The sequence below is a fragment of the Pinus tabuliformis genome, chromosome 3_1 (genome assembly GCF_031772625.1).
Source record: "Pinus tabuliformis cultivar Carrire ecotype Pingquan chromosome 3_1, CPIR1, whole genome shotgun sequence".
Taxonomy (NCBI): Eukaryota; Viridiplantae; Streptophyta; class Pinopsida; order Pinales; family Pinaceae; genus Pinus; species Pinus tabuliformis.
Genome location: NC_142301.1, coordinates 723,761,287 through 723,905,465, shown reverse-complemented (window position 1 = coordinate 723,905,465; position 144,179 = coordinate 723,761,287). Strand labels below are relative to the sequence as shown.

Sequence of the window (144,179 nt, the reverse complement as noted above, 5' to 3'; positions counted from 1 at the left end):
ATTTGGGTAACAAATTCTCTGAAGAATAATCTTTGTTTTGGTCAGTGAATTCTAGGACTTTTAATCTTTGTTTTGGCACCAGGCCTCTATCTGAGCAAGTTCTTGACGTGATTGATCAATTTTTTGCCATGAGGCAATGAGTTTTATGTTGCAAAGGGATAAGTTCTCTGAAGTAGACACATTTTGAATGGGAGTTAAGCCCTCGAACTAAGCAGAAAAGGGAAACGAATCTTCCCGTCTAACAAGATGAGGATTCCTGGCTGGAGAAAAGACGAATTTTGTGGTTAAGTTCAGAATGGATTGTAGACTTCTTGTGGCACAATATAGAGTTTCTGTGATTGATTTGCAGATCTCTGTTTTGGTGATTGATTCCCGAGTTAGATTATAGTAATTTGTGCTATTCAAACTTGTTTTTGTGGATGTACCATTATTACAACTCCGTGGTGGCATCTTTGTAGGATCAAATTCCCTATAGTTGACGACATGCAGAGCATTGGTGAAAAAGGTAGGGATTGTGACTTTGGTGGTAGTGGACCCTAGCCCACTGAGGAGCTGAAGTGTTTACCCAGATTGACTTTGGATTTACAAAAATTCCTATAGCATTCTTATCAATGAAATTCTGGTTAGGGTTTTTACACTGATCTTAGATCTGTAGAAATTAGTTTATGGTCGTTGTGATACTGAAGTTTGTTACGAATTGCAAAAGTATTAAGGGACAAAGTTTCACTGTTTTATTAGACATAATTTGGAGTTGAACGATATATTGTTCTGTCAAGCTTAGGGTTTGAAAATTGGCTTTTAACAGGACACAAAATTGTTTGAATCGTTGTGGTGTGGTTTAATTGAAGTTGCATTGATTTTATTGACTGAAGTTGGTTTATTTGGAATAACTAGTTCTGTTCAGTTAGCGTGTTCTAATTGTTGAAACTATGCATCAAAGAATATATTGTTGAATAAAATATAATGGTTAGTTGCCAAGGAAATATCTAATCCTCACAAAACCCTAGCACAAAAAAATAACCTAGCAAGAAATTCGGTCACACAACTTGGAATTGTAGATTCAAGCCTAAGGATGTTCTCAAGAGAAAACTCAAAGACAAAGCACGTGTTGAATATTGCCATTATTGAAGTTGTATTAAGGGTCTCATGTCTTTGAAAGACAAGGTTTCCACTCTTGCTACTATCACAATTTGTGTAACGAACAAAGTTCATATACTCAAATGTTAAATACTCCAGAAGACTTGGAAGACGAAGATCCCCATTGAAGATACAAGAATATATATTAAAATGTATGAATGATAATGATGATACAATGGAGAGTGAGGCCCTACTTATATACCCTAGGCAGGTACCTTTTCACGTACGGTCATGTCCTTAGAGACATGCTTCTTCATTATTAACTACTAGTTAATTAATCAATATTTATGTTTATTATTGTGTACATTTTTATTATTTTTATAAAAATTATATCCATAATATTGCCTTTCTCTTCAAAAAGCTTTGTCCTCAAAGCTTATCGCTAACAAGGTAGATCATCTACTTCTTTTTCTTGTAATCTATTTGTATTTTTTGTAGTTCTTCTAGTTGTCATCTTCGCTGATACATGATGATAGGATCCTTTGAGCGATAAGTAAAATTGTTGAACTGAGAAGGGATCTGACCATCCTAGATAAATCTTCTATGGAGTCTTGCAGTTACTGGAAACTTGTGATGAATTGTTATCACTAGATTGAATTTTGCAAACTTCAGAGTTCTTCGGAACATAAGTTTATTGTTTATGTTCTAAGTGATATAGATTCACAGATTGATTGAAGTGTCTTACTGTGATTCGGATGTAGATAAGTAGTTATTCTTGTTTGACCTTCCTTTAACACATGTGTGGTAATTTCCGGACTTACTTTAGGTATTGATGTAGCTGAGTTGGTTATAGAATCTTTACTTGGAATTTTCAACATCTGAACTTCTTGAGTTGTGATGTTGTCAGGATAAGTATTTGTTCCTCTTTCTTCAACTTGAACTGAAGACTTTCGACACTTCTTTCATGATAAGTTCTTCTAATTTTTTTTTCAATGATTTCTTATCATCATCAAGTTTCTTAATTTGAGTGAGTAGACTTTGATTATTGTTTCTGAGACGTAAGAGTTCCTTATTTTTGAGTCAACTTTATTTTGGTATTCAAGCTTCTCATCTTTTAAACACTTGATTTGTTTTTTATATACTTTGGTTTTAAGGTTATTTAAGCATAAATTTTCCTCTTCTTTTTCTGATAGAGTTTTGTTGAGTTTCTTTTTAGAAATTTCCTTTTCTTGCTCTAAATTGTGCTTCTTAATTTTACATTTTTTGACTTTTGCAAGTAGTTTCTGATTATGTTCCTTCAAACATGAATTTCCCTCGTTTTTGTTGGATATGACTTCTTCAAGCTCTTTCTGCTTCTTTGATACTTATTTTGGATTCTCTTCAAATATTAGTTTCGAAATATCCTTAAGGTCTTTTGATGAAGACATTATCAGTTCTGATTCTGGTTTTGTTGTTATGTCTTGAGATGTGACCATCTTCTTCTTGTAAGGGAACATTAAGATTTTTTTGTTTTTTTGTTTCTTTGTGTTTAACATGAACATACCTAATTCCTGGAACCAAGGTTGACCGAGAATTATGTCAACCTCTTTGTTAAGCATAGTTACAACACAGAATTGAGATACGTATTCATGATCAACTGTCACTTGTAAATCATTAATTTCATACTCTTTTTCGCCAAAAATACCTTTTCGTTCGTCTATATTTGGCTCTAGAACTAATAGTTGATTTGCCAAATTACTATTGATGTAATTATTCTCGGCGGTTGTACTAATAGTGATACTAATCTCTTTCCTTTGGATACAACCCTTTAATGTGAATAATCTATATTCTACAACCTTTATAGGATAATCTTCCTTTCTTTTTTTCCTCGAGGAAAAATCAAACTTTTCATTAATTTGAAAAATTACATGTAGTAGATGCCTATGGCATACACAGTATGTTGGCCATCGCCTTCAAGTAAATATCGAAAAATTGATGGCTAAAACCATGCAAAATGTATAGTTCTATACATATATTACCAGGTAGGGTATACTAATAAGTCTAAAAGCAGGATGAAAAATATATACATTACATCAACAAGTAGTTGTAATAAACACTACTGAAAATTGCAAAATAACTTAGGGCATGACTGCCCTCGGATATGCCCTATCAATATAGGGCCGATGATAGTACTGGTATTGTTCCTCTCGAAGCTGCTTTTGTATTAACCACATGCCTCTGGGATGTGTCGTAACCTCCTTGGAAAGTTGGTTATCAACTAATTTACGTTCCCTGTAAATATGATGGCATGAAATAGAATTAAATTGAGCTTTTAAGATCATGAATTCATCCAATATGTCCCTGAGTGAGTGCACATGACATGTAGAAATGTTATTGAACCAATTGACGATGATTTTTGAGTCACCGAAAATCTGAATATGATTTCATGCATGTGCCAGTGCAAAGTGTAGGAGACGTCTGAGGGAGATCAGTTCTGCAAAAAATTTTGTTCCCACTCCTAACCCCATTTGTATTTTGAAATGATAGTTTTCAGTTATATGAAATAAGATTCCCCCATCACATCCCTGTGCTTGTGCCGCGCCATCAAAAAAGGCCCATGGAATAGAATGATCAATGGTTTCAGGTGTAACTACCCGACCCACAGGTGTATGATCATCTTCAGGTATTTCATGATATGAAACAATTTTTTTTGCAATGGTGTAAGGCCATCTAGCCAATTTGTCTCTAAAAATGATCCCATTCCTTGCCAACCAAATGGACCAGCATATAAGAAGGGGTAGGTAATGTACTTTTGTATCCCGACTTGTAGCACACTAGAGATCCCAAGCATCTGTTACAGATTGGCCTTGCCATCTGATAGTAAGAGATATCACATCTAGGACTTGATTCCAAAGGTGAGCTACCATTGGGCAAGATAGGAATAAGTGATCATTTTTTTCCTCTGCTTGTTGACAGAGCAAACACCAGGTAGTGCCGTGGAAAGATCGATGAAATCTTTTTTCGAATAACATTCCACATGAAGAGCTTCGTTCTCAGAGGTGCTTTGAGCTTCCATATCTTTCCCCACCAGTCCAAGAGGACGCACAGTCTATGCGCAGAGTGAATAATGGGATAGCCCGCCTTAGGGGAGTATCTGCCATGTTCTGCAGGGGTCCAGATGAGCTCATCAGCCCCTTCTGTGATATGGACATGAGATTCACTCAGGGCAGAAATATATCCTTCCCAGTCAGGCAGCCATTGCACGAGTATGCCTAATTTCTCCGCTGATAACTAAGCTTTGAGCAAAGATAGTACTATTCTTCAGATCAACAACCTAAGCAATCACATTAATGATCCTGTAGTTGAGGAGATGAATAAGTTCTGGTGGTAATCGAAACATTCCCACAGCCCAACCAGGGGTCGAAGCCAATGCGAACAAATGAGCCTTCATTGATTCTCCATGCTAGTCGATTTCTAATAGTAGGCATAGTGTGTAAAATCGAATATCTCAGTTCGCTGCCAAGTGGGAAAACGTATCCAATCCATAAGCTGATGGGGCCAGATATATTTATGATAAATAACATCAGTCCAGAGGCTATTATAGGTGAGGATAATCCAACCCATCTTGGCAGCGAGTGCTCGTGTGAAGGAGGATAGGTCCTTTAGACCCCAACCACCCAATTTCTTTGGTATAGCAATATGATTCCACCCCACCCAGGCAAAAGGCTTACCCTCCTTATAGCCATTCCAAAGGAATCTATAACATATCCTTTGTATCTGGAATAAGATTCCTTTAGGAATCCAAGCCAGAGACATCCAGTAAACAGGTGTAGCCTCTAATACCAATTTAATAAGTGTTATTCGACCAGCCCTGGAGAATCTATGGTTCCAATTGAGTAAGCGTTGATCTTGACCACAAGCCAAATCTAGTCGGCAATCTTGTAGCAATGTGGTTTGATCCAGAAGCCCAAATATTTGAGTCCATCCTCCAGGTGAATGGTTCTGAAAAGGAAATTTTCGTTGTGCAACCCGTGCTTCGTGAGGAGTACAATTTGAGAGAGTAATAGTGGATTTTAAATGGTTTGCTTCCATACCTATGTCCTTGGCGAAGATCAGAAGTATACTAGAAAAGGTGGAAGTGTCCCGTATACCTCCATTAAGGAAGATGAGCACATCATCTACGAAGAGTAGATGAGTGAATATACACTCATACGATATTTTGAGTCCCCGTAATCGCCCATCATGCTTGGCAGATGCAATGAGTCTGCTGAGGCCTTCCATAACAATCAAAAAGAGGAGAGGGGAGAGTGGAAAACCTTGTCTAAGTCCGCGTTCAACTTGAAAGAAGTATGATGCAGAGCCATTGATCAGGACACTGAAGGAGGCCGAGGTGATGCAACACATAATCCAATCAATGAAGGGAAGAGGAAAGCCCAGGTGGGTGAGGATCATTTTAATATAAAGCTAGCTGACCCTGTCGAAAGCTTTAGTAAGATCAATTTTGAGAATGGCACCTATTAGCACTCCACGAAACTCTCCTAGGTTTTAGCTTGGAGATGCCTGGTAACATATAAATCTTCAATATCGTTCTCTAAACTATTGGAATGGATTGGGGTTTGGCTCAAGTCAGATGATTGTTTCAGCTCTGTTTTCACTCAAGACATGCACGAACACCCTCAGCTTGACAAGGCTTTCGACCATTAATGCTCAATAATTTATAGATTCAATCAATAGATGTAGAATCCTGACTGTACCAGCAAATATATACATAAACACATATGAATGGCTAGCTACAGAAAGTAAATGAAGCTTGCAAATATAATTTATCAATGCAGAGATAAGATGACAGTTATCAGGCATTAAACACAGAATAAAACATGAAAAACCTATTCAAGTGAAATCTTAGAACAGAGGAGAAGATGGCGATTGAACATGTAACAACAAAAGAAGCTTGTACTACTGGAATGAAGATGAGATGCTGGGAGGAACAGAGTATCCACAGTCTCCAAAAGATGAACCCTTATTCCTTCGAACTTTTAGGCATTTATAGGCCTTTTACAATACTCTCGAACTCTCTGAGGCTCGAGATGTCTTAATCTATCTCCTCTATCTTCTAACTACTTGATGCCATAACTAGACAAGCATGAGCTCAGAGAGCTTTATTTCTAACAAACGCGGTAAGCAAATTCTAGTAATTTCACCACGTTGTCAGGTGGTTCACTCGTGCTAGCGATGTTCCATGATCATTTATGTTGGTTCGGCTGCATCATGCTATTGTTTTTTCCCTTTTCGGCGATGCATTCTATTATTTCAGTTCATTGTCCGACTATCAAAAACAATGACAAAGCCAACAAATTTCCTCCCCGGGTGATTTTTGGAAGTGGGGTACAAGGGCCGTTGGATTGGGAGGAATGAGTGGAGGAGATCAATTGCCGAAGGCTTGAAGTCATGGAGGGAACGGAATAAGTCCGAGGCATTATATCTTAGATGGGTAGATCGAATGGCTATCGGGTGGAGGAGGTGCTTGAAGGATAATGCCCAGGAGTACTTTACTCAAGCAGAATATGGTTTATATCGAACAGTCATTGGGCGGTAAGTGGTAAAGGTCGGAGCCCGCCCGATTCCATTCATCGGGCACCACGTAGTAGTGTAGGAGAGAGAGGAAACCGTTTTATTGGGTGGGTATCCCTCTCTCTTGTTACCTGAGCGATATGCGTGATAGCTGTTAGATTTGGCGGAAATGATCTAACAGTGGTGATTGGTTGGAGCGGGTGAGCGTATATCGTTAGTCGGATGAAGTGTGTTTCATCAGATCAGTGGGAAGATCAATGACGGGGGACACAAAGGTATGGGACGGCCTCGAGAAATGTGTAAAGGGGCACATATGGATGGAAAGGTAAGGTTTTTAGGGAAAATAGCAGCACTGCATCTCAGGGCAAACACTGGCTCCTTCTGGGGATGAAAGCCTCCCTGTGAGGTTTCAAGAACTACAGACTACTACCTTTCCAGTAACAACTAAAAAAAACTTATCTCCTAGTGTTCCATTGGGCATGGAGTTTATTTTCATAGAAAACAAAAACTGAAAAACCTATTACATTGTTAAGGCCTTAAAGCCTCATAGAAGTAAAGTTTCAAAAACCGCCCATTGACTAGGCCATCAAACACACCTTCCCCCTCCAAATTGTGCAGAATGAAAGTATTGTTCAGTTGAACTTGAGCAATGGCAAATGGTCCCATCCATAAGACATTAAATTTACCGTGGTTGCCCTTCTTTTCCTTCAATGCATCCCATTTGAGAACCCAATCACCAACCTGAAAACTGTCCATTTTTGCCTTTCTATCAAAGGTTTCTTCGATCTTCTTCTGATGAATTCTTGACTTCTCAACCAATTGTTCTCTGATCTGATGTAATTCAACCAGGTTACTCCTTCTCCTTGCCATGTCACTCTCTTCATCCTATTCTTCTTGCAATAATTTGGCCACAAGGAGAATCAACTAGATAAGAAAAACAAAATCAGCGCCATAAACCAGCTTAAATGGAGAATTTCCTATGGACTTCTTGTTGGTAACTCTGTCAGCCCACAGTGCAAACTTCAACTTGGAATCTCAACACTTTTTGTTGTCCTCTAACAGTTTTTTGATTATCCTTATAAGACTCTTGTTAGATGATTCTGCCAGGCCCTTGCCTTGAGGATAATATGAGGTAGAATGCACCAATTGAATGCCCATGGATTCACACATGTCCACCAATTCTTCTACCCTGAAAGTTGTTGCCTTATCAGTGACTAGTTTGGGTGGGCAACCAAATCTATGAAAATATTCTCATTCAAGAACTTTATGACAACCTCATGATTAGCATTTTTAGTGGGTATAGCCTCAATCCATTTGGTGAAATAATTAGTGTCTACCAAGATCCATTTGTGATGGCCACTGGAATGTGGATTGATCTCACCTATGAAGTCCAAGCCCCACTACTGGAAGGGACCATTGGCGTGTACTGGCTTCAAGGGCAGAGATTTTAGTTGTTGTCTTCCTGTAAACCTCTGACATTTGTCACAAGACTTCACAAAAGAAAACAAATCAAAGAACAGAGTAGGCCAATAATACCCATCTCTCAGGATCTTGTGGGCTGTGGTTTTCCAATAATTATGCCTTCCATAGATGCTAGAATGGAACTGGTGCATGACTTCCATAGATTGCCCTTTGTCTAGACATCCCAAGAGGATCCCTAATGGGTCTCTCCAATAAAGCAGGTTTTTATTAATGCAGAATTTGGTTGATCTGAGCTTAATGGCCTGGGCTTGACTTGAGCTATGCCATGGAGGGACTTCTAGCTTTTGCAAAAAATGAACTGCACTGGAATACCATTCACAGGTGGTTAGATTTTCAGCTAAAGACTGATTCTACTCTCGCTCTTATGCTGCTTCCTCTGTCCGCTCACCACCTAAATTTGAACCCATACAATTGATGTCTAAAAATCCGTAATTTTCCTCAACCATAAGCTTAGCCAAGCCCTGGCCTTTGACAAGCTTGGTGGGCTTCACCTCTATGTTGAACTCTATGAATTTTGCAATCCATTTAGCTCCCTTTCTATCAATATCTGGCTGAGTTAGGACATTTTTTACTGAGGTTGAAGGTGCATACACAACCACTTTGGAATGCAGAATATAAATTCTGAGAGCATAAGCCTGTTTTTCAATAAGGTCATACCATCGTTCATCATCCCTCAAAGTTTTGTTAAAAAACGCCACAGGGTGCTCTACACCTTCATCATTTTTCTGCAATAGAATTGCTGCAAGTGTATCATAAGAGGCAAAAGAGAAGATATAAAATTCCATAGTATAATCTAGACCGATTAGAGTGGGAGCTTCCATGATAGCTTGTTTGATGGCTTCAAAAGAGCTTCTTGCACTATCTGTCCATTTTATTTCCGATCCTTTCTTTAGCATGGAATTGATGTGCTTCACTAGCTCTGCAAAGTTTGGAATAAACCTCCTGACAAAGTTAATCTTACCCAGGAAAGATTGAATGTCCCTTTTTGACCTTGGGATGGACAATGTCTGAATTGCTTGAGCTCTTGTCGGATTGATCTTCACACCTTCAGCAGAAACAATATGTCCCGGAAGTTTGCCTTCTTCTAGAGAAAACTGTGACTTCTTTGGGTTCACAGAAATTCCAAACCGTCTACACTTTAGAAAAATCTTATTCAATGCTGCAAATGGTCCTTGTGACTGCTGGAAAAGACTGCTATGTCATCAAGGTAAATAAGGACAAACTTGTCCTTCTCTCCCACAAAGGCTATGTCCATGGCCCTCTGAAAAGTAGCCCCAGTATTCATCAGTCCAAAAGGCATCTTGGAGTACATGAAAGTTCCCCAAGGAGTAGTGAAGGCGGTCTTTTCTTGATCTTTTGGATGTACAACAATCTGATTGTAACCTGAAAATCCATCTAAGAAAGACATGACTCTAGCCCCTGAAAATTTTTGCAGCAAGTGTTCCATCTTAGGTAGGGGGTAGTTGTATTTTTTGGAGCATTTGTTCAGATTCCTGAAGTCAACACAAAACCTGATTTATCCATTCTTCTTTCTTACTACCACAAGGTTAGTTATCCACATTGAATACCTTAGGGGAACTATGATCCTGACATCCAACAACTTCTTGATTTCCTTTTCAATCAAAGGCAATAAGAGAGGGCTAATAGGTCTTAATTTCTGCTTAAAAGGGATGGTGTTCTTCTCCAGTGGAATCTTATGCTGAATGATGTTGGTGTCATAGGTCCTAAGATCACTGTACTCCCAAGCAAAAATATGAGCAAATTGTTTCATCAGGGTGCAATACTTGGCACTTTGGGTAGAAGACAAGTGAGTGGACAAATTTATGTACTTTGGATGGGCTGGACTCCGTACATTATGTCTATGAACTGCAAAATTATTTTCTTTTTTGGCAGGCTTATAAGGTACATCATTACGATCAAACAGCTTCTCTAGGGGCACCAATCCTTTGGGTATATGGTTACTAGGCAGCTGAACAATGCTATCCTGACCAATCTCGTCCTTTAGCTTGGACTGATTGCATTCTTCAATGGTTTTGTTTTCTTGGTCAATGCGCATTTCAGAAAATTCATCAATGACTTGTAAAAACCTATTAATTTCATCATCATCTTCAAAAAATTTCCAGTATTTGACATTGTCAGGCAGAGATGGTCTATATTTCACCTGAACTTCATAAGTCAATTTACGAGGCAAAGGAGGAATAAACGTGCTAGCAAACACACCAAGGGAATCAGCAAGCTAGTTCTTCATTCTATGGATGTAAGAAATGCTGAAACTATTAAAACACCCTTGAGCTTCCATACCTCATCTTTGTATGCTTTCAGCCTTGGATGCTTTGCTTGGAAAGTTTTGTTCACCTGCTGAATGATAATGTCTGCATCTCCAAACACCTTCAATCCTTTGATGCCCATTTCTTTAGCAGCGTTTAATCCAATATCAAGGCTTCATACTCTGTTATGTTATTTGTGACCTAAAAAGTTAACTTGAAAGATAAATGAATGCATTCTTGTGTGGGGGATAGAAGGGCTACACTTGCCCCTGCAGCTTCCTTAGAGCAAGCTCCATCAAAGAACATGTCCCAAATTTGTGGGCCTTCTTCCTCTGCGATCTGACAAACCGGTTTCCTAAGCTACATGGAGGCCAACTGGGATTCTTCAATCTCAAAAATACAGGCTCCAAAATCAATGTCGACAACATAGATGGGATGGTTAGTGGGATTCCTTTCATCACTGATGATATAAGCCAACTGAGCTTCTCTGTATAATCTCCTACTCTCACCTCCAAAAACTGGGAGAGTAGCATAAGACGGATCATTTTGCAATGTTCCACCTAATCTCTTGATCCAACCTCTGGAAAGCAACATGCTAAACTTGGGGGGTACATCTACTACCACAATATTCATCATCATTCTCTTCATGGGCATCTGAGACAAGGTGATGGCTAGGTCTTTGATTAATCCCAAACATTTCACTTTTCTAGAGTCGAAAGAAAACAGGACATGATAAGACTTGGTAATGTCAAGACCCAACTCATCCATGATAGCCTTGGGAATTAGATTATGGCTAGCTCCTATGTCTAGAATGCAGTTGTGAAGGATTTTGTCATGAATAGTCAAAGAGACATAGAATGATAGGGATCTATCATCACAATTTTCAATCATTGAGCTGAGAACAACAGTCAGTTTGTCGTCTTGCAGATTTACATAGTCAATGGAGGCTTGGATGGCTTTAGGCTCAAGGGCCTCGAGGATAGATCTCTTGAAGGACTCATTCTTCACTAGTTCAATCAGAGGTATAGGTATTCTTAGCGTCTAAATTTCTGATTCAAAACTGAAGGGAGAGGGAGACTTGTCGAGGCCTCTTACCTTGTGAGCTGGAGCTTTGGGGATGATGGGATCAACTACTGGTCATTTCTACTTTTTAGCTTGTTGTATTGCACGGACAATAGCTCTATGAATAGGAGTTTCCTTAGCATTATTCATCTTCAACCTCAGATCATATCTGTGTTGATCATCAGTTTGCAGAAAAACTCCACCATCCCACTCTTGGCTGATCTGGTCATTGAATAATGACTTTTCATAAGCACCCAAGGTCAAAAAGGAGGCACTACCTTTGTCTTCCAGACAATGCATATCATCATCTTCTTCAAAATTCTCTTCTTCCATGACTACATTCTGGAAAGTGGTCTTCACCCTTTGGTCTTCACTGTCATCTTTGCTTCTTTGTAGAATCTGCAACTGCTCATTAGCTCTTCTATATGGATTTGGATTTCTAGGAGCAAAGGTATTAGGAACTCTTCTTTTCCCAGGGTGCTTCTCAACCTTTAATTTGGAGATTTCAAAGGCTAATGACTCTATCATCTTGGTCATTTTATCTATCATCTTGGTCATTTTATCTATCTTGGGATCTGAAGATGATGAAGATTCGCCCCTTTGTCTCTTTCTATCAACATTCCCCTTGAGCTTCTTTGTAGCCATGATGTTTGATTCTACTTCGAAGGCTGCATCTTGCATATCAGCGAAGGTAGCACATCGTCTCTCCCTCAACATTAGACAAAAGTCAGAATCAAAGACACTAGCATAGGTGAGTTTAGCAGAGGTAGTGGTGGGTTTTACGTGGTGGGTTTTACTTTAGCTGGTATCTTGCTGTACATGCGGTTAAACCTCTTATTAAAATCAAACAACAACTCACCATTTTCCCTCTTTAAGTTCCCAAATTCGGTGTGGTAGTAGAGTAGATCCTTCTTATCCCCTAATGCTTTAGGAATGCATCATCTAAAGCCTCAATATCTACGATAGACCTTGGGGTCAGTTCTTTGAACCATTTTCTAGCCTCTCCATCTAGACTTTGGACAAAGACTCTCATCCATACATCAGCTTCACTAATGTCTAGGTTATCAGCATAGCTATAGAATGATTCAAGATGTTCCTCAACTATAACACCTTCAGTCCCAATGAACTTAGGCATATACTTTTTATATTCTCCGGTAGTCATGGCATTCAAAGGAGTGGGCAGTGCTAGAGGTCCATACCTAGCAACTATGATTCTTTTGATTTTGGTAGGTGATTGTGGTGCTACCATAATTGTGGTGGCTATAAGGGTGCTGGAAGTCTGAATGACAGAGGGTTGAGGAGTGACTGATAAGACTAAAGGAGTATGATGGATAGGACGAGAGACTTCCTTTAGGCTTACAACAAAAGAAGAACCTAAAGAATAAGGAGCTCTATGAATCTCTGATATTTTTTCTTCACTACTAGTATTAGATGCTATACTCTCAACATGTATTTGTTCTATTACATAATTTTCTCGAAGAGATATAGAATATTTTTTAGAGCTACCTGAACTTGATGCTCCTTTCTGCAACGCCTTTCTTTCTCTGATGATTTTTTCAGGGTTAGGTACTGGGTCCTCTCGTGGCTTTTGAGGATTTTTTAGAGTATGCCTCACAAACTGAGCCAGAACTATGGAGTGGAGTTGCCAAGAGGTTTTTCCTCCAGTAGAGTCGCCAGATAGATGACTACAACCCAAATAATGTCCAGGCTTTATCTATCATCAAAGTTGGATCTGTGTCGTCCCCCAGGGAAGTTGAGCTTCAGTCTCCTCTCCCCAGCAACGACACCAATTATGTTAACACTCCAGGAAAGTCTCCTAGCTTTTAGCTCGGAGATGCCTGGTAACATATAAATCTTCAATATCGTTCTATGTAGATCCTTCTTATCCCCTAATTCTTTAGGAATGCATCATCTAAAGCCTCAATATCTACGATAGACCTTGGGGTCAGTTCTCTGAACCATTTTCTAGCCTCTCCATCTAGACTTTGGACAAAGACTCTCATCCATACATCAGCTTCACTAATGTCTAGGTTATCAACATAGCTATAGAATGATTCAAGATGTTCCTCAACTATAACACCTTCAGTCCCAGTGAACTTAGGCATATACTTTTGATATTCTCCGGTAGGCATGGCATTCAAAGGAGTGGGCAGTGCTAAAGGTCCATACCTAGCAACTATGATTCTTTTGATTTTGGTAGGTGCTTGTGGTGCTACCATAATTGTGGTGGCTATAAGGGTGCTGGAAGTCTGAATGACAGAGGGTTGAGGAGTGACTGATAAGACTAAAGGAGTATGATGGATAGGACGAGAGACTTCCTTTAGGCTTACAACAAAAGAAGAACCTAAAGAATAAGGAGCTCTATGAATCTCTGATATTTTTTCTTCACTACTAGTATTAGATGCTATACTCTCAACATGTATTTGTTCTATTACATAATTTTCTCGAAGAGATATAGAATATTGTTTAGAGCTACCTGAACTTGATGCTCCTTTCTGCAACGCCTTTCTTTCTCTGATGATTTTTTCAGGGTTAGGTACTGGGTCCTCTCGTGGATTTTGAGGAATTTTTAGAGTATGCCTCACAAACTGAGCCAGAACTATGGAGTGGAGTTGCCAAGAGGTTTTTCCTCCAGTAGAGTCGCCAGATAGATGACTACAACCCAAATAATGTCCAGGCTTTATCTATCATCAAAGCTGGATCTGTGTCGTCCCCCAGGGAAGTTGAGCTTCAGTCTCCTCTCCCCAGCAACGACACCAATTATGTTAACACTCCAGGAAAGTCTCCTAGCTTTTAGCTCGGAGATGCCTGGTAACATATAAATCTTCAATATCGTTCTCTGAACTATTGGAATGGATTGGGGTTTGGATCAAGTTAGATGATTGTTTCAACTCTGTTTTCACTCAAGACATGCATGAACACCCTCAGCTTCACAAGGATTTCGACCACTAATGCTCTATAGTTTATAAATTCAATAAATAGATGGATAATCCTGTCTGTAACGACAAATACATACATAAACACATATGAATGGCTAGCGACAGGAAGTAAATGGAGCTTGCAAATCTAATTTATCAACGCAGAGATAAGATGATAGTTATCTGGCATTAGACACAGAAGAAAACATGAATAACCTATTCAAGTGCAAGCTTAGAACAAAGGAGAAGATGGCGATTGAACATGTAACCACAAAAGAAGCTTGTATTACTCGAATGAAGATGAGATGCTAGGAGGAACAGAGTATCCACAGTGTCCAAAAGTTAAACCTTTATTCCTTCAAACTTTCAGCCATTTATAGGCTTTTTACAATACTCTCGAACTCTCTGAGGCTCGAGATGTCTTAATCTATCCCCTCTATCTTCTAACTACTTGATGCCATAACTAGACAAACATGAGCTCAGAGAGCTCTGTTTCTAACAAACACGGTAAGCAAATTCTGGTAATTTTGCCGCGTTGTCAGGTGGTTCACTCATGCCAACGATGTTCCATGATCATTTCTGTTGGGTCGGCTGCATCGGGCTGTTGTTTTTTCCCTTTTTGGCCATGCATTATGTTATTTCAGTTCACTGTCCGACTGTCAAAAACACTGACAATGCCAACAAATTTCCTCACAGGGTGACTGGTGGGAAGTGGGGTACAGGGGCCGTTGGATCGGGAGGAATGGGTGGAGGAGATCAATCACCGGAGACTTGAAGTTGTGGCGAGAGTGGAATAAGTCTGAGCTATTAGATCTTAGATGGGTAGATCGAATGACTATCTGGCAGAGGAGGTGCTCGAAGGATAACGACATGGAGTGGTTTACTCAAGAAGAATATGGTTTATATTGGACAGTCATCGAGTGGTAAGTCGTAAAGGTCATAGCCCTCCCGATTCCATTGATCGGGCGACATGTAGCAGCGAAGGAGAGAGAGGAAACCGCTTTATCGAGTCGGTATCCCTCTCTCTTGTTGCCCTAGCGATATGCGTAATACCCGTTAGATCTGGTGGAAATGATCTAACAGTGGTGATTGGTCGGAGCAGGTGAGCGTAAATCGTTAGTCGAATGAAGTGTGGACCGTCAGATCAGTGGGAAGATCGACTCTGGGGACACAAAGGTATGGGATGACCTCGAGAAATGTGCAAAGGGTGCACATATAGATGAAGAGTTAAGGTTTTTGGGGAAAATAGCAGCACTGCATCTCAGGGCTAACAACACCCTTGACTTTTTTAGTTTTCATGGAATGCAGGGCTTCCTGCGCAGAGTCAATAGCCTCATGGATTTGTCTGTTATGAAGGAAAGAAAATTGTTCAAGGGAGATGTGATCGGATAGGATGGGGAGTCAGATTTAGGGATAAGGGCAATGAAAGTCGAATTTATAGCCTCATACATGCGCTAAGATGTCCTGTATTCCTCCACCACTTTTAGAAGATCTTGACCAATAGTTTCATGAAAGGCAAGATAAAACTCAATAGTCCATCCATTAGGCCCTGGACTCTTATCTTTTTTGAACCATTTTACAGTACTTTCCAATTCACCCATTGTAATAGGGGAGGTGAGCTCCTCAGTCTCATCTGGGTCAACAAACGGAGGGAAATGTCTCGTTATTCGAACAATATTAGCAAGAGTGGGACCATGAGGAGCCTTGAATAGTTTTTGGAAGTGAGAGTTACCTAGATGATCTAGCTAATTAAATGAAGTTGCAAGACTACCGTCTTCCTTAGGCATGTGCCAGATAGTGTTGCTGGCTTTCCTTCCCTTTGCATAGTTGTAGAAAAAATTTGTATTCTCATCACCGGCTTGTAACCAAATAGCCTGACTTCGAAGGTGTCAGGTTTCTTCCCTCTCTTTTAAAATCTTGGATCGTTGTGCCTCCAAGTCAATAAGGTGGGACTTTGACTCCACAAATGTGAATCTTCGTCCCTGATCGTCCAAAATATTGGCCAGAGTATGCTCGATGATTCAAAGGGACAGTTCATCCCGGTCTCTTTTGTCCTTGGCCCAATTAATAGGTAATCGCTGATTTCAAGCAGTGTTTTAAAAAACGGCTGGGTCGGAACCAACTCAGCCGAGTTGGTCTGAGCCAGGCCTAAAAAATTTGACTCGGCCAAGTATTCGGTTCAGCCGGCTAGGTTAATACTAAGCCAACCAAGTTGTCTAACAACTCAGCTGGCTCGGTATTAACCCAGCTGGCTCGGCCGAGTCCATATTAACTGGGTCGGGTTACGTACAGCGGCCCAGGCACATAAAAAAACATCTATTTTTATTTTTATTTTATTAATTGTTTAGCCTGAGAGAGATCTGTTCTGGGTTGCTAGCAGTAGAAGCTATGACGATTAAAATGGACAGAAGCCTCTTCACCAAAGTTTCTTAGCAGTTTGTAATGGTTCTGTAGAGCAGTTTTTTGGAAAAGGCTAAAGCTTAGTTGATTGTACTTGGATGCATATACACAGTAAGGATCTTTTGAATCTTAAAATAGAAATATATTTCCTGGCCACCATGGAAACCGATGAAACCGAATATATTAGAAACTCTTACAGTAGAACAAATTTAGGTCCCATTTGAACTTTTATATACCTGTTGTCTGACTCTGATGATGATCTATAGATTGATCCACATGATCTTGGCTCCTCTGGCAGTAGCACTAGCTACTAGCCAATAGTACTGGTCACAATTTACTCTTGTTGTAGAGGCCATTTCTAGCCTCCTTGGTTATGTGTTCTTGTTTTGATCATGTATGTATTGGACAGTTCATTGGGTGCCATTTTGATATAATGGATATATTCATGGGCCTACTTTGATCATATGTTGTCTTCCATCTATATTATAATGTTGTGTTTGGAAACATGAATGAAAATCTTTAAAATTATGTTTTTTTATTAAAAAAAAAAATATTTAATGTATTTTTTACAACGACCGAGTCATTGAAATCAAGCTGGCTGAGTCGATATTGAGTCGGAGTCGGAGTCGGAGTCGACCCTCGACTGATTCGGTGTCAGAGTCGGAGTTTTAAAACATTGATTTCAAGAAGGTTGTCATAGAAACCCTTCGTATTGGTTCTCCTTGAGGATGGTGGATGAGAAAGCCAGTAATTGTTGACCAGGTGAATATATGAGGGGTCCTTTAGTGAGGTGGAATTGAATCTATAAGGTACCCTTGGCTTCTGGAAGGGGCCGAAGAGCTCCATGAAGATGGGGGAATGGTCCGATATACCTCCAGAACCAACCCATTGTTTGTAAAGAGATAGTCCTCTCAATAGTGGATCCTTTATGAGGAAGCGATCCAAGCGCCTAGCCAGAGTAACCTCCAATTCTTCGATTGCACCAAGTGGGCTGAGGTTTTACCATAGGGATATCAATCAAGTGATGTTGTTCAAGGAGCAGCTCCATAATTTCAGATAAGGAATCCACCCGTGCATTACTTCCCCATGATTCCCCAAAGCCAATGGAGAATTTCAAGTCTCCTCCCAAGATGGTATCATCAGAGTTGATAATGGAGAGATTTAGGAGGTGTTTCCAAAAAAATTCTCTATTATGAAAAAGGGCCATATATACTGACAATCTTGAGATCCATGCCCAGATTTGAGGAAAAAATGTCCATGCTGATAAATCCGGTGCCACCCCAGGAGGCCTTGAGGTGTATAGTGCGAAGATTAATAATCAAGGCCAACCCACCTAATCGCCCCATGACATCAAGGGACTAGAAAGGTCTAGCCGAGTTTCAATGAGTGAAGCACAAGAATAATTTGATTAGCCAACCCAAGGGTTTCTTGCAGAAATATAATATCAACAGGCTCAGATTCAAATAATTGTCCGAGGGCTAGTTTTTTTGGAGGGATAGCCAGAACTTTACGGTTAAAGGAAAGCCACTTCATGGGGGAGACTGTGGCAGGGTAGTTTGTGCTCGAAGTACCCAGTTGAGAGTAGATTGTCTGCCAGAAGCCACTTCCACCCTAGCTTGTAGAATGGCCTTTGCATGTGAGATTTTTTCCCCCTGGAGGATTTGGAAGCGTAGGAAGGGGAGATCAGGCCGAACTCAGAGTTCACAAATGTCTCAGGTGGGTGAGATGAGCGGGAACGAAGGTTATAAGGGTGAGAGTGTCCAGAGATGATAGAAGGAGTAGCATGAGGGGGAGAGCACTCGAGGCGTGGGATAGAAGGTGGAGTAGTAGTGTTAACCGGAAGATGGGAGATGAGGGAACAAGGGATGGTGTTATGGATATAATCTGGAATAGATGCAGATGCATAATGAAAATGTTGTGCAGAGCATGAATAAGAAGATGCAGTAATAGAGCAAGGGAGAGGTGTACCCAAAGATCAAGCAATCACTGCTACAACCCTTGATCTTGTCATTGGCAGAGAGGGAGGACGGGGAGTACTCGAGAATGGCATCTGAGTTGATACTCCCTTCTTTGACATAGGAACATTTGCTAGTGGAGTCTAGTCAGGAGCAAATGTTGGTTCCCTTGCGGCAACATCCTCTGCTTCTTTGGTTGGGGGGGTAGCATTACAAACCAAAGGACATTCCTTGTAGAGGTGCCCAACATGATGGCACCTACGACATCTGAACGACACTCCTTCATAGTCTAGGATTTGAATCCTGGTGAAATTCTTCCACTGCAGTGTCATTTTTTCCTCCAACCCTTCTCTAGTATCCAAGTAGACCAATGTGCGGACCAAACACTGGTTTTCGGATCTGATGTATCATTTGTCATAGTCGAGATAGGTGTCGAGTGCATTGCCTATTCAAATGAATATATCTTCATACCAAAAGTGCAGGGGAGACTAGGCATCTTGATTCAAAGTGGTCTAGCTCCAATTTGTTCCCGCTCTGGATCAAAGAGTGGACTTCAGCGCTTTAGCATGGTTGGTACCATCTCTATGTGCCAATATCTGGTAAGTGCCCAATTTGTGTATTCCTCCTGTTGAAAATGGAGTGCGAACCATCCTCGAGCCAATGTTTGCACCCCTGGGAGATCCTTGAAGATGTTTCCCCAAACCTCTTTGACCCAGAGTCTGAGTCTCTCAGCAAAATAGGCACGACCCCGAACTCTTCCAACAAGAAACCGACCTGCCCTGTCCATAACTTCCCCCATGTTAATCCCTTCCCCGAATTTTAGGGTGAGGTCCTTTCTCGTGACCTTCACACACTTCAGCGTTTGTTTCCCTAATCGAGGCATAGTTGGATGGTCCTACAAGGGGTCTAGAGAGCCTTGGTGCTCCTGTTGAGACTGTTGAGAGGAGTGTCAAACTTTGATGACTGGGGTTTCAAAGCAGCTGGAGGGCGAGGATGAGGAGCCTGATGCCGCAGGAGGAGGGGTAAGTAGAGAGGACAAAGGCGGGCTGAGTTCGGTCGCAAAATCAAAACCTGCAGTGGTGGGAAGCTTGAAAGGAGTTGGGTGTACTAACTTCCCAGATGGCGATGACTCAAAAGGGGGAGATGACGACGTGCATGAGCTAAGCAGGTGGAGGGCTGCTGGGTTGAGGGGAGGGTAGTCGCAATCCGGGGAGTCGATGGATAGAGCGGCGAAGGGGAGGCCAGAAGTGGATGGAGAGGAGGAAGGTGGGTTGAGTCTGGTCATAGAATTGAAACTTGCAGTGGAGGGAAGCTAGAAAGGAGTCAGGTGTACCAAATTCTCGGATGGTGATGGCTCAAAAGGGGGAGATGACGACGTGCAAGAGATAAGCAGGTGGAGGGTTGTCGACAAGAGGGGAGGGTAGTAGAGATCCGGGGAGTCGATGGATAGAGCGATGAAGTGGAGGCCGAAAGTGGATGGACCAAGGAAAGAAACAGAGGGGGGCATAATGGAGATAAGCATAACAGATGGGCGCTGATAACCAATGGGCGTAGAATCCAACGTGGGGTTAGGGCTTCACCAAATAGTAGCATAGGGGTTAGGGTTGGCAGAGTAGTCCACCTCCTCGAGCTCCATATCGAACATCCTGCAGCAAACCCAACGACAGTGGAAGGCAACAGGTGACAATGAAATTGAAAAGAATCCAACCGTAACAGTGAGGATGACAACACAAATGAGTGGGTCATGTGAATTCACTGCAAACAATGAAACCCTAGCTGTGCTTCTTGTTCGGTGAAGACACAGGTGCGTGGGTACCCGTCGCCTCCTTCTATCTAGCACTATCTGTCGTCTTCTTTCCTTTATTTCCAAATTGGAATCCATTCTTTTTTGTCATTAATAGATTCCATTTTGCATGTCGATATTTTTACGTCAAACAATACTTCACTTTTCTTGACTTTATTTATTTATTTTGATAATTCCCCTTTATAATATGTATCTGCTTGTGCACCTTTAATTCCTTGTAATTTAGATTACCCTTTCCCCCTTTTTTTACAACTTCAATATATACACATATATTTTAAACATTTGAATATAACTTTTTTTTAAGATCGAGAGACCTTTTAATTAATTGTACTTAGTAATTTGTGCTTTGAAACGAGGATTGTACCATAGTTAAATGAGATAACCTTGTCATTAAATTTAATTTGGTGACAGTAAATTAAATATGAAATGTACGGTCACGTCAGTATGGATTGGTGTGGCACACTGGTTTTTGTAATAGAGGTGGAAGGCAATGGACGGGGGATCTGTGGCTGCGGTGGAACAGGTGGCCAATCTGTGGTAGCATCTGCGTGGTGGCCGATTATGGTGATTGGTGGTGGTGTGGCGCTTGTTATTTGTGCTTCGGGGTAAAGACTAGTCCTGCTTGACTTTAACAATGAAAAACAACCTAGCGCATGATACACAATCTCGAGTTGGTCAGAATGATGTCAAGGTGGACGAAGTTCCTTACCGAAGATCCATTAAAGAATTTTCGTGTAGATCGGTATGTGTATGGAATAGTGATGTTGTTAACCATACGAATGACGACGGCGTATAGTTGCTGCACATGCGACAACTCTGTTACTAGGAGTGGTCGACGGTGGCGGCTGGATTTGGTCACTGGAGTGACCATTGTTACAATATGTGACTACAACAACAAATGCAATAAGACCAAGGCAGATGCAACAGAGGTGGGCTTAAGGCATCTTCTTACACTGCAATTGCAAACGACAACTAGGATTGTGTTGTCAGAGCAGTTGACGGGGAGATGGCCTGTGGCTTGAGTGGCGGTGGCTTGGACTGTCGCAAACTTTTTTTTATTTTTTATTTTAGGATTTTTATTATTATTTTTTAATATATAAAGACTTTGTTTTTATTTGTCCTTTTTTATATATTTTATGTTTCTCATTTTTTTTTTACTCTTTTTTCTAATTTCTTTTTTTATTTTTTTTATCTTTTAATTTTTCTTTTTATCTTGACTCTTTTTAATAAATTTTTTTATCTAAAATATAATCTATATTAATCTTATATTTTTTAAATGGCCAGCGGCCTACGGTAAAATGGAGAATCTCTAGAAACAATATAGTGAAACACTTTGATCACAACAACAACAAAGTTGGCGGAAAGTTGATGGCCAAATGTCGGATCAGATTGGCTCTATGCAACGGTTGAGTAGCTAGAGGATCGAACCTGGGTCTGATACCAATGTAGCAAACAAAGTTCGTATACTCAAAAGTTGAATACTTCAGAAGACTTGGAATATGAAGATCTCCATTGAAGATACAAGAATATATATTAAAATGTATGAATAGGAATGATGGTACAAATGAAAGTGAGGGCTTGCTTATATACCCTAGGGAGGTATCTTTTCACGTACGATCATGTCATTAGAGACATGCCATTTCATTATTAACTACTAGTTAATTAAACATTATTTATGTTTATTATTGTGTACATTTTTATATAAATTATATCCATAACAGTTTGAAAGTCATGAAGTCTGTGCGAGTGTGAAGGCATAGACTAGAGATGATTGAGGGATCACTAACATGTTTTGTCAAACTTTTAAAGACATGATTTTAGTACTCTTAGCTAAAGAAAAGAGAAACATTGTTGGAGAGGCTAAAGGTGATTCTCAAACTGAGATGACATTATAGTCGAGAAACAATCATAGCAGATCAACTAATGACAAGGGGAAGATGGAATGCTACTATTGCAAGAAATTGAGTCACACAAAGTGGAAATGTAGATTTCAAACTAATGATGTTCTAAAGGGAAAACTGGAAGACAAACCGTACGTGTTGAATGTAGCCACTATTGCAGATCCATTGGATGCCGACAATGGCGATTACATTCTATGCATTTTAATAAGCCTGCACTTTGAAGACAAGAATAGATCTAGTATAGATGCAATGCAGCATGGTGTTAGGATGTATGGCTTATTATGTAATAATTTTATGACTTTAGAGTATGCTAATGTTCACTTTTTGTGTAAAGCAGTCACTGTGAGTATCTAACTTTGAGATCAGTTGTGGCTCGACCCTATCCAGGCTTTCACTTATTCAATGATCTAGCTCATTTTCTAATACTCTTTTTCTGAGAGAGTTCCTTCCTGCAAGGATAATTCATGTTTATAAAAATGATTAGCTTGAACATTAAATTCTCAACATATATGTGAGAGTTATTTCTGAAAATTTTCTTTTTACCTTCAATACCCTGTTCATGATGGGATTAAGAGTCAAATTCTCAATCTGGCACTTTCTGTTTGCCCAGTTCTTTAGAAGCTTGGAATCTTCAAGCATCTCTATTTTGACATTATTTATCTGCAGCACATTTCATGAGCAGCTACCGCATAAAATTCAGCTTGATTGTTTGTTCCTTGCCCAACCGCATATATCAGGATAATGGAATCTTTTCTTCTAAGAAAAGCATCCCTCCTGCAACACACATACCTAGAGTCCAGAAAACACCAAGCCATCGAGAGTCCAGGAAACACCAAGCCATCGAGTAATTTATTTCTGGTTCTTTGAAATTTGATCTTTGCTAGTTTCCTGAATCCTCTATATGAGAATCTTATCTAGTGACCTACCAACGATATACCTTTTTCCCTTGGTATATCACGTTATTTCTGGTAAGCCACAAACCCCAAAATACAAAACTTGGCACAGCTTTATGATATGTTTCAGATGTGCCATTAAACCAGTTTTTGTAACAGTCTAACCGGGAGTCTTTTTCCCATTTATTTCTTCTGCTTAATATTTGATGGGCAAGACATTTTACAAAGGTATGATTGACTGTTTCTTCATCAACACACGGCTCACCCTGCTCATTGCCCCATGTTTAAATATTGTTAGCTGGAGCTAACCATAGGAATGTTTATTATTTTTGTTTTGATCATGCTGTTAAGCTTTTACAAATATGGGCCTTACATTGTATTTCCCTATTGAAATGTTACTCTGGATGGTGCAAAGCTGTTATATGATTTTGTTCAAGGTCAGAAACAGAATTTTATGCATCTGGAAACTTATCTTCCCAACTAGACTTATTCCTTGAAATAGAAGACTGTTACTTTTTACATATGGAATATGCCAGGATATTTGCCCTAGTAGCATCTGGAAATTTGTATTCCCAACTAGACTTATTCCTCGAATTAGAAGACTGTTACCTTTCACATATGGAATTATCCTCGATATTCATCCTAGTAGCACTTGAATTCTTATGTCACAGCTAGGCTTATCCATGAAAATATAGTAGTGTTACCTTCTATGCATCTAAAATATTTAAATATATTGATTTAAGTTGCATTGAGCACTGTCTAATTTCTTATGGACATGTACAGGTTGGGTTAATCGTTTTGCAAATGCTGGTGATGCTGCTGTTGATGTTGCTGAAAATACTGCAGTGCGGGTAAGAATTGTATCTATTTTCTTGATTGGATGCGAATTCTAGTTAATAAGCTTTCTTTTGGAATAATCAATTCAAATAACATATGTCATCAATGTCTCAATTAAGGTAAGAGAGCCAATGTCATGCTCATCATTCAAGGAGTTAGAAACACCTGAAACATCTTTATTCCCCAAGGGCTTCTCTACAGGATCTATCCTCTTCAAATCTTCAAAAATTCCATCATTGTGTTCACAAATTTGGAAGGGAAATCCACAATAACTCACCAAACCCCTCGTTTCTTTTAAAATGATGATGGCTTCTGGCACGCCCTCCTCATGCAAGTGTACATCAACATCACAAAATGCTTCTTTTTGAACAAAAGTGAGTACATCAACATCATGAAAATCTTAACACACCTGTTAATGTTAGGATCTTCTATATGAGATGCTTTATCAAGATCTTCAATCGGGCCACCCCCAATACATGCCAAATTCTTTGATTAAATCTGCGAATGAAGATATTTTTCTCAGATTACATTATTTGAACCATCCATCTGCATGACTTTCCAAAGTAAGTATAGGCATTTCATCATGACATCCTCATGGTCAAGATTGAGATGTGAAAATTTTTCCAAGAAAGTTATAACTTATAATATGTAGTATAACTGAATCATTATGTCCTCAGAACTATGGATGACAACTATGCCAATTTGTTGACATTTCAACTTGCACTTAAAAAATGATCCAAATCCAATTACAATTGTGAGTAAAAGACAATGTCAGTGGTTTTCCTCCACTCTTTCGGTTGGTGCTTTTCTAACCAAAGGGGGAAACCCCAGAATAAGACCATAAATCTGCTCTTCAAGCATAGATGTACAAAACAGATTTATGGAAGGTAATGCTTTTTTTGGGTATTCAGAAGTTAATATGGTGGATTCTGGGAAGATCAGTGCATTGTCTTAGGGTTGTGGAGTCTAGGAAATCAGTGGTGTTTCAAAACACATTAAGGACATGATAAACCCTCTAGCAGCAGATATTATGTCATAACACATCTGGCATATTAATAACAGTGGAGTGAAACATACATAAGAAGTACAAAGACAGTTACAATCATATTTCTCTCAAATAAGAAATCTGAGTGAAGAAACAATCATATTTATTGCATGAATAGTTCCTTAGTACATCACAAAACAGGTTTTACAAGAAAAGATTGAAGAGAGCTGCTAAGACCACTCTTCAAACCCTCTTTTAGACAAGAAGTAGCCTATATGTCAGTAACACATCAATCCTCTTGCCCAAAGATATGATAGAAAGTGTAATTATGACCTTTCAAATATCCCAGGTATGGAAGAATAAAAGAAGATGACAGCCCCAAAATTTTCAAACTTACAGCAACAACAACCAAGTATACCTGGTTTCTTTCTTCTCCTAGAATCTTAAAACCTTAGAGTGACTAGGTTAAGATATATGAAATAATAAACTAATACTTCCCCTTCTTTTCCTTAGCCTTTGCATTAAATCTTATTTAATAAAGACCTAGATGATCTTTCTCCACAAGAGAAGTCCGCACCCTCCATAAAATAATTTTAAAATGGATTTTGAGTTGTCCCAAGGAGGGCATTCCCTCTAGTGGTCATTTTGCCATGGGTTTGAAAATGTTCACCTAGCCATATCTCATTTTCATATGACATAAAGTCCCTCGGTTTTGCCTTGAATGTGGAACATTCCATTAGATGAGTGCAATATTGCTTCTGAAGTGTGCCAAAGGGACCATATTAACCATTCTAATGGTGAAATATGCTTCCAGATATGTGTAACATGCCTCGAACCATTTATCTTTACCCCAAAAGACCTCACAGCTGAAATATCTCTAAATATGTGGAACATGCCTTGAACAACGTGTTCTTCCCCAAAGTCCTCAAAGGTCAAACACACTTCCAAACATGTCTTAGACCCGTCAAAAGACAAACAATGTGTTCTTCCCCCAAAGTCCTCAAATGTCAAACACACTTCCAAATATGTAGTAGACACACATAGTGTTGGCCTCCAACATGCTCCCATGAGGTGAAAACCATAAGAACACCAATAGTCTTCTAAATTTTATTTCTCCTGCAATCTCATTGTGTCAACATGTTCTTATAAAATGTAGTTATTTATAGTCACTTGGTTGTGTATGTCAATTTTGAGGAAGGGATGGGTGGGAAGTTGTTGTTTGGAGCCTAATTTGGAAGAGAAAATGTTTTTGGTAGTCATTAAGCGTGTCCTACATACCAAAGCCAATTCAGAACCTAATAATTGTAAAATTCCTGAACACTAGATAGTAGTAGAGCTTGTTGAGAATGGATTGAATGATAGTGGGTATTAAACACATCATCATTGTTACTGCAAAATCTAGCAGGCCTAGTGCAAAGCCTCACTAGGTGGATCCATACCTAGTGGGAACAAGAGATCGGCCACCATTGGCACCTCAACAACCTTTCTCTGACAATTTAGTGGTATTTGAATCCCAAGGGAGGCTTCCATGTACATATTACATTTCACCTAAAGGATATTCAATAAGAAGGGTTCAAGTTGATGGATGAGGTCTAATGGTTGGGATAGGTTATTGACAGAGCCAAGAAGGCTAATATAATCTTTACCAAGTACAAGCACTTTGTTCCTAGACCACTTAAGCAAATTATAATAACCAAAAGAAATAGTCTTATGACAATAGATCAATAAAGGATCGAGACTATCAATTAGATATGCAAGGTTTAGGGTTTGTAATGGAGATTTTATGGCTGAAACACACAAAACAACAATCAATGATGATATCGGCCCTAGAAATACGGTTTTACAATGCCAATACATGCTAAATTTGCTTTTTATCAATTATTTAATGCAGTTTCTATTTAAAGGATAATAACACATCGAGTAAAATTACATTTTATCAATATTTCAAAGAAATCCTACCCTTACCCTAGATATCTAGAATTCGAGGGAAGAGAGAGAAATAGTTAAAATCGAGAGATTAATCAACACCATTTGGACTAGTATCTTGATCTAAATGGGAAATGGAGTCACATATAGGGCAAATTTGATGTAGACGACTTTGATGGAGAGGGCGAGAGGGCTAAAGCCTCTTCTTACAAACCACCCTATGGGCTTCCTTAATAGGAAGATTTTAAATTCAAGAGATGCACAACTTGGAGTTCTCTTGAAGGATTCAAGAAAAACAATTTCGTATAACACAAATATTCAAGATTTCTAGATAAATATAACAATTTTATCCATGGCACATGAAACCCCAATTTACACAAGATACCATCCAATATATATATAAGATAAGCAATAAACTTTAAAAATTCTACAAGAATTTGTTCAATCAATCCCAATATTCTAGACAAGAGCTAGTGCACACTTTTGAAGAGAGAGAAGTTTGTTGATGAATGATGATCAATAAGTGAATAAGGTTTCCCTCCTATTTATATGACAGTAACCAAGCCTTATTACACTAGTTTTACAAGAAAAACCCTTGAAAAGTTTACTTTAGCATTCAAGTAGGTCAAAGGTGAGTAATTGACCTTGAAATAGCTTTAAAACATAACAAAATGCCAAAAATAACTCACATGTGTGGGAGAAAAGTGGTCTCCAACAAGGCATCAAGGAACTGAGGCAAGGGTCTAAGAGTGTTCATCTATCCAAGAAAACCCCAAAGTGCATATGTGCATCTCTAAAAGGTGCCTCTTCCACCATGATGTCATGCAAGAGAGGTCTTATGTCACCCTTTTCACACATTTGGGAATGGTGTGGCACCTATAAGGGCAAGTGTTGGCATCAAAGAGGGATGTGCTATCCCTCCCAATTCATCTCAATGATAACCACCCTCATATGGGCTTTAGAACAAGTTATTGTCCATCAAATAGGGTCAAAGCCAACTTGGGGGTGTCCTAGGTCCATCTAGGCACATCATCAAGTAGTCCAACACCCACACCCAAGCTTTAGCCCAATGTTTTATCATTTGGAGGCTCATCAAGAGATGTAGTATCACATGGAAGTTGCTTAAGTCCCAATGCTCATCTTTGGAGGGGCAACGTTGGAGTCACAAGGTTATGTATGCTCTCAAAATAGAGCAAAGAACCCTCCTAGAAGGTGCTGAAGAAGAATGAAGCTATCCCTCAAGGGGTCTCTATTGCAATGTCAAACCGCTAGAACAAAACCTCTGAAGATCAAGTGGGATCAACTTCATTAGGGACATGAAACCATTAAAGCATATTAGTGAACCATATCTAGTTTTAGGAGCATAGAAATACTTCACACAAAACTCACCTTCAGATGTCTAACTAGATTAGGATTTGTAAATAGGTTACCTCACTTTTGTAAGGGATGATTAGGTCAACCCTATTAAGTGCTTTCGGCTCCCAAGAGGAGTGACATGTCCCAAGTTAGCCCATCAACCCATAGGTGTGTATGAGAATGGTGGTCATGGAGTGGGAGAGACTTCAAGTCAGGTGCCATGGTCATAAGACTAGCTAATGGGGGTCCAACACCCTGAGTTTAATGATGTAAGGAGGGAGCAATCATGGTGGCATCAGTTACCTCTTTCCTCAGCTTGCTTTTTCTCCCCTCTAGTGTGCCTTTTACTTCAATGATTTGTCTTTATTTGGTGCATAGCTTAGGAGCCCAAGCTCACTTTATGCCATACTACCATAGTAGTTTCTTGCTCATCGAGGTTTGGGCATTCAAGTGTTCTTTATTTGAGATGAACTAGGTCATAGCTAATGGGGGGATAGAGCTCATGCTAAGCTTTTGACGATGTGCTAAATATGTCGCAGCCATCGTTTGCACTTTACATTTCTTTCAATGTGGCTTTATATGCTTTTAACACTCTTTCAGCTACATCAACCTCCACGGCCAAGTTTCCATGCCATGACTCGAGGATTTGGATATAGGGGCCCATTTCAATGATCAATGACTACCATCCCAAAGAATGGAGATAGATAACTAGGAGAGATGGACATGCTATATCAATCAGTGCCACCGTTGCAGTGCCCTTCCCCAACCCCTAAGGCCTCAAAGGAGGTCCCACTAGATTAGAGTCAAAAGACTAACCTCCCAAGTGAATTGCGGGGACAATGATACAATTGAGATCAGTCAATAATCCAGTTTTCCCTGTGATCCATATTAACATGCCCATAACATTAAATGAAAGCACATGGTTGCAAGAATGGTTAGGGTACTTGTTGAGAGATGACCCACCTTCTTTCGATAAGAATGCCAGATGGAAGAGAGATCTGACCAGAACAATGGGTGGAGAACTCTAGCATAATGTTGTGTGCTGACCATCATGGGGATGCTGGCTGTCAAATGAGGAGAAAAAATTTCACCTAGGGGTTACACACTTTTGGTGAGTAACAATCATAACTCAAAACAATGCAGTTTTTTTGCATGTATTTCTCTGTTAGTTTTGCATGTTAAAGTAGGATAATCCCCACCGTCAAGGGTGGAAAGAAAACTGTATGTTTTCATAGCTGGATCTATAACCCCTGTACAACCGTATTCTCATCCTGTTGATCTCCTTTACAAAGGAAAATTGATGTACCCCCTACCCATAACTGTACCTGCACCTGCACCGAGACATAGCATAATTTTAACATTACATTAAAAGCTACCTTACATGTCACAAATCTTGGTAATTTTGTCAACAAGGCTCCCCTTTCCTTAAGCTTCATTTGGTTATTGTTTGTGATAGCAAATAACGTTTTGTCTATTAGTTGTATATTTTCACTGTTGTGTTTACGGGTAAAAGGCCTTACCTATATAAATTTATGCCTTATAAGATGGGTCTGCTGAACCAAAAGAAACAATTGATATTCCTTAAATCACCACATGAAAATCTCTGCCAGTAATGATTTGCAAAAACAAGTTTGAACCCCTGTTGTATAACTGTGTACACAAATTAACTGCTGGAAACTGCTTCCCATAAAAATGGGATTGTCCCTTTGCGAACTGAGAAATCTACTGCAGTCTACTTGAACACAACTGGTTAAGATGGTCCCACTGTGCCCACAGCCATCTGGCTTGCTATTTCTTATATCGCTTGATGAAGGGTGTATGCATGAAGGCAATTTCTATCCTGTTTCTCAATTTGAGATGCTTCCCTCATGCTAAGTATCTCCATCTAATCTTCTGTTTATCCTTGAAATGTCATAAACACTTGTCTCTAGATGAAGAGTATTGCCAAAGAGATCCACCAAGAACCATACATGTTGCAGAACTCTCTGGCTTGACCCTTCAAATCCCACCAGGTGGTGGCCTCTTGTGTAGTTGCTTGGTTCCACCTACAGGCTTATCTGGATTTCCCTTAGCTGCCTCACAAATTCTTAATAAATTCATCCTTCTGAGTACAAAGTGAGTGCTTTCATTGGATGATAACTCACTTCCAATCTTTCAGGAGAAAAAATGTTTTGATGTTTCTACTTATTTTTATTTTTAATTCTTATTAATTTATTAAAATTTATCTATTTTGTATAGTGTTTCTCTTTCTAAATTAAATTCAAGAAAGCTATTTGACAAATTTGTTTTCTTTTTTCTTGGGCAGTTGAAGCAGGCCAAATCTGACATTGTGTCTACTAGCAAGTCTGCATATCGCTTTCTTGTTGGGGGTACTTCTACATCAGATCCTACTGATGCACAGGAATCTGCCCAAGGTGTGAGGTCTACCAATGGAGGTAGCAACATTTTCCAGGCATCATGGATTAAAAATTTAGCCAACCTCAAATTATCTCTTTCACAAGATGCATCCACTGGTAATCAGTTTCAAGATCATGTGTCGAAAGACAGCAGTAGTGGTTCAGCCCAAAGGGGCTCTCGAATTGTTGATTCAGTGTAAGTTTTGCGATGGCACTTGTAAGCAGAAGGGTTTTGATAAGGTTGTATATTGGATTCTGTGTACTCTTTAATGGTAAAATTGATTTCATGCTTCTATTTTACCATTCATGGGAAAGTTTGAAGCATTAGTGTTTGGCTTGTCTCCATCGTGAGCTGTAACTGTAGTCATAGCTTAACTAATTGGTTATTTTCCATGGACAACAATATATGTTATTCGAGACAGTAGACTGTAATTGAGAACTAATGTTTTAATGAAAATTCTTGTTTTCCATCGCATTAGTTGCAATCTGAACGGAAGTCTTTCCTTCAGTCTTGTATTTTTCATTTATTTCATGGAAAATTTTATATGTAGGACGCTTGAGATACCTGCACATATGTAAGTCCTTGGTTCATTAACTGAACTGTTGTAGGAATTTTTGGAGGGTAATGGGTTTTCAGTTGGAGATTGAAACCAATGGAGGAGGAACTCTTTCATGGTATAGTTTTAGGATGTTGTTGGCTCCGTCCAGCAAAGAACATGGATTCATGTCATTAGGACTCTCTAAAAATTCAAGTACTATCACTGATTGAGAGATTCCCTATACTTTGTCATCAGAAGCAGGGATTTATGTGATTGGAAGTGCATGTAATATATGATGTCTCAATATTAATTAGCAGATTCCCCCATTTGGGATTATCCAGCAACATATCTGAACTATATATGAATACAAACTCTTCAAATTTCCCTTAGCTTTGAGACCGATATTCAGCTGCAAAGGTCACCAGAAGAAATGAATGAAAGAATATGAAAATTGCAAGTACAACATTTCCATCAATCAAGAGTAAACCTGTAGCATGATCATTCAGTGAGAATACTAGGGCAGCATTTTCGACAAAGGGGAGCCATATTTGGGGCTCATTAAGGAGGACCATTAAATGGAATAAATGGATGCAAATTATTTGGGAAAATTAGTGTTTTTTCTCTTAGCAGATTTGTTTCAGAATTGATTTTAGTAATAGTTTTACTATTTAATAATGTAGTTAATAGTTGAATTAATATATGAGATTTGCAGCATTTTTTAGCTCACAAAGTAACTGTGTTTCGTAATTGTTTTATTTTTTTATATGTATTTTTCTTCATAGTACTGTTGGTTTCTCAATTGGCTTGAAATAATTCATTTCATATTCTACAAGTGGTATCAGAGCAGGTAAAATTATTTTGGGTTAAAGCCGTATTGTTGAAATTTTGCCAAAGTTAATCATGTCGAATTCTAACGAGATGCTAGTTCCAGAATTTGATGGCAACGATTATGATTATTGGTGCATTAAGATGCTAACCTTTTTGATTGGAAAAGATTTGTGAGAGATTGTTGAATCAGGATATGAGGAGCCAGATTGGAATGCTCTTACAGCTAATGAAAGAACAACAAGAAAGGAAGCAAGGAAGAAGAATGCTCAAGCTTTGTTTCACATTCAAATAGCTCTTGATAAGAGCTTATTTCCAAGAATATCAAGAGCAAAAACCGCCAAAGCTGCCTCGGAGACTCTACAAGAAGCTTACCAAGGTAGTGATCAAGTTAAGGTGGTCAAGCTTCAGACATTGAGGCGAGAGTTCGAGAATTCGAAAATGCAAGACGCTGAAAGTATCAGTGACTATTGTGTGAGAGTCAAAGATGTGGTCAATAAAATGGCTACACTTGGAGAAGCTGTAACTAATGAAGTTTTAATTAAAAAAGTATTGAGATATTTAACACATAGATGGAATCATGTTGCAATAATCATGGAAGAAAGTAAGGATTTGACAAAACTACAGTTTGATGAATTGGTTGGATCTTTGATGTCTCATGAAGAAAGATTGAAGGAAAGTTTTGAAGCTGTAGGGAAAGCTTTTTCCTCTAAATTACAAATTACAAAGAATGAAGATGCAAGTAGCAGCAGTACCAAAAGCCATCAAGGTCAAAGTAAATGGCAAAGCCAAAATTATTCAAGAGGTAGAGGAAGAGGTGGCTCAAGTGGAAGAGGCAGTTTGAGAGGAAGAGGTAGAGGTAGATTTGATAAGAGAAATGTTCAATGTTACCATTGTAATAGGTATGGTCACTTTGAAAGAGAATGCATATTGAAAGAAGGTAAAAATGCTAATTATGCTCAAGAAAGTGGTGAGTATCCTCTAGATCACTTATTTTTATCTTATGCCAAAGGAGAAAATAATAGTAAAGATGTTTGGTACCTAGATTCTGGATGCTCTAACCATATGACAGGGAATGAGAAGTTGTTTTCAGCAAAGGATGGAAGTTTCAAATCCAAAATCGAGCTTGGTGATGATAAGTCACTGGAGGTTGCTGCCAAAGGAGGTATGGAGGTCCAAACAAAAGAAGGTATAAAGAGTATTCATGACATTTATTATACTCCACAATTGAAGCATAATTTGTTGAGTGTTGGACAGCTCTGTGAGAAAAATTATAAAGTAGTATTTGAAAATAAGACATGTACTATCTATGATAAGAATAAGGGAAATAGGGTGATCACTGTTGTGCCTATGACAAGAAATAGGATGTTTCCCTTGAGGTTTGATGAACATAATAGCAATCTTGCTAATATGGCTTATGAGGATTCAAGTTGGTTATGGCATCTCAGGTATGGGCATTTAAATTTTCAAAGTTTGAAGTTGCTAACCTCACATGCATTAGTTTCTGGTTTGCCCAAGGTAGAAGAGCATAAGGAGGTTTGTGAAGAATGTGCTAAAGGAAAGCATGCAAGGGAAAGGTTTCCAAAGGGAAGTGCATGGAGGGCTCATTACCCACTTCAGCTTGTTCATTCAGACATATGTGGTCCTATGCAGACTAGGAGTTTGGGTAAGTCATCATATTTCATCACTTTTATTGATGATTACTCACGAAATTGTTGGGTATATTTTTTGAAGGCCAAAAGTGAAGCCCTGGATACATTCAAGAAGTTCAAAGCCCTTGTAGAAAATGAGAGAGGGTGCAAGATCAAATGTTTGCGGACTGACCGTGGGGGAGAATTCTGCTCAAAAGCTTTCCAGAGTTATTGTGATATGAATGGCATCAGGAGGCAGCATACTACAGCATACACACCCCAACAGAATGGCATAGCTGAAAGAAAAAATCATACTGTGGTTGAAATGGCAAGATGCATGCTACAAACTAAGGGATTGAGCAACACTTATTGGGGAGATGCAGTTGCTACAGCAGTATACATCCTCAACCATAGCCCCACGAGTGCACTGGAAAATATGACTCCTTATGAAGCTTGGTATGGAAAAAGGCCTAATGTTAATCATTTCAAAGTTTTTGGTTGTTAGGCTTATGTGCATGTACATGATCAGAATAGAAAAAAGTTAGATGCAAAGAGTGAGTTATGTATTTTTATTGGGTATAGTGAGACAAGCAAGGCTTATAAATTGTATAATCTGCCAACTAACAAGCTTATTGTCTCAAAAGATGTAATTTTTGATGAAAGGGGAGTTTATGGTCATCAAAAAGGCCATGTTGAGAAGACAAAATCTGTTTTGAATGATGATATAATTGTTGATAATGATGATGAGCAGCCAATTAATGTTTCTGTAACTCGTGGCTTAACTCCACCAAGGAGCCCTTCATCAATTTCTTCAACATCAAGTTCAAGTCCAACTTCTTCTCCAAGTTCTACAAGGAAGGTAAGAAGATTGAGTGATATTTATGAGAGGAGTGCAAATCAAGCACATGAAGAAAGCCCAATAGGTGAGATAGTCAATTTTGCTTTATTAGCCAAGGCTGAATTTGAACCATCATGTTTTGAAGATGCATGTACTAATGAGGTTTGGATGCAAGCCATGCAAGTAGAGATGGATTCCATTCAAAGGAATGACACTTGGAAGTTGACAGAGCTTCCACATGATAAGAAAAAGATTGGCACCAAATGGGTCTATAAGACTAAATTTAACAGTGATGGGAGTGTTGAAAGACACAAAGCAAGATTAGTTGCTAAAGGATTCACACAGAAGTATGGAATTGATTATGAAGAGACATTTGCACCAGTAGCAAGACAAGAGACCATTAGAATGTTGATTTCATTAGCAGCTCATAAAAGTGGAGCATACATCATATGGATGTGAAAAGTGCCTTCTTGAATGGGTACTTAGAAGAGGAAGTATATGTGGAGCAGCCACAAGGTTTTGAAGTGGAAGGAAAGGAGAATAATGTCTACAAGTTGAAGAAGGCTTTGTATGGCCTTAAGCAAGCACCAAGAGCATGGTATGCAAGGATTGATGGATACTTTCAGGAAAATGGCTTCCAGAGAAGTAAGAATGATCCTACCCTTTACTACAAACAAGAAGGTATTGATATTTTAATCATAAGTTTGTATGTTGATGATCTATTGTATATGGGTAATAGTTCTAAGATGAATGATAAATTCAACGCTGCTATGATGAATGAATTTGAGATGAAAGATCTAGGCATCATGAAATATTTTCTAGGAATGGAGGTTTATCAAAGTAAGGATGAAATTTTCATTTGTGAGACAAAGTATGCACAGGATATGCTAAATAAATTTGATATGCTTGATTGTCATCCATCCCCTACTCCAAGTGCTCATGGAGAGGTGTTATGTAGAGATGATGGTGCTGATTTAGTTGATGAGAAAACTTACAGAAGCATTGTGGGGAGTTTGATATTTCTAACCCACACAAGGCCTCATATTACATATTCAGTTTCACTTGTTTCAAGGTATATGACAAATCCATCTGAAATACATATGAAGGCAGCCAAGAGGATTTTAAGGTATGTGAAAGGCACTCTAAATTTTGGTATTCATTACTACTCTTCTGAAAAGTTCAATCTTGTTGGATTTAGTGATTCAGATTGGGGAGGTAGTCTTGATGACCGTAAGTCCACATCTGGAATTTGTTTCTCTTTTGGTTCTGGTTTGATTACATGGAGCTCAAAAAAACAAAGCATTGTTGCCCTATCATCCACAGAAGCGGAGTATGTTGCAGTTACCTCAACAAGTACACAAGCTCTTTGACTCAGAAAAATGTTGGAAGAAATTGGAGAAAAACAAGTTCAGCCTACAGTGATTTATTGTGATAATGTAAGTGCCATCAAGTTAGCAAAGAATCCAGTTCATCAAAGCAGCACAAAGCATTTTGACCTGAAATATCACTTCATTAGAGATTTGGTGCAGAAGAAGGATATTGAATTGAAGCATATAAATACTCAGCATCAACTAGCAGATATCTTCACCAAAGCAGTTGCAAAAGATCGTTTTTTAGCACTACGAGATAAGATAGTAAATCCTCATTAATCATTAAGGGGGAGTGTTGGGAATAATGCTTAATTAGTTATGTAAATTTCTATTTAGTGTTCTCTGCAAAATTAAGGCAACAAATTGTTGGTTGTAGTAGTGCTGGAAATTAGCTGTAATGTAATAGATTTGTTTCAGAGTTGATTTTAGTAATAGTTTTACTATTTAATAATGTAGTTAATAGCTGAATTAATATATGAGATTTGCAGCATTTTTTAGCTCACACAGTAACTGTGTTTCTTAATTGTTTTATTTTTTTATATGTATTTTTCTTCATAGTATTGTTGGCTTCTCAATTGGCTTGAAATAATTCATTTCATATTCTACAATTCAGATAGTGTTACAAAGTAATGAAGTGCTTATTAGGGCATTTAACATCTGTTGTTTGTTTAAGCTATCTAAGCAAAGTTCACCTGAAAAAATGAATGAAAGAATATGAAATTTGCAAGGACAACATTTCTGTCAATCAAGAGTACTAGGGCAGCATTTTGGACAAAGGGGAGCCATATTTGGGTCTCATTAAGGAGGAGGACCACTAAATGGAATAAATGGATGCAAATTATTTGCGAAAATTAGTGTTTGTTTAAGCTATCTAATTCTGTGTGAGATACATATACATCGAAGTGGAAAAGTGTTTATATCACAAATTGTAGTTAATGCGGACAGAGATACAATGCTATTTCAGTTTAGGTCATATGCTTGTTACGAGTGGCTAGACATTGTACTTACTCGGGTGATTCTCGGTTATTGATTTTAATGCTTGGTGCTAGATACAGTAAATGGCAATGGTATAAATGAAGTTGAGGGTGTTTCCACAAATTGTCAAGTGATAAAATCTTAGCAATAGTGGATCAAGTGTGTAGGTTAGTGTAAATATATGTATTACCCTCGATGAGGATATTCACTCACGAACTTGAATTTCCCACTTGAGTTGAGGGGCACCTGTTGTTGACATCATTGCGAAGCATTAGAGCAAACATTTTGGAATAACATATATGAAGCAGCACGTAACAGAAAAAGGGAGCTGTACGTAACAAAAGGGAAGTAGCAAGTTGCATATTCCTTGCCTTGGTGGTAGGTATCTTGAAATAAAAGTTTCTTGTAGCGTTTTGGGAGTAGCAGAGATGGTTGCCAAACAAACATTCCACTTTTTTCATGGCAAATATAGACTAAACTTTAACTGCTAATTGTTGTCTGTAATGGCTCTTCCATGTGGAGATAGAGCTTTGACACTGCCAATTTGTAATACCCCTTTTACGTGGAGAAAAATTTTTGACAGTTCGGAGATAAATCTGACACTGCCAATTATTATGTAATGCCTCTTTTACGTGGAGATAAAACTTTGACAGTTCGGAGATAAATCTTTGACACTGCCAAATATTATGTAATGCCCCTTTTACGTGGAGATAAAACTTTGACACTGCCAATTTGTAATACCCCATTTACATGGACAAAAAACTTTGACAGTTCGGAGATAAATCTGACACTGCCAATTATTATGTAATGCCCCTTTTACGTGGAGATACAACTTTGACAGTTCGGAGAGAAATCTTTGACACTGCCAATTATTATGTAATGCCCCTTTTACGTGGAGATAAAACTTTGACAGTTCAATCATCTATGTTCTTCCTCACCAAATATATTAATAAAGAGAGAACGGTTTTAAGGTCTTAAAATACATCTATCGTGTTAGTAATATTGAACATATCGCCCAGCACTTCATACTAGTGCTTTTTAATTTTCCTTGGAAACTGAATACGTGAACGTAACCTGGAACTAGGTAGAACTTAATGTTTTGGTTATGATATGTTTCATGGTGGTGCCAGAAGCCGAATTATATTGAAAACCCAGTTTATATATGGTCATTATTTTACAGTTAAAGAGGATGATTTTTTTGTATTATGGAAAATAATGCAACTCAGAAGTTCTCTTTCTTGGAGGTTTCCCTTTTAAGTTTTTAGCTTTGATGTTCATTATGAAAAATGAACAAAATAATAACAAAAATTGACAATGTTTCACTTCTAAACAACCCCAGCCCAAAAGGGGATTCAGAGGAAAAGTACTAAGCGTGCCAGCGATTTTCAGCATGCTAGCGTAATCTTATCATGCCGAAAATATACATGAAATTCATTTTAGGACATCTGCGATTACAGCAGTAAATATTCCGTGTTCTTAAATATTAATAAAAAATCACTTAACAATTTCAATTAGCATGACATACTGTCATGGGAAATTACCAAACCATGAAGAAATAGATCATTGAAAATCAAATCTGCAATATAGACAATTTTGAACCTGCAATTTTGAACCATTGAAAACCTCACATATGTGTATAAAACCTCACATGTATGTATAAAGACGAAACCAAAAACCTACCATTCAAGATGCTCCAAAAGCTCCAAGAAAACCTATTCCAAAACAAGAGAGAAAAAGTACACAAAGATAGAGAGATCCTCTCTTATATATATTAGGGATAAGGGAGGCTAACAAAATAGATGTTGATGTAAACTCTTACAAGAAATCTACAAAGCCACCATTAGATTCACACATGTGGAGCGCTGCACTCCAAGGGTACACATGTTAAGCTCCAAGGTGAAGTTGTACAGAAACAAGGCTCTAATGCAAGGGTGCTCCATGAGATGTTCAATGCTCCTCTTCCAACACTAGATGGTCAATGCTCCTATCCAACACTCAAAGGGTACACATGTTAAGCTCTAAGGTGATGGCATACACAGGGAAGGCTCTAATGCAAGGGTGCTCCATGAGATGTTTAATGCTCCTCCAACTCTCCAAGAGATGCATCACTCTTCTTAGGCCATATGTCCACTCATTTTGTGTGAGCATGATCACAACCTAAGTGTCTCCAAGTCTGCTTTCACACAAGCACCCAAACTACCCCACATTGTGTATGGCTCAACACCCTCCTCTAGAATGCCAAATGCTCCACTGTCAATATAGGGTGCTCCATTGGGTCCACTCCCCATGCATGGATATTATCACAACCTAGGTGTCTCCAAGTCAACTATGTGCTTCCATGCCAAGAACCCAAACTACCCCACATTGTCTAGGGCTCAACACCCTCCTCTATGCTCATCTATCAATGTAGGGTGCTCCATTAGGTACACTCCCCATGCATGTATATTATCACAACCTAGGTGTCTCCAAGTCAACTCCATTCCTCCATGCAAGCACCCAAACTACCTTAGATTGTTTATGGCTCAACATCTCATCTAGAATGTTAAATGCTCCTTCAATGTAGGGTGTCATTCAAATAAGAAACCTCTTCCATGTGGTCAATTTGTAGACTGTCACTACATTGTTTGAAGATCTCCAACATTTCCAAGGAAGAATATCATGAAGCGACCAATTGAGGTCAAATAATAGTTGACTAAGTCATGTATGTTTGTGCAAATTCATCACGAACCATCTACGGGTCGATCACACACCATGTACCCAAAATAACATGACAACCTCAATCATGTATATACACTAACACAACCACATTAATAAATGTGTGATAAACATTAATAGACGTACACCAATCAAATGCACAATCACATTAGTAACTATGGTTGATATACGCTGATAGGCATATGTATTTAAGATTAATATTGATATTTATAAATATATATTTCTAACAATAAAAATATCTTTTATTTTATAAACTATTACTATTATAAAATTATAAGGAGTTGTCTATAATGCGACTTTTTGGAGATTCCGGTGACGGAATCTGGCGGAAGAAATTCAGGTTAAATCTTGATTTGTTGCAGTTAAAATGGTTTTTTAACTGCATATTTGGATTCAGCACCCTGGAAAACCCCTGGGACGCTTTCATTGTGCAGAAACTAGCTATCAAACTTGCGATTCCAATAAATTCCTGCCAGATTTCGACCGGAAAAACCCGCCAAAAAGACTTTCAAAAAGTCGCGTTATAGACAATTCCAAATTATAATTATGATAATAATAATTATTATATTATAATAATATGATAATATTATTGATATTATCAATAATATGATAAGTCCAAGGGATTATCAATATTATAAACCCGACGAATTAATAAAGCTAAGGGATTATTGATATTATAAAACCAAGGGAATAATAAACTTAATGGATTAATATTATAAGGATAATATTAAACCAAAGAGAATAATTAACCGAAGGGATTGATAAACCCAACAAATTTTTTTATGATCAATATTCTAAACCCAATGGATTATAGATATTATAAAAGGAAGTGGTTAATAAATCCAAGAGATTATTATTATTATTATTTTAAAAGAAACGATTATATTTCTATTGAATACACTAGAATTTGGCCAAAACCAATACATTAGTAGCAGTTTCAATTATATATTCCTCCAAAATAGCTCTGACGAGAGGCAAATAATTTTCAGAGGTTTTTAACTCAACTTTTTTACAACATTTTGCTGGTATGTTTTGCCAAAAAACACCATTAAACTTTACATATTTGCAAAACATTAAAAAAGCTATATATAAAGGCTAACTACTACATATTTAAACTAACTAATGACTTCTTTTGGTGCATGTTGTCTCGCTTCTTCCATTTCTGTTGCTTCAACCTTCTTTTGCTGGCAACAATGTAAACTTTGAAACAGGCACTGATACGATTACCTGTTTCATTGAGGTAGCAAAAAAAATCAACCGATTTTGAAAAATGGTGATGCAAAATACATATATTTTTTTAGCATAGTTTTTGATACTTTGAATTTTTTATGTACATTAATTTTTAAAATGTTAGTGATTTGCACACTAATTTTAAAAAGTGTTGATTCTACATCACCCTTTTTTTAAAAGACCTATTTTTTGACTTTAAATTTTCTAATGTATTAAATGTGAATAGTTATTTTCTAAATTTAACAATTTTTGAAGTGGTTTTCTTCTTCATTTTTTTTGTAGCGAGGTCTTTATTTTTATGCATAGTTAAAGAAAAAGATCAATATTTTAAAGTTTCGATATTCTACATATTTATACATCGTTAGTTAATTTTTCAATGCACATCAAATAGTTGTTTTAAAAAAAATATATATATTTTAATCATTGACATAAAAATAAATATTTTGAACATAAATATAACTAAAAAATTACACATTTTGATAAAAAAATTTCTAGAAACGACATGTGAAAATCACAATTTTTATAGGAAAAATTGAACAAAAAATGGTTAAATAATAGTTTTTTTTTTTTTTGAATTTCATGTCAAAAAATAATAATAATCACATATTTTTTTTCAGAAAATAACGATTCACATAAAAATTAAAGCGAAAATCACGTAATACAAATATTGAACATATAACAACATTAATTGAATGCTTATTCTTCTCATAAAATGTCAAAGTCAAAACATTAAAAGTATAACTAATTAATAGTTACAAAAAATGAGTTTGATTTCCAAGCATAACTTAAATTTAATCAGCAATATCACATAATCCAAATTTTTCATCCTCTAGAGTTTCATCATTGTATTCTTCCAATGTATGTAATGGTGGTTGAGGTTTCTTTTCCTTTTTTGCCACACATGATTCACTAAAATCCCCTTTCTTCAACCCAATTTCTTGCATTGCATCTAAAAGTAATTGAACAACATTAATTATTTGTTGAATAAATTTGCACTGTACTAGATCTTTTTCAATGACAATGCAATTTCTTTATTTTTGTAGACAACATGCTAGTGTTGTACCTAATTATCAAGCACAAAAGAAATATTGAAGTAAATTAGTACACATATAAATTAAGAAATAAGATATTGAAATTCAATTCTATATAATAAAACTTACTAAAGCCTTAAAAAATAAATCCGTAACCCAATCTCCTTCATTTGAACATAAGTCTATAAGATAGTTAATCAATGACTGTGGTTTTTTATAAATGACAACTATCTCTCCTTTTGCTTCTTTATTTTCATATGTTAGTTTTTTCACAAAAACATCATGAACCAGTACTTGGCTATGACTCTTTCCATCCACCCAATTAAAAAGCATAGACATATAACTATCATCTTTTGTCTAACTATCAATATGGATGAACTCATAATAATTCATAATTCGCTGATCTTCATGGTTAAGAAGATTTGTCTTTTGCCTGTAACATGAAATAGTAAAAGTACAATTAACTTGTACATAAATGATTTTTTTAACATTAATCAAACATACAATTTCAATGTCTTACCATGTAAGTTGTATCCTTGAGTTTGTTTTTCTCCTTGAAGCTTGTCAATAACATTGCCAATTGTGTGTCTGAATGAAATGTCACAAATCTCCATAATGATGATGATGTGACTTCTACAAATCCTGCAACCACTTTACTAAGAGCTTGATAAGTATAAGGGTCACTATCATAGTCAATGTTTGGGATATTGAAACCATGGGAAATATATGCAATAACTAGGGAATAATCCCTTTTAGGTATAAGTTTAGCAATGTTTTCACAGTCAACTTGTATTACTTGATATTGAATAGTGTCGAGCCCACTCCAAATGAAATGAGTAAGAGTTGGATCAAGTTCAACATTCCTAAGACGTTGCTTTCTCAGAGTTTCAATCTTAATTTTTTCAATAAAGTTTCTAAAACTATCCAATGCTCCATTTGCATCCTTCCTCATCTTTAATAAAATAAACAAATATATGTATAAGTTATAAAATAAAAATAGTATACAGATGAATAAAAATAAATGTATAAATCAACATACTTTTTTAAATGCAAGATAAAAATATTTTACTGTTCATGTAGAACTTGAATCTGGGTAGTTGCATACAACATCATCCCAACTATATTTATTAAAAAATTTAACCATTTGTTCTTGTTTTTTCATGTAAAATTTGTGACTTAATAGATAAAGTAAAAAATTAATATAATGATATGTATAACAAATGGAGTTGTCTTGAGTGTGACTTTTTGGAGTTTCTGGTGTTAGAATCTGGTCGAACAATTTGTGGTGAAATCTTGATTTGTGTTATTTAAATTAGTTTTTTGATTGTATATATAGATTCAACACCCTGAAAAACCCCTAGGGAACCTCTATTGTCTAGGGGTTATCCATCAAACTTGTGATTTCAATGAATTCCTACCGGATTTTAGAGAAATTAGACCAGAAAAATCTACTGGAAAAGCTTCCAAAATGTCGCACTAAAGACAACTTGATAACAAATACTACCAAAAACAATATGTTATATTTAAAAAAAATTATAATTTAGAAATCAGTGAAAATAATTCAACAAACTTACTTTTGAAATTCCTCAGACATTTCCTCCAATCAAAATTCCCCCGACTTCAGACAAGATAATATTGCTTTTCCAAGTTTTTCATCCTTCACCCGTTGCAATGCTCTCCAAGGTGTGATAGTCATATCTTCTGGAAGCTACTTCATTTCAGGACCTGATTTACTGTTGTTACACATCAATGGTTTAAACTTTTTAACCTTCTGGTTTTTAATACGAGATATTGATTTTGGTCAAGCAACTCTCATGTGAGCAAGGCTACCGATGAGGGGAAGGAAAGATTCTCATAACCACATCTTTGCAATAATGTCCGGTTCATTCTTTGGGACAAAACTCGATTAGGATGAGGATGTTCTGATGATCAGTTGCCACTTCATAGCATATAATTCAAGCATTGGCTGACATTTGGAAAGGTTGCACGGCACTTAACACATTATTTGGCTCTACTAGAAATTGAAGTGTGCCTTTGGTAGTGAAGGTGAGATACATGTTTGCAGCATATAACTCAAGCATTGACTCACATTTGGAAAGGATGCATGGTAGTTATCACATTGTTTGGCTTTACCAGAAATTGAAGTGTCTATGGTAGCGAAAGCCAAATACACATTTTCACAAATGGTTTTAGCTTTTATTAAATTACCACTTATTAGTTATAAGATATACTGGTAAGTAATTAAAAATTTTTGGATTCAATATATCATTGAAGTATTTTATTGTATTTTTATTTCATTATAACTATGTATATATACATTATTTTATTATAGTTTTATTTACTGTTTCTTATATGATAAGTAAGCCTCCCCACCCACAAATCGACAAAACTAGTCTCCCCTGCAGAGTCAATATATTTGTTTATTATTTTCCAATTTAATGGAATAAGTCGACATCTTTTATCTGTTTGTAAATCAATGAATTCTTGCATTCACAACAATTATATATGTTCATGGAGATCGAGTTTACAACCTTTTATCAAATGATTCAAATATCTTAGGATAATAAGTTGTTGCTGTAATTTTAAATTTCAAGTTTAAAGAGAAGCTAATTGGCAGGTATTTTGTTGCATCGCAACCTTGTTATTCATATTATTTAGACCCTGCCCTTCCTCTGGACCCAATAATACTCCCATTACACTTTCTGGAACCAACAGAGGCCTTTACGATATATATAATTTATTTAACAAAATACAAAATTTTAACCATAATATTAAATTAATGAGAATGTTAATTTTCGCAAGCGCAACTCCTGATGGAAGGAAACACAGGCTTATTGGATCTGTTTTATTATTGATGAGAAACACCACATAGGTCTCATTGAATTGATATCGGTTCTGACATATTCATCCCACAATGTTGACAGTTATCCAAAATCTCTATGGACAAAGTTGGAGATGAGACAGATAAACTATTATTTGGAAACCATATGCTTTGAGAATGGTAAGAAACCTAAATGAAAAAGAGAACTTAAATCAATGTTAAAATTGGCAGACCCTGCGAAATTTTAATAAATTCCTTGGAAATTTGATCTATTTGAAATTATTGTTATTGATACGGGCACCAGGCATCCGTGTTTGAAATAATTTGTGTCTTAGAATGCTTACTGTCATCACAATCAGGTGGGAACCTATCACTGCCGTCCATGAACTAATCAAAATGAACAACCTATAACATTTTTGGTGTTATAACCATAAACAACCTGTAAAACTGATTGGTGTCGAGCTATCATCGGCGATTACAGAATTTAGCTATATTGTTTGTAACAACCGTTCATAGAAATTGACATGCAGACAGAGATCAGTTTGAAAATGTGAGGTGTCTGTAAAATTTGCACAATGTAGTTGCAACCCCTTGATGAAAGTTGAGTCATCAATTGACATTGTTAAAAGACAGACAAATTTAGTTAGAAGATTTTTTTCACTGTTTAAAGTTTTTTTAAGAAAAGAAATAATAGACAAGATGCTTCTTTTTAGCGCCATCTATGGGCTGAGAGACAATGTGTTGGATTCAATGAGGTTGTCAATTGTTAACACCATCTGTGGGTCAAGAGACACTATGTTGGATTCAATGAGGTCGTCAATTGTTAACCCCTTTTGTGGGCTGAGAGAGAGTGTGTTGGATTTAATGAGGTCATCAATTGGGTGGGGGGTTGTGCTTGGCTATTAAAGGAGTGGGTCTGAATCGAACCCACGCCCGTCAAAGTCAGGAAAACAGTGGCCAAAGTCAGGAAAGCAGACTGAGTTTTTGTCACAGCTCTAGGAACCGATGTTTAATAGAATGGGATGGTTCAGTGCATAGATGGTGGTTGTGGGTTATTCTAGTTTCAACATTTTATTCTTGTTGTTTTACTCCCTTGCAATTTGGTTTTTTCCGAAGCTTGCCCAAGTATCTGTGGACGCTGGACATATTGGCACAAACAGGTTTCTTGATAGACATTTCTTTTCAATTCTTTCTTTCCTACAAAGATTCAGATACTTACAAGATGGTGTATGATCGCCGGAAAATTATTGTTTGTTATGTAAAAACAAGTTTAGTTCCAGATGTACTTTGTTGCTTGCCATAGAATATTATTTACAAAACATCAGGCAGAAAAAAAGAGGCGAGGTATCTGTTGTGTATTCAGTTGTATCGAGCCTGGAAATTGATGGAATTTTTCAAGAAAATAGAAAAAAATATCGGTATAAACTATCTGTTCACAAGGATTCAGAAACTTATCTCTATGCAGCTATATTGCACACATATCGTTGCTTGCATCTTTTATTATCTGGCAACAACTATTCCAAAGCAAAATGAAGGGTCTACATGGGTTAGAAGTTTAAGTTTGGGAGATTACCGTTATACTCATTTTAGGGAGGTAAGTCTGTCAAAATTATATATAACCTCTTTGTATTTTACAATAACTACCATGTCCGCCATAGGATATGGAGATGTGCATGTAGTGAATCATAGGGAAATGATATTTGCAATGATATATATGTACTTTAATATGATTGTCAAATCAATTCTGACATATTCATCTCGCAATGTTGACTGTTATCCAAAATCTCCATGGACAAAGCTGGAGATTAGATAAATCAACTATTATTTGGAAACCATATACTCTGAGAATGGTAAGAAACCTAAATGGAAAAAGAGAACTTAAATTAGTATTAATATTTGCAAACCCCACGAAATTTTAATATATTCCATGGAAATTTGATCTATTTGAAATTATCGTTATTGATATGGGCACCAGGTATCCGTGTTTGAAATCATTTGTGTCCCAAAATGCTTACTATCATCACAATCAGGTGGGAACCTATAATTGCCGTCCATGAACTAATCAAAACAAACGACCTGTAACACTGTTGGTGTTATAACCGTAAACAACCTGTAAAATTGATTGGTGTCGAGTTGTCATCGGCGATTACAGAGTTTAGCTAAATTGTTTGTGATAGCAGTTCATAGAAATTTACATGTAGATAGAGATTAGTTTGAAAATGTGAGGTGTCTTTAAAAGTTTCACAATGTAGTTGGAACCACTTGATGACAGGTGAGTCATCAATCGACATTGTTACAAGACAGACAAATTCAGTTAGAAGATTTTTTTCTATTGTTAAAAGTTTGTTTAAGAAAACAAACAATAGACAAGATGTTTCTTAACACCATCTATGGGCTGAGAGACAATGTGTTGGATTCAACGAGGTCATCAATTGTTAACGTCATCTATGGGCCGAGAGACACTGTGTTGGATTCAATGAGGTCGTCAATTTTTAATGCCTTCTGTGGGCTGAGAGACAATGTGTTGGATTTAATGAGGTAGTCAATTGGGTGGGAGGGTGTGCTTAGTTGTTAAAGGAGTGGAATTGGATCAAACCCGAGCCCGCCGAAGTCAGGAAAGTGGAGGCCGAAGTCAGGAAAGCAAACTGAATTTTTGTCACAGCTCTAGGAATCGATGTTTAATAGAACATGATGGTTCAGTGCATGGATGGTGGTCGTGGGTTATTTCGGTTTCAACATTTTATTCTTGTTGTTTTACTCCCTTGCAATTCAGTTTTTTCCATGGCTTGGCGAAGCATCTGTGGATGCTAGACATATTGGCACAAACAGGTTTCTCGATAGACATTTCTTTCCAGTTCTTTCTTTCCTACAAAGATTCAGATACTTAATAGATGGTGTATGATCGCTGGAAGATTATTGTTCATTGTGTAAAAACAAGTTTAGTTCCAGATATTCTTTGTTGCTTGCCATGGGATATTATTTACAAAAAATCAGATAGAGAAGAAGAGGTGAGGTATCTGTTGTGGATTCGGTTGTATCGAGCCCAGAAATTGCTTGAATTTTTCAATAAAATAGAAAAAATTATATGTATAAACTATCTGTTCACAAGGATTCTCAAACTTATCTCTATGCAGCTGTATTGCACATATATCGCTGCTTGCACCTTTTATTATCCGGAAAAAACTATTACAGAGGAAAATTAAGGGTCTACATGGGTTGTAAGATTAAGTTTGGGAGATTACCATTATACTCATTTTAGGAAGATAAGCCTGTCAAAATTATATATAACCTCTCTGTATTTTACAATAACTACAATTTCCATCGTAGGATATGGACATGTGCATGTAGTGAATTGTAGGGAAATGATATTTGTAATGATATATATGTCTTTTAATATGATTGTCAAATCGGTTCTGACATATTCATCCCGCAACGTTGATTGTTATCCAAAATCTCGAAGGAAAAAGCCGAAGATCAAACAGATAAAATATTATTTGGAAACCATATGCTTTGAGAATGGTAAGAAACCTAAATGGAAAAAGAGAACTTAAATCAATATTAAAATTCGCAGACCCCGCAAAACTTTAATAAATTCCATGGAAATTTGATTTATTTGAAATTTTCATTCTTGATATGGGAACCAGGTATCCGTGTTTGAAATCATTTGTGTCCCAGAATGCTTACTGTCATCACAATCAGGTGGGAACCTTTAACTGGCATCCATGAACTAATCAAAACAGACAACCTGTAACATTTTGGTGTTATAACCGTAAACAACCTGTAAAACTGAATGGTGTCGAGCTATCATGGGCAATTACAGAGTTTAGCTCTATTGTTTATAACAATAGTTCATAGATATTGACATGCAGACAGAGATCAGTTTGAAAATGTGAGGTGTCTGTAAAAGTTTCACAATGTAGTTGCAACCCCTTGATGACAGTTGAGTCATCAATCGACATTGTTATAAGGCAAAAAAATTCAGTTAGAAGATTATTTTTACTATTAAAAGTTTGTTTAATAAAAGAAACAATAGATAAGAGGCTTCTCTTTAATGCCATCTATGGGCTAAGAGATAATGTGTTGGATTCAACGAGGTCGTCAATTGTTAATGCCATCTGTGGGCAGGGAGACACTTTGTTGGATTCAATGAGGTCGTCAACTTTTAATGCCTTCTGTGGGCTGAGAGACAGTGTGTTGGATTCAATGAGGTTGTCAATTGGGTAGGAGGCTATGCTTAGTTGTTAAAGGAGTGGGTTTGGATCGACCCTGTGCTCACCGAAGTCAGGAAAGCCGAAGTCAGGAAAGCAGAATGAGTTTTTGTCACCACTCTAGGAACTGATGTTTAATAGAATGGGATGGTTCAATGCACAGATGGTCGTCATGGGTTATTCTAGTTTCAACATTTTATTCTTGTTGTTTTACTCCTTTGCAATTCGGTTTTTTCCGCGGCTTGGCCAAGCATCTATGGATGCTAGACATATTGGCACAAACAAGTTTCTCGATAGACATTTCTTTTCTGTTTTTTCTTTCCTACAAAGATTCAGATACTTACAAGATGGTGTATGATCACTGGAAAATTATTGTTCATTATGTAAAAACAAGTTTAGTTCCAGATATTCTTTGTTGCTTGCCATGGGATATTATTTACAAAAAATGAGGCAGAAGAGAAGAGGTGAGGTATCTGTTGTGGATCCGGTTGTATCGAGCCTTGAAATTGATGGAATTTTTCAAGAAAATAGAAAAAAATATCCGTATAAACTATTTGTTCACAAGGATTTTGAAACTTATCTCTATGTAGTTGTATTGCACACATATTGCGGCTTGCATCTTTTATTATCTGGAAACAACTATTCCAGAGAAAAATGAAGGGTCTACATGGGTTAGAAGTTTAAGTTTGGGAGATTACCAATATACTCATTTTAAGGAGATAAGCTTGTCAAAATTATATATAACCTCTCTTTATTTTACAATAACTACCATGTCCATTGTAGGATATGGAGATGAGCATCCGGTAAATCACAGGGAAATGATATTTGTAATGATATATATGTCCTTTAATATGATTGTTAAATCTGTTCTAACATATTCATCTCACAATGTTGACTGTTATCCAAAATCTCCATGGACAATGCTGGAGATCAGACATGATAAACTACTATTTCGAAACCATATGCTCTGAGAATGGTAAGAAACCTAAATGAAAAAAGAGAACATAAATCAGTATTAAAATTGGCAGACCCGTGAAATTTTAATAAATTCCATGGAAATTTGATCTATTTGAAATTATCGTTATTGATACAGGCACCAGGTATCCATGTTTGAAATCATTTGTGTCTCAGAATGAATACTGTTATCACAATCAGGTGGGAACCTATAACTGCCGTCCATGAACTAATCAAAACAAACAACCTGTAACACTATTGGTGTTATAACCGTAAACAACCTGTAAAACTGATTGGTGTCGAGCTATCATTGGCGATTACATAGTTAAGCTATATTGTTTGTAACAGCAGTTCATAAAAATTGACATGCAGACAAAGATCAGTTTGAAAATGTGAGGTGTCTATAAAAGTTTCACAATGTAGTTGCAACCCCTTGATGACAGTTGAGTCATCAATCGATATTGTTACAAGACAGACATATTCAGTTAGAAGATTTTTTTTACTCTTAGAAGTTTGTTTAAGAAAACAAAAAATAGACAAGATGCTTTTTTTTAATACCATCTATGGGTTGAGAGATAATGTGTTGGATTCAACGAGGTTGTCAATTATTAACGCCATTTGTGGGCTAAGAGACACTGTGTTGGATTCAATGAGGTCATCAATTTTTAACGCCTTCTATGGGCTGAGAGACAGTGTGTTGGATTCAATGAGGTCGTCAATTGGGTGGGAGGCTATGCTTAGTTGTTAAAGGAGCGGGTCTAGATTGAACCCGCACCTGCCGAAGTCAGGAAAGCAGAGGTTGAAGTGAGGAAAGCAGACTGTGTTTTTGTCACAACTCTAGGAACCGATGTTTAATAGGACAGGATGGTTCAGTGCGTAGATGTTGGTCGTGGGTTATTTCGGTTTCGAGATTTTATTCTTGTTGTTTTACTCCCTTGCAATTCGATTTTTTCCTTTGCTTGCCCAAGCATCTATGGATGCTGGACATATTGACACAAACAAGTTTCTCCAAAGAAACTTTTTTTTTCAGTTATTTCTTTCCTTCAAAGATTCAGATACTTACAAGATGGTGTATGATCGTAGAAAAATAATTGTTCATTATGTAAAAACAAGTTTAGTTTCGTATGTTCTTTGTTGCTTGCCATGGGATATTATTTAAAAAAAACTAGGCAGAAAATAAGAGGTGAGGTATCTGTTGTGGGTTTGGTTGTATTGAGCCCGGAAATTGATGGAATTTTTCAACAAAATATAAAAAAATATCCATATAAACTATCTATTCACAAGGATTCTAAAACTTATCTCTATGCAGTTGTATTACACAGATATCATTTCTTGCATCTTTTATTATCTCGGAACAACTATTCTAGAGAAAAATGAAGGGTCTACATGGGTCGGAAGTTTAAGTTTGGGACATTACCATTATACTCATTTTAGGGAGATAAGCCTGTCAAAATTATATATAACCTCTTTGTATTTTACAATAACTACGATGTCCACCGTAGGATATGGAGATGTGAAGGTAGTGAATCCCAAGGAAATGATATTTGTAATGATATATATGTCTTTTAATATGATTATCAAATCGGTTTTGATATATTTATCCAGCAATGTTGATTGTTATCCAAAATCTCCATGGACAAAGCTTGAGATTAGATAGATAAACTATTATTTGGAAACCATATGCTTTGAGAATGGTAAGAAACCTAAATGAAAAAAGAGAACATAAATCATTATTAAAATTGGCAGACCACGTGAAATTTTAATAAATTCCATGGAAATTTGATCTATTTGAAATTATCGTTATTTATATGGGCACCAGGTATCTGTGTTTGAAATCAATTGTGTCCCAGAATTCTTACTGTCATCACAATCAGGTGGGAACCTATAACTGCCATCCATGAACTAATCAAAACAAACATCCTGTAACATTGTTGGTGTTATAACCGTAAACAACCTGTAAAACTAATTGGTGTTGAGCTGTCATTGGTGATTACAGAGTTTGGGTATATTGTTTGTAACAGCAGTTCATAGAAATTGACATGCAAACAAAGATCGGTTTGAAAATGTAAGGTGTCTGTAAAAGTTTCACAATGTAGTTGCAACCCCTTGATGACAGTTGAGTCATCAATCAACATTGTTACAAGACATACAAATTCAGTTAGAAGAATTTATTTAAAGTTAAAAGTTTGTTTAAGAAAACAAACAATAGACAATATTCTTATTTTTAACACCATCTATGGGCTGAGAGACAATGTGTTGGATTCTAGGAGGTCGTCAATTGTTAACGCCATCTATGGGCCGAGAGACACTATGTTGGATTCAATGAGTCGTCAATTGTTAACGCCTTCTGTGGGCTAAGAGATAGTGTGTTGGATTCATTGAAGTCGTCAATTGGGTGGGAGGCTGTGTTTAGTTGTTAAAGGAGTGGGTCTGGATCAAACCCGTGCCCACCAAAGTCAAGAAAGCGGAGGTCGAAGTCAAGAAAGCAGACTAAGTTTTTTTCACAGCTCTAGGAACCAATGTTTAATAGAACAAGATGGTTCAGTGCATAGATGGTGGTCGTGGGTTATTCTGGTTTCAACATTTTATTCTTGTTGTTTTGCTACCTTGCAATTTGGTTTTTTCCACGGCTTGCCCAAGCATCTGTGGATGCTTAACATATTGGCACAAACAGGTTTCTCGATAGACATTTCTTTTCAGTTCCTTCTTTCCTAGAAATATTCAGATACTTACAAGAAGGTGTATGATCCCTGGAAAATTATTGTTCGTTATGTAAAAGCAAGTTAAGTTCGGGATGTTCTTTATTGCTTGCCATGGGATATTATTTACAAGAAATCAAGTAGAAAAGAGGAGGTGAGGTATCTATTGTGGATCCGGTTGTATCGACCTCGAAAATTGATGGAATTTTTCAAAAAAATAGAAAAATATATCCATATAAACTCTCTGTTCACAAGGATTCTGAAACTTATTTCCATGCAGCTGTATTGCACACATATCACTGCTTGCATCTTTTATTATCTGGCAACAACTATTCCAGAGGAAAATGAAGGGTCTACATGGGTTGGAAGTTTAAGATTGGGAGATTAACATTATACTCATTTTAGGGAGATAAGCCTATCAAAATGATATATAACGTCTCTGTATTTTACAATAACTACTATGTCCACCATAGGATATGGAGATGTGCATGCAGTGAATCATAGGGAAATGATATTTGTAATGATATCTATGTCTTTTAATATGATTGTCAAATCAGTTCTGACATATTCATCCCTCAATGTTGACTGTTATCCAAAATCTCCACGGACAAAGCTGGAAATCGGACAGCTAAACTATTATTTGGAAACCATATGCTCTGAGAATGGTAAGAAACCTAAATGAAAAAAGAGAACTTAAATTAGTATTACAATTGGCGGACCCCATCAAATTTTAATAAATTCCATGGAAATTTGATCTATTTGAAATTATAGTTATTGATACGGGCACCAGGTATCCGTTTTTGAAATCATTTGTGTCCCAGAATTCTTACTGACATCACAATTAGGTGGGAACTTATAACTGTCGTCCATGAACTAATCAAAAGAAACAACCTGTAACACTGTTGGTGTTATAACCGTAAACAACCTGTAAAATTGATTGGTGTTGAGCTGTCATCAGTGATTGCAGAGTTTAGCTATAATGTTTGTAACAACAATTCATAGAAATTGACATGCAGACAGAGATCAGTTTGAAAATGTGAGGGGTCTTTAAAAGTTTCACAATGTAGTTGCAACCCCTTGGTGACAATTGAGTAATCAATCGACATTGTTACAATACAGACATTCAGTTAGATTTTTTTTTTACTGTTAAAAGTTTGTTTAAGATAACAAACAATAGACAAGATTCTTCTTTATAATGCCATCTATGGGCTGAGTGACAATGTGTTGGATTCAACGAGGTCATCAATTGTTAATGCCACCTCTGGGCCGAGAGACACTGTGTTGGATTCAATGAGGTCGTCAATTGTAAATGCCTTCTGTGGGCTAAGAGACAGTGTGTTGGATTCAATGAGGTCGTAAATTGGGTGGGAGGGTCTGCTTAGTTGTTAAAGGAGTGGGTCTGGATCGAACCGGCGCCCGCCGAAGTTAGGAAAGCAGAGGCCGAAGTTAGGAAAGCAGAATGAGTTTTTGTCACAGGTCTAGGAAGTGATGTTTAATAGAACGAGATGGTTTAGTGCATATATGGTGTTCGTGTGTTATTCTGATTTCAGCGTTTTATTCTTGCTATTTTACTGCCTTGCAATTTAGTATTTTCTGCAGCTTGCCCAAGCATCTATGGATGTTGGACATATTAGCACAAACAGGTTTCTCGATAGACATTTATTTTCAGTTCCTTTTTTCCTACAAAGATTCAAATACTTACAAGATGGTGTATGATCGCTGGAAAATTATTGTTCGTTATGTAAAAACAAGCTTAGTTCCAGATGTTCTTTGTTTCTTGCCATGGGATATTATTTACAAAAAATCAGTCAGAAAAGAATAAGTGAGGTATCTATTGTGGATCTGGTTGTATCGAGCCCGAAAATTGATGGAATTTTTCAAGAAAATAGAAAAAAATATCCGTATAAACTATCTGTTCACAAGGATTATGAAATTTATCTCTACCCAGTTATATTGCACACATATCGCTGCTTGCATCTTTTATTATCTGGAAACAACTATTCCAGAGGAAAATGAAGGGTCTACATGGGTTGGAAGTTTATGTTTGGGATATTACCATTATACTCATTTTAGGGAGATAAGTCTATTCAAATTATATATAACCTCTTTGGAGATCAGACAGATAAACTATTATTGGGAAACCATATGCTCTGAGAATGGTAAGAAACCTAAATGAAAAAAGAGAACTTAAATCAATATTAAAATTGGTAGACCCACGAAATTTTAATAAATTCCATGGAAATTTGATCTATTTGAAATTATCATTATTGATATGGGAACCAGGTATCTGTGTTTGAAATCATTTGTGTCCCAGAATACTTACTGTCATGACAATCAGGTGGGAACCTATAACTGTCGTCCATGAACTAATCAAAACAAACAACCTGTAACACTCTTGGTGTTATAACCATAAACAACTTGTAAAACTGATTGGTGTTGAGCTGTCATCGGCGATTACAGAGTTTAGCTATATTGTTTGTAATTGCAGTTCATAGAAATTGACATGCAGATAGAGATTAGTTTGAAAATATGAGGTGTCTATAAAAGTTTCACAATGTAGTTGCAACCCCTTGAAGAAAGTTGAGTCATCAATAGACATTGTTACAAAACAAACAAATTCAGTTAAAATATTTTTTTAGTATTAAAATTTTGTTTAAGAAAACAAACAATAGACAAGATGCTTCTTTTTAACACCATTTATGGGCTGAGAGACAATGTGTCGGATTAAACGAGGTCATCAATTGTTAACGCCATCCATGGGCAGAGAGACACTGTGTTGGATTCAATGAGGTCGTCAATTTTTAACGCCTTTAGTGGGTTGAGAGACAGTGTGTTGGACTCAATGAAGTCATCAATTGGGTGGGAGGTTGTGCTTAGTTGTAAAAGGAGTGGGTCTATATCAAACCCATGCCCATCGAGGTTAGGAAGGTGGAGCCTGAATTCGAAAAAGCAGGCTGAGCTTTTGTCACAACTCTAGGAACCGATGTTTAATAGAATGAGATGGTTCAGTGTATAGATGGTGGTCGTGGGTTATTCTAGTTTTAGCATTTTATTCTAGCTATTTTACTCCCTTGCAATTCGTTTTTTTCTGCGGCTTGCCCAAGCATCTGTGGATGCTAGACATATTGGCAGAAATAGGTTTCTCGATATACATTTCTTTTTAGTTCTTTCTTTCCTACAAAGATTCAGATACTTACAAGATGGTGTACGATTGTGAGAAAATTATTGTTCGTAATGTAGAAACAAGTTTGGTTCTGAATGTTCTTTGTTGCTTGCCATGGTATATTATTTACAAAAAATAGGGCAAAAAAGAAGAGGTGTGGTATCTGTTGTGGATCCGGTTGTATCGAGCCCGGAAATTGATGGAATTTTTCAAAAAAATAGAAAAAAATATCCGTACAAACTATCTGTTCACAAGGATTCTGAAACTTATCTCTATGTAGCTATATTGCACACATATCACTGCTTGCATCTTTTATTATCTGGCAACAACTATTCCAGTGGAAAATGAAGGGTATACATGGGTTGGAAGTTAAAGTTTGTGAGATTACCATTATACTCATTTTAGGAAGATAATCCTCTCAAAATTATATATAAAGTCTCTGTATTTTACAATGACTACCATGTCCACCATAGGGTATGGAGATGTGCATGCAATGAATCGTAGGGAAATGATATTTGTAATGATATATATGTCTTTTAATATGATTGTCAAATCGGTTCTGACATATTCATCCCTCAATGTTGACTGTTATCCAAAATATTCAAGGACAAAGCTAGAGATCAGAAAGATAAACTATTATTTGGAAACCATATGCTCTGAGAATGGTAAGAAACCTAAATGGAAAAAGAGAACTTAAATCAGTATTAAAATTGGCAGACCCCGCAAAATTTTAATAAATTCCATTAAAATTTGATCTATTTGAAATTATCGTTATTGATACGAGGACCGAGAATTCGTGTTTGATATCATTTGTGTCCCAGAATGCTTACTGTTATCACAATCAGGTTGGAACCTATAGTTGTAGTCCATGAACTAATGAAAGCAAACAACCTATAACAATGTTGGTGTTATAACAATAAACAACCTGTAAAACTGATTGGTGTCGAGCTGTCATCGTTGATTACAGAGTTTAGCTATATTGTTTGTAAGAACAGTTCATAGAAATTGACATGCAGATAGAGATCAGTTCGAAAATGTGAGGTGTCTATAAAAGTTTCACAATGTAGTTTCAATCCCTTGATGATAGTTGAGTCATGAATCGAAATTGTTAAAAGATAGACAAATTCAGTTAGAAGATTTTTTTATTGTTAAAAATTTGTTTAAGAAAACAAACAATAGACAAGATGCTTCTTTTTAACACCATCTATGGGTTGAGAGACAATGTGTTGGATTCAATGACATCGTGAATTGTTAATGCCATCTGTGGTCCAAGAGAAACTGTGTTGGATTCAATGAGGTCATCAATTGTTAACGCCTTTTTTGGGCTCAAAGACAGTGTTGGATTCAATAAGGTCGTCAATTGTGTAGGAGGCTGTGCTTGGTTGTTAAAGGAGTGCGCCTGGATTGAACCCGTGCCCGTCAAAGTCAGGAAAGCGGAGGCTGAAGTTAGGAAAGCAGAATGAGTTTTTGTCATAGGTCTAGGAACTGATGTTTAATACAATGGGATGGTTTAGTGCATAGATGGTGGTCGTGGGTTATTCTGGTTTAAGCATTTTATTCTTGCTGTTCTACTCCCTTGCAATTCAGTTTTTTCTGTGGCTTTCCCAAACATCTGTGGACGCTAGACATACCGGCACAAACAGGGTTCTCGATAGACATTTCTTTTCTGTTATTTTTTTCCTACAAAGATTGAGATACTTACAATATGGTGTATGATCACCGGAAAATTATTGTTCGTTATGTAAAAACAAGTTTAGTTATGGATATTCTGTGTTCCCTGCCATGGGATATTATTTACAAAAAATCAGTCAGAAAAGAAGAAGTGAGGTATCTGTTGTGGATTCAGTTGTATCGAGCCTGGAAATTGATGGAATTTTTCAAGAAAATAGAAAAAAAATATCCGTATAAACTATCTATTCACAAGTATTCTGAAATTTATCTCTATGCAGCTGTATTGCACACATATCGCTACTTGCATCTTTTATTATCTCGCAACAACTATTCCAGAGGAAAATGAAGGGTCTACACAGGTTAGAAGTTTATGTTTGGGATATTACCATTATACTCATTTTAGGGAGATAAGTATGTCAAAATTATATATAACCTCTTTGTATTTTACAATAACTACCATGTCCACCATAGGATATGGAGATGTGCATGCAGTGAATTGCAGGGAAATGATATTTGTAATGATATATATATATATATATATATATATATCTTTTAATATGATTGTCAAATCGGTTCTAACATATTCATCCCGCAATGTTCACTGTTATCCAAATTCTCCACGGAAAAATTTGGAGATCAGACAGATAAACTATTATTTGGAAACCATATGCTCTGACAATGGTAAGAAACCTAAATGAAAAAAGAGAACTTAATTCCGTATTAAAATTGGCAGACCCCGCGAAATTTTAATAAATTCCATGGAAATTTAATCTATTTGAAATTATCTTTATTGATACAGGAACTAGGTATTCGCATTTGAAATAATTTGTGTCCCAGAATGCTTATTTTCATCACAATCAAGTGGGAACCTATAACTGCCATCCATGAACTAACCAAAGCAAACAACCTGTAACACTGTTGCTCTTATAATCGTAAACAACCTGTAAAACTGATTGGTGTCGAGCTGTCATCGATGATTACATAGTTTAGCTATATTGTTTGTAACAGCAGTTCATAGAAACTGACATGCAGACAGAGATAAGTTTGAAAATGTGAGGTGTCTATAAAAGTTTCACAATGTAGTTGCAACCCCTTGATGACAGTTGAGTCATCAATAGAGATTGTTACAAGACAGACAAATTCAGTTACAAGATATTTTTTACTATTAAAAGTTTGTTTAAGAAAGCAAACAATAGACAAGACGGTTCTTTTTAATGCCATCTATGGTCTGAGAGACAATGTGTTGGATTCAACGAGGTTGTCAATTGTTAACGTCAACTGTGGGCCGAGAGACACTGTGTTGGATTATATGAGCTCGTCAATTGTTAACGCCTTCTCTGGGCTCAGAGATAGTGTGTTGGATTCAATGAGGTCGTCAATTGGGTGGGGGGATGTGCTTAGTTGTTAAAGGTGTGGGACTTTATCGAACCCGCCCCCGCCGAATTTAGCAAAGCGGAGGCCAAAGTCAGGAAAGAAGACTAAGTTTTTGTCACAGCTCTAGGAATCGATGTTTAATAGAACGAGATGGTTCAGTGCGTAGATGGTGGTCGTGGGTTATTCTGGCTTTGGCATTTTATTCTTGCTATTTTACTCCCTTGCGATTCGGTTTTTTCCATAGCGTGCCCAAGCATCCGTGGACGCTAGACATATTGGCACACACAGGTTTCTCGATAGACATTTCTTTTCAGTTCTTTCTTTCCTACAAAGATTCAGATACTTACAAGAGGGTGTAAGATTGTCGAAAAATTATTGTTCATTATGTAAAAACAAGTTTAGTTTCGGATGTTCTTTGTTGCTTTCCATGAGATATTATTTACAAAAAATCATGTAGAAAAGAAGAGGTGAGGTATCTATTGTGGATCCGGCTGTATCGAGCTCGGAAATTGATGGAATTTTTCAAGACAATAGAAAAAAATATCTTTGTAAACTATCTATTCACAAGGATTCTGAAACTTATCTCTATGCAACTGTATTGCACTAAAATCGCTGATTGCATATTTTGTTATCTAGCAACAACTATTCCAGAAGAAAATGAAGGGTCTAAATCGGTTGGAATTTTAAGTTTGTGAGATTACCATTATACTCATTTTAGGGAGATAAGCCTATCAAAATTATATATAACCTCTCTGAATTTTATAATAACTACCATGTCCACCGTAGGATATGGAGATGTGAATGCGGCAAATCGCATGGAAATGATATTTGTAATGATATATATTTCTTTTAATATGATTGTCAAATTGATTCTGGCATATTCATCTCGCAATGTTGACTCTTATCCAAAATCTCCACGGACAAAGTTGGAGATCAGACAGATAAAATATTATTTGGAAACCATATGCTCTGAGAATGGTAAGAAACCTAAATGAAAAAAGAGAACTTAAATCAGTATTAAAATTGGTAGACCCCGCAAAATTTTAATAAATTCCATGGAAATTTGATCTATTTGAAATTATTGTTATTGATACGGGCACCAAGTATCTGTGCTTGAAATCATTTGTGTCCCAAAATGCTTACTGTCATCAAAATCAGGTGGGAACCTATAACTGCCATCCATGAACTAACCAAAACAAACAACCTGTAACACTGTTGGTGTTATAACCGTAAGCAACCTGTAAAACTGATTTGTGTCACGCTGTTGTTAGCTCTGCTGTATAACGATGATTTTATAAAGTCAGAAATGAGCTTGGTCTACCTGGTTGTGCTCAAAAAGAAGCCCATAACGGTCACTTTCTCCTTTTCCTTTTCCCCGCTCACTCTCCCTTCATCAGTCCTAAAAAATGATTAATTCCTTTATCAGATCCTGGTTTAATTGCCATCACAAATCGAATCCATGTATGTATAAAGGTCGCGCCCCTCAACTTCTGCCAATGAGATATTGCGATGCGATCTAATTGCAATCGCATTCATTTGTGTATAAAGGCTGCGCCCCTCAACTTCCACCGATGCGATATTGCGATGCGATCTGATCTCAATTGCACGTTGCCATACGTAAGGGCCCAAGATCCAAAACCCGATCTGATGACTCCTGTCGTGCCCAACAAAGCAACTCACCTGATTACTCCTTCGCCATCTGATCATCTCCACCAAGATCCAATGGCCCATGCTCATTCCGCTCTCGCTTCTTCCGATTTCCCTTGCCAAGCCATCTCCACCGTCTATCCACCTGATCCGACAGCTAGTCTCGCTCCTCCATCTGACTATTCCACCCATTGCACAGTCCGTGTACCTTTACCATTCCATGCTCCCGAAAGGACGAAGGTGACTAGTTTTCAGTACCAGGTGCATTTCCTCCTCAACAACTGCATTCAACAGACAGTATGGTTGAGAAGGAAAAGGACAGAGTACGAATAAGCAAATGCATTTAACAGTTATGGGATTTCATCCTATACAACACTCCACCTGCCCAAGAGGACAGCAGAGCACAGGAAATGATCAAATTCATCCGCTACAACAAGCAACCATGCTCAGAAGTTCCGCCAGGCAGTTAAAGCGGTTGGTGGTTAATCATGACCGCTCCACACCTAGAATGGCCGAGTGCCTCTGTAATGAAACTCTATATATACCCAGAAATCAGATGTAATCAGGGATGATGGTTGTTGTTTTGATGTAAGTTTCAACTTCTGGAGACTATAACTACTTTGATACTTGCAGCATCTCATCTTCTTTTTCAGCTAATACAAGCTTCTTTTGATGTTAATTTTTCACTTTCCATTTATATTCTATTCTAGGTTGTGCCTGATATTCATTTTTCCTGAACTCTTGATGCTTAGCATTAGAGGAGCTGTCATCCTACCTCTGTGTTTAAATATTGCATGTATCAGTGAATGTGTTGCTCAAGTTTCTTTTCACCTAGTGACCGAGAGTTGTCATCTTGTCTGTGCATTATGGAATTAGATTTGCAGAGCTCTTTACTGGTTGTAGCCGGCCATCACAAGGTCTTGTGGATTTGTTGGTGTGGTTAGTATTCTCCGTATTCACCCAATCCCTGAACTGTGAGTAATTGTTAGTCTAAAGCCTTGTAGTCTGGGGGTGTTCACGCATGTCTAGAGTTAAGCATAGTAGAAGTGGTTATCTAGCTTGAACAAGCATCACTCCTTCCATTCATCCATTTCCAACATTAAGTTGAGTTTGTAATGTTCCCGAGCATCTCCGAGCTACAACCTAGGAGAGTTTCTTGGGGTGATAACATTAATTGGCGCCATTGTCGGGGAGAGGAGATTGAAGCTCAGCTTCCCTGGGAGAATGACACAATTCCATGCTTTGATGATAGACAAAGTCTGGACACATTTCTAGTTGTAATCATCTATCTAGCGACTCTACAGGAGGACCAACCTTTGGCAACTCCACATTACAGCTCTGGATCAGTTTGTGAGGCATACCCGAAGAAATCCTAAGAAATCACCAGCTAACCCAGTGCCTGACCCTGAGAAGATTGCTAAGCAGAGGAAAACATCACAGAAATGAGCATTAGGGTCAGGTAAGCCTAGAAAACTTATGCATATCTGAAAGAGAAAGTTATAGCTGAGGATATACAGTTTGAAGATTTGGAACCTAGCATTGCTAGTAAACAAATACCTTCAGAGATTCATAAAGCTCGTTGCCCATCCTGTTCCCCTTTGGATCTCAATCAAATAAAGCCTCCCATATAGCCCATCATATTCCTTTGTGTCTGTCATCTATTTCATTACTTCCTATCATTTAGCCTACCAGTATCCTTCCACCTATCCCAGTCATGGCAGGCCAGCAAGCCCCCACAAAGATGGAAAGAATCATAGCTGCTAGGTATGGACCTCTGGTCCTGTCTATTCCTTTGAACTCCATGCCTACAGGAGAGTATCAGATATATATACCCAAGTTCACTGGTACAGAGGGAGTAACAGCTGAAGAACATCTGAGGATGAGAGTGTATAGAGAGGAGGTGAAATACAAACCATCTCTACCCGATGAAGTCAAACGCTCTAAACATTTTGAGGTGGATGATCAAATCAACCCAATTTTGCAAGTCTAATGAATTGACTGACTTGCAGATTGATAAAGAGAAGGGGAAACAATTTTGGTGGCCCAGTAAATGGGCAGTTTTTGAAATTTAGGTTGTCTAAGGTTTTCAAACCTCAATGTTGTAAATGTGTTCTTTTACAGATTTTAGTGTAGACTTAATTAGACTCCATGCCCAATGGAATACTAGGTAATGTTTTTAATCTTGTTCTGATGTAGAAGGCAGTGGTCCACGGTTCTTGAGACCTCACAAGGAGGATCTCATCCCCAGAAGGAGCCAGTCTTAGCCATGCTATATAACAATGATTTTCTAAAGTCAAAGATGAGCTTGGTCCACTTGGTTGTGCTAAAAAAAAAGTCCATAATGGTCACTTTCTCCTTTTCCTTTTCCCCGCTCACTCTCCCTTCATCAGTCCTAAAAAATTGATTAATTCCTTTATCAGATACTGGTTTAATCGTTATCACAAATCGCATCCATGTATGCATAAAGGCTGCACCCCTCAACTTCTGTTGAGGCGATATTGCGATGCGATCTGATCACAATCACATCCATGTGTGTATAAAGGCCAAGCCCCTCAACTTCCACCGATGCGATATTGTGATGCGATCTGATCGCAATCGCACGTCGCCATACGTAAGGGCCCAAGATCAAAAACATGATCCGACGACTCCTATTGCACCCGACAAAGCAACTCGCCTGATCACTCCTCCGCCATCCGATCATCTCCACCAATATCCAATGGCCCATGCTCATTCCACTCCCGCTTCTTCCGATATCCCTCACCAAGCCATCTCCACTATCGATCCACCCGATCCGACGGCCAGCCCCTCTCCTCCATCTGACTATTCCACCCACTGCACAGTCCGCGTACCTTAACCGTTCCATGCTCCCGAAAGGACGAAGGTGACCAGTTTTCAGTACTAGGTGCATTTCCTCCTCAATAACCACATTCAACAGATAGTATCACTGAGAAGGAAAAGGATAGAGCACGAACAGGCAAAGGCATTTAACAATTATGGGATTTCATCCTATACAACACTCCACCTGCCTGAGAGGACAACAGAGCACAGGAAAGGATCAAATTCATCTGCTACAGCAAGCAACCACGCTCAAAAGTTCTGCCAGGCAGTTAAAAAGGTTGGTGGTCAATCATGACCCCTCCACACCTAGAATGGCCGAGTGCCTCTGTAATGAAACTCTATATATATCTAGAAATCAGATGTAATCAGGGATGATGGTTGTTGTTTTGATTTAAGGTTCAACTTTTGGAGACTGTAACTACTTTGATACTTGCAGCATCTCATCTTCATTTTCAGCTAATACAAGCTTCTTTTGCTGTTAATTTCTCACTTTCCATTTCTATTCTGTTCTAGGCTATGCCTGATATTCAGTTTTCCTGAACTCTTGATGTTTAGCATTAGAGGAGCTGTCATCTTACCTTTGTGTTTAAATCTTACATGTGTCAATGAATGTGTTGTTCAGGTTTCTTTTCACCTAGTGACAGAGAGCTGTCATCCTGTCTGTGCATTAGGGAATTAGATTTGTAGACCTCTTTACTCGTTGTAGCCGGCCATCACAAGGTCTTGTGCATCTGCTGATGTGGTCAGTATTTTCCGTATTCACCCAATCCCTGAACTGTGAGTAATTGGTGGTCTAAAGCCTTGTAGTCTGGGGGTGTTCACGCATGTCTAGAGTTAAGCATAGTAGAAGTGGTTATCTAGCTTGAACAAGCATCATTCCTTCCATTCATCCATTTCCAACATTAAGTTTAGTTTGTAATGTTCCCGAGCATCTTTGAGCTACAACCTAGGAGAGTTTCTTGGGGTGATAACGACTGTCGTCGGCGATTGCAGAGTTTAGCTATATTGTTTGTAACAACAGTTCATAGAAATTGAAACACCGATAGAGATCAATTTGAAAATGTGAGGTGTCTATAAAAGTTTCACAATGTAGTTGCAACCCCTTGATGACAATTGAGTTATCAATCATTGTTACAAGACAGAAAAATTCAGTTAGATGATTTTTTTTAGTATTAAAAGTTTGTTTAAGAAAAGAAACAATAGACAAGATGCTTCTTTTTAACACCATCTATGGGCTGAGAGACAATGTGTTGGATTCAATGAGTTCGTCAATTGTTAATGCCATCTATGGGCCAAGAGACAATGTGTTGGATTCAATGAGGTCATCAATTTTTAACACCCTCTGTGCGCTGAGAGACAGTGTGTTGGATTCAATGAGGTCGTCAATTGGGTGGGAGGCTGTGCTTAGTTGTTAAAGGAGTGGGTCTGGATTGAACCTGCACCCTCCAAAGTTAGGGAAGCAAACGCCGAAGTCAGGAAAGCGGACTAAGATTTGTCATAGCTCTAGGAACCAATGTTTAATAGAACGGGATGGTTCAGTGCATAGATGGTGGTCATGGGTTTTTCTGGTTTCAGGATTTTATTCCTACTGTTTTACTCCCTTGCAATTCAGTTTTTTATGTAGCTTTCCCAAACATCTATGGACACTAGGCATATTGGCACAAACAGGTTTCTTATTGGGTGGGATTTCGTATTGGAGTAGGTTGTGAACGAAGGTAAACCATTCAACTGGTCAGATTTGTTTTCTCAGTAACTGTAGATCCATGTATCTAACGCCCTTAGTCCTCCCATGGGTGGGCAAGCTAGATTTTATATGTTTTCATATCTACTTGATGCAAACTACGCACACAATGCATTCCCTGGCATGAATTGGACTTGGACATCATGGGAGCTTGTCGTGTATGTTTATTGCAAGATTCTTTCGGAGTGTAACCACAGAGGAGTAATGGAGAAGCTAACTGATCACTTCCTCATTTCGTTGTATAAAATGATCTTTGAGTTATCAATTGACATTGTTACAAGACAGAAAAATTCAGTTAGATGATTTTTTTAGTATTAAAATTTTGTTTAAGAAAAGAAACAATAGACAAGATGCTTCTTTTTAACACCATCTATGCGCTGAGAGACAATGTGTTGGATTCAATGAGTTCGTCAATTGTTAATGCCATCTACGGGCCAAGAGACAATGTGTTGGATTCAATGAGGTCATCAATTTTTAACACCCTCTGTGGGCTGAGAGACAGTGTGTTGGATTCAATGAGGTCGTCAACTAGGTGGGAGGCTATGCCACCCAATTAGTGAACAATAGTGATAAATCATCAAGTCATCCTATAATAAAAAAACTGAGGCCCATGGAATCAAATGCACATTATAAGGCAAAACCAAAGGAATCATTATGCACATTATAGCCAGTTTCGTTCGCATTCAATGAGGTCGTCAATTGGGTGGGAGGCTGTGCTTAGTTTCGAATGTTCATTGTTTCTTTCCACGGGATATTATTTACTAAAAATTAGGCAGAAAAGAAGAGGTGAGGTATCTATTGTGGATCTGGTTGTATCGAGCCCAGAAATTGATGGAATTTTTCAAAAAAATAGAAAAAAATATCCATACAAACTATATGTTCACAAGGATTCCAACACTTATCTCTATGCAGTTGTATTGCACACATATCACTGCTTGCATGTTTTATTATCTGGCAACAACTATTCTAGAGGAAAATGAAGGGTCTACATGGGTTGGAAGTTTAAGTTTGGGAGATTACCATTATACTGATTTTAGTGAGATAAGCCTGTCAAAATTATATATAACCTCTCTGTATTTTACAATAACTACCGTGTCCACCGTAGGATATGGAGATGTGCATGCAGTGAATCACAGGGAAATGATATTTGTAATGATATATATGACTTTTAATAATGATTTTCAAATCGGTTTTGACATATTCATCCCACAATGTTGACTGTTATCGAAAATCTCCACGCACAAAACTGGAGATCAAATAGATAAACTATTATTTGGAAACCATATGCTATGAAAATGGTAAGAAACCTAAATGAAAAAGAGAACTTAAATCAATATTAAAATTGGCAGACCCCGCGAAATTTTAATAAATTCCATGGAAATTTGATCTATTTGAAATTATCATTATTGATACGGGCACCAGGTATCTGTGTTTGAAATCATTTGTGTCCCAGAATGCTTACTGCCATCACAATCAGGTGGGAACCTATCACTGTCGCCCATGAACTAATCAAAACAAACAACTTGTAACACTGTTGGTGTTATAACCGTAAACAACCTGTAAAATTGATTGGTGTTGAGCTATCATCAGCGATTGCAGAGTTTATCTATATTGTTTGTAACAAAAGTTCATAGAAATGACATGCAGACAGAGATCAGTTTGAAAATGTGAGGTGTCTATAAAATTTTCACAATGTAGTTGCAACCCCTTGATGACAATTGAGTCATCAATCGACATTGTTACAAGATAGGAAAATTCAATTAGAAGTTTTTTTTTATTGGTAAAAGTTTGTTTAAGAAAACAAACAATAGACAAGCTGCTTCTTTTTAATGCCATGTACGGGTTGAGAGACAATGTGTTGGATTCAACGAAGTCGTCAATTGTTAATGCCATCTATGGGCCGAGAGACACTGTGTTTGATTCAATGAGGTCATCAATTGTAAACGTTTTCTGTGGGCTGAGAGACAGTGTGTTGGATTCAATGAGGTCGTCAATTGGGTCGGAGGTTGTGCTTAGTTTTTAATGCAGTGGGTCTGGATTGAACTTGCGCCCACCAAAGTCAGGAAAGCGGAGGCCGAAGTAAGGAAAGTAGACTGATTTTTTGTCAGAGCTCTAGGAACCGATGTTTAACACAATGGGATGGTTCAATGCATAGATGGTGATCGTGGGTTATTCTGGTTTCAGAATTTTATTCTCGCTGTTTTACTCCCTTGCAATTCGGTTTTTTCCGCTGCTTGCCCATGCATCTATGGACGCTGGACATATTGGCACAAACAGGTTTCTCGATAAACATTTCTTTTTTCTTTCCTACAAAGATTTAGATACTTACAAGATGGTCTATGATTGTCGGAAAATTATTGTTCGTTATGTAAAAACAAGTTTAGTTCCAGATGTTCTTTGTTGCTTGCCACGGGATATTATTTACAAAAAATCAGGGAGAAAAGAAGAGGTGAGGTATCTATTGTGGATTCGATTGTATCGATCCTGGAAATTGATGGAATTTTTCAAGAAAATAGAAAAAAATATCCGTATAAACTATCTATTCACAACGATTCTGAAACTTATCTCTATGCAGCAATATTGCACACATATCGCTGATTGCATCTTTTATTATTTGGCAACAACTATTTGAGAGGAAAATGAAGGGTCTACATGGGTTGGAAGTTTAAGTTTGGGAGATTATCATTATACTCATTTTAGGGAGATAAGCCTGTCAAAATTATATATAACCTCTCTGTATTTTACAATAACTACCATGTCTACCTTAGGAGATGGAGATGTGCATGAAGTGAATCGCAGGGAAATGATTTTTGTAATGATATATATGTCTTTTAATATGATTGTCAAATTGATTATGACATATTCATCTCGCAATGTTGACTGTTATCCAAAATATCCACAGACAAAGCTGAGATCAAGCAGATAAACTATTATTTGGAAACCATATGCACTGAGAATGGTAAGAAACCTAATGAATGAAGAGAACTTAAATCACTATTAAAATTGGTAGACCCCATGAAATTTTAATAAATTCCATGGAAATTCGATCTATTTGAAATTATCATTATTGATATGGGCATTAGGTATCTGTGTTTGAAATCATTTGTGTCCCATAATGCTTACTGTCATTACAATCATGTGGCAACCTATAACTGCTATCCATGAACTAATCAAAACAAGCAACCTGTAATTGGTGTTATAACCGTAAAGAACCTTTAAAACTGACTGGTGTCGAGCTGTCATCGGCAATTATAGAGTTTAGCTATATTGTTTGTAACATCAGTTCATAGAAATTGACATGCAAACAGAGATCAATTTGAAAATGTGAGGTGTTTGTAAAAATTTCATAATGTAGTTGCAACCCCTTGATGAGAGTTGAGTCATCAATCGACATTGTTACAAGGCAAACAAATTCAGTTAGAGGATTTTTTTTACTATTAAAAGTTTGTTTAATAAAAAAACAATAGATAAGATGCTTCTCTTTAAAGCCATCTATGGGCTAAGAGACAATGTGTTGGATTCAACGAGGTCATCAAATGTTAATGTCATTTATGGGCCAAGAGACACTATGTTGGATTGAATGAGGTCGTCAATTATTAACACATTCTGTGGGGGGAGAGATAGTGTGTTGGATTCAATGAGGTCATCAATTGGGTGGGAGGATGTGCTTAGTTGTTAAAGGAGTCGGTCTGGATTGAACCCATGCCTGCCGAAGTCAGCAAAGTGGAGGCCGAAGTCAGGAAAGCAGACTAAGTTTTTGTCATAGCTCTAGGAACCGATGTTTAATAGAACGGGATGGTTCAATGCATTGGTGGTCATGGGTTATTCTGGTTTCAACATTTTATTCTTGCTATTTTACTCCCGTGCAATTCGGTTTTTTCCGTAGATTGCCCAAGCATTTGTGGACGTTGGACATATTGGCACAAACAGGTTTCTTGATAGACATTTCTTTTCAGTGCTTTCTTTCCTACAAAGATTCATATACTTACAAGATGGTGTATGATCACTAAATAATTATTGTTTGTTATGTCAAAACAAGTTTAGTTCTAGATGTTCTTTGTTGCTTGATATTGGATATTATTTACAAAAAATTAGGCAGAAAAGAAGAGGTGAGGTATCTGTTGTGGATCCGGTTGTATCAAGCCCAGAAATTGATGGAATTTTTCATGAAAATAGAAAAAAATGTCAGTATAAACTATCCGTTAACAAGGATCCTGAAACTTATCTCTATGCAGCTATATTGCACACATATCGCTGCTTGCATCTTTTATTATCTCGCAACAACTATTCCAGAGGAAAATGAAGGGTCTACATGGATTGGAAGTTTAAGTTTGGGAGATTACAATTATACTCATTTTAGGGAGATAAGCCTATCAAAATCATATATAACCTCTCTATATTTTACAGTAACTACCATGTCCACCGTAGGATATGCATATGTGCATGCAGTGAATCGCAAGGAAATTATATTTTTGATGATATATATGTCTTTTAATATGATTGTCAAATCAGTTCTGACATATTCATCCCGCAATGTTGATTGTTATCCAAAATCTCCACGGACAAAGTTGGAGATTAGAAAAATGAACTATTATTTGGAAACCATATGCTCTGAGAATGGAAAGAAACCTAAATGAAAAAAGAGAACTTAAATCAGTATTAAAATTGGCAGACCCCGCGAAATTTTAATAAATTCCATGGAAATTTGATCTACTTGAAATTATCATTATTGATACGGGCACCAAGTACTCTTGCTTGAAATCATTTGTGTCCTAGAATTGTTAGTGTCATCAAAATCATGTAGAAACCTATAACTACCATCGATGAACTAATCAAAACAAACATCTTGTAACATTGTTGGTGCTATAACTGTAAACAACCTATAAAACTGATTGATGTTGTGCTGTCATTGGCGATTGCAGAGTTTAGCTATATTGTTTCTAACAATAGTTCATATAAATTGAAATGAAAACAAAGATCAGTTTAAAAATGTGAGGTGTCTATAAAAGTTTCACAATGTAGTTGCAACCCCTTGATGACAGTTGAGTCATCAATCGACATTGTTACAAGACATATAGATTCAGTTACAAGATTTTTTTTACTATTAAAATTTTGTTTAAGAAAGAAAATAGTAGACAAGATGCTTCTTTTTAATGCCATCTATGGGTTGAGAGACAATGCGTTGGATTTAACGAGGTCTTCAATTGCTAATGCAATCTGTGGGCCGAGAGACACTGTAATGGATTCAATGAGGTCGTCAATTGTTAATGTCTTCTGTGGACTAAGAGACAGTGTGTTGGATTTAATGAGGTCGTCAATTGGGTGGGAGGTTGCTCTTAGTTGTTAAAGGAGTGGGTCTAGATCAAACCCACACCCGCCGAAGTTAGGAAAGTGGAGGCCGAAGTCAGGAAAGTAGACAGAGTTTTTGTCACAGCTCTAGGAACCGATGTTTAATAGAACAGGATGGTTTAGTGCGTAGATGGTGGTTGTGGGCTATTCTGGTTTCAACATTTTATTCTTGTTGTTTTACTCCTTTGTAATTCGGTTTTTTCCGCGGCTTACCCAAGCATCCATGGATGTTGGACATATTGACAAAAACAGGGTTCTCGATAGACATTTCTTTTCAGTTCTTTTTTCCTACAAAATTCAGATACTTACAAGATAGTGTATGATTGCCTGAAAATTATTGTTCGTTATTTAGAAAAAAGTTTAGTTCCTGATGTTCTTTGTTGCTTGCCATGGGATATTATTTACAAAAATTTGGGCAGAAAAGAAGAGGTGAGGTATCTGATGTGGATCCGGTTGTATCATGCCCGGAAATTGACGGAATTTTTCAAGAAAATAGAAAAAAATATCGGTATAAACTATCTGTTCACAAGGATTCTGAAACTTATCTCTATGCAGTTGTATTGCACACATATCGCTACTTGCATATTTTATTATTTGGCAACAAATATTGCAGAGGAAAATGATGGGTCTACATGGGTTGGAAGTTTAGGTTTGGGAGATTACCATTATACTCATTTTAGGGAGATAAGCCTATCAAAATTATATATAACCTCTCCGTATTTTACAATAGCTACCATGTCCACCGTAGGATATGGAGATGTGCATGCAGTGAATCGCAGGGAAATGATATTTGTAATGATATATATGTCTTTTAATATGATTGTCAAATCGGTTCTGGCATATTCATCCCGCAATGTTGACTGTTATCCAAAATCTCCACGGACAAAGCTGGAGATCAGACAGATAAACTATTATTTGGAAACCATATGCTCTGAGAACGGTAAGGAACCTAAATGAAAGAAGACAACTTAAATCAGTATTAAAATTGGCACACCCCACGAAATTTTAATAAATTCCATGGAAATTTGATCTATTTGAAATTATCATTATTGATATGGGCACCAGGTATCCGTGTTTGAAATCATTTGTGTGCCAAAATGCTTACTGTCATCAAAATCAGGTGGGAACCTATAACTGCTGTCCATGAAATAATCAAAACAAACAACCTGTAACGCTATTGGTGTGATAACCATAAACAACCTGTAAAACTTGATTTGTGTCGAGATGTCATCGACGATTACAGAGTTTAGCTATATTGTTTGTAGCAAGAGTTCATAGAAATTGAGATGCAGACAGAGATCAGTTTGAAAATGTGAGGTGTCTATAAAAGTTTCACAATGTAGTTTCAACCCCTTGATGACAGTTGAGTCATCAATCAACATTGTTACAAGGCAGACAAATTCAGTTAGAAGATATTTCTTACTGTTAAAAGTTTGTTTAAGAAAACAAACAATAGACACGACGCTTCTTTTTAACACCATCTATGGGCTGAGAGACAATTTTCTAGATTCAACGAGGTCGTCAATTGCTAACGCCATTTGTGGGCCGAGAGACACTGTGTTGGATTCAACGATGTCGTCAATTGTTAATGACTTCTTTAGGCTGAGAGACAGTGTGTTGGATTCAATGAGGTTGTCAATTTGGTGGGAGGTTGTGCTTAGTTGTTAAAGGAGTGGGTCTAGATCGATCCCGCGCTCTGCGAATTCAGGAAAGCAAATTGGGTTTTTGTCAGAGCTCTAGGAACCGATGTTTAATAGAACGAGATGGTTCAGTGCATAAATGGTGGTCGTGGGTTATTCTGGTTTTAACATTTTATTCTTGTTATTTTACTCCCCTGCATTTCAGTTTTTTCTGCGGCTTGCCCAAGCATCTGTGTACTCTAGACATATTGGCGCAAACAAGTTTCTTGATAGACATTTCTTTTCAGTTCTCTCTTTCCTATAAAGATTTATCTTCTTAGAAGATGGTGCATAATCAACATAAAATTATTGTTCGTTATGTAAAAACAAGTTTTGTTCCAAATGTTCTTTGTTACTTGCCATGGGATTTATTTACAAAAAACTAGGCAGAAAAGAAGAGGTGAGGTATCTGTTGTGGATCCAGTTGTAACAATCCCAGAAATTGATGGAAATTTTTCAAAAAAATAGAAGAAAATATCTGTATAAACTATCTGTTCACAAGGATTCTGAGACTTAACTCTCTGCAGCTGTATTACACACATATCACTGCTTGAATCTTTTATTATCTGGCAACAACTATTCTAGAGGAAAATGAAAGGTCTACATGTGTTGGAAGTTTAAGTTTGGGAGATTACCATTATACTTATTTTAAGGAGGTAAGCGTGTCAAAATTATATATAACCTATCTGTATTTTACAAAAAATACCATGTCCACCATAGGATATGGAGATGTGCATGCAGTGAATCATAGGGAAATGATATTTGTAATGATATATATGTCTTTTAATATGATTGGCAAATCTGTTTTGACATATTCATCCCGCAATGTTGACTGTTATCCAAAATTTCCACGGACAAAGCTGGCGATCAGACAGATAAACTATTATTTGGAAACCATATGCTCTGAGAATGGTAAGAAACCTAAATGAAAAAAGAGAACTTAAATGAGTATTCAAATTGGAATACCCCACGAAATTTTAATAAATTCCTTGGAAATTTGATCTATTTGAAATTATCGTTATTTATACAATTACCAGGTATCCGTGTTTGAAATCATTTGTGTCCCAGAATGATCACTGTCATCACAATCAGGTGGGAACCTATAACTGCCGTCCATGAACTAATAAAAAAACAACCTGTAACTGATTGGTGTTATAACTGTAAAAAACCTGTAAAACTAATTGGTGTCTAGCTGTGATCGGCCATTACAGAGTTTAGCTATATTGTTTGTATCTGCAGTTCATATAAATTGACATGGAGATAGAGATCAATTTGAAAATGCGAGGTGCTAATAAAAGTTTCACAATGTAGCTGCAACCCCTTGATGACAGTTGAGTCATCAATCGACATTGTTACAAGACAGACAAATTCAGTTAGAAGATTTCTTTCACTATTAAAACTTTGTTTAAGAAAACAAACAATAGACAAGATGCTTCTTTTTAACGCCATCTACGACTGAGAGACAATGTTTTGGATTCAACGAGGTCATCAATTGTTAACGCCATCAGTGGGATGAGACACACTGTGTTGGATTCAATGAGGTCATCAATTGTTAATGCCTATTGTGGGCTGAGAGACAGTGTGTTGGATTCAATGAGGTTGTTAATTGGGTGGGAGGCTGTGCTTAGTTGTTAAAAGTGTGGGTCTGGATCGATCCCACGCCCGCCGAAGTCAGGAAAGTGGAGGCCGAATTCGGGAAAGCAGAATGAGTTTTTGTCACAACTCTAGGAACAAATGTTTAGTAGAATGGGATGGTTCAGTGCATAAATGGTGGCCGTGGGTTATTCTGGTTTTAGAATTTTATTCTTGTTGTTTTACTCCCTTGAAATTCGGTTTTTTCCACGGCTTGCCAGAGCATTTTTGGATGCTGGACATATTGGCACAAACAAGTTTCTCAATAGACATTTATTTTCAGTTCTTTCTTTCCTACAAAGATTCAGATACTTACAAGATGGTGTATGATCGCCGGAAAATTATTGTTTGTTATGTAAAAACAAGTTTAGTTCCAGATGTTCTTTATTGCTTGCCATGGGATATTATTTACAAAAAGTTAGGTAGAAAAGAAGAGGTGAGGAATCTATTGTGGATCCCATTGTATTCAGCCTGGAAATTGATGGAATTTTTCAAGAAAATAGAAAAAAATATTTGTATAAACTATCCGTTCAAAAGGATTCTAAAACTTATCTCTATGTAGCTATATTTCACACATATCACTGCTTGCATCTTTTATTATCTGGAAACAACTATTCCAGAGGATAATGAAGGGTCTATATGGGTTGGTCAATGGGGAACCTGCGTATACCTCTCTTTCTTCATTCTGTGAGCCTGAACTGTGATCTGTCATCTGTGTGAGTTGACATCAAGGACAACACCTGTGTCATAGTGCCAAATCTATATCATATTGCCAACAATATCCCCCTTTCGACTTGATGGCATCCCCAAGTCACTCTCCCCCTTTGTCATGAAGGGCAAAGGGTTATGCTCCCCTAAGTACATGCTGAATTCTTTGATATGTTGAAGTGTGTTGTCCATGCTCCCCCTAAATATAAGCAAGGTCTTCAAAAAGATGACTCTATACATACATCATAAATGACCTTCCTATCACTAATGACTCATACATACATCCATCTCCAAACCAAGTGGGGATATACAAAGTTTGACTCATCCACCCAACCAATTGGGTATATACCAAATGTTTATACATGTCAGAACAAGAATATTACATCATCCATCCCATGCATAGTGGGGAAACAAAATAAGTCGTTTCATGAGCTTGACAATAAAGGATATGCATGACATAGAGACCAAATATCTAAAAGAAGACTATGATAGTTATTAGCAACTATCATCAACAACATCTATCAATCACCGTCTAGACCAGCAAGTATGATCTCCCCCTGAACCTATTCCGCCTGAATAAAAAACAACTATGAATTTGTACCAAGATCTTTTAAGATAATGCCAACAATGCATTACTATAAGTATATGCTCCCCCAAAACCTGTTCCAGATGATCACTGTCAAACCCATATTAGACACCTTTCATCCATTGTTTTTCTTCAAACCAACATATACGCGACTGTATCCACATCAACCGGCATATGTACGTGGATATGCTTCATGAAACTTGCGTACAACTACTTTTCTCTAAAATAGATAAGTTTTTACAGCAAGATGTTGCATCAACTTATCCCAGCTTCTGTCTGAGATATTCAAATGTCTCTCTGGGTAATGGTTTGGTGAATATATCAGCAACCTGTTCTTTGGAGGGAACATACTCCAATTTTACCTTTTGTTCAAGCACTTGTTCACGTAGAAAATGATATTTGATGGGTATGTGCTTGGTCTTGGAATACATGACTCGAATCTTTGAAATACTGATTGCACTTGTATTATCACATAGAATGGAGATGGGTGGAGTACATGTGATCTTAATGTCTTGCAATGTTTGCATCATCCAAAGGAGTTGTGTGCAGCAAGATGCAGTAGCCACATATTTTGCTTCCGCTGTAGATAATGCAATTTAACTTTGTTTCTTGCTAAACCAAGGCAATAATCTGGAACCCATATAGAATGCACCACCACTAGTGCTTTTTCTGTCATCCATGATTCCTTCCCAATCTGCATCTATATGTGAATGAAGTGTAAGATCTGTATCCCTAGGATACCATAAACCAAAGTTCTGAGTTCCTTGAAGATATTTGAAGATCCTTTTGACTGCCTAAAGGTGTGATTCCTTTGGATTTGCTTGGAATCTTCCAGCTATTCCTACTGCATGCATGATGTCTGGTTGGGTAGCTGTTAGAGAAAGAAAACTCCCAATCATGGATCTATAGGTTGGTTGATGTACTACTGTTGATTCATCATTTGAGCTGAGACTGCATCCTGTTACCATGGGGGTACATACTGGTTTACAATCTTCCATGCCGTATTTTTTCAAGATCTGCTTGAGATACTTGGTTTGTGATAGAAAAATACCATCTTTATTTTGTTGAACTTGTAGGCCGAGAAAATATGTGAGCTCACCAAGCAGGGACATTTCAAATTCTTGTTGCATTACCAAAGAAAAGTTTTGACTCATGGCTTCTTCATTGCTACCAAAAATGATATCATCAACAAACACTACAAGTATTAGAAATTTATCATTATCAATCTTTGCATATAGATTGCTATCATCTGATCCTTTTGAAAAACCTTGTTGATGGAGGTTTTTGTCAAGACGGTAATACCAGGCCCTTGGAGCTTGTTTTAGACCATAGAGAGCATTTCTGAGTCGACATACAAGTTTTGGATCATTTCCAATGATGAATCCATCTGGTTTCTCAATATATACTTCTTCTTATAAGTCTCCATTAAGAAAGGCAGATTTTACATCCATTTGGTATACTTTGAATTTCTGAAAGCTAGAAATAGCAAGGAACATTCTTATGGCTTCAAGTCTAGCAACAGGTGCAAAAGTTTCTTCAAAATCTATACCTTCTTGTTGAGCATATCCTTTACAAACAAGTCTGGCCTTATTTCTGATAACTTCACCATTTTCATTCAGCTTGTTTTTAAATATCCATTTGGTTCCTATGATATTCTTATCATGAGATCTAGGAACTAATTCCCAAGTATTATTCTTTTCAATTTGCTCAAGTTCTTCATTCATGGCCTTGACCCAACATTCATCTTTGCATGGTTCATTTGCATTCTGAGGTTCGATGGAGGAAAGCAATTCTAGATAGCTTGAAGCTTCTGTAATAGTTCTTCTTGTCTACACACCTGCCTCTTTCTGTCCCAAAATTTGAGTCTCTGGATGATTTTTCTGAACATACCTAGATGGAGTCTTTTTTTCTATTGTTATCTGTTCTTCTGGTGTTTCATTGGTTTCTTCTTCTTCAGAATTAGTCTAATTTGATGTGGAAGGATAATCCTCATCTTCTTCACACTCTTCAGTTTTTACCTACTTCATCAACCACAACATCAATACTTTCAATAATTTTCCCAAGTCTTTTATTATAACACTTATATCCTTTACTTCGGGAAGAGTAACCAAGGAGAATGCCTTCATCTTCTCTAGGTTAAAACTTGCAAAGTTTTTCATCAGTCTTTTTGATGTAACATTTGCTTCCAAAAACTTTGAAGTATTTTACAATAGGAGTCTTACCATACCAAAAATCATGTGGAGTTTGAGTGCTGTTTACCCGAAAATTTGATTTGTTGAAGATAGTGATGGAAACAAATGCGGCTTCACCCCAGAAGGTTGAAGGAGTTCTAGACTCATCTAGCATTACATGAGAGCCATTTGTTGAACAGTTATGTTCATCTTTTCTACCATTCCATTTTGCTAAGGAGTCCTTATAGTGGAGAATTCTCTTTTTATTTTATGTTCTTCACAAAAGTCAAAGAATTCATCCAAGCTAAATTCCCCTCCTCTATCAGATCTGAGGCATTTGATTTTGTGATCTGATTCATTTTCAACCAAAGCTTTGAAGGCTTTAAAATTTTCAAATGCTTCATCTTTATGCTTTAGAAGTCCTATCCAACACATTCTGGAAAAATCGTCAATGAACAATATAAAGTATTCGTATCCATGAGGTGAATTTTTCCTTGATGGACCACATAAATCAGTATGAACAAGTTCAAGAGGCTTACTAGCTGATCCTTCCTTCTCAGGGAAATGTTCTCTGGTTTGCTTACCAAATTGACATGATTTGCATATTGTATTTTCTGGAATGCTGATATCAGGAAGATCACGAACAACCTGGAATTTTCATGCTTTCCTTACTTGTGGGAAGCTTAGATGCCCCAATCTTCTGTGCCATAGCCAGTGTTCATCCTTTTTGTTTAGATAGCATTGTTGTTTTCCTCCCTTGAGTATGTATAAGTTGTTTGGAGTTCTTATGCCTTTGATCATAGTTTCTCCTGTTTCAAGCTGACGAGCAACACATCCATTTGATCAAAATACTACTTCATTTCCTTGTTCACACATTTGAATGACACTCAATAGGTTATGCTTTAGACCATCAGCATACATAACATTCCTAGCTTTAACCTTTTCTTTTAAGAGAAAAAAACCTTTACCTTTTATGACAGCAGGAGTGTCATTTCCAAATGAGACCTTCTTTTCCTTTTTTAAAGGCATTATATGCCTGAAGTTTTTCTTTATCACCTGTCATGTGTTTCGAGCATCCATTGTCGATGTACCACTGATTCTCTTGTCCTTCTGCATACAGGGCTATACCTCATCTTTCTGTTTGTGGTTCTTTCTTTCTCCATATTTTGGGACTCAATGAATTTTGCTCCTTCTGAGATGTTTCTCGAAATTTACTCCCGCATTTAGAATTTTCATGACTGAAGTTGTTACAAATATAGCATTCTATTTCATTTTCAAGAAGAGAAAAGTTATTGTAGGTCTTTTTCATGATCCTAGTCACATTCTTTTGATTTCGTGCTTCTCTAGTCATGACGGTCTTGTAAGCAACACATTGAGCAACTTCATGATCAAAGTTATGACATGAAAAACATTGGCCATTAAAGAAGTTCCTGCGATTATAGAATCTACTGACCTGGTGATTCATTCTTGAAGCAGATTGAGTATGATTTACCTGAGGTTGGTTGTAGCTTCTGTTCATCCTTGAAGTAGATTGAACCTAATTTTCCCGGTGATTTTCTTTATGCCTTTGCTGACAATTGTCAAACTGTTCACTTATTTTTGCTGCATCAAGATAGCTTTTAGTGGAGGTTGACAACTTCCGTGCTTGAGATGCTTCTCCAGTATATCTAAGACCTGTCTTTATCAAAGGAGAATGCTACATTTTGATAATTTAATCTAAAGTTTCTGATCCTTTAGCAAATATGAGATTGAGAGCTTTTGTTTTCTCAATATCTTTTCTTAGACCCACAATCTCGTATTCTAGTTTTTCATTGTGTTTTTTCTCTTTCAGAAACTTGGAATGTCAAAGTATCTATAATCATATTCTTTTCTTCTAAACAGATTTTGAGTTTGAATATTTGTTCATAAGGTCATATTCATCTAAAGCATCCAAGAAATCATCATCTTCAAAAGCCATCAGAAGTCTATAATCATTACTATGTTCATCTTCATCACTATTTGATAAATCATCGCTATCTTCATGCATATAGTAACTCTTCTTACTTACATTCTGTTTTCAATTCCATTTTGTTGATTCCTTACCTTTATCAAGCATATCTTTATGAGGACATTTGGCCGCATAATGACTGACTCTTCCATAAGCAAAACATTTGAAAGGTAGTTTACCTCTAAATCTTCTAGAACCTCGTTGAAGGTTCTTGACAAAGTTTGCTTCTTCCTCTCCCTCTAAAATATGTCCTGATTCATTGAATTCTTCTCTACCTGAAGCTTTAAATGTGGCTTCTCTCATATCTGATGGACCTCCTTTTCTCATTTCAAAAGCAGTTAAGATTCCGTGTAGCTGTGTCATAGTAATACTCTGAAAGTATTTCTTTTCTTCTATGGCAGAAACTTTTGATTCAAACTTAGTAGACAAGGATCTTAAAACCTTTTCAACTAAAGTAACTTCTTTTATCTCTTCACCCAAGTTCTTCACACAATTAACAATCTCATCTATACGTAATAAGTAATTAGCTATACTTTCATAATTGTGCATTTTGAGAGTTTCAGATTGAATTCTGAGAGATTGTAGTTTTGAACGTTTTACCTGATTGTCTCCTCCACAGCTTAGAACAATCTTGTCCCATATTTCTTTGGCGGTTTTGAGCTGCATAACCTTGAAAAATTCTGATTATGACAAACAACCCAATAATGTATTGACAGCCTTGGCATTGGTTTCATATTGCTTTTTACCTGTCGTATCTGTAGGAATTGCTAATGGAAATGTATATCCTCCTACGATTTCCCAAACATGTGTTCCAAGAGATTGAAGATAGGCTGTGGTTCTTACCTTCCAGTAAACAAAGTTTCTCCCATCAAAGATTGGTGGTCTATTGGATCCCTCTCTTTCATAGTTACTCATGATGATAGATCTTTCTTCAAGTGATCAAGCTTCTTATGAAGGACCTGCTCTGATACCAATTGTTGGAAATAATACTGAGAGGGGGGGGGGTTGAATCAGTATTATCAAGTCAATAATATTTCATTTCCATGATCAGATTCATATACACTACTTCAATTAAAGAAACTTTTCTGTATACGCAACTGTATGTAAGACAACTAGTGTATACCCTGTAAAATTATAATTTAGTTAATTCCTCATATGTTGATCTTTAATCTGTGCATCAGAACCATATAAACAGTAACCATGCGTAGTAAAAACAGAACAAAAAATCATGCACATGAACACAAGATATAAGGTGGAAACCCAAAGTGGGTGAAAACCACTTGCTGTAATCGTCTCTATCTTCCTTTTAATAAGAAACTTCTTTTTACAATTTTTGTACTGGTGCAGACTTACCAGTACACAGGCTTCTACCAGCAGAAGGCTACAACCTTCTCTCATTCTCCAGCTTCTCCTGGAAGGGAGCTACAACCCCCTAGCTCTTGTACTAGCTGATGTGTTTACTAGTACATAGGTGCTGCCCTACAAAAGGGTACAACCTTCTCTTTTCTTCCAGGGACCATGTTTCATAAATTTTCAAACTGGATCCATTAATAACATCAATCAAACATCAAATATATCTACATCAACCAATTTCCTTTGCACCAACCAAAACTGAATCAAACAATCAATTCATAGAATGTTGTAACTAGAATACAGTAAAAGTAACCAGAACCCAAGCCAGAACCCAGAACACTGTGTATATGCTGTTTTGAAATGCCAAACTAGCGTGTATACACATCTTTGCTATAGTGAACCTGCATACATATCTGTAAATGATGATTTAACTTTTACAATTATTCAGACATCAGTTATACCCAGCTCATCATATTTATTGATTACGATATGCGCCAATTATTCAGATAAAAGATCAAAACCACACAAAGATACTTCTCTTCAAGCCTTAAGATCTAAACCCATCAATAGAACTTATCCTTCATCAAGCGCTCATGTTAATCCTTGACTCAAATCCAGCTGTGCACCATAACCCAATAACCTGTATTGTAGATCTTGCTCTTCATTAGATATTCAATTCATGAGTGCCCTTGCCTAATGATCTTCTCCTCCTTTTATAGTGTTAGGCCTTACTCAATACCATGCTCCAAGACCACTTAGAATCAATACATTGGACCAAATACCTGGGGTCATCAATTCGGATAAGATACCTTAGACCAATACCATGGATCAAAATACCATGGACCAAATACCACAGACCAAAACTAAGTTTTCCAACATGTACACGCCCTTCTTTTCGTGAAAGTGTGTGTGTACGCTATACATGCCTTTTGGTCTGTGTTCCCGCGTGTATAGGTGGCTTGGTCAATGGGGAACCTGCGTATACCTCTCTTTCTTAATTTTGTGAGCCTGAACTGTGATCTGTCGCCTGTGTGAGTTGCCAACAAGGAAAACACTTGCGTCGTAGTGCCAAATATGTATCATAATGCCAACACTATTATTTGGAAACCATATGCTCTGAGCATCGTAAGAAACCTAAATGAAAAAAGAGAACTTAAATGAGTATTAAAATTAGCAGACCCAGTGAAATTTTAATAAATTCCATGGAAATTTGATTTATTTGAAATTATCATTATTGATACAGGCACCAGGTATCTATTTTTGAAATCATTTGTCTCCCAGAATGTTTACTGTCATCACAATTAGGTGGGAACCTATAAGTGTCATCCATGAACTAATCAAAACAAACAATATGTAACAATGTTGGTGTTATAACCGTAAAAAACCGGTAAAACTGATTGGTGTCGAGCTTTCATCGGCGGTTACAGAGTTTAGCTATATTGCTTGTAACAGTAGTTCATAGAAATTGACATGCAAATAGAGATCAGTTTCAAAATGTGAGGTGTCTGTAAAAGTTTCAAAATGTAGTTTCAACACCTTGATGACAGTTGAGTCATCAATTGACATTGTTACAAGGCAGAGAAATTTAGTTAGAAGATTTTTTTTACTGTTAAAAGTTTGTTTAAGAAAACAAACAATAGACGAGATGCTTCTTTTTAACGCCATCTATGGGATGAGAGACAATGTGTTGGATTCAACAAGGTCATCAATTGTTAATGCCATCTATGGGTCGAGAGACACTGTGTTGGATTCAATGAGGTCGTCAATTGTTAACGCCTTCTGTGGGCTAAGAGACAGTGTGTTGGATTCAATGAGGTAATAAATTGGGTGGGAGGTTGTGCTTTGTTGTTAAAGTAGTGGGTCTGGATTGAACCCGCGCCTGCCGAAGTCCGAAAGCGGAGGCCAAAGTATGGAAAGTAGACTGAGTTTTTGTCACAGCTCTAGGAACTGATGTTTAATAGAACAGGATGGTTCAGTGCATAGATGGTGGGCGTGGGTTATTTTTGTCTCAACATTTTATTCTTGTTGTTTTACTCCCTTGCAATTTGGTTTTTTCCTCGGCTTTCCCAAGCATCTGTGGACACTGGACATATTGGCACAAACAAGTTTCTCGATAGACATTTCTTTTTAGTTCTTTCTTTCCTACAAAGGCTCGGATACATACAAGATGGTGTATGATTGTCCGAAAATTATTTTTTGTTATGTAAAAACAAATTTAGTTTCGTATGTTCTTTGTTGCTTTCCATGGGATATTATTTACAAAAATTCAAGCATAAAAGAAGAGGTGAAATAATTGTTGTGGATCCGGTTGGACCGAGCTAGGAAATTGATGTAATTTTTCAAGAAAATAGAATAAAATGTCTATATAAACTATCTGTTCACAAGGATTCTAAAACTTATCTCTATGCAGCTGTATTGCACACATATCAATGCTTGCATCTTTTATTACCTGGCAACAACTATTCCGGAGGAAAATGAAGGGTCTACATGGGTTGGAAGTTTAAGTTTGGGAGATTATCATTATACTCATTTTAGGGAGATAAGCCTATCAAAATTATATATAACCTCTCTATATTTTACAATAACTACCATGTCCACCATACGATATGGAGATGTGCATGCTGTGAATCGTAGGGAAATGATATTTGTAACGATATATATGTCTTTTAATATAATTGTCAAATTTGTTCTGACATATTCATCCCCAAATGTAGAACTTAAATCAGTATTAAAATTGGCAGAACCCGTGACATTTTAATAGATTCGATGGAAATTTGATCTATTTGAAATTATCATTATTGATACGGGCACCAGGTATCCATGTTTTAAATCATTTGTGTCTCAGAATGCTTACGGTCATCACAATCAGGTGGGAACCTATAACTGTCGTCCATGAACTAATCAAAACAAACAACATCTAACATTGTTGTTGTTATAACCGTAAATAACTTGTAAAACGGATTGGTGTCGAGCTGTCATCGGCGATTAGAGTTTAGCTATATTGTTTGTAACAACAGTTCATAGAAATTAACATGCAGACAGAGATCAGTTTGAAAATGTGAGGTGTCTGTAAAAGTTTGACAATATAGTTGCAACCCCTTGATGATAGTTGAGTCATCAATCGACATTGTTACAAGACAGACAAATTCAGTTAGAAGATTTTTTTTTACTGTTAAAAGTTTTTTTAAGAAAACAAACAATAGACAAGATGCTTGTTTTTAATGCCATCTATGGGCTGAGAGACAACGTATTGGATTCAAAGAGGTCGTCAATTATTAACGCCATTTTGCCGACCGAGAGACACTGTGTTGGATTCAATGAGGTTGTCAACTGTTAACGCCTTCTGTGGGCTAAGAGACAATTTGTTGGATTCAATGAGGTCGTCAATTGGGTGGGGGGAAGTGTTTAGTTGTTAAAGGAGTGGGTCTGGATCGAACTCGTGCCCGCCGAGGTCAGGAATGCAGAGTCCGAAGTCAGGAGAGAAGACTGAGTTTTTCTCACAGCTCTAGGAACTGATGTTTAATAGAATGGGATGGTTCAGTGCATAGATGGTGGTCGTGGGTTATTCTCGTTTCAACATTTTATTCTTGCTGTTTTACTCCCTTGTAATTCGATTTTTTCACGGCTTTCCCAAGCAGCTGTGGACACTAGACATATTGGCACAAACAGGTTTCTCGATAGACATTTCTTTTCAGTTCTTTCTTTCCTACAAAGATTCAGATACTTACAAGATGGTGTATGATCCCCGGAAAATTATTGTTCGTTAGGTAAAAACAAGTTTAGTTCTATATGTTATTTGTTGTTTGCCATGGGATATTATTTACAAAAAATCATGCAGAAAAGAAGAGGTGAGGTATCTATTGTGGATCCAGTTGTATCGAGCCTGGAAATTGATGGAATTTTTCAGGAAAATAGAATAAAATATCCATATAAACTATCTTTTCACAAGTATTTCAAAAGTTATCTCTATGCAGCTGTATTGCACACATAGCACTGCTTGCATATTTTATTATCAGGCAACAACTGTTCCAGAGGAAAATGAAGGGTCTACATGGGTTGGAAGTTTATGTTTGGGAGATTACCATTATACTCATTTTAGGGAGATAAGCCTGTCAAAATTATATATAACCTCTCTGTATTTTACAATAACTACCATGTCCACTGTAGGATATGGAGATGTGCATGCAGTGAATCGCAGGGAAATTATATTTGTAATGATATATATGTCTTTTAATATGATTGTTAAATCGGTTCTGACATATTCATCCCGCAATGTTACTGTTATCCAAAATATCCATGAACAAAGCTGGAGATCAAACAAATAAACTATTATTTGGAAGCCATATGCTCTGAGAATGGTAAGAAACCTAAATGAAAAAAGAGAACTAAAATCAGTATTAAAACTGATAGACCTTGGGAAATTTTAATAAATTGCATGGAAATTTGATCTATTTGAAATTATCGTTATTGATACGGGCACTAGGTATCCGTGTTTGAAATCATTTGTGTCCCAGAATGCTTACTGTCATCACAATTAGGTGGGAACCTATAACCGCCCTCCATGAACTAATCAAAACAAACAACTTGTAACATTGTTGTTCTTTTAACAATGAACAACCAGTAAAACTGATTGGTGTCGAGCTATCATCAACGATTACAGAGTTTGGCTCTATGTTTGTAACAGAAGTTCATAGAAATTGACATGCAGACAGAGATTAGTTTGAAAATGTGAGGTGTCTGTAAAAGTTTCATAATGTAGTTGCATCCCCTTGATGATAGTTGAGTCACCAATCGACATTGTTACAAGACAAACAAATTCAGTTAGAAGATTTTTTTTACTGTTAAAAGTTTGTTTAAGAAAACAAACAATAGAAAAGATGCTTCTTTTTAATGCCATCTATGGGCTAGGAGACAATGTGTTGGATTGAAGGAGGTCGTCAATTGTTAATGCCATCTGTGGCCCGAGAGACACTGTGTTGGATTCAATGAGGTCGTCAATTGTTAACGACATCTGTGGGCTGAGAGACAGTGTATTGGATTCAATGTTGTCATCAATTGGGTGGGAGGCTGTGCTTAGTTGTTAAAGGAGTGGGTCTGGATCGAACCCGCGCCCGCCGAAGTCAAGAAAGCAGAGGCCAAAGTCAGGAAAGTAGACTGAGTTTTTGTCACAACTGTAGGAACCAATGTTTAATAGAACGGGATGGTTCAGTGCATATATGGTGGTCGTGGGTTATTCTAGTTTCAACATTTTATTCTTGTTGTTTTACTCCCTTGCAATTCGGTTTTTTTGCGGCTTGCACAAACATCTGTGGATGCTGGACATATTGGCACAAATAGGTTTCTCGATAGACATTTCTTTTCAATTCTTTCTTTCCTACAAAGATTCAGATACTTACAAGACGGTGTATGATCACCGTAAAATTATTGTTCTTTATGTAGAAACAAGTTTAGTTCTGGATGTTCTTTGTTTCTTGCCATGGGATATTATTTACAAAAAAATAGGTAGAAAAGAAGAGGTGAGGTATCTGTTGTGGATCCTATTGTATCGAGCCCGGAAATTGATGGAATTTTTCAAGAAAATAGAAAAAAAATATCCGTATAAACTATCTGTTCACAAGGATTCTGAAACTTATCTCTATGCAGCTGTATTGCAGAAATATCACTGCTTGCATCTTTTATTATCTCGCAACAACTATTCCAGTGGAAAATGAAGGGTATACATGGGTTGGAAGTTTAAGTTCTGGAGATTACCATTATACTCATTTTACGGAGATAAGCCTATGAAAATTATATATAACCTCTCTGTATTTTACAATAACTACCATGTCCACCGTAGGATATGGAGATGTGCATTCAGTGAGTCGCAAGGAAATGATATTTGTAATGATATATATGTATTTTAATATGATTGTCAAATTGGTTCTGACATATTCATCCCGCAATGTTGACTGTTATCCAAAACCTCCACGGACAAAGCTGGAGATCTGAAAGATAAACTATTATTTGGAAACCATATGCTCTGAGAATGGTAAGAAACCTAAATGATAAAAGAGAACTTAAATCAGTATTAAAATTTGCAGACCCCGCGAAATTTTAATAGATTACATGGAAATTTGATCTATTTGAAATTATCGTTATTGATACGGGCACCAGGTATACATGTTTGAAATCATTTGTGTCCCAGAATGCTTACTGTCATCACAATCAGGTGGGAACATATAATTGTCGTCCATGAACTAATCAAAACAAACAACATCTAACATTGTTGGTGTTATAACCGTAAACAACCTGTAAAACTAATTGGTGTCGAGTTGTCATCGGGGATTACAGAGTTTAGCTATATTGTTTGTAACAACAGTTCATAGAAATTGACATACAGATAGAGATCAGTTTGAAAATGTGAGGTGTCTGTAAAAGTTTCAATATGTAGTTGCAACCCCTTGATGACAGTTGAGTCATCAATCGACATTGTTACAAGACAGACAAATTCAGTTAGAAGAATTTTTTTTACTGTTAAAAGTTTGTTTAAGAGAGACAATGTGTTGGATTCAATGAGGTAGTCAATTGTTAATGCCATATGTGGGCCGAGAGACACTGTGTTGGATTCAATGAGGTCATCAATCGGGTGGGGGGCTATGCTTAGCTATTAAAGGAGTGGGTCTGGATCAAACCCATGCCCGCCGAAGTCAGGAAAATGGAGGCCGAAGTCAGGAAAACGAACTGAGTTTTTGTCACAGCTCTAGGAATTGATGTTTAATAGAATAGGATGGTTCACTGCATAGATGGCGGTCGTGGGTTATTTTGGTTTCAACATTTTATTCTTGTTGTTTTACTCCCTTGCAATTCGGTTTTTTTTTTAGCTTGTCCAATGTGGACGCTGGACATATTGGCACAAACAGGTTTCTCGATAGACATTTATTTCCAGTTCTTTCTTTCCTACAAAGATTCAGATACTTACAGGATGGTGTATGATCACCGGAAAATTATTGTTTGTTTTGTAAAAACAAGTTTAGTTCTAGATGTTATTTGTTGCTTGCCATGGGATATTATTTACAAAAAATCAGGCAGAAAAGAAGAGGTGAGGTATCTGTTGTGGATCCAGCTATATCGAGCCCAGAAATTGATAGAATTTTTCAAGAAAATAGAAAAAATATCTGTATAAACTAGTTGTTCACAAGGATTTTGAAACTTATCTCTATGCAGTTGTATTGCAGACATATTGCTGCTTGCACATTTTATTATCTGGCAACAACTATTCCAGAGAAAAATGAAGGGTCTACATGGGTTGGAAGTTTAAGTTTGGGAGATTACCATTATAATCATTTTAGGGAGATAAGCCTGTCAAAATTATATATAACCTGTCTGTATTTTACAATAACTACCATGTCCATTGTAGGATATGGAGATGCGCATGGAGTGAATCACCGTGAACTGATATTTGGAATGCTATATATGTCTTTTAATATGATTGTTAAATCAGTTCTGACATATTCATCCCGCAATGTTGACAATTATCCAAAATATCCATGGACGAAGCTCGAGATCAGACAGATAAACTAATATTTGGAAACCATATGCTCTGAGAATGCTTAGAAAACTAAATGATAAAAGAAAACTTAAATCTGTACTAAAATTGGCATACCCAGCGAAATTTTAATAAATTCCATGGAAATTTGATTTGTTTGAAATTATCGTTATTGGTACGGGAACCAGGTATCCGTGTTTGAAATCATTTGTATCCCAGAATGCTTATTGTCATCACAATCAGGTGGGAATCTATAAGTGCCATCCATGAACTAATCAAAACAAACAATCTGTAACACTGTTGGTGTTATAACCGTAAACAACCTGTAAAATTGATTGTGTTGAGCTATCAATGGCGATTACAAAGTTTAGCTATATTGTTTGTAACAACAGTTCATAGAAATTGACATGAAGAAAGGGATCAGTTTCAAAATGTGAGGTGTCTATAAAAATTTCACAATGTAGTTGCAACGCCTTGATGACAGTTGATTCATCAATTGATATTCTTACAAGGTAGCAAATTCAGTTAGAAGATTTTTTTTTATTGTTAAAAGTTTGTTTAAGAAAACAAACAATAGACAAGATGCTTCTTTCCAATGCCATCTATGGGCTGAGAGACAATGTGTTGGATTCAACGGGGTTGTCAATTGTTAACGCCATCTATGGTTTGAGAGACACTGTGTTGGATTCAATGAGGTCGTCAATTGTTAACGCCTTCTGTGGGCTGAGAGACAGTCTGTTGGATTTAATGAGGTCGTAAATTGGGTGGGAGGCTATGGTTAGTTGTTAAAGGAGTGGGTCTGGATCAAACCCATGCCCCCCGAAGTCAGGAAAGCGGAGGCTGAAGTCAGGAAAGTAGACTGCGTTTTTGTCACAGTTCTAGGAACCGATGCTTAATAGAACAGGATGGTTCAGTGCATATATGGTGGTCATGGGTTATTCTCATCTCAGCATTTTATTCTTGTTGTTTTACTCTCTTGCAATTCGGTTTTTCTGTGGCTTGCCCAAGCATCTGTGGATGCTCGACATATTGGCACAAACAGGTTTCTCGATAGACAATTCTTTTTCGTTCTTTCTTTCCTACAAAGATTCAGAAACTTACAATATGGTGTATGATTGTCGTAAAATTATTGTTCTTTATGTCAAAAAAAATTTAGTTTCAGATGTTCTTTGTTGCTTGCCAGGGATATTATTTACAAAAAATTAGGCAGAAAAGAAGAGGTGAGGTATCCGTATAAACTATCTATTCACAAGGGTTTTGAAACTTATCTCTATGCAGCTATATTGTACACATATCACTGCTTGCATCTTTTATTATCTAGCAACAACTATTCCAGAGGAAAATGAAGGGTCTACATGGGTTGGAAGTTTAAGTTTGAGAGATTACCATTATACTCATTTTAGGGAGATAAGCGTGTCAAAATTATATATAACCTCTCTGTATTTTACAATAACTACCATGTCCACTGTAGGATATGGAGATGTGCATTCAGTGAGTCACATGGAAATGATATTTGTAATGATATATATGTCTTTTAATATGATTGGCAAATCTGTTTTGACATATTCATCCCGCAATGTTGACTGTTATCCAAAATCTCCACGGACAAAGCTGGCGATCAGACAGATAAACTATTATTTGGAAACCATATGCTCTGAGAATGGTAAGAAACCTAAATGAAAAAAGAGAACTTAAATTAGTATTCAAATTGGAATACCCCACGAAATTTTAATAAATTCCTTGGAAATTTGATCTATTTGAAATTATCGTTATTTATACAATTACCAGGTATCCGTGTTTGAAATCATTTGTGTCCCAGAATGATTACTGTCATCACAATCAAGTGGGAACCTATAACTGCCGTCCATGAACTAATCAATACAAACAACTTGTAACAGTGTTGTTGTTATAACCGTAAACAACCTGTAAAACTGATTGGTGTCGAGTTGTCATCAACGATTACATAGTTTAGCTAATTTTTTTGTAACAACAGTTCATAGAAATTGACATGTAGAGAGAGATCAGTTTGAAAATGTGAGGTGTCTGTAAAAGTTTCACAATGTTGTTGCAAACCCTTGATGATAGTTGAGTCATCAATCGACACTGTTACAAGACAGACAAATTCAGTTAGAAGATTTTATTCTATTTTATTTTTTTATTTATATTTATTTATTTTATTTTTGTTAAAAGTTTTTTTAAGAAAACAAACAATAGATAAAATGCTTCTTTTTAATGCCATCTATGGGCAATGAGACAATGTGTTCGATTCAATGAGGTCGTCAACTGTTAATGCCATCTATTGGCCGAGAGACACTGTGTTGGATTCAATGACATCGTCAATTGTTAACGCCTTTTGTGGGCTGAGAGACAGTGTGTTGGATTCAATGAGGTCTTCAATTCGGTGGGAGGCTATGCTTAGTTGTTAAAGGAATGGGTCTGGATCGAACCCACACCTGCCGAAGCTAGGAAAGCAGACTAAGTTTTTGTCACAACTCTAGGAATTGATGTTTAATAGAACGGGATGGTTCAGTGCATAGATGGTGGTCTGGGTTATTCTGGTTTCAACATTTTATTCTTGCTATTTTACTCCCTTGCAATTCAGTTTTTTCCATGGATTCCCAAGCATCTATGGACATTGGACATATTGGCACAAACAAGTTTCTCAATAGACATTTCTTTTCAGTTCTTTCTTTCCTACAAAGATTCAGATACTTACAGGATGGTGTATGATCGCCGGAAAATTATTGTTTGTTATGTAAAAACATGTTTAGTTCCGGATATTCTTCGTTGTTTTCCATGGGATATTATTTACAAAAAATCAAACAGAAATGAAGAGGTGATGTATTTGTTGTGGATCTGGTTGTATCGAGCCCGGAAATTGATGGAATTTTTCAAGAAAATAGAAAAAATATCCGTATAAACTATTTGTTCACAAGGATTCTGAAACTTATCTTTATTCAGCTGTATTACACACATATCGCTGCTTGCATCTTTTATTATCTGACAAAGACTATTCCAGAGGAAAATGAAGGGTCTACATGGGTTGGAAGTTTAAGTTTGGGAGAATACCATTATACTCATTTTAGGGAGATAACCCTGTCAAAATTATATATAACCTCTCTATATTTTACAATAACTACCATGACCACCGTAGGATATGGAGATGTGAATGCAGTGAATTGGAGGGAAATGATATTTGTAATGATATATATGTCTTTTAATATGATTGTCAAATTGTTTTTGACATATTCATCCAGCAATGTTGACAGTTATCCAAAATCTCCACAGACAAAGCTGGAGATGAGACAGATAAACTATTATTTGGAAACCATATGCTCTGAGAATGGTAAGAAACCTAAATGAAAATAGAGAACATAAATCAGTATTAAAATTCGCAGACCCAACGAAATTTTAATAAATTCCATGGAAATTTGATCTATTTGAAATTATCGTTATTGATACGGGCACCGGGTATCCGTGTATGAAATCATTTGTCTCCCAGAATGCTTACTGTCATCACAATCAGGTGGGAACCTATAACTGTTGCCCATGAACTAATCAAAACAAACAATATGTAACATTGTTAGTGTTATAACCGTAAACAACCTGTAAAACTGATTGGTGTCGAGCTGTCAGCCTTCATTACAAAGTTTGGCTATATTGTTTGTAACTAAAGTTCATAGAAATTGACATGCAGATAAAGATCAGTTTCAAAATGTGAGGTGTCTGTAAAAATTTCACAATGTAGTTGCAACCCCTTGATGACAGTTGAGACATCAATCGACATTGTTATAAGGTAGAAAAATTCTATTAGAAGATTTTTTTTAATGTTAAAAGTTTGTTTAAGAAAACAAAAAATAGACAAGATGCTTCTTTTCCATTCCATCTATGGGCTGAGAGACAATGTCTTGGATTCAACGAGGTCGTCAATTGTTAATTCCATCTATGGGTTGAGAGACATTGTGTTGGATTCAATGAGGTCATCAATTGTTAACGCCTTCTGTGGGCTGAGAGACAGTGTGTTGGATCCAATGATGTCGTAAATTGGGTAGGAGGCTGTGCATATTTGTTAAAGGAGTGGGTACGGATCGAACCCTCACCCGCTGAAGTCAGGAAAGTGGAGGCCTAAGTCAGGAAAGCAGACTGAGTTTTTGTCACAGCTTTAAGAACTGATGTTTAATAGAACGGGATGGTTCAGCGCATACATGGTGGTCATGGGTTATTCTTGTTTCAACATTTTATTCTTGCTGTTTTACTCCCTTGCAATTTGGTTTTTTCCGCAGCTTCCCCAAGCATCTGTGGACGCTGGACATATTGGCACAAACAGGTTTCTAGATAGACATTTCTTTTTAGTTCTTTCTTTCCTACAAAGACTCAGATACTTACAATATGGTGTATGATCACCGAAAAATTATTGTTCATTATGTAAAAACAAGTTTAGTTCCGTAAGTTCTTTGTTGCTTGCCATGGGGTATTATTTACAAAAATTCAGGCATAAAGGAAGAGGTGAGATATCTGTTGTGGATACGGTTGTATCGACCACGGAAATTGATGGAATTTTTCAAGAAAATAGAAGAAAATATCCGTATAAACTAACTGTTGACAAGGATTCTGAAACTTATCTCTATGCAGCTGTATTGGACACATATCGCCGCTTGCATCTTTTATTACCTCGTAACAACTATTCCAGAGGAAAATGAAGGGTCTACATGGGTTGAAAGTTTAAGTTTGGGAGATTACCATTATACTCATTTTAGGGAGATAAGCCTATCAAAATTATATATAACCTCTCTATATTTTAGAATAACTACCATGTCCATCGTAGGATATGGAGATGTGCATGCAGTGAATCGTAGGGAAATGATGTTTGTAATGATATATATGTCTTGTAATATAATTGTCAAATCGGTTCTGACATATTCATCCCACAATGTTGAATGTTATCCAAAATCTCCATAAACAAAGCTGGAGTTCAGAGAAATAAACTATTATTTGGAAACCATATGCTTTGAGAATGTTAAGAAACCTAAATGAAAAAAGAGAACTTAAATCAGTACTAAAATTTGCAGACCCCGCGAAATTTTAATAGATTCCATGGAAATTTGATCTATATGAAATTATCGTTATTGATACGGGCACCAGGTATCCATGTTTGGAATCATTTGTGTCCCAGAATGCTTATTTTCATCACAATCAGGTGGGAATCTATAACTGCCGTCCATGAACTAATCAAAACAAACAACATCTAACACTATTGGCTTTATAACGTAAACAACCTGTAAAACTTATTGGTGTTGAGCTGTCATTGGCTATTACAGAGTTTAGCTATATTGTTTGTAACAGAAGTTCATAGAAATTGACATGCAGACAGAGATCAGTTTGTAAATGTGAGGTGTCTGTAAAAGTTTCAAAATTTAATTGCAACCCCTCGATGACAGTTGAGTCATCAATCGACATTGTTACAAGACAGACAAATTCAGTTAGAAGATTTTTTTTTACTGTTAAAAGTTTGTTTAAGAAAACAAACAATAGACAAGATGCTTCTTTTTAGTGCCATCTATGGCCTGAGAGACAATGTGTTGGATTCAACGAGGTTGTCAATTGTTAACGCCATATGTGGGCCAAAAAACACTGTGTTGGATTCAATGAGGTCGTCAATTGTTAACGCCTTCTATGGGCTAAGAGACAGTGTGCTGGATTCAATGAGGTCATCGATTGGGTGGGTGGCTGTGCTTAGTTGTTAAAGGAGTGGGTCTAGATCGAACCCGCGCCCACCGAAGTCAGGAAAGCGGAGGTCAAAGTCAGGGAAGCAGACTGAGTTTTGGTCACAACTTTAGCAATTTATGTTTAATAGAATGGGATGGTTCAGTGCATAGATGGTGGTCGTGGGTTATTCTAGTTTCAGCATTTTATTCTTGCTATTTTATTCCCTTGCAATTCGGTTTTTTTCGCAGCTTACCCAAGCATCTGTGGATGCTAGACATATTGGCACAAACAAGTTTCTCGATAGACATTTCTTTTGAGTTCTTTCTTTCCTGCAAAGATTCAGATACTTACAAGATGGTGTATGATCGCCGGAAAATTATTGTTCGTTATGTAAAAACAAGTTTACTTCTGGATGTTATTTGTTGCTTGCCATGGGATATTATTTACAAAAAATCAAGCAGAAAAGAGGAGGAGAGGTATTTGTTGTGGATGCAGTTGTATCGAGCCTGGAAATTGATGGAATTTTCCAAGAAAATAGAAAAAAATATCCGTATAAACTATCTTTTCACAAGGATTTTGAAACTTTTCTCTGTACAACTGTATTGCACACATATCGCTGCTTGCATATTTTATTATCTGACAATAGCTATTCCAGAGGAAAATGAAGGGTCTACATGGGTTGGAAGTTTAAGTTCGAGAGATTACCATTATACTCATTTTAGGGAGATAATCCTGTCAAAATTATATATAACCTCTCTGTATTTTACAATAACTACCATTTCCATGGTAGGATATGGAGATGTGCATGTAGTGAATCGCAGGGAAATGATATTTGTAATGATATATATGTCTTTTAATATGATTGTTAAATTGGTTTTGACATATTCATGCCGCAATGTTAACTATTATCCAGAATATTGATGGACAAAACTAGAGACCAAACAGATAAAGTATTATTTGGAAACCATATGCTCTAAAATTGGCAGACCCCGGGAAATTTTAATAAATTCCATGGAAATTCGTTCTATTTGAAATCATTGTTATTGATACAGGCACCAGGTATCCATGTTTGAAATCATTTGTGTCCCAGAATTTTTACTGTCATCGCAATCAGGTGGGAACATATAACTACCCTCCATGAACTAATCAAAACAAACAACCTGTAACATTGTTGTTTTTTAACCATAAACAACTCGTAAAACTGATTGGTGTTGAGCTGTCATCAACGATTACAGAGTTTAGCTATATTGTTTGTAACAACAGTTCATAGAAATTGAAATGCAGACATAGATTAGTTTGAAAATGTGAGGTGTCTGTAAAAGTTTCACAATGTAGTCGCAACCCCTTGATGATAGTTGAGTCATCAATCAACATTTTTACAAGATAAACAAATTCGGTTAGAATATTTTTTTTTCTATTAAAAGTTTGTTTAAGAAAAAAAACAATAGACAAGATGCTTCCTTTTAATGCCATCTATGGGGTGAGAGACAATGTGTTGAATTCAACGAGGTCATAAATTGTTAACGCCATCTCTGGGCCGAGAGAGGTTGTGTTGGATTCAATGAGGTCGTCAATTGTTAACACCTTCTATGGGCTGAGAGATAGTGTGTTGGATTAAATGAGGTCTTCAATTGGGTGGGAGGCTATGCTTAGTTGTTAAAGGAGTGGGTCTAGATCGAACCCGCGCCTGCCGAAGTCAGGAAAGCGAAGGTCGAAGTTAGGAAAGCAGACTGAGTTTTTGTCACAACTCTAGGAAGTTAATAGGCATTTCTTTTAAGTTATTTCTTTCCTACAAAGATTCAGATACTTAAAGATGGTGTTTGATCACCGGAAAATTATTGTTCATTATGAAAAAACAAGTTTAGTTCTGGATGTTCTTTAATGCTTGCCATGAGATATTATTTACAAAAAATCAGGCTAAAAAGAAGAGGTGAGGTAATTGTTGTGGATCTGGTTGTATCGAGCCCGAAATTGATGGAATTTTTCAAGAAAATAGAAAAAATTATCCGTATAAACTATCTGTTCACAAGTATTCTGAAACTTATCTCTATGCAGCTGTATTGCACACATATCGCTGCTTGCATCTTTTATTATCTCGCAACAACTATTCCAGACGAAAATGAAGGGTCTACATGGGTTGGAAGTTTAAGTTTAGGAGATTACCATTATACTCATTTTAGGGAGATAAGCCTATCAAAATTATATATAAACTCTCTGTATTTTACAATAACTACCATGTCCACCGTAGGATATGGCGATGTGGATTCAGTGAATCGCAAGGAAATGATATTTGTAATGATATTTATGTCTTTTAATATGATTGTCAAATCGGTTCTAACATATTCATCATGCAATGTTGACTTTTATCCAAAATCTCCACGGACAAAGCTGGAGATTAGACAGATAAACTATTATTTGGAAACCATATGCTCTAAGAAGGGTAAGAAACCTAAATGACAAAAGAGAACTTAAAGCAGTATTAAAATTGGCAAACCCCGCAAAATTTTAATAAATTCCATGGTAATTTGATCTATTTGAAATTATCGTTATTGATATGGGCACCAGGTATCCGTGTTTGAAATCATTTGTGTCCCAGAATTCTTACTGTCATCACAACCAGGTGGGAAACTATAACTTCCATCCATGAACTAATCAAAACAAACAACCTATAACACTGTTGGTGTTATAACCGTAAACAACCTATAAAACATATTGGTGTCGAGTTGTCATCAACGATTACAGAGTTTAGCTAAGTTCATAGAAATTGACATGCAGACAGAGATGAGTTTGAAAATGTGAGGTGTCTGTAAAAGTTTCACAATGTAGTTGCAACCCCTTGATGACAGTTGAGTCATCAATCGACATTGTTACAAGACAAACAAATTCAGTTAGAAGATTTTTTTTACTGTTAAAAGTTTGTTTAAGAAAACAAACAATAGACAAGATGCTTCTTTTTAACGTCATCTATGGACTAAGAGACAATGTGTTGGATTCAAGGAGGTCATCAATTATTAATGCCATCTGTGGGCCGAGAGACACTGTGTTGGATTCAATGAGGTCGTCAATTGTTAACGCCTTCTGTGGGATGAGAGACAGTGTATTGGATTCAATGATGTCGTCAATTGGGTGGGAGGTTGTGCTTAGTTGTTAAAGGAGTGGGTTTGGATTGAACCCGTGCCCGCCGAAGTCAAGAAAGCGGAGGCCGAAGTTAGGAAAGCAGATTGAGTTTTTGTCACAGCTCTAGGAACCGATGTTTAATAGAATGGCATGGTTCAGTGCATAGAGAGTGGTCATGGGTTATTCTGGTTTCAACATTTTATTCGTTCTGTTTTACTCCCTCGCAATTCGATTTTTTCCATGGCTTGCCCAAGCATCTGTGGACACTGGACACATTGGCACAAACAAGTTTCTTCATAGACATTTATTTTCAGTTCTTTCTTTCCTACAAAGGTTCAGTTACTTACAAGATGGTGTATGATCGTTGGAAAATTATTGTTCGTTATGTAAAAATAAGTTTAGTTCTAAATGTTCTTTGTTGCTTGCCATGGGATATTATTTACATAAAATCAGGCAGAAAAGAAGAGGTGAGGTATCTGTTGTGGATCTGGTTGTATCGAGCCCAAAAATTGACGGAATTTTTCAAGAAAATACAAAAAAATATCCGTATAAACTACTTGTTCACAAGGATTCTGAAACTTATCTCTATGCAGCTGTATTGCAGACATCTCATTGCTTGCATCTTTTATTATCTGGCAACAAATATTCCAGAGGAAGATGAAGGGTCTACATGGGTTGGAAGTTTACATTTGGGAGATTACCGTTATACTCATTTTAAGGAGATAAGCTTGTCAAAATTATATATAACCTTTCTGTATTTTACAATAACTACCATGTCTACCATAGGATATGGAGATGTGCATGCAGTGAATCGTAGGGAAATGATAATTGTAATGATATATATGTCTTTTAATATGATTGTCAAATCGGTTCTGACATATTCATCTTGCAATGTTGACTGTTATCCAAAATCTCCATAGATTAAGCTGGAGATCAGACAGATAACCTATTATTTGGAAACCATATGCTCTAAGAATGGTAGGAAACCTAAATGGAAAAAGAGAACTTAAATCAGTATTAAAATTGGCAGACCCTGTGAAATTTTAATAAATTCCATGGAAATTTGATCTATTTGAAGTTATTGTTATTGATACGGGCACCAGGTATTTCTTTTTGAAATCATTTGTGTCCCAGAATGCTTACTGTCATCACAATCAGGTGGGAACCTATAACTACCGTCGATGAACAAATCAAAACAAACAACTTGTAACACTGTTGGTGTTATAACCATAAAAAACCTGTAAAATTGATTGGTGTTGAATTGTCATCGACGATTACAGAGTTTAGCTATATTGTTTGTAACTGCAGTTCAAAGAAATTGACATGCAGGTAGAGATCACTTTGAAAATGTGAGGTGTTTGTAAAAGTTTCACATCATAGTTGCAACCCCTTGATGATTGTTGAGTCATCAATCGACATTGTTACAAGACAGAAAATTTCAGTTATAAGATTTTTTTTACTGTTAAAAGTTTGTTTAAGAAAACAAACAATAGATAAGATGCTTCTTTTTAATGCCATCTATGGGCTGAGAGACAATGTGTTGGATTCAATGAGGTCATCAATTTTTAATGCCATCTGTGGGCCGAGAGACACTGTGTTGGATTCAATGAGGTCGTCAGTTGTTAATGCCTTCTGTGGGCTCAGAGACAGTGTGTTTGATTGATTGAGGTTATCAATTGGGTGGGAGGTTGTGCTTAGTTGTTAAAGTAGTGGGTCTGGATCAAACCCATGCCCGCCAAAGTCAGGAAAGTGGAGGCCGAAGTTAGGAAAATAGACTGCGTTTTTGTCACAGCTCTTGGAACCGATGTTTAATAGAAAGGGATGGTTCAGTGCATAGATGGTGGTCGTGGGTTATTCTGGTTTGAGTATTTTATTCTTGCTGCTTTACTCCCTTGAAATTCAATTTTTTCTACTGCTTTCCCAACCATCTATGGACACTAGACATATTGGCACAAACAAGTTTCTTGGTAAACATTTCTTTTCAGTTCTTTCTTTCCTACAAAGATTCAGATGCTTACAAGATGGTGTATGATCACCGGAAAATTATTGTTCGTTACGTAAAAACAAGTTTAGTTCCGGATGTTCTTTGTTTCTTACCATGGGATATTATTTACAGAAAATCAGGAAGAAAAGAAGAGGTGACGTATCTGTTGTGGATCTGGTTGTATCGAGACTGGAAATTGATGGAATTTCTCAAGAAAATTGAAAGAAATAACCGTATAAACTATTTTCTCACAAAGATTTTGAAACTTATCTCTATGCAGCTGTATTACACACATATTGCTGCTGGCATCTTTTTTATTATCTGGCAACGACTATTACAGAGGAAAATGAAGGGTCTACATGGGTTAGAAGTTTAAGTTTGGTAGATTACCATTATACTCATTTTAGGGAGATAAGCTTGTCAAAATTATATATAACCTCTCTATATTTTACAGTAACTACCATGTCCACTGTAGGATATGGAGATGTGCATGTAGTGAATCACAGGGAAATGATATTTGTAATGATATATATGTCTTTTAATATGATTGTCAAATCGGTTCTGACATATTCATCCTGCAAGGTTGACTGTTATCGAAAATCTCCATCGACAAAGCTGGAGATCAGACAATAAACTATTATTTGGAAACCATATGCTCTGAGAATGGTAAGAAACTAAATGAAAATAGAGAACTTAAATCAATATTAAAATTTAGAGACCCCACGAAATTTTAATAAAGTCCATCGAAATTTGATCCGTTTGAAATTATTGTTATTGATATGGCACCAGGTATCCGTGTTTGAAATCATTTATGTCCAAGAATGATTACTGTCATCACAATCAGGTGGGAACCTATAACTACCGTCCATAAACTAACCAAAACAAACAACCTGTAGAACTAATTGGTGTTGAGCTGTCATCGACGACTACAGAGTTTATCTATATTGTTTGTAACAACAATTCATATAAATTGACATATAGATAGAGATTATTTTGAAAATGTGAGGTGTCTGTAAAAGTTTCACAGTGTAGTTGCAACCCCTTGATGACAGTTGAGTCATTGATTGACATTGTTACAAGATAGAAAAATTCAGTTAGAAGATTTTTTTTACTGTTAAAAGCTTGTTTAAGAAAACAAACAATAGATAAAATTGTTCTTTTTAACGCCATGTATGGGCTAAGAGACAATGTGCTGGATTCAACGATGTCGTCAATTGTTAATGCCATATATGGGCTGAGAGACACTGTGTTGGATTCAATGAGGTCGTCAATTGTTAAAGCCTTCTGTGGGCTGAGAGACAGTGTGTTGGATTCAATGAGGTTGTAGATTGTGTGGGAGGTTGTGCTTAGTTGTTAAAGGAGTGGGTCTGGATCGAACCTGCACCTGCCGAAGTCAGGAAAGAAAAGGCCTAAGTGAGGAAAGTAGACTGAGTTTTTGTCACAGCTCTAGGAACCGATGTTTAATAGAACGAGATGGTTCAGTGCATAGATGGTGGTCGTGGGATATTCTTGTTTCAGCATTTTATTCTTGGTGTTTTACTCCCTTGCAATTTGGTTTTTTCCGTGGCTTGCCCAAACATCTGTGGACGCTGGACATATTGGCACAAATAGGTTTCTCAATAGACATTTCTTTTTAGTTCTTTCTTTCCTACAAAGACTCGGATACTTACAAGATGGTGTACGATCGCTGGAAAATTATTGTTCATTATGTAAAAACAAGTTTAGTTCCGTATGATCTTTGTTGCTTGCCATGAGATATTATTTACAAAAATTCAGACATAAAAGAAGAGGTGAGTTATCTGTTTTGGATCCGGTTGTATCGAGCCCAAAAGTTGATGGAATTTTTCAAGAAAATAGAAAAAAATATCCGTGTAAACCATCTATTCACAAGGATTGTGAAACTTATCTCTATCCAGTTGTATTGCACACATATCGCTGCTTGCATCTTTTCTTATCTGGCAACAACTATTCCAGAGGAAAATGAAGGGTCTACATGGGTTGGAAGTTTAAGATTGGGAGATTAACATTATACTCATTTTAAGGAGATAAGCCTGTCGTAATTATATATAACCTCTCTGTATTTTACAATAACTACCATGTCCATTGTAGGATATGTAGATGTGCATGCAGTGATTCGTAGGGAAATGATATTTGTAATGATATATGTGTCTTTTAATATGACTATTAAGTCGGTTCTGACATATTCATCCCGCAATGTTGACTGTTATCCAAAATCTCCACGGACAAAGCCGTAGATCAGACAGATAAAATATTATTTGGAAACCATATGCTCTGAGAATGGTAAGAAACCTAAATAAAAAAAAGAACTTAAATTAGTATTAAAATTGGTAGACCCAGGGAAATTTTAATAACTTCCATGGAAATTTTATCTATTTGAAATTATCGTTATTGATATGGGCACCAGGTATCCGTGTTTGAATTCATTTGTGTCCCAGAATGTTTACTGTCATCACAATCAAGTGGGAACCTATCACTTCCCTCCATGAAGTAATCAAAACAAACAACCTGTAACATTGTTGTTGTTTTAACCATAAACAACCTGTAAAACTGATTGGCATCGAGCTGTCATCGATGATTACAGAGTTTAGGTATATTGTCTGTAACAGTAGTTCATAGAAATTGGAATGCAGATAGAGATTAGTTTGAAAATGTGAGGTGTCTGTAAAAGTTTCACAATGTAGTTGCATCGCCTTGGTGACAGTTGAGTCATCAATTGACATTGTTACAAGACAGACAAATTCAGTTAGAATATTTTTTTTACTGTTAAAAGTTTGTTTAAGAAAACAAAGAATAGACAAGATGGTTCTTTTTAATGCCATCTATGGGCTGAGAGACAATGTGTTGGATTCAACGAGGTCGTCAATTGTTAACGCCATCTATGGGCCGAGAGACATTGTGTTGGATTCAATGAGGTTGTTTCAACATTTTATCCTTGCTGTTTTACTCGCAATTCAGTTTTTTCTGCTACTTGCCCAAGCATATGTGGGTGCTCGACATATTGGCACAAACAGGTTTCTCGATAAACATTTCTTTTCAGTTCTTTCTTTCCTACCAAGATTCAGATACTTACAAGATGGTGTATGATCGCCAGAAAATTATTGTTCGTTATGTACAAACAAGTTTAGTTTCGGATGTTCTTTGTTTCTTGCCATGGGATATTATTTACAGAAAGTCAAGAAGAAAAGAAGAGGTGACGTATCTATTGTGGATCTGGTTTTATTGAGACCGGAAATTGATAGAATTTTTCAAGAAAATAGAAAAATATATCCTTATAAACTATCTGTTCACAAGGATTCTGAAACTTATCTCTATGCAACTGTATTGCAGACATATCGCTGCTTGCATCTTTTATTATCTGGCAACAAATATTCCAGAGGAATGTGAAGGGTCTACATGGGTTGGAAGTTTAAGTTTGCGAGATTACCATTATACTCATTTTAGGGAGACAAGCCTGTCAAAATTATATATTACCTTTCTGTATTTTACAAAAACTAACATGTCCATTGTAGGATATGGGGATGTGCATTTAGTGAGTTGTAGGGAAATGATATTTTTAATGATATATATTTATTTTAATATGATTGTCAAATCAGTTCTGACATATTCATCCTGCAATATTGACTGTTATCCAAAATCGCCACGGACAAAGATGGAGATTAGACAAATAAACTATTATTTTGAAACCATATGCTCGGAGAATGGTAAGAAACATAAATGAGAAAAGAGAACTTAAATCAGTATTACAATTTGCAGACCCCGTGAAATTTTAATAGATTCCATGGAAATTTGTTCTATTTTAAATTATCGTTATTGATATGGGCACCAGGTATCCATGTTTGAAATCATTTATGTCCCAGAATTCTTACTATCATCACAATCAGGTGGGAACCTATAACTGTCGTCCATGAACTAATCAAAATATACAACATCTAACACTGTTGGTCATATAACCGTAAACAACCCATAAAACTAATTGGTGTCGAGCTATCATCGGGGATTACAAAGTTCAGCTATATTGTTTGTAACAGTAGTTCATAGAAAACTACATATAGTGAGAGATCAGTTTGAAAATGTGAGGTGTCTGTAAAAGTTTCACAATGTAGTTGCAACCCATTGATGACAGTTGAGTCATCAATTGACATTGTTACAAGACAGAAAAATTCAGTTAACGCCATCTGTGGGCCGAGAGACACTGTGTTGGATTCAATGAGGTCGTCAATTGTTAACACCTTCTGTGGGCTGAGAGATAGAGTGTTGGATTCAATGAGGTCGTCAATTGGGTGGGGTGTTGTGCTTAGTTGTTAAAGGAGTGGGTCTGGATTGAACCCACGCCCGCCAAAGTCAGGAAAGTGGAGGCTGAAGTCAGGATAGTAGACTGAGTTTTTGTCACAGCTCTAAGAATTGATGTTTAATAGAATGGGATGGTTCAGTGCATAGATGGTGGTCGTGGGTTATTGTGGTTTTAGCACTTTTTTCTTGCTGTTTTACTCCCTTGCAATTCGGTTGTTTTTGCAGCTTGTCCAAGCATATATGGACGCTGGACATATTGGCACAAAAAAGTTTCTCGATAGACATTTCTTTTCAGTTCTTTCTTTCCTACAAAGATTCAAATACTTACAAGATGGTGTATGATCGCCGGAAAATTATTGTTCATTTTGTAAAAAGAAGTTTAGTTCTAGATGTTATTTGTTGCTTGCCATGGGATACATCGACAATGGATGTTCGAAACACATGACAGGTGATAAAGAAAAACTTCAGGCATATAATGCCTTTAGAAAAGGAAAAGAAGGTCTCATTTGGAAATGACACTCCTGCTGTCATAAAAGGTAAAGGTTTTTTTCTCTTAAAAGAAAAGGTTAAAGCTATGAATGTTATGTACGCTGATGGTCTAAAGCATAACCTATTAAGTGTCATTCAAATGTGTGAACAAGGAAATGAAGTAGTATTTTGATCAAATGGATGTGTTGCTCGTCAGCTTGAAACAGGAGAAACTATGATCAAAGGCATAAGAACTCCAAACAACTTATACATACTCAAGGGAGGAAAACAACAATGCTATCTAAGCAAAAAGGATGAACACTGGCTATGGCACAGAAGATTGGGGCATCTAAGCTTCCCACAAGTAAGGAAAGCATGAAAATTCCAGGTTGTTCGTGATCTTCCTGATATCAGCATTCCAGAAAATACAATATGCAAATGATGTCAATTTGGTAAGCAAACCAGAGAACATTTCCCTGAGAAGGAAGGATCAGCTAGTAAGCCTCTTGAACTTGTTCACACTGATTTATGTGGTCCATCAAGGAAAAATTCACCTCATGGATACGAATACTTTATATTGTTCATTGACGATTTTTCCAGAATGTGTTGGATAGGACTTCTAAAGCATAAAGATGAAGCATTTGAAAATTTTAAAGCCTTCAAAGCTTTGGTTGAAAATGAATCAGATCACAAAATCAAATGCCTCAGATCTGATAGAGGAGGGGAATTTAGCTTGGATGAATTCTTTGACTTTTGTGAAGAACATAAAATAAAAAGAGAATTCTCCACTATAAGGACTCCTCAGCAAAATGGAGTGGTAGAAAAGATGAACATAACTATTCAACAAATGGCTCTCATGTAATGCTAAATGAGTCTAGAACTCCTTCAACCTTCTGGGGTGAAGCCGCATTTGTTTCCATCACTATCCTCAACAAATCAAATTTTCGGGTAAACAGCACTCAAACTCCACATGATCTTTGGTATGGTAAGACTCCTATTGTAAAATACTTCAAAGTTTTTGGAAGCAAATGTTACATCAAAAAGACTGATGAAAAACTTTGCAAGTTTTAACCTAGAGAAGATGAAGGCATTCTCCTTGGTTACTCTTCCCGAAGTAAAGGATATAAGTGTTATAATAAAAGACTTGGGAAAATTATTGAAAGTATTGATGTTGTGGTTGATGAAGTAGGTAAAAACTGAAGAGTGTGAAGAAGATGAGGATTATCCTTCCACATCAAATTAGACTAATTCTGAAGAAGAAGAAACCAATGAAACACCAGAAGAACAGATAACAATAGAAGAAAAGACTCCATCTAGGTATGTTCAGAAAAATCATCCAGAGACTCAAATTTTGGGACAGAAAGAGGCAGGTGTGTAGACAAGAAGAACTATTACAGAAGCTTCAAGCTATCTAGAATTGCTTTCCTCCATCGAACCTCAGAATGTAAATGAACCATGCAAAGATGAATGTTGGGTCAAGGCCATGAATGAAGAACTTGAGCAAATTGAAAAGAATAATACTTGGGAATTAGTTCCTAGATCTCATGATAAGAATATCATAGGAACCAAATGGATATTTAAAAACAAGCTGAATGAAAATGGTGAAGTTATCAGAAATAAGGCCAGACTTGTTTGTAAAGGATATGCTCAACAAGAAGGTATAGATTTTGAAGAAACTTTTGCACCTGTTGCTAGACTTGAAGCCATAAGAATGTTCCTTGCTATTTCTAGCTTTCAGAAATTCAAAGTATACCAAATGGATGTAAAATCTGCCTTTCTTAATGGAGACTTATAAGAAGAAGTATATATTGAGAAACTAGATGGATTCATCATTGGAAATGATCCAAAACTTGTATGTCGACTCAGAAATGCTCTCTATGGTCTAAAACAAGCTCCAAGGGCCTGGTATTACCGTCTTGACAAAAACCTCCATCAACAAGGTTTTTCAAAAGGATCAGATGATAGCAATCTATATACAAAGATTGATAATGATAAATTTCTAATACTTGTAGTGTTTGTTGATGATATCATTTTTGGTAGCAATGAAGAAGCCATGAGTCAAAACTTTTCTTTGGTAATGCAACAAGAATTTGAAATGTCCCTGCTTGGTGAGCTCACATATTTTCTCGGCCTACAAGTTCAACAAAATAAAGATGGTATTTTTCTATCACAAACCAAGTATCTCAAGCAGATCTTGAAAAAATACGGCATGGAAGATTGTAAACCAGTATGTACCCCCATGGTAACAGGATGCAGTCTCAGCTCAAATGATGAATCAACAGTAGTACATCAACCAACCTATAGATCCATGATTGGGAGTTTTCTTTCTCTAACAGCTACCCAACCAGACATCATGCATGCAGTAGGAATAGCTGGAAGATTCCAAGCAAATCCAAAGGAATCACACCTTTAGGCAGTCAAAAGGATCTTCAAATATCTTCAAGGAACTCAGAACTTTGGTTTATGGTATCCTAGGGATACAGATCTTACACTTCATTCACATATAGATGCAGATTGGGCAGGAATCATGGATGACAGAAAAAACACTAGTGGTGGTGCATTTTATATGGGTTCCAGATTATTGCCTTGGTTTAGCAAGAAACAAAGTTAAATTGCATTATCTACAGCGGAAGCAAAATATGTGGCTACTGCATCTTGCTGCACACAACTCCTTTGGATGATGCAAACATTGCAAGACATTAAGATCACATGTACTCCACCCATCTCCATTCTATGTGATAATACAAGTGCAATCAGTATTTCAAAGATTCGAGTCATGTATTCCAAGACCAAGCACATACCCATCAAATATCATTTTTTACGTGAACAAGTGCTTGAACAAAAGGTAAAATTGGAGTATGTTCCCTCCAAAGAACAGGTTGCTGATATATTCACCAAACCACTACCCAGAGAGACATTTGAATATCTCAAACAGAAGCTGGGAGAAGTTGATGCAACATCTTGCTGTAAAAACTTATCTATTTTAGAGAAAAGTAGTTGTACGCAAGTTTCATGAAGCATATCCACGTACATATGCCGGTTGATGTGGATACAGTCGCGTATATGTTGGTTTGAAGAAAAACAATGGATGAAAGGTGTCTAATATGGGTTTGACAGTGATCATCTGGAACAGGTTTTGGGGGAGCATATACTTATAGTAATGCATTGTTGGCATTATCTTAAAAGATCTTGGTACAAATTCATAGTTGTTTTTTATTCAGGCAGAATAGGTTCAGGGGGAGATCATACTTGCTGGTCTAAACGGTGATTGATAGATGTTGTTGATGATAGTTGCTAATAACTATCATAGTCTTCTTTTAGATATTTGGTCTCTATGTCATGCATATCCTTTATTGTCAAGTTCATGAAACGACTTATTTTGTTTCCCCACTATGCATGGGATGGATGATGTAATATTCTTGTTCTGACATGTATAAACATTTGGTATATACCCAATTGGTTGGGTGGATGAGTCAAACTTGGTATATCCCCACTTGGTTTGGAGATGGATGTATGTATGAGTCATTAGTGATAGGAAGGTCATTTATGATGTATGTATAGAGTCATCTTTTTGAAGACCTTGCTTATATTTAGGGGGAGCATGGACAACACACTTCAACATATCAAAGAATTCAGCATGTACTCAGGGGAGCATAACCCTTTGCCCTTCATGACAAAGGGGGAGAGTGACTTGGGGATGCCATCAAGTCGAAAGGGGGATATTGTTGGCAATATGATATAGATTTGGCACTATGACACAGGTGTTGTCCTTGATGTCAACTCACACAGATGACAGATCACAGTTCAGGCTCACAGAATGAAGAAAGAGAGGTATACGCAGGTTCCCCATTGACCAAGCCGCATATACACGTGGGTTCATAGACCAAAAGGCATGTATAGCATATACACGCACTTTCACAGAAAGAAAGGCACGTACATGTTGGAAAACTTAGTTTTGGTCGGTGGTATTTGGTCCATGGTATTTTGATCCATGTTATTGGTCCAAGGTATCTTGTCCGAAGTGTTAACCCCAAGTATTTGGTCCAAGGTATTGATTCTAAGTGGTTTTGGACCACGGTATTGAGTGAGGCCTAAGACTATAAAAGGAGGAGAAGATCATTAGGCAAGGGCACTCATGAATTGAAAATCTAATAAAGAGCAAGATCTAGAATATAGGTTAGTGGGTTATGGTGCACAGCTAGATCTAAATCAAGGATGAACCTGAGCACTTGATGAAGGATGAGCTCTATTAATGGGTCAAGATCTTAAGGCTTGAAGAGAACTATCTTTGTGTGGGTTTGATATTTTATCTGCATAATTGGCGCATGTCGTAATCGGTAAAATATGATGATCTAGGTATAACTGATGTCTGAATAATTGTAAAATTTAAATCATCATTTACATATTTGTACGTAGGTTCACTATATCAAAGACGCGTATACACACTGGTTCGGCATTTCAAAATAGTGTATACGCAATGTTCTAAGTTCCAGCTTGGGTTCTGGTTACTGTTATTGTATTCTGGTTACAACATTCTGTGAAGTGATTGTTTGATTCAGTTTTGGTTGGTGCAAAGGAAATTGGTTGATGCACATATATTTGATGTTTGATTGATGTTATTGACAGATCTAGTCTGAAAATTTATGAAACTTAGTCCCTGGAAGAAAAGAGAAGGTTGTAGCCTTCTGTAGGGCAGCACCTACCTACCAGTAAACACATCAACTAGTACAAGAGCTAGGGGCTTATAGCTCCCTTCCAGGAGAAGTTGGAGAACGAGAGAAGGTTGTTGCCTTCTACAGGTAGAAGCCTACATACAGGTATAAGATTACACCAGTACAAAAATTGTAAAAAGAAGTTTCTTATTAAAAGGAAGATAGATACGATTACAGCAAGCGGTTTTCACCCACATTGGGTTTCCACCTTATATCTTATGTTCATGCGCATGATTGTCTGTTCTATTTTGACTACTCCTGGTTACTGTTTATATGGTTTTGATGCACAGATTAAAGATCAACATATGAAGAATAAACTAAATTAGAAGTTTACAAGGTATACACTAGTTGCCTTACATACAGTTGCATATACATGCAAGTTTCTTTAACTAAAGTAGTGTATATGAATTTGATTATGGAAATGAAATATTATTGACTTGCTAATATTGATTCACCCCACCCTCTCAGTATTATTTCCAACAAATAGTTTATTTATCTGATCTCCAGCTTTGTCCGTGGAGATTTTGGATAATAGTCAACATTGTTGGATGAATATGTCAAAACCGATTTGACAATGATATTAAAAGACATATATATCATTACAAATATCATTTCCTTGTGATTCACTGCATGCTCATCTCCATATCCTACGGTGGACATGGTAGTTATTGTAAAATACAGAGAGGTTATATATAATTTTGATAGGCTTATCTCCCTAAAATGAGTATAACGGTAATCTCCCAAACTTAAACTTCCTACCCATGTAGACCCTTCATTTTCCTCTGGAGTAGTTGTTTCCAGATAATAAAAGATGCAAGCAGCGATATGTGTGCAATACAGCTGCATAGAAATAAGTTTTACAATCGTTGTGAACAGATAGTTTATACGGATATTTTTTTCTATTTTCTTGAAAAATTCCATCAATTTCTGGGCTCGATACAACTGGATCCACAACATATACCTCACCTCTTATTTTCTACCTAATTTTTTGTAAATAATATCCCATGGCAAGCAACAAAGAACATCGAGAACTAAACTTATTTTTACATAACGAACAATAATTTTGCCGGCGATCATACACCATCTTGTAAGTATCTGAATCTTTGTAGGAAAGAAAGAACTAAAAGAAATGTCTATCGAGAATCCTGTTCGTGCCAATATGTCCAGCATCCATAGATGTTTAGGCAAGCTGCAGAAAAAACAGAATTACAATGGAGTAAAACAACAAGAATAAAATGCTGAAACCAGCATAACCCACAACCATCATCTATGCACTGAACAATCTCATTCTATTAAGCATCGATTCCTAGAGCTGTGACAAAAACTCAGTCTTCTATCCTGACTTCGGCGGGAGCAGGTTCGATCCAAACCCACTCCTTTAACAACTAAGCACAACCTCCCACCCAATTGACGACCTCATCCAATCCAACACACTGTCTCTCAGCCCACAGAAGGCGTTCACAATTGACGACCTCATTGAATCCAACAGTGTCTCTCAGCCCACAAATGGCGTCAACAATTGATGAGCTTGTTGAATCCAACACATTTTCTCTCAGCCCATATATGGCATTAAAAAGAAGCATCTTGTCTATTGTTTGTTTTCTTAAACAAACTTTTAACAGTATAAAAAATCTTCTAACTGAATTTGTCTGCCTTGTAACAATGTCTATTGATGACTCAACCGTCATCAAGGGGTTGCAACTACATTGTGAAACTTTTACAGAAACCTCACATTTTCAAACTGATCTCTTTCTGCGTGTCAATTTCTATGAACTGTTGTTACAAACAATTTAGCTAAACTCTGTAATCGCCAATGACAGCTCGGCACCAATCAATTTTATAGGTTGTTTAAGGTTATAACACCAACAGTGTTACAGATTGTTTGTTTTGATTAGTTCATGGAAGGCAATTATAGGTTCCCACCCGATTGTGATGACAGTAAGAATTCTGGGAGACAAATGATTTCAAACATGGATACCTGGTGCCCGTATCAATAATGATAATTTCAAATAGATCAAATTTCCACGGAATTTATTAAAATTTTGTAGGGTCTGCCAATTTTAATACTGATTTAAGTTTTCTTTTTTCATTTACGTTTCTTACCATTCTTAGAGAATATGGTTTCCAAATACTAGTTTATCTGTCTGATCTCTAGCTTTGTCCGTGGAGATTTTGGATAACATTCAACATTGCAGGATGAATATCTCAGAACCGATTTCACAATAATATTAAAATACATATATATCATTACAAATATCATTTCCCTAAAATTAAATGCATGCACATCTCCATATCCTACAATAGACATAGTAGTTATTGTAAAATACAAAGAGGTTATATATAATTATGACAAGCTTATCTCCCTAAAATGAGTATAATGGTAATCTCCCAAACTTAAACTTTCAACCCATGTAGACCCTTCATTTTCCTCTAGAATAGTTGTTGCCAGATAATAAAAGATGCAAGCAACGATATGTGTGCAATACAGCTGCATAGAGATAAGTTTCAGAATTCTTGTGAACAGATAGTTTATATGGATATTTTTTTCTATTTTCTTGAAAAATTCCATCAATTTCCAGGCTCAATACAACCAGATCCACAAGAGATACCTCACCTCTTCTTTTCTGCCTGATTTTTTGTAAATAATATCCCATGGCAAGAAACAAAGAACATCGGGAACTAAAATTGTTTTTACATAACGAAAAATAATTTTCTTGCGATCATAGACCATCTTGTAAGTATTTGAATCTTTGTATGAAAGAAAGAACTAAAAAGAAATGTCTATCGAGAAACTTCTTTGTGCCAATATGTCCAGCATCCAAAGATGCTTGGGCAAGCAGTGGAAAAAACCGAATTGCAAGGGAGTAAAACAGCAAGAATAAAATGCTAAAACCAGAATAACCCATGACCACCATCTATGCACTGAACCATCCTGTTTTATTAAACATCGATTCCTAGATTTGTGACAAAAACTCAATCTGCTTTCCTGATTTCGGCCTTCGCTTTCCTGACTTTGGCGGGCGTAGGATTGATCCAGACCCATAGCTTTAACAACTAATCACAACCTCCCACCCACTTGACGACCTCATTGAATCCAAAAAACTATCTCTCAACCCAGAAAGGAGATAACAATTGACGACCTCATTGAATCCAACACAGTGTCTCTTGGTCCACAGATGGCGTTAGCAATTGACAACCTCGTTGAATCCAACACATTGTCTCTCAACCCATAGATGGCGTTAAAAAGAAGCATCTTGACTATTGTTTGTTTTCTTAAACAAACTTTTAACAGTTAAAAAAATCTTCTAACTGAATTTGTCTGTCTTGTAACAATGTCGATTGATGACTCAACTGTCATCAAGGGGTTGCGGCTACCTTATGAAACTTTTACAAACACCTCACATTTTCAAACTGATCTATGTCTGCATGTCAATTTCTATGAACTGTTGTTACAAACAATATAACTAAACTCTGTAATCACCGATGACAGCTCGACACAAATCAGTTTTACAGGTTGTTTACAGTTATAACACCAACAGTGTTACAAGTTGTTTGTTTCGATTAGTTCATGGATGCTAGTTATAGGTTCCCACCTGATTGTGATGATAGTAAATTCTGGGACACAAATGATTTCAAACACGGATACCTGGTGTATAAATAACGATAATTTCAAATAGATCAAATTTCCAAGGATAAAATTTCGTCAAAATACATCATTTAAATTCTCCATATGGATAGTTTATGAAAGATTTTGGATAACAGTCAACATTGCGGGAATATGTCAAAACAGATTTGGACATATTCATTACAAAATCATTTCCGTGACTCACTTGTCCTACCTTTTTAATACAGGATTTTGTCTCCTAATCTCTCACTTCTTAAGCATAGTTGTTGCTTATGCAAGCAATATGTGTAATAATAGAGATAGTTTCTGTTTGATCTCCAGCTTTGTCCGTGGAGATATATGGATAATAGTCAACATTAGAGAATGAATATGTTAGAACCGATTTGACAATCATATTGGAAGACATATATATATCATTACAAATATCATTTATTTGTGATTCACTGCATGAACATCTCCATACCATATGGTGGACATGGTAGTTATTGTAAAATACAAAGTGGTTACATATCATTTTGACAGGCTTATCTCCATAAAATGAGTATAATGGTAATCTCCCAAACTTAAACTTCCAACGCATGTAGACCCTTCATTTTCCTCTGGAATAGTTGTTTCCAGATAATAAAAGATGCAAGCAAAGATATGTGCGCAATACCACTCCATAGAGATAAGTTTCAAAATCCTTGTGAACAGATAGTTTATACAGATATTTTTTTCTATTTTCTTGAAAAATTCCATTAATTTCCAAGCTCGATACAACCGGATCCACAACAGATACATAACCTCTTATTTTCTGCCTAATTTCTTGTAAATAATATCCCATGGCAAGCAAAAAAGAACTTCTAGAACTAAACTTGTTTTTAAATAACGAACAATAATTTTTCGGCGATCATACACCATCTTGTAAGTATCTGAATCTTTGTAGGAAAGAAAGAACTGAGAAGAAATGTCTATCGAGAAAACTATTTGTTCCAATATGCTCAGCATCCATAGATTCTTGAGCAAGCCATGGAAAAAACCAAATTGCAAGGAAGTAAAACAACAAGAATAAAATGTTGGAACCAGAATAACCCACGACCACCATCTATGCACTGAACCATCATGTTCTATTAGACATCGGTTCCTAGATCTGTGACAGAAACTCAGTCTTCTTTCCTAACTTTGGTGGACACGGGTTCAATCGAGACACACTCCTTTAACATCTAAGCAAATCCTCCCACCCAATTGACGACCTCATCGAATACAACACAGTCTCTTAGCCCATAGAAAGCGTTAACAATTGACGACCTCATTGAATCCAACACAGTGTCTCTCGGCCCACAGATGGCATTAACAATTGACGGCCTTGTTGAATCCAACACATTGTCTCTCAGCCCATAGATGGCGTTAAAAAGAAGCTTCTTATCTATTGTTTGTTTTCTTAAACAAACTTTTAATAGTAAAAAAAAAATCTTCTAACTGATTTTGTTTTCCTTGTAAAAATGTTAATTGATGACTCAACTGTCATCAAAGGGTTGCAACTACATTTTCAAACTTTTACAAACACCTCACATTTTCAAACTGATCTCTATCTGCATCTCAATTTCCATGAACTGTTGTTACAAATAATATAGCTAAACTCTGTAATCGTCAATGACAGCTCAACACCAATCAATTTTATAGGTTTTTTATGGTTATAACACCAACAGTGTTACATGTTGTTTGTTTTGATTAGTTCATGGATGGTAGTTATAGGTTCCCACTTGATTGTGATGACCGTAAGCATTCTGGGACACAAATTATTTCAAACACGAATACCTGGTGCCTTATCAATAACGATAATTTCAAATAGATCAAATTTCCATGGAATTTATTAAAATTTCGCAGGGTCTGCCAATTTTAATACTGATTTGAGTTCTCTTTTTTTATTTAGATTTCTTACCATACTCAAAGCATATGGTTTCCAAATAATAGTTTATCTGTCTAATTTCTAGATTTGTCTGTTTATGAGACCCTTCTTGGGCTTTCGAACGATGTTTGATGTAAATCAATTTTATAGAAAAATATTATTAAATTGCAATGGAGATTTGTAGTTTCAATGTGTTTGTGGTCTCTAACTTTTCTCTCAGTCACAACCAACTATGATAAAAATTAATTGGGAAGTTAATGCTATGCAAATAGATTACTTTGGCCTCTGTATTTCCATGCTTACTGAGAAATGGGTTAATTTTGTTTTTATATGAAAAAAATCCATAGAGCAAATTATGATGCCCGCATATCAATGGCTACAACTTAGTGAAAGGTTATACCGTAAGCGTAAGGCTATATCGAAATAATGCTGATGGTTATAGAAGGGATATTATAGTTTTTTTTTTAAATAATTTTTTCGATTTTTTTTGAGGTTAGAGGTTTATTTTACAGTTAGTTTAGTTTAATATGATGTGTAATGTTGTTAATTTATCATCAAAATTGAATTAAAAATCTATTCAAATTTATTAAAATAAAAATTATAAAAAATTTAAGAATAAAAATTAAATAACTATATAAAATATTTAAATAATATCAACTCTTAACCAAATTTATCTTTCTTAATTTATTTTAAATTTTTATTTAAAATCAATCTTAATTAAATATCTCATGATTAAGGAATCTTTAAATTTTAATCTGTAGATCTCGAGTTTGTTTATTGTTATTTTTCGTATACTTCGAAAACGGCCATCAACTTAAAAAAAATGTATAGATACGTCCAAATCTCTATTACAAAGTTTTTCGTTAATGTATTGTGAAGCAGTGTGTGATGGCTAAATATTATTAAACTCATTACAGTGTCCCACACTATATTTATTATCTAGTATTAAAATCAGTTTGTATTTCCAGTTTTGGTATTCAGATATATTTATATAATAATGCATAATATTTTGTTTGTAAAATTAATAAATAATATATTTTTATAATTTAAATTAAAAATATTATTAAAATTTAAAAATTTATTAAAAATATATAAATTAGTTTCGTTTTATATTTATAATTTATAATGTGTTAGCCAATGGTTTAACTTTAGCTAGGTTCCAATTTCAACTAATAGACAACCATAAAGTTCTTTTAAAATAGTAATTATTCAACTTTCATTGTTAAAAGATAGACACTCAAGGTTTCCTATTAGCCAATGGTTTAACTTCAGCTAGGGTTTCGTTTACATCGTTCGAAAGCCCAAGAAGGGTCTCATAAAATATACAATAACTCTAATGACTCTTTATTAATCCTAGGAGTTCACAATGGGGACTTTGACAAATAAAATGATGACCCAAGCATGAAAGCCATGCTTTAATAAGTCATTGTAACAATAATAAAAATTATTTTGACAAATACATTTTATGAAGACCGAACCTAGTTACATTTTTCAACACTCCCTCTGAACTAGGAAGGTATTCATACGGAAGATCTCAAACTATATGAACTATGAAGAATTTAGGCACCGCAATGCCATGGACTAGATTCCTGACCAGGGAAATCTATCCAAGGTCTCTCAAAAGTTTAGGCATCGCAATGCCACGGAATAGATTCCTGACCAAAGCAATCTATCCAAGTGGGACTTGTTACCCACCACTTTGCAGGTAATATCCCTAGGAGAAGTTTTTTCCCCAAGATGGTCCTCAGCCAGCAACCCCTTGTAGCCACCAGCCCCTTGCAGCCACCAGCTAGCTCATTGTGTCATTTCTTTGCCACCTGAACCAACCATGTGGTCCCTTGCCCATCTGCCATGATCGTATGTTTGAAGGTGGGCCTCCCGAACTTAAAAGTATGCCTTGTCATTTGGAAATTGAGTATTGTAGTTTGTTTATCATGGACACTTCTGGGTGTGGATTAATGAGGAGATTCGACGAAAATAATGGACTAGGTCTGTGTTCTTGTCCCCTTTTAGGTATTAAACTTGGATTCTAGTCCCATGGGATCTCTTTTACTGACCATTTGGATCTAGGGATGGTATTTCATGGGAAACCCTGATTTTCGTTGCGTACTCCTACTCCCTTATCCTCTTATCTTACCCTCTTTCCATTCATTACTACCCCATTCATCATTTCTCCCACCTGGGTCCACATAGGGTTAGCTTGCCCCTTGCCACACCTTGGGTCATGGCCTGGAATGAAGCCCGGAGGTTGATGCAGCTAAAAAGAAAGATAAAAACATATTTGGCCACACTCAACAAGAAAACATACCACAAAATGCAAAATATGGTTGGGACAAATACATTTAGCATGTGGGCAAAAGCCAATACATGAGCTCTACCCCATCCTCATGGCCATCACCTTGGTTCCTACAGGTTCTATGAACCTCCTTCATCGTATAGGAACCCATGATTGTGCCAACCCCTGGTGGGCAATGAACCACCCTACCTTTAAAGGGGGTATTCACTGCTATATCTTAAACATCATGCTCTTACCCCTTGAGCCCCGATCAGTTAATCAAAAGAAATCATAAAAAGGCAAAAGGAATATAAAGAAGGGTGGAAAAATCAAGGCCGAGGCACCTCATGTACCACGATTGCTCCCTCCTATACATTATAAACCCAAGTGTGGGTTTCCCTCTTATTAGCTACCCTTGTACCTCAGCATGTGACCCAGGGCTGCCCCTTCTCATCCCCTACTTCATTCACCTATCTATCACATGCCACCAACTTTTGAAGGATGTACATTGAATATATTATCACCTTTAGAAGTAGAAACCACCTAATAGGATTTTTGGTTAACCCCATTTGGAGTTTAGGAGACATTGGCACATCCCGTAGCCCATTATGGAAGGGCGGGCCATTATGAAGTCCCCACTTGTGGTCCATGATCGGTAAGCTCATTTACTTGATTTCTCTAATGACTTGTTGTACTGGAAGGCTAGGGGATGCATTGGATCTTATGCAGGATTGCAAACAGTCTCCATCTTGGGTTTGGTCTTCCTATATGGGGTCCTAATCCTCCAGAGGGTTACATTGGCACATGTAGGGTGTGCGTTGAAAACCATGGGCCTCCACAATAGCAGACATCACTCCATGGATCCCCGCGACCATTCAGAGATTGCTCGTGGTTCACTAAAGCAACAAAACTTATGGCTTGTTGACTTTAATGTAAAAATACGCAAAAGGTATTTGTAATAATTTATTTATATATATATATATATATAATGTACAAGGATGCTTGAATGTTACAATGAGGACCCGTTTATATACTTAGGCAAGTGTCCTTTCATGATTGGGCATGTCTTTTAGACATGCCTTTTCACTTAACTAATAACTATTTAACATAATCATTACTTGATTATTTATTTTCACATTTATTTATATTTATTGTTATTTTATATAATTTATATTTGTAACATTGCCCCTTCCTTCAAAAGTTGTCCTCAAAGCTTTAATGCTGGCAATTTTCTTCACTTGTGTTTGTCATCTCGATAGATATAATTCGTCAATCGTCTCGACATGTAGCTCATCAATGATATTCCCTTGGATTTCCCCTTCTTCTTCTTTTTTTATTAATAAATAATAATAATAATTAAATTAATTATATATACCTTGTAACTTATATATATATATATATATATATATATATATATATATATTTGTTATTCACAAAAGCTCGAACTAATCAACGGTTCCCACTGTTTGACTACCAACATGAGTCTTGACCCGGTGGTCACCAAATGGCGGCAGAGACATGTTTCGCGCAGCAGATTGGACAACATCTCAACAGCGTATTGGGTGATACCAAGATCACTGCACAACCACGTATTCGTACTAGAATACAGCGTAGTAGAACAGGACGACAGTGGCAGGGTTGTCAACTAAACAGTGGACCACACAGTCAATCACAGGAACAAAATAGGGATGGCGTGGACGGCCATGACCAACAACCAGTGGTCACTCTCTGCATTCTCTCGCTCTGCTAACCAAGCCCTCTCAAGAAATAATGGGACCGACGTCGATTTTTCTAGCAGGGGTAATTGCTCGTCATCCGCCTCCATGGATTCAACCACAACTTGAGGATCATCATCAACTTGAGTGTCATTAATTTAGGTGTCTCTAGATGGCTCGGAGTTTGAACCCTCGCCATTCGAAGCTAGCTTAACGACCATAGAAGCGCATAAGTTTTTCATAAACTTTGGATTTTTCTCTTCTTCTCGGCCCCGGTTGGAGTTCTTCATGTTATCCACGAGATGAAAATCATCAGCATTGAGTATGTAAAAGATCAATTCGCCCCCCACGATGTTGAGAGTTTGCAGAGGATCCTACAGTGAACCATGAAGCTCATCCTTCTTATTCTTGTTAAGAGAAAGTTAGATGAGGACGGAATTGAGGAAATTTTATTAGCAACAGTATCCTTTAAAGACTACAAACTACAATTCGATAGAAGGTCGAGTCTCAGAGTCTCCCTGCCATTAACTGATCACGCTATATCACCTAGAAGATTAGGGATGATCTCCCCCCTCGTCGGAGCGCTAGCCTTTTTGACCTACAAAGCATGGTGTTGGATTCCCTCAGTCAGTAAATACATGTATGAGTGGAGCTCTCGTGATTAGACAGAACATCTAGCATTACCATGTTGTTTAGTTTTCTTTTCGACTGATCTGGTAGATCAAATGTTTGCACACTTCTTTTCTCAAGATCATAACTGAACTCTCCTAGCAGATCCATTTGCTCGGTTTTTGCAATAGAATTGTCCTCATCTTGCCTAAGCCACCCAAATATATGAAAATCCTTTGGAGCACTTGATTTGTCATAAGCAACACTCTTGGCAACATGTTCTAAGGTAACAGCGTATGGTAAAATTGAAGTCCTTAGAGCGATATCAACAAACATGGATCTCCCTTGCAAAGGCAAACACTAACTAGGCTACCCAAAACTAGGTTTTGGTATTTTATCTGCATCGCGATGAAGACCATCAAAATTCATCTTCCACTTATCCGGAGCTCCTCTGCCCCAACTCCATCCATTGCCAACATGATACCCTTCAGAGTGTCCAACAACCTTGCCACTCTCCTGCTCCAAGTGCATAATCAACTCTCCCTAAGCCATCCGCAGAATGCTTATCTATCTCCGCCTCAACAATCTGCTTCGTGGCAACTCGAACATCATCCAAACTCAGCACCTACCCATCTCCTTCTGCAGCATGCAATTTTACCACAGAAGTCACTAGTGCCATTACATCATCATCAGGATCATTTGAAGGCTGAGCCCAAGCAACCTTAGTAGTTTTATCCTCCCTGAAAGTTCTATTCTTTTGCAATGTTCTATATGCAACTAGAGCATCTTTATGAGTTTCTAGTTCTATAAATGCAAAGCCAGGTTAACTCCTGCGTTGCTAGGGTCTTCAACCACACTAACATCATTTATATTTTCAATTCCCAGCTCCTTCAACTTGTTGAAAACATCATCTTTGGTCCAATTCTTGTCAATCTTTCCAATGAAGGCAGTGTCCTTTCCCGCAAGGGGAGATACTCCACACTTCTTCCCTCGAATCTCTACTTTAGCAAGCTCATTCACAGCACACTTTTCTTTGATCGGAGTGGCATAGCGCATAAAAGTATAGCCTTTATTCTTCCCAATTTGAGGGTCTTTCATCAGCCACAATTCGGTAATCTCTCCCATTTGCTCAAAAATTTGCCTAAGGTCATCCACTGTTGCTTTCTTGTTAAGCCCTCCAACAAAGACCTCTAGTTTCTTGCCCTTTCGTCGCTCTAATGTCAACATCAAGTTCTGCAATTCAGAATATTCATCCACCGCATTAGCATCGACAACCTCTGCTTCATTCCCAACATCCTCCTTATCTTCATCCTCTCCAGACTTTGCATCGACATTGTGATCAACGTTTCCTTCTAAATTTTCAACGCTTTCTTTCTCTTCTTCTTGATCCCATTCTGTTGTTTTTTCTTCTAAATCTCTAGGGCTTTGTTCTTCAACATTATAATCAGCTACTGCTAAACCTTTTTTTGTTTCTTCATTGTCGTTATTATCTTCCTTATTATCGACTTCCTTTAGACGTTTTTTAACTTCTGCATATGATTTTTCCCTTTGTTGAAGCTTTTCTTGAATTTTACTAAACTGCTCAATGCATTTAGGACGTAAACGTAATGGCATATTGTGCGACGAACAATGTTCAAAAACTCGCATGGTTATATTGTGCAGTGGATAACTTTCAAAGACTCACATGGCTCTGATACCACTGAAGCAACAAAACTTATGGCTTTTTGACTTTAATGTAAAAATACACAAAAGGTATTTGTAATAATTTATGAATATATATATAAAATGTACAAAGATGCTTGAATGTTACAATGAGGACCCGCTTATATACGTAGGCAGGTGTCCTTTCATGATTATTTACTAATGACTATTTAACATAATCATTACTTGATTATTTATTTTTACATTTATTTATATTTATTGTTATTTTATATAATTTATATTCTTAACATTCACTCATTGGATGAGAAAGATGCACCTGATCCATCATGCCCAACTGGCTCCAGATTTGCAACATACACTTGACAAATGATCCAGGACTTGCACGATGATGTGGCATCACCTACACCATCATCCTAGCCCTTGTGGGCAATCTTCAGGTATCTTTGATTTGTTTGGAGACCCATGAGGACACTTTTGTGGCCCTACATGTTATTTGGAGCACCACAGGTTATTGCAAGGGGTCAACCCCTTGTCCACTTTTTTTTAGGGTCTTATTCTTCATTACGGCACCCATGGACCTCATTAGGCCTCTTAGAGGGCCCTACAACATGCAAAGATTATTATTTGACCTCTTCAGAGGCTTACTCTTTCATTTATGAGCTAGTTTGGTGGGCTTGTCACCAAAAGTTGAATTATTAGAAAATTATTTTATTTTTGGGGCTGATGTAGGCCAAGGAGGCTAATTCGAACTCCTAATTTGTGTATAAATACAAGTGAGATGAGCTCATTTTATCATCATCACTTCGGATTGGATCTTTTCTCTCTCTTGAGAATTTTGCACTTTTTCTAGTGAATGAATTAGAGCTTTATGGATGAATTTTGATGTGTGAATATTGGTCTATCATATCTTGGAGCTTCTATTTTGTCAATTGTGGATGGTTGGATATACTCTGTTACATGTAAGTACATGCTTTTAATGTTATTCTTGTTTTACTTTTGTCATATACATTGGACTGGGATTTTCGCTATTTCTAGGGCTAATTGTTGCATGCATTTACTGCTTAAAATTGTGGAATTTTGTCTCTATTATAACATCTCTCAATGTATGGGCCATGTAATGTGAACGAAATCTCCTAGGGGTAATTCTATCAAAGAATTTGACCTTGATAAGCCATCTCCTTTGCACATCGAAGTATAAAAGCTGCAAGATTGCTTCTCCTTGACCTAGAAGGCTAGCGAAGTGATTCTGAGGCCTCCTTGACTAAGAATCAAGAATCCTACTCATTATTTCCCAAGACTAAGGCAATAATCTACCAAGAGGTGGTCACCAAAAATCACATCCTTTCACCTTCATTCATGTCTAGCCAAGTTGGGGTACCAAAGGCATCAATTAGCCCTCCAAAATGTTCGATCTCCTAGGGTCTCTTGCGTTGGTTTTTCCTCAAGGTCTCCTCCAATTTTGAAACCATTCCAACAATGGAGTTGGGAGAAAAGCCAAGCTCCAACTCCAGGATCAAACTTTGCCTTGGCATCCCCAAGGCTAGCACCTCATAGGATCAAATCAACACTTTCAAGTGAAAATTCTTTCTTTGATCATTTCCCCACCTTGTATAGGGTAAGAACATCATTGGTTTCCATACTCATTCCTCCTACCCTAGACCGGGCCCACTTGGTCCAGTGTGGTCCCGTTCCTTTGAAAAGACAATTCTTCAAGAACCATCCGGGATACCAATCACACTAAGGATTTGAGGGATTGGGAAGTTCCTTCATAACTCATATCCCATAAACCTAACCCTTAAATCCTCTCTTCCTTTCCCTAGAAGACATTGTACCTTGCTTGGAAAGCAAGTAAGCGTTATCTAACTCTTCTAGGAAAGAGATGATTAGGGTCACCCCATCATCTCATTAACTTATCCTTCATCGATGACTCCATAATATACCTGGTCTCCTCCCACCAGTGAAAGTACGTAAATAGAAGGAAGCCTTAGCCAAGGTGACAGTGGGCTATGTCTCCATTTGATGCCCTTGGTCTAGCATCTGCCTTTAGGGATCCCCTTTAGGTCCCCTGCTAGTTTGAGCAGTAATAGGACTAAGATGGCCTAAAGCTTTCAGCCTCTCTAGGTAGCATAGGGCTTACTTACTAACCATCAACCCAGGGATCTAGGTGCGCATCCGAGGTCAAGGCTCTACGACCAACACCACCCTCCCTACTTTGGGAACTAGACATCAACACATAGCGCCGGCCAAATATCCTCCCAGGCAATGTCTCACACAAAGCCTCAACTTCTTGATTATTCCAATCGGTAACAAATCCTCCCCGATCAAACAGATCGGCACCAAATCTCTCCCAATCACACTGATCGACAACTCTAGGCATGTAAAACCTGCTATAAAACTTCCGAGAGATTTACCTGTATAAACACAACCCCAATCAGTTTCAAACTTTCAAATGTACATAAATAGATACAAATCTTTGGGGTCTTCCAGACAACTCGATGTTGCCTCTCAACTTTTCATAGTAAGACTTAGAGCTTTCCCAATGAATCTTGACAAAAGATTCCTCATCCATACAGCTTCCTTTCCTACTTCTCATGCAGCAACATATTCTATACATCGATCTGGCTTTTCTTATCTCAACAGCCCTTCAAAATACATTCTCCAATTTTCTTCTCTCACTCATGGCCTTCACTAAAACTTACGGTTGTTGATCCTGGTCTAGTGCATGACACATGAAGTAGAGAACCATATCCATCACTCCCTCTTAACCAAAGAGGATCTAACCATTGCTATACAAGGAATATACCTGAGCTCCCTCTTAACCTAGGGAAATTTCTTTCATTCAAGCTCCTTCTTAACTTAGGGGGCTCAACTTCTACGACATCGGAGAATCTTTCATGGCTTCCATCCTTCTCATCGAAGTTATCATGACCATCTTTATTCACATCATGCTTATCGCATCAACTTTACTTTACGAACATCTCCACCATCTTGAAGATTGTACCTGCACAACTTAGATAGCAAGTACAACCAAATCTATAGAAGCATGAAGTTAACCATATCAAAATCACGGAAGCATTCAACTTTATATATCAAATGCCCAAACTTAATTACAAACAAGAGACACATACTCTTCAACTTCTTGCTAAGGTTTTTGTCATAAACCTTAGACTAATTTATCAAGACTTTGAGCATTTAATAACAACTTTCATTACATCTAGGGTTTCAATGTTTCTTCCAAAGGTATGACATACCCTACTACATCACATTGCAAACCTTAGAAACAATTCAGACAAATATAGATCTACAATGTATCTAACAGCTTTCAAAATTCATATGTTAGACTTCCTACTAGGATTTCATACAAACCCTAGATTTCATACATGAGATTCAACCATCAAAACCAATCACAGCTCAATCAACAACATGACTAACTTCCACTAGGGTTTGTTGCAAACCTTAGATTTTCTCAATCAAACACCAATCACAACTAAAACTCAAATTTCAACAATCTTACACAAATCTCAAATTATCACATTGTCATCATATATCAGAGATTGGGACTTCTACTAATGTTTGTTTACAAAACCCTAGAATTTACAAATATTATCATCCTAGAGAATCAAACTTCGACTAGGGCTTAGTTCCAAGCCCTAGGACTCATGACCATCAAATATTAGGTCAACTCATATATCTAGGATACAATCATCATGCACAAGCATAACATAACATGTTTTAGTCAAACCCATTGACACAAATATCAATCAGAATTAGACATATAACAAACTTGATCAGACACACACACACCCCAAGGATTTCATTTCTAGGACATTATAAGGGTCTTGCTTATACACTCTACCAAACCCTAATGATCTAGGGTGTCAATACAAAACATAGCAAATCCTAGATTACCAATACTTTAAAGGTTCAGGATTTCAGACATTACCATTCAACCCTAACAAGTTAGGGTTTCCATAACCATACGAAAACCCCAAACATGACTTCATCAAAACATCACACATTTTCTTTTAACAACATCCCTAAGCAGATTAGGGTTTCACAAATAATCATCAACATACCCTTAAGTTAGGGTTTTCATAATGAACCTTTCTAGGGTTCCACAAGAGCAATCAAAGATATGAGGAGGGTAGATTTATCTAATGATGAATCATCCAATCAAGAATATTTAAGATTCATGGAAGCTAGACAAAAAGATGTTAGTAATAGTTTATCAAGAATGAATATGGAGAGAGCAAAACTTGTAATTCAAAACATGCCTCTTATTTCTTAACAAACCTCGCAATTCCAATGCTTTTATCTTGTGAAGCCTTCTTCCATGTTCCTTGAGTATTCAGCAAGTCTTTTCTAAACAAAAAAATGACTAGAAATGTGATTAGTATTTAATATAAACAAACTTAAATAAGTAAGGGAAACCAAATATAAAAGACAATACAAGGAGTAGGATACTTATCTTTGGAAGTTCGTAAGGGCTCCTTTTAAGCTTAAGGGATGCAAGGAATAGAGTCCCTAAGAGTTCCTAGCAAATAGGTCTTTGACTTCGGGTCCTTCCATCATGTTCTTCTTTGGTGAAACTTCTTTGGCAAAGTTTGTTTGATCCTTGTCCCTTCTTTCTTGGCCCTTTAGACTTCTTGATTTCTTTGTAGACTTCTTCACTTTCCCTTTTACTAGATCCAAGACTTTATTCTTTTCAAGGATCAGATCTATCCTCTTCTTCCAAGCATTGTAATCAAATGATTCTTCTAATTTGTTCTCTTCCTTTATTGTGTTAAACGTTGTCCTTGAAGATAGTAAGCTTCTTTCCTTATAAGGTCTCCTTATATTATCCTTCGATCAAATTTTTGAGGTTCCTTAAATTACTTTCAATAGATCCTTAAACTATCTTTTCCTCCTTCATCTTAGCTCCATTCTTCAGCTTTAATGATGTTGATCCAAGGCCTCTAATAGCCTTTGTTATCTCCCAATTCCGTTGTAAGTAGTAGATCTTTTTGATACAGCTTCCTGGAGTAGTCAATCCGATTCATAGAGGGAGTAGTTATTTACTTGAGAATTATGTTGGCTTCTTTTACTTATTTGTTATATTATCTTTCATCAAGCAATTACCAAATTATGTGTGCATGAAAATCACAAAAACACAAGACAGAAGTTGTAAGCACTCTACCAGGGCAAAACCCCTATCTAGGGGAAAACCCAGTGAAAATCTCTTTTTTCAATAGTTTTCCTTGATACTCTTCAACCTAGACAAAGACCTCCTCCACACCAAGCCAGCCTCTACTTCTTTAATCCAACCTTCGACCTAGTAGCAGCACTTCAACCCTAGCAACTTCGATTTGGCAACTTCCAGCATCAGCAGCAGCTTCGACTTGGTAGCTTTCGGCATCAGCAATAACTTCGACTTGGCAGCTTCCGGCATCAGCAGCAGCGTCGACATTGACAAGGAGACTTCGATCTCCTAAACTAGCCCACACGAGAGAGAGAGAGAGAGATACCAAAACTTTGATTTTTTTCTTCCCTTCCTTCTTGACCAAACTCACACTCCTTTTAGCAGTGTTCCACGAGTACGCGTCCCCCAGGGTCAGGTGCACGCACCCCACGCACTCGAGACGGGAAGTCTACTGGGGGTGTGTTCCCCACGCACCATTTTTGGGGAGTCTTGGGGAGACGCAAGGGGGTGCGTTTCCCTAGTGTGGGGGGTGAGACTCCCCAAAAAGGGTGCGTCTGGGTGTCCCCCCTCAAAACTTCAGTGTCTAGTATATAGTAATATACTAGTATGTTTTGCTTTCAATTTAGATTCTAGAATGATGAATGATGAATTTAATTTTTAAATCAATGTAGATTGTAGAATGATGAATGATATGGATCAATGTATTTGAATATTTCATTATTGAATTTTTTATTGAATCTCATGGTATGGATGAATAATGAGTATGTCATATGAATGATGTATGTATCAAAATGAATGATGAGGATGGATCAATGTATGTCATTATTTAATTCAATTATGAATTTAAATTTTATGTGTGGATCAAATTTCAATTTTCAATGTATTGGTATCCATATTACTATTAGTCTATTTAATATTTATGCTTTCATTATTGAACAATGAATATGAACTTGAATTTTATCTCTCTCTCTCTCTCTCTCTCTCTATATATATATATATATATATACCTCGACACCCCCTTGCACCCCCGAAATTTCCCTAAAATTTGAGGGTACTCCCACACGTCCCCCCTATGCGTCTCCCCGCACCAGAGTCTTGGTGGAACATTGCCTTTTAGACTCTTCCTTCAACTTCGCACTTTTTCCTAAATTCCAGCTTCTAGATATCGAACTATGTGTGAGAGAGATGAGATGCTCAAATGAAGTCGAACTGCCTTGTATATATAGCCTTCCAATGAGGTCAAATTGCCTTTTTTGAGGCTGACTTGGTGTGGAGGTTACATAATTCATTTTTGACTCAAAAATAATTCTTTTTACATTGTTCGAAAGCCCAAGAAGGGTCTCATAACTCTAATGACTCTTTATTAATCCTAGGAGTCCACAATGGGGACTTTGACTAATAAAATGATGACCCAAGCATGGAACTCCACAACTTTTCTTATTGGCATGCAAAATGAGATAAAACCCAGCCCAGATGTTGGGTACTTGCCATCATCACCAAGTTCCAGTTGCTTGTTAGTGTCTTGTTCCTCTGACCAGAAGAAGGCCAATATGTTTGCTATCATACATCATAAGTCTCCACTGTCAACATACAACCTAACACCCAAAATTGTGTTGGTGGAAAGGCATGACACCATTGCAAAGGTTGTATCAAGTTTGGAAATCAGCTTGTCCATGCCTAAACCTTCTACACTTCTTGCAAATTACTTATGCTGCTACAATACAAGTGCAACCCAACTAGAAGATGAACTAAAGCAAGCATTCCCTCCCATGAGAACTGCACCCTCTTTCTATACTGGAGACTTAACCATGTAAGTGCCACAGTGCATGCAATCGGAAATTGAACTAAACTGAAAGTTGAATTGAAGCAAACTGGAAATTGCTAAATCTGGAACAGCAGTGAACTGAATTTAACTTAAGGTGCCAAAACAGGAAATATGCTAATGCTGAAGGCATGCATTTTCACTTTGCGCTCCTACATAATTGTGCCTCCCTCACACTGCAATGTGCATAAGAACCAATGCAAACCGCTTCCATCTGCTGCTATATGGACCTGCAACAATAAGAGCACCTGCTAGATGAGTGTGCCCCAATTCTGTGGTCAACCCTATCAGAGCTAAACCAAGTAAAAATCTGACACCATTGACTAAGATCAACTATTGTAGGATTTCATGAAATATGTGTGTCAATGTATGCAAGGAGCCAACAAGACTGCTGCCAATCCAATAACTGTAACAAACATTTTACTTATAGTAAAAAGTGATACTGTCAAGCCTAGGTCTATGCTAATGTTTGATGTTGCAAAATGCTAACATCAAGATGTAATTGCAAGAGTTATAAAAATAGACATCAAAACAAGCATCTCTCCATGGGGATTGATAATCCCACTTATATGGATAAGGAAGCACAATAAACAACCAAAAAGTAGGTCAATGGGACTAGGAAGTACAATTATTGATACCAATATGTAGGAGGGCCAAACGCTACCCCAAAAGCATAAAACAAAATAAAATATGAAATTCATGAACTAAATTATTACATTAGAGAAGTAGATAGAAGAAAGAGTGTCAGAGATCAACTAAATTTCTATTAGACAAGATACGGAGTTTAATGTGAGGTGGAAGAAGTATCTGTCACAGAATCAATCATTGAGAAGGATTCAATGCACTATCTAATGATACTATCTAGAGAGTATCTAGTGCTGAGAGGACCCAGTTAGGTAATCCTAGGAGTTATACAGGATCCAAAGGCAATTTTTCCCTTTGCACTTGAGGTTGAATAAAATAAACTCCCTAGTCCAGAGTTTGTTGACAATCTGAATGTGTGCAAATAACAAATACCACTAACTCTCATGCAGAAGACTCAACCAACCTAGGTGAAACAATGTAGGTGGTCAGTAACCTAGTCCTTGTTGAGTCATTCATACAAAAATTACGCCTATTGCTTAGCAGCAGCAAGTGTCGAAGATGGCCGAAAAAAGGAGGCAATCAATCTAACAAGGAAATGTCAAAAAGAAGCCTACTAGTTTTGCTTATTAAAGAGAGTTGCAATCATTAAAGCTACTAAATTGGTTTTCCTTCTTGACTTTTATCATAAAGCACTTACCATCTTTCACAAATTTGATCTTTATTTGAACTGTGCATGTTGATTCCTTATAAGCCCCCCCCCCCCCCACCAAAACATAACCCAATAGCCTTCAATGGACCAACATCATAGACAACTCCGCTTATATATTTGGGTTTGATTGAGAACCAATTGCATTAGTGACAGCCAACTCGACATCTTTGTATAGCCATCCCAAAAAATATAGATTCTCTTGCACTGTTGTTTTGAAACATTTGTTTGATGTAGGTTTCCACAGCCAGATTCTTTTGACTTCTGAGGTCAACCACTATCAATATTGACATCTTCATATTATTTGTTATCTCACACAACTATTCCCTCATAATTGTCGCTACTTACTTGATGGGTCAATTTGTTTTTGCAACCGATAGTGTCTCATCAAAGTTGAGAAGTATCAAGATCTCAATTGGTTTTTGGACTATTTGTGACTACTAGGATTCTATTGCTTTCTACTTTGAATGATAGCAACAACATTTTTTCACTGTTATATCTTCTTACAATCTTTTTTTAAAGAGTGATAGGAATTTGTGAACTTCGTTGAATGAGTCAACTTAGTGACAGAAGTCAAAATGCTTGTCCATCTAGGTCTTTGCTTATGTAGAAACCTATTTATCTTTCCAATTGAATGGCTCCTCTTCCAAGTTGTTCACGGTTTTGATAGCCATTGCTTTGTTATGAGCATCTTCCAACGTTCAAAGGTCAAATAGTTCAAGCTCTCTTTGTATGGGGTGTCAAGACTAGAGTCTACTGATCTACTTCAGTGCAATCTACTCTTCCTCTTCAGGTACTTTCAATTCTATGATCTATTGAACAACTTCTTAAAAAGAACAAAAGAAGCAATCAAACAAGCACAACAATTTGAAACAAATTGCAGTGCAACCTCTATTATAAAATTTCTAACAGCAATAAAATAATGACAATATCAAAGACGGATATGCTCACCTGTTACTCACTGTAAACATCTCCTTGGGCTGGTTGTCAATAACATTCTCCAGAGGGCAATATCTTTCTCCTGTTTCTTGATCATGAACCACAGAATGTCGGTGACTGAATGTCCCCCTCTCAACATCCTGTCCACTCAGCCGCACATGATTTCCTTCTATGAGCAATGTTGCAAAAGCAAGTGCTTCAGCAGTAGCCCAGTCAACCCCCTGTCCTGCTTCAATCATTTGAGCTCGTTGATCATAGATTCTCTTGATGGCTCTATGAGGCTTAAATGTCTCTGGAAGAGTGGTTATGGTTTTTCCAACACGCTTTAATATCTCTGGTTTGACTCTGCAGCAATATTAAAAATAATTAGCCAGCATATTTTCATTTGGCAATTATCCTTAAAACAAATTTACATGAGGTAAGTTTCTTACCCTGTATTACGAACTCCAGATATTTGCTCTGGCGACTTGAAGCCTGACCAAAAGGCTCCAAGCCAATCTCGTGTTTTTGGAACATAATCTTTGCTGTTTACAAACTCTTCATTCAAAATTGACAAAACCTTTATACGCATTTTGTCAATTTCTTCTTTTGACAACTCCCCTGATTCTATGAGCTTCTTTTCATACAGATCTAGTGCTGGTGGATGGCTTCTAATAACCTGCCAACATACAAAAACATAAAAGCAGTGGGGACCCTTTTTCTTTTGAAGATATTTTAATTCAGTTCTACATTTTTTTTCCTTTCTTCTGATAGGTGCTTCTGGTCAACACCTGCAAGTGGCAATTTCCAATGTGGCTTATTACAATGAAACAGATATGTCTTACAACTCATGGAAGCTATGTTTCCACTAAGCTGTCGCGACTTGGGAGTATTCATTCCATCAAATTGGCCCAGGATTTGCACCTGGCTCCCACTGCATGAAACAGCCCACTTATAGAGGCAAGACAGCACACAATTGACAAGCATCTCTCTACGTGGATTTGAACCTTGATTGTAATGTCCTCTTCAAATTAAGAATTTTGGAGAGACAAAATAGCCTATTGAACCCATAGGTTATAGTCCTCAATAAAGGGGAAAACCCCAAAGTACCCAATGTCTGGGTGTGTTTTGGGGCAGCTGGGCAAAGAAAACCAAAATTGGGGTTTGAAGTAAAATTTACTCAATCAATTACGAAGAAGAGACCCCTCTAGGAAATCTACAAATACGAAAGGGTTGAATTCATTTTGGAGCATCACTGTGGATCATCTCATTTGTTTCTTGAGCATTAGCTCTGAGGGTTTTAAGACCCCTTTTCTTCTTGTCAATTTCAGTGGTGAAAGATTCCACCCTAGTTGACATCCTTGTCTGACTCCTCTCTGTTTTGGCACAAGTTTCCTATCTGGGCAGCGAGTTCTGTGGGTAGTGGTCTTTGTTATGGTACAGGAAACATCTGAAAGGCAGCGACGTTTTGGTTGATTCTGCACTTAGTGGCAGCAAAGTCCTGTGTTTGACTAAGATCCTTGTTCTAGGGTTTCATCAAAGGCAGTGAGGTCTCTGTTTCATCCTAAACTGATGTTCTGGCACAGCAAAGGGTTTAATCTTCTGAGGTAGACATATCCTGGATGAAAGCTGGATTCCAGAGCGAAGCAGGAAGGGAAGACAAGACAGTGGCTAACCTCGCATTTATTTAGGATTCGCTGTGACGAAATTCCGCAGCTCTCTGACTAAGGTGCGGACTTCTGTGGTTGACATCGGACATCAGGAACCTGAACACGATCTCTCTATGGATGCTTGCAGATTCCTGGGCTTGCTGTGGACCTGGTGGCTTAATACAGAGAGGGATTTCCGAGCTGGAGTTTGTGCCATTCAAGAAGCTCTGAGGATGAATATCAGCATATTAACCCTCCAGTGGTACCTTGTAAAAGCCCTCACAGGTTTGGGCCTCTGTAGCTGACGTGAGGCAGAACAGTGATGAAAAGGAAGAGAATTGCGGCTCCTATGTCAGCAGATCCTGAGCAAAGAAGGAGCTAAAGGATAGTTCCAGATCTATAGTAATTTCTGTAGCAACTTTGGTTACAAACTTCTGGTAGGGCTTCTGGATTGATTTCAGTTCTGTAGAATTCATTTTATGATTAAAATCTGCCCTGAAGTTAACTCCGAACAAGCTTACACTCTTGAATTTTGGTTAATCTATACATACATTGTTCCGTCAAGCTCAGGTTTTGAAGATTGGATTGTATGAATTACTGTATATTGAATTGGATTATTCGTTCTGCTCACTACAGTGTTACAATTATTGACACTGTGTACCAGAAAATACATTGTTTCCATCAGATATGATGATTGTTAGCTGTTAAGAAACCCCTGCCTTAAACCCTAATCATTGCGAAATAACCTAGTCCATTACATTGATTGGGGGGGAATAACAACATCCCCATTTTACCAAGCAACCAATATATGTCTCATAACACATGGAAGCTACATTTAAACTAAGCTGTAGCAACCTCTCTGGGGGAATTTGAACCTTGACGGGGGGGGGGGTAAAAACATCCTCATTTTACCAACCAACCAATCCCATTGATGCTATTATATTATTTTGTTTCACAAGTCTTCATAAATACACCTCTAATGGACAATTGTGGGGTTTATGGGGCTGGTCAAAGCAGACAACTCTATGTGATATACTATAAATCCTGTCAAGATATGATATAAGAAGCTAACAAAAACCCATCTCAAAATGAATGCTTTTATTTTCGGACACAGAGTTCCTATCTTTTTAGAGCATTACTGAAAAACTTTATGAACTCCCCCTCAGCATAATCCACAGTTACAAATTACAAGTTTCACTTCATAAACTACATAAGCATAGAATTTTCTACTTTTAAAATTAAATTTAAATCATAATGTCAACCAGTAATCAAAACCAGCCACTGTGACTGCAAAAAAGTACACTGATATAAGTGAAATATTAGGAGTACTTAGAGAATTTCACAAAAACCAAATAAGTGCTAAAATACAATGCACATCAGTAGTGCCAAAACCATCTCCAAGAAAAGTAGGAGAAGAGAATGAAATGAAAAGAAAGCCTTATAAAAGATAGAATGAGACACAAGGCCTGGAAGAGTAAAGATGGGCAAGGATCCAAAGGACAACAAGGTAGCAATAAAAGAATAAGATTATCTTATTGCCAGCAAAAATCCAACGTATCTTACTGCCTTACCTGAAGCGTATGCTCTACAGTTAAGGCTTTGCCACAGGTTCAAATCCTTTAGTATGTTCATACAAACCATTTACACACATAAAATAGACCCCTATCAAAATATAGGCAATCAAATTCAGTAGGAAGAAACTCAACAACTACAAAAGAGCTTAACATAGTAACATCTACAAACAAAGCTTGTACCTTCATTATCCAATCTAGAAGTGGTCTAGAATTCATTCGACTGTGAGAGAATTTCTAACTAACTTAACGCGACAGTGTACCAATGTAACATAACATTTACAAACACAGCTTGTACCTTAATTACCCAATCTAGAAGTGGTGTAAGAAACATTCAACTGTGAGAGAACTTGTAACTAACTTAAAGCAACAGAGCATACCAATGTCTTTTCAAGTATTCTGTGCCTCTAAGAAAAGAAGAGAGAAAAAAGCATAGGATAAGGAGGAGGCTTGACAAAAGATGCAGTGAGCTACAAGAAAGCCCAGAAGAGTAAACATAGCAAAGGATCCAAAGGAGGGTGTCAATGTAGCAGTAAAAGTGTCAGATTATCTGACTGCCAACAAAAAATAACACATCTTCCTTCCTTACCTGAGGTGTCTGCTCTACATTTAGACCTCTGATGCAGATTCAAATCCTTTAGTATAATGATATAAACCATTTAAACAGGTAAATTAGGGCCCCATCAAAATATAGACAACATCATTTAGTATAATGAGACAAATCATTTATACAGGTGAATTTGATCCCCGTCAAAATATAGAGAACCAAATTTGATATAAGGAAACTGAACCTCAAAAACAAAACTAAACATGGTACCTTTTATTGTCATGATACAAGTCATTTACATGATAGACAACCAAATTCAGCAGGTGAAAACTAAACACCTAAAATACAGAAGTTAACATAGCAATATCCATTAACACAGGCTCTACCTCAGTTATCCAATCTAGAAGTGGGCCAGGATAAGTTCAACTGTGAGTAGTTCCTGCTAATTTAAATCAACAGAGTATAACAAATTACCAATGTGTTTTTATGTGTCGTACACCTAACATCAAGGAATGTTGGATTTAACTTCATCCTAACTTCTGGAGATGAGCTTGTGGGCTAACAACTGATGTGCAGTGCACCTCCAAACATCAACCAATGTTGCTTTTATCCTCAACCTAATTTTTGGATGTAAGGTTGCAGTTTAAGGGCAAGGGGAGATTGTAGTCTTACTGCAAAGTGATATAAATGACATATCAATATCTCTGTGGTACCTCTTCTCAACTTCAAGTTCCATTTTAGATAGTTATATAAATAAATGTGTTTTTACTCTATTGCCTCTGAACATCAAGTAATCTTGCCTTTGACATCACCCTAACCTTTTGAATACGAGCTTCTGGTCAATTAGCAAAGCAGGGAATTTATGCAGATCTTAAATTCCTTTTGCAATAGTGATATAAATACCAATGTACTTTTGCATGTAATGCCTTAACCAATGTTATCAGAACCAAACTGGAACCAGTAAAACCACCAAGGCAGACTGATTTTGGGAGGTTTCCTGTCGGAACCAGCCTCCCAAACCAGAATTGACCAATTTTGGTTCAAACTGGTCCTCAACCAGTCTAAGCCAGCCAGTTTGACAAGTTTTGTATCAGCACACACCCTTCCCCACAAAAAACCAAAAATAGAGGCAAAAAACTAAAACCCTACAACTATCCTAAAACATAATTTTGATCTAGTTAATGATGCCCCCCTACTATTGTGAGTGGAGTTATCCTGGATGATTTGCAGCCACTTCCACCGCTACAAGTTACGGACATTGATGATTGATGAAGGGCATTCAGTCAAGATGTCAAGCATTCCCATGCAAAGCATGTAGAGGATCTAGATTGGATGAATATGTAGTTTGAATCAAGATCACCCCCTTCCCCACAAAAAACCAAAAATAGATGCAAAAAACTAAAACCCTACAACTACCCTAAAACATAATTTTGATCTAGTTAATGATGTCCCCCTACTATTGTGAGTGGAGACTGGAGTTATCCTGGATGATTTGCGGCCACTTCCACCACTACAAGTTATTGACATTGATGATTGATGAAGGGCATTCAGTCAAGATGCCAAGCATTCCCATGCAAAGAATGTCGAGGATTTAGATTGGATGATTATGTAGTTCGAATCAAGATCCCAAGCATTCCTATGCAAAGAATGTAGAGGATCTAGATTGGATGATTATGTAGTTTGATTTGATTGTAAACTATTGTATGGTTATTAACTTGTTTCTGGATTCTGCAGGCCATTTAGAGACCCAATATTAATGTTTTTTGGTTCAGATATGTATTGCACCCAGTGCCATTTTGCTATATTCACCCTTAAAAGACTATACACATGAAGAAACTTTGGTCAACCACTTTTGTGTGTTCAGTATTTTTAATGACTATGATTCACTTCCAGTTTTTTTATGTCAACTGGTTCAGTCCTTATAACATTGGTCTTTTAACTGAGCAGATCTCAAGTTCCAATCCTGCCACTTGCAATTACACTTCTCCTTGCTAGTGATAATAACAGTTTTCTTGGGGTAGCTTATTGTTCTGGTGTGGTAGCTAGAAACTGCATTTTGTTGTACTTTGTGCCAAGCAAAAAATAAATAAATGTCATCTTCGAAGCCAAAATAGATTCATCCTAAATTATACCAATTGAAGCGTGTGCGGATCAGCTGTTTTGCTTCGTTCAGAAAAATTCTCGAAATAAAGAATCAGAGAATGGATATACACACCTGATACATCTTCGGTTGAGTGAAAGATGGTTCATCAATCTCATTATGCCCAAACCTGCGATAACAAACAAGATCTACAACGACATCAGACTGGAAGGTCTGCCGCCATTCTGCGGCAAGTTCACATGCATGCACGACAGCTTCAACATCATCGCCATTCACATGGAAAATGGGCACACTCAAAGCCTTTGCGGCATCAGTACAATACTGCGAGGATCTGCCAGATTCAGGATCAGTAGTGAAAGCAACCTGATTATTAATCACAATATGAATGGTCCCGCCAGTAGTGTAGTTTGGCAAAGCACTGAGATGCAAAGTCTCGTAAACCACCCCTTGTCCGGCAAAACTTCCGTCTCCATGAATCAAAATCCCCATATTCTTTATCCGATCCTTGTCGGTAGAATAATACTGCTTTGCCCTAGTTTTTCCTATAACGACAGGATCCACTGCCTCGAGATGGCTGGGGTTGGCAACCAGAGAGAGATGAATATGCTTACCACCACGCGTCGGCCGGTCATATGAAGTCCCAAGGTGGTATTTCACATCCCCGGAGCCAGTATACCACCCGGTTTCGGCACCGGCTGGCTTAATCCCGCCGCTAAATTCACTGAAAATCTGCCGCAAGGGTTTCCTTACCACATTCCCCAGTACATTCAACCTTCCTCTGTGAGACATACCGATAACTATACTTTCAACACCCAAATCCGCCGATCTGTCAATCATCTCCTTCATACTTGGAATCAAAGTTTCTGCCCCCTCGAGACCAAACCGTTTTGCGGCGGTCCATTTAGTGGCCAGAAAGTTCTCAAACTGTGCACTCCAAATCAGCCTATCCAAAATAACCCGCCGCCGGCTTGCACTGTACGTACCGGGAACCAGCCGCTCGATTCTATCCTGCAACCAGTAACATTTACCGCGGTCCGATATGTGCATTTACTCGTACCCTATGGTACCGCAGTAAGCTTGCTCAAGGCGGTTTATTATGGCCCTCAGTGTTTGAACGGGACGATTTTCTGACAGGAACCCAGCCATCGGCCAGACACCGAGGAAGAACTCACGGTCCAGATCAGCCTCTGTGAAGCCATAAAGCGCGGGATCCAGGTCCGCCGGTACAGGCCGAGAGGACAACCCAAGAGGATCAAGGTTCGCCTTGAAGTGCCCATTGACCTACAAATTCACAAATCATTGCCATTATAATTCTCCCAAGACATTCCATCTCATGAAAATTAAAAGGAACCAAAAAATCCCATAACCGAGCTGTTCATTCACATAAATTTTAAAGGTATACAGTATATTTCATAACGGAGCTGTTTATTGGCATAAACGATACGGATTTACAGTTTAGTTTATAACTGAGCTGCTGACTCGTGGACATTTTAAAACTTCGACAGTTTACTCCATAACTAACCTGCTACTCGCAGATCTTTTGAAGAATTGAGTGTATTTCAAAACAGAGCTGCTCACTGGTAGAAGTTTTAAAGATTTGACACTGTATTTCATTATTGATTTAACCGAGCAGATTTTTTAATTATTTCAACGTTTATTTCATAACAGAGTTGCTCACTCCTCGAAATCTATCTAGACATTAAAACAGCAAAACTTTTAATGCTTTGACAGTTTCTTTTATGACAGAGCCGCTCACTGGCCAAAATTTTCAAGATTTAACACTTTATTTCATTAAAACGGATTAAAACGGATCAGTTATGAAATAAAGTGCGAAAACATGAACATTTCTGCCAGTTAGTAGCTCTGTTATGAAATAAGATGCATAGTAAAGTTGCTCGTTCTTAGATTTTGACTCAGAAAAAGGGACTAGATAGATCACAAAGTCCCTGAAGGGATATTAAACGTGAACATACCTGTTAAGCCTTGACGAGGAGTAGTAATCTCATGCTTTCCTGGATAGTTTGGCCGGATAAGGCAGGCGAAAGGCCAGCCGACTGGGCGGACATATTGCGGAAGAAGTTGTCCCATGACTCGTCCACGCTCTGCGGATCGGCTTCCCATGCCTTCTGTAGCTCCTCGATGTAGACGTTCGACGTGTTGGCCAGAAAGTTGTCTGTAAAGCGTTGTGCAGCAGCGGCTTGCTGCGGCCTTCTGGCGGTAGTGTGGATGAAACGGGCACTTAAGGGAGGTTTGGCCAGACGAATTCTAAGAGCTGCCCGGGCCGCTGCCGCCGAGATTCGAAACCAGGCCATTCCAGACATTAAAGATTTCTCTAATCCTTGAAAGTTTCTGTCTGATCGCGTAACCCGCAGAACCGAGAACTCGGCGGTGCGGCGAAATATTTGCTTTTATTACTAGTAGACGGGCAGCCGCGTCTCTGTGGGGCTTTAAGAATTGGAAAAAATAGAACGACAGCGAGCGTTTGATCCGCCGCAGGATGTCGCGATTGCGTTCTTTTCGGCTTCTAATAAAATAAAATGCAAGATATCACTTTGTCTGCGTGGAGAGTGGGCAAAGATGGCCGTCAATATTGGATTCATTTTTTTTTTTTAACCACATGGTGAATCGGTAACTATTAAGTTTAATCCACGGGAGACCCAGGATCAAACCTCATTGCTGCCACTATAACACCAAGAGCATAACCAACCACCTGCAAGTCGGGTATACTAAGATCCTATGGTTTTAGCAAGAGCACACCCACGGTAGGGGGGTCCGCCCCTCTAGCCGCCACCACAGCAGGTCACTGTACTCAATGAGATTTGAACTTCAGACCTCCCGGGCTTCACCCATGTGTCTTACCGTTAAACCACACATCACTGTACGTCAATATTGGATTCATTACTTTGTCACGATTCACGAAGACTTGCGCTGTCACGATTCACGAAAGATATCACTTTGTCTGGGTGGAGACTCGACAACGAACGATGGCCGTCAATATTGGATTCCTTACTTTGTCACGATTCACGAAGACTCGCGCGTTTGTGTATTAAATCTCTTGGTTCGAAAACATTAATACGTAGGCTTACGATGTGGCTGGCATTTATGATAATAGGTATACCGTTGCATAACGCTTTCTTTATCAAGCATTTTAAAATGGATTGCGGTTTATCAAGCATATTAAATTAATCTTATAAATATTTAAGTGTGTAATTAAGTTTTTAATGTTTAAAATATAAAAAAAAAAATTTAAAATATATGTTCTTAATCATTAGGTTCATTCATTGTATTAATATATATATATTTGGTTGACCATGAAATGAAAATTACATTAATATATTTATATTTTACTATATTAGTAATTTTATAATATATGTATATTTTATATATATCCGATTAAGAATAATAAAAATTTCACAATATTGTTTATTTTTTATTGTAATATTTAAAAAGATCAATACTTATATCATAATATTGTAGATGTATTTTTATCTCAAACAAGATAGGTTACGAAGCAGCAAGTGCATGCCAACCCAATGAGCCACTGGAAAGAAAGTAGTCCAACATCAGATTGACTTGCTCTTTCCAAAAATAAAAGCTAGTGCACAGATTATGTGGGTTCTTTGACTATGTTTGACAAGTTGAGAAAGTGAAGAGCAATCTTACACCTGATTTTAAGTCTGCTGCTATACCTGAATATCTCGACAACAACAATTAAGAATGGCACGGCAAAGTCAGGGTTCCTACTCTTGCAATGACAGTAGTTTGGCTCTGTTGTCATTGAAGTCCACAAATCAGTGGATTTAAAGTATTGTTATTCAATTAGATGCAATTACATGATTTTTTTAATATATATATATATATATATCACAAGAATAAAGATAAGATAGTTTGATGGGCACAATGTGAAACCTACCTCATAGGATGAATTTTCATGGAAATATTTTTCTTTCTTTTAATAAATATGGGAGAGTTTTATGGATATTCTTTTTTGTTTTTAGGAAATATGGAATATTTTTTTTCTACCCAAATATTTTTTCTCTAGTTTTCACAATAAAATTTTGTTCGGAAGTTTGCTTTATTGTTTAGCTTTATTGTTTATTTTTATAAGTCTGAAGATTGTAGAAAGATCAAGAGAACCTTATAAATTCCATTTATATAAATATAATAGAGGACATCCATTTTAAGATTGTAGAAAGATCAGGAGAACCTTATAAAATCCATTTATATAAATATAATAGTTCCATTGTTCAGAAGACACGTCCATTTTAAGTTTTATGACAGAATTTGTCTTATATTTAAATTGATTTTTGGATTAATCCATTGCTCGTTGGATTAAACAGTATGTTATGGTTAATATGGATTAATCAATTTGTTATGGTTAATATGGATTAATCAGTTTGTTATGCTTAATAACTTTATTCGTTATAAATATGATTTATACTAATTGAACTCTAGCAATCACAGAGGAACATGGTTTGGGGAAGAATTGACATCTTTTAAAAACCACAGTTCAATAAATTTAATCCATCCCTAACCCCAATTTAGCTAAGATTGCAAACCTCCCCCTTTATAGTGGGAAAAGGCAACATTCCAAGAAATCAGTGATACTTTGGGTAAAATCATGAAGTTCGATCTAAGTCTTAATCCCAAGTTCCAATCAATCTACAAAGTTGTTTGAGCATTTTAGTAATATGAATAGAATTCAATGCATGCCTTAGACGTGGCAGACTAGCTTAAATTAATTTTTATTTTTTATATGTTTAAAATGGAAAACAACAAATATCAAAATCATCTCACTAAAAACTAAGATAATAGATCAATATTCATTGTGTTTGGCATAACATAAATAAAATATTCTAAATTTTTAAATGGCTCAAGTTCCATAACATAAATAAAATATTCCATGCACAGATCATAAAGGTTGACAAGTTTTCTTAAATTTCTCAGAAGATGATACCGATTGACATGTTTCTTTCTTGCCCTCGAGAAAACGCAGTAGGACACGATAATATTTACATTGCATGGTGGCTACTTGTGGTTTCTCCTATGCTTCTATAGTTTTCAGCCTGTGTGCGGTTCTACATTTTTCTTACTTTTGTTTCGGGAGGCATGACTGCTGCAAAACATACAAACATCCACCAAAACATCCATTATCATTAGATGGTTAATCACAAGTAAAGCATATGCTAAAAAGAAAACCTTACTCATGGGAATACTCATTCGCACAGACATCTTATTATTGCTTTCATTCTAGCCAAAACATACTGGAAGGGAAAAACACACTGCAAGGTAAAGGGACTTTACTGTTGGGAAATTTGCAAGATGAGTATGGCACTTGAATGGTCAAGCCAAGCACAAACGCTACAGGAAATCATGACTCATATTGGAGGCAAATGAGATCAAGCAATCTGAGCAGTCACGAGCTATATTTAGGGCTTCGCAGAGGTAATCGACATATTGTTGGTGGGTAGTCATCCACATCGGATACGGTTTTGTTCAAACGGAGGAAAAGAATCACACACTAAAGGGCATCGGCCAAATGGGTATGCCAAGGTAAGAAAAAACGATGGGATTAGTTTATACTTTTAACCTTGAGATTTTCATTCTTTATTTCTATATTATTATTTGCACTTTGCCTGATGGAATTGGGTGAGTATAATTATTTTAGATCTAGTCTAGAAGCCTCTTTCATATACAAAGTAACTATTATAATAGTTCTAAAGGTAAAGGAAACAGACTTTTTTTTCTACTTCTCTGCTTTCATAGACAAATAATTTTGTACAATGGAGAAAAATATAATAACGAATTGCTTCAGCAACAAGAGAGAAACTGGGAAAGTTACTTTTCAATTCCAACACTCATGTTTTAATAGCCAAACCATTCTGTATAGTGAGAGAAAGGTAATGGCAAATTACCTCAACATTGAGTGAAAATATGGCAAATTCCCCTATTGGCACATGGATGTTTCATTGTCCATCATGTTCATTGAGAGATGCATTGCGGCACAGTGTTAATGGAATAGTTGTTAAGAGGACTTCTTCTTTCAAGCTCAAAGGTCACACATTGGATCAAAGAGGAGATGACAGGGTAAATGATAAAGTACATCAAGTGGAAAAGGCCAAGAAGGAATGACAACCAACACCAAGAGACCTTGAAGGATTAAGTATACATTTAACCCACAACACAGTTTGGTGCACTTGAAAGAACATTATTGAACTAAGTGTAAAACAGATGCTTCCGCTCAGGGTAAGGGACACATATTTTTCATGTGATAATTTGTTCACTGCACATGCACAGGTTCAATTTGTTAAGCATGGAGGTTTTGTTGGTATGATCTGAGTTGTTTCTTGCTTTGTGGGAGGAAAAACAAGATTTGAGCAGAAGGGAGAACAAAGAAAATCAATATATTTCCTTTTCCTTGTATTTGTTTCATTTCATTTAGCTAGTAAAGCGGGTAGTTTTGATGACTATTAGTGTAGCTGGGCTGACAGCAAGGTAAGGTCCAAGAAGTGTATTGTAGGGTAACCAAGGTTGATAAATAAAATTGAATGACCTGCAAGTGAAAGATGTCAACGAATTGAAAGAAACAAGCAAGTAATATTCTATCTTTTCATCCTAAAAGCTAGCAAAAATATAGTTATTTAGATCATTTATTTGTGAGGTTTCTAGATTTTTGAGATAAAACAATGTATAAATAAATGCTAAAACAATTCATAAATAAACTTATCATTTATTTATTTAAACTGAACTTATTTACTTGTATTTTGATTAAGAGAGTATTTATAATGTTCTCTCGCTTGTTTGTAGTGTTTCTACTCTTCTAATAATTATGGAGCTCAACAGAAATCAATATTGATGATGAATACACCAGACTCCACCATCACCATCAATTGTATCTGTTTAGCAACTATATCTACAGAGAACATCTTCTTGCAGTTAATCCATTGTTGCAAAGCAGTTTCCTACACAACAAAAAAATTAAATTAATGTACATACAACATACTCAAATGCAGCGTGCAAACTCTAAAATGGAGATAAAGCCCATTGTTTCATTTTGCGAAGCTATTGCTAGGGAATTGTTGCCTTTGCCAAATTTTTCGTTGTGATGAAAGTTGCAGGAGGAGCAAAATTGGGAGCAACAGCTGCAGCAATGTCGGCAGTGACAACAACAACAGTTTCTAGATCTAGTTCGGGAACTAGACTTACTGCTTCTAGCGGTATGCATACCTTTAAGTAAAGGATGCACGCCTTCAAGTAAAGGATATTGAAGCACGACATGAAAACCAGAGGTAAGACCTGGACCTTTTGGATGAGCATTTCCAGGTTGAAAGCTTCAAGAACAATTTCAAGGGAAAAAAAAGAAATAGAATAATTTCAAGGGACAACAAAGAAATAGAAATATTTGCTCTGCACAATTTCAAAAGTGAGCAAAGAAATAGACTTGTTGGCTTTGCACTTGCTGGCTTTACGCGTCGAACTTTCATGAAAAAAACCCTTGGAAGGGAAGCCATGGCTATGACTAGAGTTGAAAGGTTAAAGAACATTGATTAGATCCAAAGATCTGCAACACGCAAGGGACAACACGAGCTATGACCAGGTTTGAAAGATTAAAGAACATTGATTAGAACTAAAGATCTGTAACACGCAAGGGACAACATCAACCATTAGAACCAAAGATCTGTAACACGCAAGGGACAACATGAGCCAAGCTAAAATGGTGACACATATCGGCCATGCAAAAGTGTTGGACAATGTTGAAATGTATGGAGAACCTATGTTTAAGCGTTTACACAACTAGAATAATAACTTTATGAGTCTTATTGAAAATATTCAATGAACATAAAATGCCAAAAAATCGCTAAGTAGCATTCATTCCTTTGAACTGGAAATTTTATATATCACTTATACTCATCCTAAGTTTTGCCTCGGTATGAAGCGAAATAAAACCTCAGAAATTTTAATTAGTTCATAGAAAACCCGGTCTATATTTAATAAACTATAGAAAAAGTGAATTATTATATTTACAACAAGACTTTGAATTTAATCTCCAAGACTCTCGATTTAATCGATTGTATTTTGTACAACAAGACATATGTCTTCAAGACAGATCGATTACAATAGTGCTTGCCTTATGGCCAAGACTAAAATATATATATATATATATATATATATATTCCACCGACTCTTTGACCTGAAAAAGATATCTTACCATAGCTAGGGGAGAGATTCCTAATATTGTGCAGGGACCAGTAGTTGATATAATACTGGTCCCACCAAACCACCAGTGATTAAGACTTTTGAAACCAAAATTTAAACAGAAATAAATAACATTATGTATAAATAAGTTTTAAATTATGTCCAAAAATCACCCATATATTGACTGGGCCCACAACTGTCCATAAATAGTATTGAACTACTTAATATTGCAAAACATATTGACCCAAGTAGAAAACAGCTAGAGCCATAAAGGCTTCCAAACTAGTCTATTCCAGAAGTACAAAACAACAGTGACTTCAACCCCCACTCATCAGAACTGCAACTTTGCATCCCAAATAAATATGCCTACCTGCACATAACAAAAGGAATGTATGTCAGCCATAACTGCTGTGTTGTTCAACAACTAAACACCCTATGTTCAATAAATGACACCCAACCCAATAACAATTAAATCCAATTTGTTCAATAAATGACACCCAACCCAATAACAATTAAATCCACTTTGTTCAATAAATGACACCCAGACCCAATAACTGCAATAAATGACACCCAACTCACTCTATTTCTCATTAAAACATATCAAAGCACATGGATCAACAAATAAACAATTCCCAACCATTACATCACAGCAAATTAAATCCATACCACACATTCAAAATGAAGCCATTGCAATCCATGTGCATCCATGTCCACCAATTAAAATCAAGTCCCCAAAACTATAAAAGAAGTCCACCCACTGTTGA

General features: G+C 37.0%; 3 protein-coding genes across 11 annotated transcripts; 1 reads left to right on the top strand and 2 right to left on the bottom strand.

The window, feature by feature from the left end:
* Positions 1–22,393: 22,393 nt before the first annotated feature.
* Positions 22,394–31,062, top strand: LOC149189329 (uncharacterized). 4 transcript variants are annotated; one of them, XM_089413190.1, is made up of 3 exons: positions 22,394–22,758; positions 24,093–24,160; positions 30,719–30,778. In XM_089413190.1, the coding sequence occupies exons 1-3, from the start codon at positions 22,453–22,455 to the stop codon at positions 30,720–30,722; spliced, it is 378 nt and encodes a 125-aa protein (XP_089269316.1). In that variant the 5' UTR covers positions 22,394–22,452; the 3' UTR covers positions 30,723–30,778. The 4 variants fall into 4 exon arrangements, with proteins under 4 accessions (XP_089269316.1, XP_089269313.1, XP_089269314.1 ...); XM_089413187.1 differs by lacking the exon at positions 22,394–22,758 and adding an exon at positions 22,783–23,260 and having other exon boundaries at positions 30,719–31,062; XM_089413188.1 differs by lacking the exon at positions 22,394–22,758 and adding an exon at positions 22,785–23,384 and having other exon boundaries at positions 30,719–31,062.
* A 9,692-nt stretch (positions 31,063–40,754) lies between these two features.
* On the bottom strand, positions 40,755–136,271 carry LOC149189328 (uncharacterized). 6 transcript variants are annotated; one of them, XM_089411787.1, is made up of 5 exons: positions 135,334–136,271; positions 129,804–130,030; positions 129,385–129,717; positions 42,484–42,614; positions 40,755–40,929 (listed from the first exon to the last, which is right to left on the bottom strand). In XM_089411787.1, exons 1-5 carry the CDS (start codon positions 136,264–136,266, stop codon positions 40,805–40,807), a joined length of 1,749 nt encoding a protein of 582 aa, XP_089267913.1. In that variant the 5' UTR covers positions 136,267–136,271; the 3' UTR covers positions 40,755–40,804. The 6 variants fall into 6 exon arrangements, with proteins under 6 accessions (XP_089267913.1, XP_089267914.1, XP_089267918.1 ...); XM_089411788.1 differs by having other exon boundaries at positions 40,757–40,929; positions 42,484–42,605; XM_089411789.1 differs by lacking the exon at positions 40,755–40,929 and adding an exon at positions 42,108–42,396.
* A 57-nt stretch (positions 136,272–136,328) lies between these two features.
* LOC149189327 (uncharacterized) lies at positions 136,329–137,785 on the bottom strand. The gene is made up of 2 exons (XM_089411793.1): positions 137,193–137,785; positions 136,329–136,500 (listed from the first exon to the last, which is right to left on the bottom strand). Exon 1 carries the CDS (start codon positions 137,538–137,540, stop codon positions 137,196–137,198), a length of 345 nt encoding a protein of 114 aa, XP_089267919.1. The 5' UTR covers positions 137,541–137,785; the 3' UTR covers positions 136,329–136,500; positions 137,193–137,195.
* Positions 137,786–144,179: the final 6,394 nt, after the last annotated feature.

What these genes read in the sequence shown, in the direction of transcription:
- LOC149189327 (XM_089411793.1), bottom strand. Translation starts at nt 137,540, where the DNA reads ATGTCTGGAATGGCCTGGTTTCGAATCTCGGCGGCAGCGGCCCGGGCA.
- LOC149189328 (XM_089411787.1), bottom strand. Translation starts at nt 136,266, where the DNA reads ATGCACATATCGGACCGCGGTAAATGTTACTGGTTGCAGGATAGAATC. An exon ending in CTCAACCGAAGATGTATCAG is followed by an intron (nt 130,031 to 135,333) that starts GTGTGTATATCC and finishes GTATGTTGGCAG; the next exon opens with GTTATTAGAAGCCATCCACC. An exon ending in ATGTTTACAGTGAGTAACAG is followed by an intron (nt 42,615 to 129,384) that starts GTGAGCATATCC and finishes CTCTTAGTAAAG; the next exon opens with TGGTTGCAGGATTTGTAGAA.
- LOC149189329 (XM_089413187.1), top strand. Translation starts at nt 23,158, where the DNA reads ATGGAATCTTTTCTTCTAAGAAAAGCATCCCTCCTGCAACACACATAC. An exon ending in AGGAAACACCAAGCCATCGA is followed by an intron (nt 23,261 to 24,092) that starts GTAATTTATTTC and finishes GGACATGTACAG; the next exon opens with GTTGGGTTAATCGTTTTGCA. An exon ending in CTGAAAATACTGCAGTGCGG is followed by an intron (nt 24,161 to 30,718) that starts GTAAGAATTGTA and finishes TTTCTTGGGCAG; the next exon opens with TTGAAGCAGGCCAAATCTGA.